The 144,179-nt window shown below is 40.3% G+C and overlaps 5 protein-coding genes across 9 annotated transcripts in view; 2 read left to right on the forward strand and 3 right to left on the reverse strand.

Moving 5' to 3' along the window:
• Positions 1–4,729: 4,729 nt before the first annotated feature.
• Positions 4,730–11,606, forward strand: LOC124868352 (zinc finger protein OZF-like). The gene is made up of 2 exons (XM_047365528.1): positions 4,730–5,022; positions 9,583–11,606. The coding sequence occupies exons 1-2, from the start codon at positions 4,977–4,979 to the stop codon at positions 11,061–11,063; spliced, it is 1,527 nt and encodes a 508-aa protein (XP_047221484.1). The 5' UTR covers positions 4,730–4,976; the 3' UTR covers positions 11,064–11,606.
• A 3,975-nt stretch (positions 11,607–15,581) lies between these two features.
• On the reverse strand, positions 15,582–32,182 carry LOC124867955 (Kv channel-interacting protein 2-like). Its single transcript, XM_047364672.1, has 9 exons — positions 31,672–32,182; positions 23,071–23,169; positions 22,821–22,945; positions 22,583–22,652; positions 18,769–18,839; positions 18,463–18,570; positions 18,272–18,376; positions 16,368–16,430; positions 15,582–16,271 (listed from the first exon to the last, which is right to left on the reverse strand). Exons 1-9 carry the CDS (start codon positions 31,742–31,744, stop codon positions 16,224–16,226), a joined length of 762 nt encoding a protein of 253 aa, XP_047220628.1. The 5' UTR covers positions 31,745–32,182; the 3' UTR covers positions 15,582–16,223.
• A 9,165-nt stretch (positions 32,183–41,347) lies between these two features.
• armh3 (armadillo like helical domain containing 3) lies at positions 41,348–71,186 on the reverse strand. 2 transcript variants are annotated; one of them, XM_047366513.1, is made up of 27 exons: positions 71,068–71,186; positions 69,120–69,229; positions 68,967–69,023; positions 68,376–68,522; positions 67,947–68,054; positions 67,735–67,827; positions 67,545–67,619; positions 67,359–67,445; positions 65,967–66,023; positions 65,787–65,830; positions 65,314–65,374; positions 65,189–65,235; positions 63,848–63,923; positions 63,488–63,581; positions 61,953–62,054; positions 59,235–59,293; positions 59,075–59,140; positions 58,672–58,741; positions 57,202–57,262; positions 57,027–57,115; positions 55,626–55,708; positions 55,268–55,394; positions 54,296–54,371; positions 51,267–51,345; positions 43,000–43,116; positions 42,380–42,484; positions 41,348–42,292 (listed from the first exon to the last, which is right to left on the reverse strand). In XM_047366513.1, exons 2-27 carry the CDS (start codon positions 69,219–69,221, stop codon positions 42,200–42,202), a joined length of 2,175 nt encoding a protein of 724 aa, XP_047222469.1. In that variant the 5' UTR covers positions 69,222–69,229; positions 71,068–71,186; the 3' UTR covers positions 41,348–42,199. The 2 variants fall into 2 exon arrangements, with proteins under 2 accessions (XP_047222469.1, XP_047222470.1); XM_047366514.1 differs by lacking the exon at positions 42,380–42,484.
• A 2,858-nt stretch (positions 71,187–74,044) lies between these two features.
• ldb1b (LIM-domain binding 1b) lies at positions 74,045–104,994 on the reverse strand. 2 transcript variants are annotated; one of them, XM_047365971.1, is made up of 11 exons: positions 104,880–104,994; positions 92,560–92,662; positions 91,561–91,605; positions 91,270–91,345; positions 91,069–91,171; positions 86,792–86,964; positions 86,574–86,696; positions 86,400–86,483; positions 83,001–83,124; positions 82,770–82,915; positions 74,045–76,133 (listed from the first exon to the last, which is right to left on the reverse strand). In XM_047365971.1, the coding sequence occupies exons 1-11, from the start codon at positions 104,911–104,913 to the stop codon at positions 75,903–75,905; spliced, it is 1,242 nt and encodes a 413-aa protein (XP_047221927.1). In that variant the 5' UTR covers positions 104,914–104,994; the 3' UTR covers positions 74,045–75,902. The 2 variants fall into 2 exon arrangements, with proteins under 2 accessions (XP_047221927.1, XP_047221928.1); XM_047365972.1 differs by lacking the exon at positions 104,880–104,994 and adding an exon at positions 95,494–95,875.
• A 37,791-nt stretch (positions 104,995–142,785) lies between these two features.
• Positions 142,786–144,179, forward strand: part of LOC124867951 (peroxisome proliferator-activated receptor gamma coactivator-related protein 1-like) — a 10,966-nt gene continuing 9,572 nt past the window's right edge. Inside the window, exons 1-2 of one of the 3 annotated variants that reach the window (XM_047364667.1) lie at positions 142,786–142,975; positions 144,167–144,179. The exon at positions 144,167–144,179 is cut by the window's right edge and continues 68 nt beyond it. In XM_047364667.1, the coding sequence (XP_047220623.1) occupies positions 142,880–142,975; positions 144,167–144,179 (109 nt within the window). In that variant the 5' untranslated portion in view covers positions 142,786–142,879. Of the gene's footprint in view, positions 142,976–143,014; positions 143,118–144,166 lie in introns of those variants that run through there. The other 2 variants (XM_047364666.1, XM_047364668.1) reach the window with 2 other exon arrangements.

Consider the following 144,179-nt stretch of genomic DNA (forward strand, 5'->3'; position numbering starts at 1 on the left):
CCACTTGAGGCAGAAACTCCCCTCCAACCTGAAGAGGACAAGCCACCCTTTTCCGGTCGAGTACCATGGCCTCGGACTTGGAGGAGCTGATCCTCATCCCAGCCGCTTCACACTCGGTTGCGAACCGCCACAGCACATGCTGTAGGTCTTGGCTAGAGGGGGCCAGTAGGACCACGTCATCCGCAAAAAGAAGAGACGAAATCCACTGCTCCCCAGACCAGACCCCCTCCGGCCCTTGGCTGCGTCTAGAAATCCTGTCCATAAAAGTTATGAACAGGACCGGTGACAAAGGGCAGCACTGCCGGAGTCCAACATGCACCGGGAACAGGTCCGACTTAGTACCGGCAATGCGGACCAAACTCCTGCTCCGCTCATACAGAGACCGGATGGCCCCTAATAAAGAGCCCCCGATTCCATACTCCTGGAGCACCCCCCACAGGACATCACGGGGGACACAGTCGAATGCCTTCTCCAGGTCCACAAAACACATGTGAACCGGTTGGGCAAACTCCCATGAACCCTCAAGCACCCTGTAGAGGGTATAGAGCTGGTCCAGTGTTCCGCGGCCGGGACGAAAACCACACTGCTCCTCCTGAAGCCGAGGTTCGACTATCGGTCGGACTCTCCTCTCCAATACCCTGGCATAGGGCTTACCAGGGAGGCTGAGGAGTATGATCCCCCTGTACTTGGAACACACCCTCCGGTCCCCCTTCTTATGCTTCTTATGAAGGGGGACCACCACCCCAGTCTGCCAGTCCAGAGGCACTGTCCCCGACCGCCACGCAATGTTGAAGAGGCGTGTCAACCATGACAGCCCTACAACATCCAGAGACTTGAGGAACTCAGGGCGGATCTCATCCACCGCCTTGCCACCGCGAAGCTTTTTAACCACCTCGGTGACTTCAGCCTGGGTGATGGAAGAGTCCAACCCCAAGTTCCCAGCCTCTGTTTCCACCACGGAATGCGTGATGGCAGGATTGAGGAGATCCTCGAAGTACTCCTTCCAGAATCGCTTCGAGGCCAACCGGTAGTCCTTCTCCATGGCCTCACCGAACTCCTCCCAGGTTGCCTCTGCCACAGCCCGGGCCGCAGTACGCTTGGCCTCACGGTGCCCGTCAGCCACCTCAGGAGTCCCACAAGCCAACCACAGCTGATAGGACTCCTTCTTCAGCTTGACAGCATCCCTTACTGCCGGTGTCCACCACCGGGTTCTGGGATTGCCGCCGTGACAGGCACCGGAGACCTTACGGCCGCAGCTACGGGCAGCAGCATCGACAATAGATGCGGAGAACATGGTCCACTCGGACTCTATGTCTCCAACATCCCCCGGGATCTGGTCGAAGCTCTCCCGGAGGTGGGAGTTGAATACATCCCTGGCCGAGGGCTCCGCCAGGCATTCCCAGCAGACCCTCACTATGCGCTTGGGCCTGCCAAGCCTGTCCGGCTTTCTCCTCCTCCAGCGGATCCAACTCACCACCAGGTGGTGATCAGTGGACAGCTCAGCCTCTCTCTTCACCCGAGTGTCCAAAACATGCGGCCGAAGGTCTGATGATACGACAACAAAGTCGATCATCGACCTCCTGCCTAGGGTGTCCTGGTGCCAAGTGCACTGATGGACACCCTTATGTTTGAACTTGGTGTTCGTTATGGACAATCCGTGACTAGCACAGAAGTCCAATAACAAAACACCACTCGGATTCAGATCGGGGAGGCCATTCCTCCCGATCACGCCTCTCCAGGTGTCACTGTCATTCCCCACGTGGGCGTTGAAGTCCCCCAGCAGAATAATGGAGTCCCCGGGAGGGACACTATCCAGCACCCCCGACAGGGACGCCAAGAAGGCCGGGTACTCTGCACTACCACTCGGCCCGTAGGCTGAAATGATAGTCAGAGACCTCTCCCCAACCCGAAGGCGCAGGGATACAACTCTCTCATCCACTGGGGTAAACCCCAACAGGAGACAGCTGAGCTCGGGGGGCAACAAGCAAACCCACACCAGCCCGCCGCCTCTCCCCGTGGGCCACTCCAGAGTAGAAGAGAGTCCAACCCCTCTCAAGGAGATGGGTTCCAGAGCCCACGCTGTGCTTGGAAGCGAGCCCGACTATTTCTAGTCGATATCTCTCGACCTCCCGCACAAGCTCAGGCTCCTTCCCCCCCAGCGAGGTGACATTCCATGTCCCTAGAGCCAGCCTAAGCATCCGGGGATCGGGCCGCTGAGGTCTCCACCTTCGTCCGCCACCCAATCCTCTTTGCACCGGTCCCTCACGGTTCCCCCTGCAGGTGGTGGGCCCACTGGGGGATGGCCTCGCGTCTCTCGTTCGGGCTTGGCCCGGCCGGGTCCCGCGAGGAGCAACCCGGCCACCAGGCGCTCTCCGACGAGTCCCGACCCCAGGCCTGGCTCCAGGGTGGGACCCCGGCTCCGCCGTACCGGGCGACGTCATGTGCCTCGATATTTTGGTCCTCATGAGGGATTCTTGAACCACTCTTTGTCTGACCCATCACCTAGAGCCCGTTTGCCATGGGAGACCCTACCAGGGGCATTTAGGCCCCAGACAACATAGCCTCTAGGATAATTTGAGCACTCAAACCCCTCCACCACGTTAAGGTGATGGTTCAAGGAGGGGAGAACAAAATTATTTAATAGAATTTGAGTATATAAGATATTAATCCATGTTGAACCACACTCCATGCCAGTGGTGGCGGTAATGCACACCTACAGATTCATGCCAACCGCCATTAAACACCAGAAGAAGAAGAAGAAGAAATGTAGAAACGGCGGCAGTAGAGCTGGTTGAGGAGGAAGAGGAGCAGCTCAAGAAAACAAAATGCATCTTCAATCGTTTGGCAACATTTTGGATTGGCAAGGATGATATTGAACAAAAAAAAAAAATGTCAAGTGTAAACTGTGCCAAGACTGTTGTGACAAGCTGTACCAATACATCCAACCTCTTTCACCACCTACAGTACAAAAAACCTGGGACAATGGGAAGAATATATTAGTCTTACTGTAGGTCACATCAGCGATGAATGGAACAGCAAACCAGCGTGCTGGAGACGGCATATTTTTCAGCCGATCATACCGGGGAGATGGGCGGACAAGCTTTAAGCGCAATTTTGTCTGCATGGAATATCAAGGAAGAGGATCTTGTCACCATTACTACCGACAATGGTGCAAACATAGTTGAAGCTGTGGAGCTATAAAAGTGGATGCCAGTGCAGTGTTTTGGGCACAGGCTGCACCTGGTAGTTAGTAAGTGTGCAAATCTTAATGGAATTATTTATTTAGCTGTGATTGTTACTTCATTTATTTGCAGGCACTGTAGTTTTACAGTCCATAAAAGTGCCAATAAAATAATTGTGAAGAGCCTGTCTAGGGGATGCATAACATCAATATAATTGGCTGTGAGTTATTTATGCTAGCCTATTACATTCTTTACTGGGAGGGGGTGTTTATCATCCATTTATTGTTATTGAGGTGAACTGCTAAATATATTGCGTTATTGATTTTATGCCATATCGCCCAGCCCTAATAGTCAGTGGTCTGCAATGTCAGGCCAGTCGAACTCAAATTCTCCTGTTTTTGAACAAGGTTTTTATGTTGCAGCTGTTAATTTTATTTTAACAGAACTTGCAAGTTTTAACAGCAAGCATACTTCAATAAATAGACACTGGGTGCTTTGTGAGTTATCTTTTTTAAGGTTTAATTTAAGCCAAATGTTTTAATTTCAGGGACATTTTTGAGAAAAACCTAGCATTAGACGCGTTGCTGCCACCTCCTCTACCACACTATTTGCGCAAGTTTTGGTGTAACATCAACAGGCCAAGGATCAGTATGAAACAACAACAGTGCTCTCTTGAGTCACAATTTACTGTGGTCACAGAAAGATATAATGTGTTGGGAGAATGTAGTTTTCTTAAACAGTCTTTAAGTACACAAAGTTCTCCCCATATCCCATACTGCTGATCTCCATCAATATTGTGACATTTTCTGACAATTATTTTCATTAGCCAGCGCAATTGAAGCCACCCAAAATTCCACAGGCAACTGTTTGGACTCAGTGACAACAGTAGGGGTACCTTACCCGCAATTTCTTTAATTTAGATATCTAAAAATATAATTTTGACTAGTCATAATTAAGTATGAGATATCTTGAATTGCAATTATGGATGTGTGACCCTTTAAATGACAAATCCAGTGACGTCATTTGAAATATCTTGAAAGCCATTTTTTAATTTGTCAAAATATGATTGAAGATATCTTGAATTGTTCTTCTTACCAGTCAGAATGTAAATGAAGATATCTTAAATTGCCATTCTGGATATTCAATATGTAGTTGCGACTAGTCAAAACAATTTTTAGATATCCAGAATGCAATTGCAGAAAGTCAGATGAAGCTGATTTTATGTTAAAACCACCTGCCCTACTATGTTTATATATGAAATTTACGTTTCAGATATTCAGTAATTTATTGCTGACGTCCTGAAGTAGAGCCTCCATGCAACTTAAAGGTAAATCTGAAATTATTTATACTAGTCAGAATGTAATTAGAGATATCTGAAATGGTATTTTGCTCACTCAAAATATAATTATAGATATTTCACTTAACAAATATGCCTAGTCATAAATCAACTTCAGATATCTGGGATGTAAGTGTGGTGAAGCCCATTTAATCTTAAAACGACCTGCCATAGCTAGGCCATTAAAAACCCTGAGTGGTGGGGGCTGAGAGCGACGCTTGTAGAGGGATCCTTCGTCTGAGGAAGAGCAAAGTCATGTAACGTTGCTTCGCTGAGTTTGGGTAAAAACTGATCTCTAACTGGTCAATAACTGTTAAAGGAACATTTGAAAGGAACATTTGAAGAGAAGATAACAACAGAGATGTGGAGATAGCAGCTCAAACGGTGGCAGAGTGCAGCAGTGGAAGATTTCTGAGACGGTTACAGAAGAGGACAAAGAATATGAGCTGCAGCACAACATGATGGAGGCTGATTTCAACCCCAGAGTTCTGCTGCACAGATTAGGTTTGTATGGTTTCATTTTAGCTATAGTTTTGACAAATGAATTAGCTTCTTAAGGCCCAAATGTACCACGTAGACGTAAAACAGTAAACGGTTCATTATTCGGAAGCAACGTCCCGCGTCCGCCATATTGTGAGTGGTAAATTGGGCTTGGAAAACGATCAAACATTGATAACAATGTTGATTTATATGCATTATTAGTTTTGGACCACCGTTGTTATAAAGGTTTACACTTTTAACGTTTAGGTCCCAAATTTTTAGGCTTTATGAAATTCTAATAAAAATAAATAGAAGATGCAAAAAATGTTTCCGGTTCACAGCGTAGAATCTTTTAAATACCTTTGGACTAAACCAAAGCTATTTTAAGTTTTTATTTTTCTTCGTATATTTTAGGATTTTTGCCATGTATTCACTTCAGATTATGTAAAGATGCGTTTTGCATACATGTGCTCCACATTTGGCACACTGGTTCCACACAAGACCTTTCACAAAGGAAGGTCCTTGCTGTGGTTCCTTCACAAGCCTACAGGTTTGTGAACTGCAGGCTGCAAGCTATTCTCACAGAGGGTGCACCTGCTTAAATGTACTTGCCACACATCCTGTAGGAGAGGGGGGACTCTCTCTTGATAAAGAAAACATAAACAAAGTCAAATTGGGTTTTGATTCTTCAAATTGCACACACATAAACAAGAAAAAATTGTTTATAAACCACTTTCATATCCTCTATCATTCCCAACACACCAAGACTATTTTTGTCATGTTAAATATTTTTTTGCCATGCATTTTGAAAAGGTAAAGAGAACCATGTCCCCCATTAAAACTATATGTGAAAAAGCTGTGATTCCTGTGGTAATTTTAACAGGGGGTCATCACACCTAAAACCAATTTTCCCTCCATTTTAAAGATAAAGGCTTAGAATATTTTGTTACTCATGTGAAAGGTATTATAAAATGCCAGGATTACAGTGCATCAAAATGTGTGGTTATAATGGGAGTCAATGGGACCAAATCGGTACCGAAGGTAAAAAGTGTACGCAAAATGCACAGCTCTTGTTCTACATACCTTACAACCAAAAGGATAAAGACATTTTAAAAATAAAAAGCAAATTCTGGTTAAGATTCAAGTTCTGAGATATTGAGAATCAAAAACCAAATAAGCAGAAAATACACGTTTGGTCCCCCGGGGTGCCTCAAGGGTTAAGGATGGTTGTCATACTTGTACTTTATTTCTAAAATATACCCAGTTGCGTGTTCTGCTCAGTTCTGTGTGCGCATTGTAAGGGATGGTGCCCCTCTTGATATTTTTTGTCAGGATTTGCTTTTTATTTTTTAAATGTCTTCATCCTTTTGATTGCAAGGTATGTAGAACAAGACCTATGCATTTTGCGTACACTACCTTCGGTACCGATTAGCTCCCATTGACCCCCATTATAACCACATATTTTGAGTTGTCGATTGTTTTACATAAAGTACAAATATCTATCCAAGAGTTTATATCTGTGACGTTGGATAAATCTGGTGCCATTTGGAGTTTAAATTCATTTCAGACAGACTCGTATACAGTACAGACCAAAAGTTTGGTCACACCTTCTCATTCAAAGAGTTTTCTTTATTTTCATGACTATGAATATTGTAGCTTCACACTGAAGGCATCAAAACTATAAATTAACACATGTGGAATTATATACTGAACAAAAAAGTGTGAAACAACAGAAAATATGTCTTATATTCTAGGTTCTTCAAAGTAGCCACCTTTTGCTTTGATTACTGCTCCACACACTCTTGGCATTCTGTTGATGAGCTTCAAGAGGTAGTCACCTGAAATGGTTTTCACTTCACAGGTGTGCCCTGTCAGGTTTAATAAGTGGGATTTCAAGCCTTATAAATGGGTTTGGGACCATCAGTTGTGTTGTGCAAGAGGTGGATACAGTACACAGCTGATAGTCCTACTGAATAGACTGTTAGAATTTGTATTATGGCAAGGAAAAAGCAGCTAAGTAAAGAAAAACGAGTGGCCATCATTACTTTAAGAAATGAAGGTCAGTCAGTCCGAACAATTGGGAAAACTTTGAAAGTGTCCCCAAGTGCAGTCGCAAAAACCATCAAGAGCTACAAAGAAACTGGCTCACATTGAGGACCGCCCCAGGAAAGGACGACCAAGAGTCACCTCTGCTGCGGACGATAAGTTCATCCGAGTCACCAGCCTCAGAAATCACAGGTTAACAGCAGCTCAGATTAGAGAACAGGTCAATGCCACACAGAGTTCTAGCAGCAGACACATCTCTAGAATAACTGTTAAGCGGAGACTGTGTGAATCAGGCCTTCATGGTAAAATAGCTGCTAGGAAACCACTGCTGAGGACAGGCAACAAGCAGAAGAGACTTGTTTGGGCTAAAGAACACAAGGAATGGACATTAGACCAGTGGAAATCTGTGCTTTGGTCTGATGAGTCCAAGTTTGAGATCTTTGGTTCCAACCACCGTGTCTTTGTGCGGCGCAGAAGAGGTGAACGGATGGACTCTACATGCCTGGTTCCCACCGTGAAGCATGGAGGAGGAGGTGTGATGGTGTGTGGGTGCTTTGCTGGTGACACTGTTGGGGATTTATTCAAAATTGAAGGCATACTGAACCAGCATGGCTACCACAGCATCTTGCAGCAGCATGCTATTCCATCCGGTTTGCGTTTAGTTGGACCATCATTTATTTTTCAACAGGACAATGACCCCAAACACACCTCCAGGCTGTGTAAGGACTATTTGACCAAGAAGGAGAGTGATGGGGTGCTGCACCAGATGACCTGGCCTCCACAGTCACCGGACCTGAACCCAATCGAGATGGTTTGGGGTGAGCTGGACCGCAGAGTGAAGGCAAAAGGGCCAACAAGTGCTAAGCATCTCTGGGAACTCCTTCAAGACTGTTGGAAAACCATTTCAGGTGACTACCTCTTGAAGCTCATCAACAGAATGCCAAGAGTGTGCGGAGCAGTAATCAAAGCAAAAGGTGGCTACTTTGAAGAACCTAGAATATAAGACATATTTTCAATATTGATATTGATGTTTTTAAGGAGCTATGGTGTTTAAATGTAGGACAGGTAAATGGAAGACCCTGGGTGTGGATTTCATTATAATGTGGCAATAAGACCTCCAAGCAAAAAATAATAATAATAATTACAATTACATGGTTTTGGAGTGTTGTAATACTAGCTACGGTTTTCCAGTAACCATGCTCATAGGTGGTAAGCAACATCCTTTTAATATAATGGTTTTGTTGAATTACCACTGCCAGTGATGCATTAACTATAGTAACCAGTTTTGACAGGTTCTGGGCATGCTATAAAAAAACACTAATGATATGAGATATTAAGAAATTAACTTTTTTTATTTGCAACCAGGGAGGCAATTATGGCGTCTTTCTTTTAAAGGTTTCTATAGTTTATTAAATCAATAGCCTTAATTGTAGCAAACTTGACTTCAGGGTGTTGTTTTTTGGCGTGATATGCATAAACATTTTTCCTCCAAACATGGTGGGTCCAACAACTTTAAGAGTTCACCCTTGACCTTATTTGACCAGACTGTATTCTCCCTGTACTTTAGACATGTCCAGATCTACTGCAGCAGACTGTAAACAAGCTGCAAAATGCTTTTTCTTCAGCAGTGGAGTCCTGCATAGTGATTGTGCACATAGGCCATTGCAGTTCAGTGCATTACAATTTTTGGGAAAACTAAACGTGCACAGACACATGACCCAGTATAGTGTAGGTTCTTTCTACTTCAGGAATATGGTTTTAGCAGTGCTCAGGAACATTCAGAAGTTTAGAATTGGAGGCGTAAGATTACCATTAGTATGTTTTGCAAAATTAAGATCTTTATGTAAAGGGCTCTTTGCTTTAACCAGTAACACCCATCCGTGCAATACTTTGGTTCACAAGAAACCTTTATATAGGCCATCAATGAATTTTAAACCAGCTGTTTTTGATTTGCACATAAATGGGATGCTTTCTAAATACTGACAGGTTTCATATGGTTGTTTGGCTTTCCAACCATTTTTAGCCACCCTTTTTGTAAATACTTATTCACTGTCTCATTCCAATATTTTTACCCGTGACTTTATTTGTGGACTAATTTGCATTGCTTTCTTTTTATTTGTGCATTATTTAATAGTTGATAACGTCTTTCGTGAATTTTGCTCCTCTAAAAAAATCTTTAAACTGAGGAGAAGTTGACATGTTCATCACTTATTTTGCCTGAATTAAAACCTGGTTATTCTACATAGTGACTAGTGAAAAATATTAATTTTGCAGCACTCTGGAAACAATCATATACAAGTGAGATGGAGCCTGAAATGGTTTCAACATATTATTGAGACTGACTGAATAGGAGCTGACATAAAGGAACAGACATTAGAAACAATAATGCTAAATAAAGGACAAGAAAATGAAGTCATTCATTTAAAGAATTAAACACAACTGTAGCATCTGATTATATCTTCATGAAAAACCAACACAGTCCAGGCTGTAATCAAAATACTTTCTAATGTGCATGATGTGTTGCAATGTTTCCTGCAGATGTTAAGCAGAAGCTGATTGTTAAAGAAGCTCCTGAGGACCACAGACCTTGTGCTGACCTGCATGACCAAAAGCCCCCGCACATTAAGGAGGAACAGGAGGAAGTCTGCACCAGTCTGGGGGGAGAGCAGGTCAATGAGAAGGAAGAGATTGATGCCTTCAGGTTTCCAGTCACTGCTACTACCATAAAGAATGAAGATGATAAGCAGTCCTGTCTTCTCTCACAACTTTATCTACACCAAGTTAAAGGTATAGAGCTTCCAGAAGAAAACAATGGAGAAGAATCCATCAGGATACAAGATCATGGAGGTTGTTGCATTTTCTCAGTGACTGAAGGCACACAGGAGGACAATTATGTAAAGCACCATGCGTCTGAGCCCAAAACATTTTCAGACTCTGGACTGAAAACTAAAGATATGGACAATGACTGGAAGGAGAGCAGAGCTCTTGAGTCAGATGAAAACATTAACAAGCCTTTTAGCTGCTCTGAGTTTGCTGAACAAATTGATCTCAGTTTTTCAATTGAAAAACACATGACCCATTCAGAAATGCCATCTTCAAGCTCTATGGATAATTTTGTTACAGAGGAGAAAAATGTGGGCCCACGAAAAAAAGTAAAGAAAGGAGTGAAGTTTAACTGTGAGGAATGTGGTAAAGCATTTACTCTGAAACAAACTTTAAAGAGACACCAGAGAATCCACACAGGAGAGAAACCTTTCTGCTGTGATATTTGTGGACAAAAATTTACCCAAAAAGTAAATTTAAACTTGCATATGAGAATCCACACAGGAGAGAAACCTTTCTGTTGTGACATTTGTGGACAAAGATCTACCCATAAAGCAAATTTGAACAGACACATGAGAATCCACTCTGAGGAGAAACCTTTCTGTTGTGATCTTTGTGGACAAAGATTTAGCGAGAAATGGTCTTTAAACACACACAAGAGGATCCACACAGGAGATAAACCTTTCTGTTGTGATCTTTGTGGACAAAGATTTCCCCAAAAAGCTAATTTAAACTCACACATGAGAATTCACACTGGACAGAAACCTTTCTGTTGTGATCTGTGTGGACATAGGTTTACTCAAAAAGTTCATTTAAATTCACACATGAGAAGCCACACAGGACAGAAACCTTTCTGTTGTGATGTTTGTGGACAAAGTTTTAGTGATAAAAGGTCTTTAAACAGACACAAGATAATCCACACAGGAGAGAAACCTTTTTGTTGTTACCTATGTGGGAAAAGATTTACCCAAAAAACTAGTTTAATCACACACAAGAGAATCCACACAGGACAGAAACCTTTCTGTTGTGATCTATGTGGTCAAAGATTTAGTGAAAAAGGAAATTTAAACAAACACATAAGAGTCCACACAGGACAGAAACCTTTCTGTTGTGAATTTTGTGGACAAAGATTTAGCCGAACTGATTCTTTAAACAGACATATGAAAATCCACATAGGAGCGATGCCATTGTTGTGATCTCTGTGGACAAAGATTTACCCAAAAAAACAAATTGAGAATCAATACTAGAGGGAGAATTGTTTAGCTAGAAATACTCACTCACCTGCACATTTGCAGTTTGCTGTGTAATAGTTGTACTTTGTCATTAAAGGCAACAGTCCTCCCTCGTGGGTTTCAGCATTTCTCTAGTGGTTAATTTTCTGTTTTTTGTTGCTTACATTACAGATTTGTTTATTTGTATACCTGGTATTTTCCTTGCTAGACATGTTTTATTCAAAATATTTAATCTCTCAACTCCCAGTCAGTTTCAGCAGATGTTCGCACAGACCTGGCTTTTGCTGGAAGGTTTCCTCATGTTTGAACAGATTATCTTGAATTTTGCTTAATCGTGTTTTAACTAGGTTTGAATTATTTTTCGTGTCATTGAATAAAGTCTGTGATCAGATGTATTGATTTTATTACATATTTCTGTGTATAAACTCGATCTGTTTGTCCTATAAATTGCATTCAGGTGACATTTGTTGCTAACTGGTGCAATATAAAAAAACAAGTAAACTTCAATTGATTGCCTTTGCCCTTCAATTCTCAATTGAGGACATTTTGTTATGCCCAGCCATTGGATATAACACGTACTGAACTATGCACAAGGAGATGCACAGCACTAACCCATTTTAAGGCCAGCCCCAGGAAGGAGGAGCCACAGCAGGAATCCCCATGATGTCATGGAGCCACTATCAAAACATCTCCCAGCCACACCTATTTCTCTTGTACCCAGGACAACTCAGCTGATTGGATTAAGGAGATGACGCACGCAAAACCTGCTGACAAGTAAGACTATGCTTCTTTGAAGCTTGGGTCCAAAGTTGACTACGGTCCGATGTCTTCGTATCTATCATTCATAAAAACCAGCCAAAGTTTAAGTCATGATCTGCTGTACGTCGTTCCAACATTTATATCACGGGGTAATTAAGACAAGGTGTCTTAAACCTTTTTTTCTAAGCTTCTGCAGAAAGGGAATTTAAGCCAGAGGTGCACCCAAAAGAGACGGTGTTTTTAATTGAAGCGGTTTTCCCCACTGCCTGAAGAAGTGGCCAGCAGGGAAAACGCTGCTATGCACATCTAAAGCATGCGGTCTGAGCAGAAGCTTTCCCTGCTCCAAACTGCTACTGAAAGCAGCCGCCGCTATTTCTTTGTTTGCCGTCTTTCACGCAGCTCATTGTCCCTAGACAAGTTTTTGATTAAACAACCTAAATATTGTTTATTTTATGGTGTTTTGCTTTGTTCCTGGTGCTAAAAAATTAATGGCAATTGAGCCTGAGTGCTAACAGGCCCTTTAAGCCATGAGGCTAGTTTATTTGTTCTGTGTTTTGTTTAAAGTTACCACAAATTGTATTTCAATGAGTGTTTTAAACGCAGATTGGCCATAGGATGTCAGTGGTGCTAATATACACTAATATTTGTATAAATGGTATTTAAAGTATATTTATATTCTAACTTTATTAGTAATTCTGTTAATTAGCTGTTAATTATAATGATTAATAGTTGCTAATAGTTAATCCAATCACAATTGTCTAGCAGTGGTGCTCTGATTTGTTAGTCAAACATTTTACAGCCTAACTTTAAAAATAAATGTATTAATTGTTGTTCATTCAAATTATTAATAGTTGCAAAAAGACAAAGAATCATAATTACATTGCACAACACTTGCATCTTGATATAGTATTTTTTAGATGCTTCTGTGTTTTATTTAACATTTCTTGTATTTTTTTTAAAGTGTGTCCATATTTATTGTTTGTATAGAGTGACCCATTAGTAAAGTCATAACAAAGCTCAGTTTAATAAAATACTCTAATAAAAGTAAAATAGCGTATGACAATTGAAATCTGCTTAAGGCAGCAGACAAGACAAAAATTGACAGAAAAGTCTGTGGTTGGAGCTCAGGGCCCGTGTTTATCAAACTTCTCAAAGTGGAATTTAGTAAGTGTTGAGAATTTCTGAGATGTACTCCTGCTTTTAGACTTAAGTGTGAATGCAAGTTATCAAAATCCTTAAAGCTGCATTAGGTAACTTTTGTAAAAATGTATTTTTTATGTATTTGTTAAAACTGTCACTATTTCCTGGATGATCTGTGAAAAAAATCAAGCTCCACTGGCTCCTCCCAGTGGTCCTACTGCCATCTGCAGAAATACACCACTCCTGGTCAGAAACAACCAATCAGAGCCAGGAGGATGTCTTAGCATTGTCAATCACTCTTGTGTATGCGCTGCTCACATCCCTCTCCAGCACGGCGCATACTGTTGTTCAAGCTAAAGATTGCCGGTGTGCTGCAGCTGTGCTAATGGCGGAGAAACAACCTAGCGTTACAGGAAAACTGAAAATTTCTTGAGTGGCATCTGCTCAGAAAACAAAGACGGATAAACAGAAGACCAATTATGAAAAGCAAGCAGGGCGATCACGGCAGGCCCTGCTGTGGAGGGAGGGCTGTAGCGTAGTAGAGAGCAAGGGGGGAGGGGCGTGTAAGGTGTGCTTGTTCAAATGTTCAGGCCACAGCTTTAAGGCTAAGAATCACTCTTATTCTCTCGGTTATTTAAGACAGCTCCAGAGGTTTCTCAACTTGTTAGGAGTTTCCACTAGGGGCAGGAAGGATAAAATTATTTGAAAATGTTAATTATTGTCATTGTTTACATGACAATAAACAGATGAAAAAAGAAAAACCTGCTTTCAAGATGCACTGCCGGTCAAAAGTGTTAGATACACTTTCTCACCAAATGGGTCTCTTTATGTTCATGACTATTTAAATTGTAGATTCTCACTGAAGGCATCAAAACTGAATGAACACACATGGAGTTATGTAGTAAACAAAAAGTGTAAAATAACTAAACATTTTTATATTTAAAGTTATTTTATAATTTTTCTTTGCTACATAATTCCATTTGTGTTCATTTAGTTTTGACGCCTTCAGTGAGAATCTGCATACAATGTAAATTGTCATTAACATAAAGAAAACCATTAAATGATTAAGTGGTTCTAAAACTTTTGAGTGGTAGTGTACATTTTCTAAATAGTATTGCCAAAAGTATTTGTCTGTCTACTTTTGCATGTACATTAACTTTGATGGCATCCTGTCTTTAATCTACAAGGGCCAATTTGTGAATGGATCCACCGTTGCCAGCAATAGCAATTGTTCCTAGCTATTTCTTTTTATTTTGACATTTTTCCTGTTCAGAGAAGCGCAGCGATACTACACCATCCAGCATTCATTGTAGCTCTGACATCAAGGCAGAGGTGATATTTACCTTATATAAGCTTCAATTTTTCCCACTTTTGTCCATAAATTGCTAGTTTGATCCCCATTTTGCATTATTTATTAACTGATGTTTATTCTTGATTATTATTTATCATTTCAGTAGATTAGTGAATGTCAAGTTAGGTGAAAGCTTGTTGAGCTGAAAAGTCTGATTGTAAGAGGGATTATTTTGTTCAATAAATTTACGCATAAAGAGCAGGTATTTGTGCCTATTTTGTGTAGAAGTGATTTTCTGTCGACTAAGGTTGGTGCTTGTTTTACCCCTTTTGGTAAAATGGTTGATAATACAGTTACATTTAGCACAGTCAGTCAGGCATTTTCTACCGCTTATTCCATAGCGGGTCGCAGGGGAGCTGGTGACTACCTCCAGCAGTCTATGGGCGAGAGGCGGGGTACACCCTGGACAGGTTGCCAGTCCATCGCAGGGCCATTTAGCATGGTTTTGGTTAATAATTATTAATGATAATTATTAATAACTGCCCCCTACTCACAGCGTATTAAATTCTTGATATGCTGTTTAATCGTTTTGAGTTGAAAAAGCCATCTCTAATGTAAAGCAGTCAACACCATGCAAGGATGGCATTTGCTACTCATTCCTGGGACACTGGAGTGACAAATCTCTTGAAGCTGTGCTCTTCGATTTGGTTTGAGTCATGAAGAATTCCTGCTGCAAGGACAGTCAGTTATAGTCCCATTGATGAAGCCTGGAAAAGTGCAACTGATCCTTCTAATTACAGGCTGATTGCACTTACCTCTCAGTTAGGAAAGACAATTGAGAGAACTGTAACAGACATATTTCTTAGAAAGCAAAAACATATTCTGCCATTTCAAGTGGTTCTCCAAGAGTGAGAAATACGATGGATGCTGTACTGTGTTTGGAGTAAGAAATAAGAAAAGCCCAAACAAACTAATTGTGGTGACTGTCTTTTTTGACATAAAGCATACGATATGTTATGGAAGGAGATAAATTAGCAAATCTTAATTTTGGAGGTAAGTTTTATAATTGGATTCTAGACTTTTTATGTGGGAGAAAAATGTAAAAAACCAAGACACAGAATGCAGATTTTGCATAAAAAAAACGATTAAAAAAAAAAGCAGCCATCAATCCCAAGGTAAATATGAACACTAAAAAGAATAATTGCTATTACATATTTTTAAAAATTGACAGCCCTAGTAGAGATAAAATAATCAATGCCAAGCACCTCAGAAATAAAATTCATGCTTTTGAATAGAATCTTTGTCATTTTATTAAACAATCTCACCATTTGTGTAACCAACTCCATTTATAGAACAAATGAACAGTTTCAGTGAACCTTACAGTGGCTGGTAAATAGACATCATGCAGACACAATCTACAGTTAATGATAGTGGTAATTTTTGTAAGCATACAAAGGTTATTCTAAGATTATTGCTTCATTTCATGCTTATAGGGATCTCCAATCAGACAGGAATGCAGAAAGTTTGCAAACATTTACATTTTGGGGAAATTGCACTGTATAAGGGTGTGTCTGTACATTCAGTGTTTTTTTCTAATGTAGAATATGTGCAAACAGAAATATGTTCTTATCTTTTCCATTAGTGAAGACGTAGATACTGCTGCATCTGGATTATATATTCTTTAAATTACTTTATTTGAGGTATTTACAGGTTACATGTTACAGTCATCCTCTTAATACACCAGAGCTAAACTTAGTAAAACTTGACTCATTCTGCTCAGTCTCTTTAGTGTAGTTTTTTAAAAGGTGTGTTTGGAGTGAATCCACTCTGGTCATTGTTGCAGGAACAGAAACGCCATCCCCACTCAGATGGAGAGCGGTTTACTGACAGCAGAGCTCGAAACAGAATATTTCTGATCTCTTGTCCGTCAGCATTCAGATCACATTATCAAACAAGTGCATGGAGTGCATGATGTTCTCATCCTGGATTGGGGGAGATAAGAGACCAGACTTAAATCATTGAATTAGCTGGAAGTGTGAATTTGCTGTGTAGAGTCAAAAAGGGGTGTAATTTGAAACCTTTTGGCATGTCTCCAAGAATTCCTCAATGGTGACCACTCCATCTTTATTCTTGTCCATTTTCTGGGAAAACATGAGCCACAGACAAAAAGTGGTTCAAATAGGACCTCTGAGGAGCTACGTAGTCTGATCATGTCAACATAAAAAAACATCTTTTTTTTTAACTCCTAAAATATGTATACTAGACATCTGTTGAGGTGCTGGTCTATTTTATTGCTACTTCTAAAACATGAAAAATCCCTTATCTTTAATATCTTTGTCTCTTTTTGTAATGACACATACTAATATTATAGTAAGTGTCCCTAAGTGCCTTGACCACACACTTTTGTAGCCATGAACTCTTAATGGCAAATGATGCCTTGGAGGCGTAAAAACAGATGTGTGGATTTTTACCAAATGCATTTATCCATTTATGCCAGCAGGTGGCGTAGCCTACCACAAGAAACATATAACGTCCTACACAAAAATTAATTTACTATACTTGAAGTAGGTAACCTCAAGAAAAATAGATCTTGTTATTTTTATCATATTGACCAGATTGTGGTTCATATACATATTTTTCAACCTCAAAAGCTAATTTTTCCTCCTCCATTCTGAATGATTTTCCCACCACAGAAGGCTAAAATATATCACAGAAGAAGAAATCCCAAAGAAAAGTAGAAGAGGAGCAGCTACAGGAGCTGGAATGTAGAGGCATTTGTGTTTTTTACTGATAAGTGTTGATGCTCCTAAATAGCTGAGGTTTGAATAGGATCGCTGCCTCGGACCGTCGGCTGTTGACCAGACGCCGGTGATCTGCGGTGCCCTCAAATGGCAGAATTGTTAGAGATAATTTATATTAGTTGATTTCCAACAGACCCAACATTTAAAAAATTCAACAGGATTGAGGTCTGGGTGCCATTCTAGAAGCTTAATGTTAACCTGCTCTCCTGTAGGAAGACTCTGTTGAGTCAACGTTTCAACCATCTAGCTGATGATTTGGGTGTGAAGTTGAGGAATTAGGAGATCTTTTTCATCTGGTTTATCTTTATCTCTGTCCATAATGATGTGAACTTGACTTCACTGTGGACAGTAACACTGGTGTTCCAGCCTTGAAGGATGGCAGTTTTGGTCTTCTTCTGCATTCTGGCAAAGTGGTGACACGTCTGAATAACTTGTACAGGGTACTCTTCTATAAAGTTTTGATCTACGAATCTGTAGTTGTTTAGAAATGCCTGCCAAGTTTTTTTCAACTAGAGTCAATCTACTTCTGCTTTCTGCGTTCTTCGGACTGGCCTATTCATTAAGTGCCTGTACACAATATTAGGTAAGATATTTTATTTGAGTTTTTAGACTATCCCACTCTGCATATTGCTAATATATTTCAGTCGGAGGGACTCTAACTGCCTTTATAACCCCCACCTGATGTATATCTTTAGCGGCTGTGATGGTAACACCCACAGAGAATGGTTGGGGTATTGTTAAATGCTAAAACAGGAAAACTGAAAGGAACACGTAGATTAATCATAAAGATATCAAACAATTTTCAGCAATGGTATCCAATATTTTCCTGGTATTATACAGTCCCTACTTATGACTGCAATAGTCTATACCTAAAACTGAATACAAAAAAATCTTCTAAAAATGTTAAAAGAATGAAGTAATTATAAGTACAGGAAAGAAAAATTAACCACTATCATATGCGGGTTGTCAGAGATATGGCAAGTTTACGGTTTGATCTCAAATTGGAAGTTTATATCAAACCTATAAGAACCGCATCACCTTTACAGTAAATCCAGATTAAAAAAGAAACTATATTCCAACAACCTTTTCGAATCACTTTCTGGATATACTGAAGCATGTACAGTTAAGCCCAGTTTCACTGCCAAGTTTTCACTGTTCACTAGGTTTGATAATTTCCTTACCTGGAAGAAGCAGTCGACGTGTTCCTTTGGAGCGCTGACTCTTATGCTGGGGTATGTATGCTTCCCCATCATGTTATAGATAGATTGCATTATATCTGTCATCTCCTGAACCAAAAGAAGAAATGAAACAATATTTAGAAATGCTGAAACAGTTTAGGACAGCTTTCACAAAGAGTGAGAAGTTCAAGTACCTCTTTGGTGATGCATCCGTCCTTGTTCAGATCATACAGATTGAAGGCCCAGTTGAGTTTGTCAGTGATGGAGCCCCTTAAAATGATGGAGAGACTTACAGCAAAATCCTAAAGGAGGGAGCAGATAAATTGGGCGCGAATTAGATCAGTTGAAAAAGTGAAGCTATCTTCAGTTTACTAGGCTATCGCACTAAAACAGTTTCAGGAGTGAGTTAAGACTTTATGCAAAACTGCCATTGAAAGCCTATTAAATGTTCAAGAGTCTGCAGACAGAGGGAAGAATGAGAGCGAAGAGAAATGCCTCACTTCAAAGCTAACCAGTCCGTTGTTGGTGGTGTCAAAGGCTTCAAACAGGAAATGTGCGTACATACTTGAATCTACAAAAAAAGATAAACCAACAATCAGAATATTGTTATTGTCACTACAACAACATGACTTTCCCAAGTTGTCTACAAAGGTACACATTTAAATTTAGTTCCTGGTCAAAGGGAAATAAAAATTTTGACAGAAAATGTAATTATTTTGTTTTACTATTATGAAATACTTAAATTCTCACTTTTAATGTGTTATTTACACACTCACCCCTTTGATGTAAACTTTAACCTAAAGAACAGTCTCTTGGATGTAGTTTAAAGCAAACTCTTATCCACTAGGGGAGGGTTATGAAATCATATAATATATATAGCATTTTGTGGTTTTAAACAACGCAGAACGTTTGTAACCGGTGTACCCTAAAATTGTGAAGTGACAGTGATGCACACGTCAGAGCTCAGCAACCAAACTAGAGGAATCAGATAAAAACGTGTTGTTAGGACTGATGAAAGGCAAATTTAATTAAAAAAAAACTACCTAAAAGAAGTCTTGATAGAGTTTGCATAACACTGAAGCACTTCAACACTACAGTAGCATCTAAATGCAAAGCATGTTGCAGTGAGCACAGTGCAACATGCAGTGACAACAACCAACAGCTAAAATACAGGTCCTTCTCAAAATATTAGCATATTGTGATAAAGTTCATTATTTTCCATAATGTCGTGATGAAAATTTAACATTCATATATTTTAGATTCATTGCACACTAACTGAAATATTTCAGGTCTTTTATTGTCTTAATACGGATGATTTTGGCATACAGCTCATGAAAACCCAAAATTCCTATCTCACAAAATTAGCATGTTTCATCCGACCAATAAAAGAAAAGTGTTTTTAATACAAAAAACGTCAACCTTCAAATAATCATGTACAGTTATGCACTCAATACTTGGTCGGGAATCCTTTGGCAGAAATGACTGCTTCAGTGCAGCGTGGCATGGAGGCAATCAGCCTGTGGCACTGCTGAGGTCTTATGGAGGCCCAGGATGCTTCGATAGTGGCCTTTAGCTCATCCAGAGTGTTGGGTCTTGAGTCTCTCAACGTTCTCTTCACAATATCCCACAGATTCTCTATGGGGTTCAGGTCAGGAGAGTTGGCAGGCCAATTGAGCACAGTGATACCATGGTCAGTAAACCATTTACCAGTGGTTTTGGCACTGTGAGCAGGTGCCAGGTCGTGCTGAAAAATGAAATCTTCATCTCCATAAAGCTTTTCAGCAGATGGAAGCATGAAGTGCTCCAAAATCTCCTGATAGCTATCTGCATTGACCCTGCCCTTGATAAAACACAGTGGACCAACACCAGCAGCTGACACGGCACCCCAGACCATCGCTGACTGTGGGTACTTGACACTGGACTTCTGGCATTTTGGCATTTCCTTCTCCCCAGTCTTCCTCCAGACTCTGGCACCTTGATCTTCGAATGACATGTAGAATTTGCTTTCATCCGAAAAAAGTACTTTGGACCACTGAGCAACAGTCCAGTGCTGCTTCTCTGTAGCCCAGGTCAGGCGCTTCTGTCGCTGTTTCTGGTTCAAAAGGGGCTTGACCTGGGGAATGCGGCACCTGTAGCCCATTTCCTGCACACGCCTGTGCCCGGTGGCTCTGGATGTTTCTACTCCAGACTCAGTCCACTGTTTCCGCAGGTCCCCCAAGGTCTGGAATCGGCCCTTCTCCACAATCTTCCTCAGGGTCCGGTCACCTCTTCTCGTTGTGCAGCGTTTTCTGCCACACTTTTTCCTTCCCACAGACTTCCCACCGAGGTGCCTTGATACAGCACTCTGGGAACAGCCTTTTCGTTCAGAAATTTCTTTCTGTGTCTTACCCTCTTGCTTGAGGGTGTCAATAGTGGCCTTCTGGACAGCAGTCAGGTCGACAGTCTTACCCATGATTGGGGTTTTGAGTGATAAACCAGGCTGGGAGTTTTAAAGGCATCAGGAATCTTTTGCAGGTGTTTAGAGTTAACTCGTTGATTCAGATGATTAGGTTCATAGCTCGTTTAGAGACCCTTTTAATGATATGCTAATTTTGTGAGATAGGAATTTTGGGTTTTCATGAGCTGTATGCCATAATCATCCATATTAAGACAATAAAAGACCTGAAATATTTCAGTTAGTGTGCAATGAATCTAAAATATATGAATGTTAAATTTTCATCATGACATTATGGAAAATAATGAACTTTATTACAATATGCTAATATTTTGAGAAGGACCTGTACAGACAAGCACCTTGCTGACACCGTCCCACACAGTGATGCAGCTGGACAGCATGCCAGACTGAGTGCAACTGAGCAGTAATCTTTGAAGCAAGATGGAGATGATTTCTTGGGACTGGAATGATAGTGGTGGTTTTGAGGCATGTGGGGACAACAGCTTAGCTCAGAGAGATTTTGAAGACGGCTGCGAAGACCTCTGTCAGTTTCACAACACGGTCTCTCAAAACTCAACCTGCAATGTGTCCGAACCTGAGGCTTTATGTATGTGGATCTTTCTGAGGGATCTTCTCACGCTGTCAGGGGTTAGCGTCCACACCTGTTTGCTGTGAGGGGAGGAGTTTTATGTGTTGGGGTACTGCTGTCCGCCTCGAAGAGGGCAAAAAAGTTGTCTAGCTCATTGGGCAGAGAACTGGAGTTATTGCAGGAATGCGGTGAGGGCTTGTAGTCTGTTATGGTCTGAATCCCTCACCACAGCCTAGATTAGGAAACACACTCTTAGAGTTTACATGGTTGAAGTTTCTGGCTAAGATGAAGAAAGCACCAGGGTGAACTGTCTGCTTCTCACTGATGAGTTACGTTTGTTCAGCGCCTCTCTTCTGTTGTCTTTGCTGGAATTAGGAGGGAAGTTTACAGCTACCAACAGAATGGCTGTAAATTCCCTCGGTAGGTGGAATGGCCGACACCTAATAATCATAAACTTCACCGCTGGTGAGCAGAGTTTGTAGATCATGAGGGCACCAGGCATTGCTCATGTAAACTGAGAGTCCCCCAGAGCAGGTCTTACCTCCTAAGAGACCGAATGGTGCAGTCTGAAACACTATTACTGGGCCACATTTCCACAAACACCAGGACACAGCCTTTTCTCACAGCATATGTTGGTTAGTATAATGGTGGGAATGGGCAGCTGGAGTGGATTAGTTGCGAGCCTAGCCCGGATAATTCCTCACTTCTCAGTCTTCTGCTTGCTCGTGCATCACTTGTGGCATCTCCGCAGTGTGCGGGAACAATGGATTGGCGATGTAGTAGGCCACTAGATCAGACTGCAGGTCTTAAGTCTATAGAAATGTATCTACTGATGTCGAGCATCGGCTCGCGGGTGTCTGTTTAATGAAGGATGAGTGCAACAAAGACGAACAAAAACAGACTCACAACACAAAAAACACGAAAATGCCATTCTATCGTTACACAGAGGAGACGCTGTAGCTATACGCTGCTAAGATGAATATTTGAAGTGATGGAGCTTGGACTTATTTACTCGTGAATAAGGTAAGCTGTTTGTTAGTTCAACTGGCAAGTATTTTCAGACCTGGTAGTACAGAAGGTTTTCTTATTTAGTTTCATTTGAGTTGTTTCATCTCTATTTTTGTTTAACTAAAAGTTTGTCTGCAGTTTTTTTTATTCTTGGGAAAGACGGTTGGGGGGTCAAATTACATCAGTAATCGATTTATAATTGTATTACACAACACAAACATGAAAATTTAGGGTAAAAAAAAAATCCTCCAAACATTATTGAAGTATAGTGACACTGCCTGACCTCCCTGTGGAAAGAACTTGGAGTAGATACTTTTAAACGCGTCCTCGTTCACAACACCACTGGGGCACTCCTGCAGATATCAGGAAAATATAAGTGAGCAAAACCTCACAACAGTCTGCTTATAGACATACAGCATATAACAGATCCACAGCTGTTTCTGTGCAGCATTAAAGGTAACACACTCTCACTGTAAATGAATGTAGGAAAATTCATAATTCCCTGCAATCTTCAAACTGACATTTTTGAATCCCCTGTAGAGAACTTGTAGCTCCTTTTTGCTGAATTTAGTTTGCTGAACAAGACTGTCAAGTCCCTCTGGTCTGTAGCACACAGTGGATAGCTCCCCTTCATCAGTTATACTTCCTGCTTTGAGAAACAGAAACACAGTAACATGTTATCTACAGAGAGCCACACTGGGGCACTTTTGAGATGGGTGGAAATTGGATAATTTCTTCATGATATATATGTGTGTGTGTAATGACACTTGCTTTGATTAACTGAAAGGCTGGAGCCGGAGTGGTAGCAGGGCAGCAGTTTCAGGAAGCGTTGCTTAATCGTCTTTTTGTTGGGTTTGGAAAGATGATTACCTGTAAACATCAAAGTAGAGCACACACAGGAAATATAAACCATGAGATATATATATTCAGATAAATCTAAATCAAATCAATATTTGGTGTGACCACTCTTTGCCTTCAAAACAGCATCAGTTCTTCTAGGTCCACTTGCACACAGTTTTTGGAGAATCTTGGCTGGTAGGTTGTTTCAAACATCTTGGAGAACTAACCACAGATCTTCTGTGGATGTAGACTTTCTCACATCTTTCTGTCTCTTCATGTAATCCCAGACACACTCATTGATGGTGAGATCAGTGCTCTGTGGGGGCCATACCATCACTTCCAGTAATTCTTGGTCTTCTTTATGTTGAGGATAGTTCTTAATGACTTTGGCTGTATGTCTGGGTTCGCTCACTTAGCATTTTGTAAATTGATAAAAATAAACAATCATTTATATTTCTGAAAGCATTCTTTGTTTACAACATTTTTTCACACCTGCCTAAAACTTTTCAAAGTACTGTGTGTAAACACGACTCATCTAGTTTTAGATACATTTTCTCACTTAATGTAGAAATTATTGCACTAAAACCAACATCTTCTTTTCTCTTCTAAAATTCAGAATTTTGTAAGTGGAGCGAGTCCTGAAAGAGACATATCACCACAGTCCACTGCCTTTTAAAGAAAAACCTAAACAGTATCTGACCTTTTAGAAAGAGCACTTAATTTTCCACAGACCACCTCAAGAAACACTACTTTAAATGTCTAAGAAACACCAATCAGATCAAATATTAAATCTGTATTATTATACCTCACTTAACAGCCATGTCTATAATTCAAAGTGATATTGTCTCTTTGCACTGCGAACTCTGAGGGTTGGTTCTGAAAGCAGGGCATGGCATGTGCTCCTGGACACAACCTACTTCATGTTGTCAGAGGTATTGTTTAAGGGATTTCCTGACTCTGTGGGCCAGGTGGACCAAATAATTTGATTAATTATAGTCAGTTCATGATTGAACAAGGGGGACAATTGTGCTGTATATCCCTGGTTGGTTTGGAAAGCTTTTTACCCATAATAAACTAATCCATCATTTTAAAACTCATTCTCAGACTATCTTTCTTTAATAATAAAATTATTTACTGATATGAAACAAGGGTGACAAAAAACAAATAAATAAAAACTCCAGAAACATATCTGAATGTTTCTGGTCACTAGAGGGCAGTGTTGAGCTAAACAAACTACCGGCTGTGAAAGGATTGCTGAGAGGTGTAATACCAACGCAGCAACAACCAGCCTCATTAGTGATCACATAGGTCGGTGTCTAATAAACTACTAATGACCAACTATTATAAGACTATTTAATTGGGTTCTCAAACAACTATCTTCAGTGAGATATCTGACAGTAGACTGAAATTCTGGACAAAATTATCCAACAAAGGGTTCTGATTCTCAGGTCTAGACAGGGGCAAGTCTCTTGTGTAGCAACAATGCATAAATTGAATGTTTCCAAGACAAATCTTTGTTAAAAATCTAAAATTATGTTTTAATTCATTACCTACCCCCGTTTCTGACATCCTTCTGATACTATTGCAATAAGCTGGTTTCTACAAACAAAGAGACAAAAATCTAGTTTTAGTCACTACTGTAGTTCCCAGGCTGGCAGAGACCTTTAAGTCTACTAATTATTGCTATCACTGACTGTGAATAGCAACAATATTTGTCTCATTTGGGTAACTATCTAATGTGGCAGCTGCACGACCATAGGGAGAACAAATAAGGGTCTGTACAGCCTTGCAAACTCACAAGCTTAAACTCATCTGACGTTATGATGTAGAGAAATTAAAATATCTGTTTTCGCAGTGTTGAAACTTGATGATAGTTGAAAACTACATGAAGGCAGAAAATGTAAGGCTAAGATAAAGAAGTTACTGACTGGATTTGTGACTGACTGAAACACTTCATATAAACCTTCATATTGTAGTTTAAAGGATCTTCTTGCAGTGCTGACCTCAACCCCACTGAAAACGTGAAGGATCTGCTTGGGAGTCCTGTTTGTGTCAGAGAAACCAGCACAATCACATCATCTGACCCCAACATAAAAACTGGTTGAGGAACGGGATGTGATCCCACAGCTGTGTGAGACCAAGCTGGTGACCAGCGTGAGGAGGAGGGTTGTTGTGGTTGTGCACAGTTATGACATGCACTGCTGAGTTCCCTGTTTGTTAAATTAATAAACTAGTTGCCAATATGTCTTTATACATATTCATTGTTTCTTCATACTTGAATAATCCAGTGCAATAAAAGACACCAAACAATAATTAACAGCAAAATTAGCTTTTTGGCGTTGGCAGAAGAGAGAGTATTTGGAAAGTTTTTATGTGTGCAAGCCACAACTCTGCTGCTGAGTCAATGTAAGCATTTTTCTTACAAATGCATCTTTATTTAGAGGGAATAAAAAAGACTTTCAAATGGTACAAGATCTATTGCCAGGAAGCATTTTTACAACAAAGAAAACATCAACCAATGTTTCAATTTTTCAACTAAATTGCTGAAATAAATGAACTTTTGAATGATATTGTTAATTACTGAGATGCATTGTTAACCAATTTTAAAAAGAGTTTAAGATTATTGAATTCTTTGTTATTTTTCCACCACATACTGTACATCATAGAGAGAAATAGGTAGTTGACACACTATGACTCCCACAGCCCACTCAGTTATAACATTTTAATGAATTAAATGTTTATTTTAAACATACCAATGTTCTAAAGCAAACAAAATAATAATCAAACATAAAACCATCATATTTGAAATGACAATGGAAGAAATTTACCTCATTAAATCCTTCCTTCATGTATATTCAGTCTAGAGTATCTAAATAATTTTTACATTATGATATATTTTTACCTATGGTTTGTTTTTCATGTCAAAATTAGTTTACACTATCTGTAATTGTACATATGTAGTTAATCCACTGATACAATCTACACCATCTATTGTTATATCTATATATAATCTCCAGTATGATATCCATTTTTTTATATTGATGTTTTAGAATAATAATTTAACAGTAAGCACATCTATTTAATCATGTTTAATGTACAGCACTGATATTATATCACCTTACAGTGTGGTACCCAGATCCCCACTTAGTACTTATAACTCCTGTTACAACCACATACTATTACAATATTATTTTTATACAATATTTTAAGTTGATTTATGTTCATTTTAGTGTTTCCCTGAACAGTAAACAATAAAATGACCTCTATAACCTCTGACCCCAGTGATGAATGAACTCTTAAACAAACAACAGATAAAAAGAAAATGTACAACTTTTCATTTCAGTTGTTTGAGATGATTCTGCTAGAATAGATTTGAATCTCATGTACCAACGGGAGGCTGACTCTTTTCTCCAGCGGTCATTGGGCGAGAGGCACACAGAACACAACACGCACTCACACTCATACCTTAAGAGGAATTTAGAGACAAATTAACCCAACACTCAAGTTTTTGGAGTCTGGGAGGAAGCTGGAGTACACAGAGAAAACCCACGCATGTATGGAGAGAACATCATACAGCCATATCTTATGATCAACACTTTAATTTTCAAAAAACAAAAAAGATGTTTTTGCTCCCAAAAAGTACATTTGTGGGGCTGTCTGGAGGTTTTGACTGGATTTGCTAATGTTTATGACATCTTTCTGAATAGTCTTTGTTTTAGGGTTTTGTTAACATTTAGAGCTTTTAGTATATTTTAACTTGACATTTAAAGCTGTTGCTGCTTTTCAGCTTTCAGTGTTTAAATTGCAATTTAAGCAGGAAGTTCATTTTTTTTGTTTTTAAAAGCAACTGCTTACCTGCTGTATAAGCACCAAACAGAGGAAAAAAATCTCTTCAGAGTGCTATCTGGGATGTTGATGAACAGAAGATGCTGTGCAGCAATATTCATCTGTACAGGAGGATCTGACAAAGGAACGACTGGACTGAGAGGCTTAAATGCTGGTGAGGTTGATTACTGGAATACAGTATGGACATGTCTACCTGTTGGATGTACAACAGCTGTGAGGAGCAGGGATCCACGGGCAACTAAGGAAAAATGGCTAATATACACAGAACCCATGAAACACAGGGGAAATAAACTGAGAAGATCACCAATAGAGAACACTAATAGTGGAAAAATTTAAATTGGCCATCCTGTTGTGTCTCTGACAGCCGAGTCAGCACTTCTGGATATCATTGGGATATCGTCTGTTTTCCTGTGTTTGTCCTAAATCAGCTTGATGTCCATGAAATGTCCAGTTTAGACCAGATCTACTCTTGCCAGGTCAGCATGCCACACTTGGAGATGCCTGAAATGCAAGGCCTTCCTCTGATATGGAGGTTTTGTTTACCCAAGAGAAGATCCATCTCTTCTCTGCAGGGTTAGACATCTGATGCTCAAGGACCGTTTTATCTCCTTGTCTCCTGTGTATTGTGAATTACATTTTCAGCCTGTGAAAGAGCTATAAAAGGCTGGTAAGTTCCTGTCTTGGGCAGAGCAAGCAGACTAAGACACTGATTTGATTGTATTCTCGAAACCGATCTCCTTTGTTAACTGAAATTATTGAGGTGCAGCACTAGGCCTTTATTTTTTATTTTTCCAACTGTGGGTAGACAGGAAAGAGGGCAAAAAGAGGGGGAGGAGACAATCGGCAAAGGTCACCAGGTCCAGGACTCGAATCCGAGACAGCCGAATTGAGGAGGACTATAGCCTCTGCACACGGTCGCACCCTTAACCCCTACACCACTAGCGCCGCGACCATAATTGTTGTTTGAGTGCCAAAAAAGAAGCCCAACAGATTTTACTTCACAAGTGGAGCATTACGGCTTTCGATATAATGCTCTGCTTGATATATAAAAAAACTTAGAACTTCAGGATTATTTCAAATGCAATGGGCACAGAGACGGAAACGAAAGGGAAACAATAACACAGAAATGGAGAGAGATAAGAATAGAGGAGAGGAAGAAGGATAACTAGAATCCAAGATAACACCCTAGAAGTCTATTTCTAAACCTGCAGGAATAGAGAGAAAAAAACCAACACAGCGACAAACAACAAACGCATATATTAAAACTACAATGTCACTGAAAAGTACACGGTACTATTTAATGTATGTAGTGACGACCACCACTCAGTATAGAGTATAACGGTATTGGAGGTTGCACTAAACGTTTTCCTTTTTGGTCATTTTGACAGACAGAGTAAAAAAAACTTCAGTCATAATCTATTTTTACCTGTCACTTTATGTTTTAAAATGATAAGTAAAAATTCTACTGCATTTATTTTCATTTATTTTTATTCATATTCAGTCCAAACAAGCTGAACAGAGAATCCGCATCAACCAGATGATTACATGTAACTTTTTCTCCACTGACTGTTGTCCCAGTAACTACATATAAACAATGAAATTAAACGATTGCACCTAAAATATGAACAGATCACAACTTCCTCCTGGTCCACATGGACCTGAATTGTGCACTTGTATGTGTGTAAATAAATGTCTGGAGCGGGATTGCTGCAGAGGCTATTGTCATGAAGGTCTGGACTTTTGCGTCGGACAGACAACTTTTGATGGCTGTTTTGATGTTGTTCTGGAGGCTGAATCCACGCTCTGCTGCCACACTAGAGGCTGGAATTACAATCGCCTCTTCAGTCAAAGTTTTTAACTCAGGCAACATTTGTCCAATTTAAATTATCAGAGGTTGGCAGGACTCGTCGGACGAGGGGTATCCTGATCCAGCAAGCAATGGCTTCAGCAGGAGGAAACAGCTCATTTATTTGCTAACTTGCCACCAAGTGGTCAGGTGGTGTGAATTACAACTTGTCAAAATGACGAATGGCCTTCAGATTTTTCCGTCACCGTTTAGAAAAAACGGTCAAAAATGGAAAATATTCAGTTAACGTGTCCCCTGCTCCAGGCTGTTCTAGGTTTCCTCGTCCAGTTTGTTTTATTGGGAAATGTGAGACAATGATTAGTATTTAAAATGTTTTCGTGTTTGGTTTGAATATATTGTCTTGTTTTATCTGAGTTGGTAGTATTTGTTTGTTTGGTTAACCTGCAGCTGGGTGGATGTAGCACCCTGCCTATGATTAGCACCATCTTCCATCACTAAAATAGTTTACAAAGATCCTGACATCATAATGGGAGCAGCACTAAGGCTGGCTTCTTGGTTATTTTTTATATGCTATTCCAGCTTGTTTCACAGATAAAAAAAAACTATTTCTGGGATCTGTCAGAGGAATGACAGAGTGGCCCTACAAAGCAGAAATCTCTGTGTGATCTCCGCAGAGGAGAAAATAACAGTAGGAAAAAGTGCACACAAAGAAGGGAAGCATACTGATCTTCTCAGGCTATAATGGCTCCTGCTGACAAGTATAACTTCAGCCGACAGATTAGTCTCTTTTTTTTATGTCTCTGATTTCTTCCCCAGGATACTCTACAGACACGTTAACTTTAAGTTATACATTTAAATACCACATTCCTCTGGCCTAATGTAGTTATTTTTTAACCTGGTTGCCTATTACACATGTTTGATTTAGGAAAGAAAATGCCCAAGATCAAAGCAGGGAAAACGATTATTTTTTTAAAAAGATTTTATTGGGACAGTAATCCAACAGGATAGAGGGTGAAGAGAGAATAGGTAGTCATGCAGCAAATAGCCCGAAACTGGGAATCAAACCCAGGACAACAACATCGAGGATTATAGCCTCTGCACACGGTGCTCTACCAACTGAGCCACATAGTGCCCAAGCAGGGCAAACTAACTTGAGTGGAAGTTTTGATCTGTCTTCTTAGAGGGATCAACGGATGGATTTTAGAAATGATAAAGTTTACAGATGCAATTAAGTGTTGGCCGTCATCAGTGTCAGCTGATAATTCTTTTACAATTTCATTTACTAGTTGTACAAGGGGAACCACACATTAACCACACAATGAAATATTAGCAAGTTTTTACACACCTTGAATGTTTTCACATTTTGTCACATTACAACTACAAACATCCATATATTTTATTGGGGTTTTATGTAATAGACCAACACAACATAGTTCATAATTGTAAAATGGAAGGAAATTTATACTTTTTTTACAAATACAAATTGCAGAGAAGAGGCCCATGGTAACTCTGGAGGAGCCGCAGAGATCCACAGCTCAGGTGGGAGATTTTTTTGACCGGATACCTATTAGACATTCACACCACAAATCTGGCCTTTATTAAGACCCAAAATGAAATACATTGCTCAATGAAAGCCACGAGAAAGCTGTTTTTTTGCCATTTATCACAAGCCATGCGGTGAACACAGTACACATGTGGAAATGTGCTCTGGACTGATGAGACCAGACAAGAACGTTTTAGCCTACATGCAAAATGTTATGTGTGGTGGAAAACTAGTCTCTGAACACCCCATCCTAAAATATAGAGGTGGCAGCATCATGCTGTGGGGATGGTTTTCCTCAGCAGCACGGGAGACCTGGTCAGAGACGATGTCATTGCAGGAAAAATAAGTAATTCTACAAACATTTTGACTCAGGGGGATTGAACCCAAACATATGCCACAAAATTCATATTTTATTTTCAAACCAGGTGTCATTTTTATTCATTGTGCTTTTATGCACTACGTTGTGTTGATCACATAAAACCCCAATAAAATGTGTCGACGTTTGTGGTTGTGATCTGACAGATGTGAAAAGCTCAAGGGGTGTAAATATTTTTGCAAGGGACTACACCGTTCACCTCATTGGTGTTAAAGATAAAACAGCTGCATTAAATAATAATTTCTTGAAGCATTCAGAGCAGCTTGAAGAAGGTCTTAACGCTCATATGTCCATAATACTGACATCCAGATAGACTGGACATTAACACAATGTAAATCCAAACTAATCATAGTGAACCAGCTCAACGATGGACACGTCTGTTTTTATTTGGGGTTTTGTCAAGTAGAACACATTTTATGATTTTCTAACTTATGATCTTTTGCCCTTATGTGAGGAGAAAATACAGATATACTTTACAGCAAATGAAAAAAAGTGATTTTATCTGGATCGATCGAAGTCAATATCTTTTTGAACGTTTTCTTCCAAAAAGGCAGAAGACAATTTAATGAGAAGAAAACACACTAACAGACGAATAAAAAATGAACTATTTTTTTTGCTTGATTGACCTTCAAATGTATCATTTCTTCTTAAGTAATTACAGGTAGCCTTTTACGACAAACCTTCCATCCTCTCTCCCCTAATAGTTGCATCTATCAACCATTGCTCTACTTTACTTATATGCTGTTTTACTCTTCAGGTTCCAGCTGAAAAAATAAAACAGCATCAAGATTAAATCCTTCCAGATGTTTTAGTTCATTTCTGAGCATGATGCAGCTCTTTGGACGCAGTGCTGATGTTTACTGTGTTATTAAATCAGGGTTGCTGAAGCAAGGCCAGCAAACAGCATTAACTCAAACAAAACTAATGATGATGATGGTGGTGATGATGGAGTAACCTCACCTGTGAGCGGATCGTAGGATCTGTCCAGCTCTCTGGAGTCAGACAGACTCTGATCCTGACTCCTGGATTTCATCCTTTTCTCTTATTTTACCACCGCGCAGGACCTGCAGGATCTGAGCCGCGCTTCATTTGCGTCTACATTTTCACTGACATGTCACTGATCGGTCTGTGCGTCGCTAAAAAAATGATAAACAAGGATAGAAAAAAAGTCCACGCAAAGCTCTCTTCGATCCCTTCTTTCCGCTTTCTAGACTGGAACCTCTTTTCTTCCTCCAAGCCTGCACTCTCATCCACGGTATGGATGGATTCTGTGGGGATTTTAAGTTCAAATGTCACTTTGCTGAAAGTCAAAGCATGAGAAATGAAACCGCGGAGAGTCTGTCCAGCTGGTGCGCTTACATTTGTCCAGAGAGATGGAGGGAGGGGGCGCAGAGCGCCACAGATTAGCGAGGAGACGATGCAGGAGAAGGAGGGGGGATCTGCTCTTCTCTGGGAAGCAGATTCTCTGCTTTGGATCAGGACCTGGGAGGCGGAAAAACTACTACAGAGCGCTGAAAAAAATATTAATTAAACTTGAACTTTCCTATTTTCTTCCACACATAGTGTTCTGCATGTTTGCCAAAATGTTCAATCCTAGTATCATCTGACCAGAGGCCTCTCTAGTGTCAAACTGGGGATTTTTTATGACTTTCTTCTTGTCATTTTTCTACAAAGTCTAGATTTGTGGAGTATGCAACTAAGTTGTCCTGTCAACAGATTCTTCCACCTGAGCTGGGGATTTCTGCAGCTCCTCCAAAATTAGCATGTGCCTCTTGGTTGCTTCTCTGAATAATGCTCACTAATTACCATGATCTGTGGGACTTTAGTTTTGTTTGTCACTTTTAGTTTTCTGTATTTAGTTTATTCTTAAATTTGACATTCCTGTTATTTACTTGTTTTATTATCCTCTTTTTTCTCTGATGATCCTGTTAATTTATCTTCCAGTGTTGCAATTTCTAGCCCCATCAGTTCTTCAGTTCCTGTCCTGACTTCACTGCAGTACATTCTGTTGATTAGACCTGATCCTGGTCCCAGTAGTCGTCTGCCCAGGATTCAAGCTTCTCTAAACTAATCACTCCTGCAATTTTTGATCTCTCCATTGTGCTTTTCTGTTCCTTTTGCATTCTTTCAGAACCATTGTATTTATACTTAAATGTAATTACACAGAGATGGACCCTGTAGATAACTACTGAACTGCATTGTATTTATCAGTATTACAGTAAGGGGCATTAAATACAAATGCAAGCCATACTTTTCAGATTTTCCTTTGTAAAAAATGTTAAAAACCATGTATAATTTTAATTACACTTCTCAATTATGCAAAATCCCCCCCCCCCCCCCCCCCCCCCCCCCCAAAAAAAAGTAGTTTGTGGCTTAAACATGATATAATATGAAAAACAAAAGTTTTTGCAGTGTAAATACTTTTGCAAAGCACTGAGTCTTTGAGATGGTTGAGCTGTGATAAGGAAAAACTCCGGTGGTGATAAGAGTAAAATAATTTAAAAATTCAAAAAATAATACCCTGAATCTATGAGACTTTCACACTGTGTTATATGATAAATAATAAACCGTTACCAGATTTATTTCATTATAATAATAAATCTTTGTTTATCCTCTTATGTGATTACTGTAAGCCTCTCAACAGTTCTAGCTTATTGCTTTACCTGATTATATATTTTGCAGTCACCAACCTTTTTTTTGCTTTTTTTAGATTAATATTATTGTTGCAGACAGAAATGTATTAGTCGGTAATAATTCACGAAAAACCTTGAAAAGGAAACCTGATGAAGTGGATTCATGTTTCTGGGAAAGCTCATCCACTGACTGCTTTCTTGTTCTCAGAACAACATTTTTCTCATAAAATATAAACCTAGGCATTGATCAGAGGAGCACCAGTAAAGAGTAATTCTGACTTGTAAAGTTGGAGGTCGTGAAGCAGTTCAGAGCTTAGTGTTCATAATGGCTGCCACACATAAAATGCAGTGAAAGGTTCAGGTATAAACTATTTATCTGTATTTCTGATGGTTTTATTTTACTAATGTGGTGGCAAACAGATAACTATACAACCTATATTTGAGAACATGTTCCTTTAGTGTTTGGATCAATACAATAGAGAGAACCCCATTATTGTCTTGTAATGGTAACAGCATTTTGGATTTTCTTTACCTGTGCACAGATCATCAAAATAACAAGAAACAGAGGATTGAAATATATCACTCTATGTGTAATGATTCTATATAATATATGAGTTTCACTTTCTGAAATGACTGCTGAAAAAATATTGAACTTTAATGCAAAATTCAAATTTTTTGGACATACCTGTACAGGTGTGGTGGCCATATTGGACACTAAACTCAGGGCAGCTCGGAAAAATTTTGATTTTCCCAGTTAGATCTCACTTCAGGAAGTTTCTCTTAGCATCTTTAACTGTGAATTCGGATAACCAAAGTTCGCAAAGTAAACAGTGCTAGAACATGCAGAAGGTCTATTGTAATTCCCAGTTCAGAGCTCTGGATTTTAAGGCAAATAACACAGCATGAGTAAGGGACAATAAAACACCATGAAACACATGCAAAAAAGGCACACATTCTCCAGTTCATTAGAACTGTGCTGGAGGCAGTGTGAGGACTTGGGTGCCAATCACTCCCATATTTTTTGGTCTTGTGATGAAATAAAACCACTTTGAGATAAAGGTTGCACAGCACTCTCCAAATTACTTAGAATGACATACCCACAAATGTAGAAATCTTGCTTTTTTCAACCTAACGAGACTGGAAAAGATTGGTATCTTTTAGAATAGATAAAAACCAGAAGATGGTATAAAGCTGATCACGTTTGGACCATTGGATGGAGACTGCAAACAGTATATGTATTATGGAAAAGATTACTTTTAATCTGAGATTAAGAGAAATTGTCTAACCTTACAAATGCAAGGGAATCCTTCTTTTCTGAGATCATCAGTAAAAACATTAACGATGCTCGTGCATTATTTGCCACGATCGACAGGTTAACAAACCCTCCTGTAACTGTAGCATCTGAACTCCACTCTACCAGGGCCTGCAATGAATTTGCTCAATTCTTTACTGAAAAAACCCAAAAGATCAGAGAGGTAGTCAGAACATCCACATCAACTCCAGTACCAATGTTGTCTCCAACTAGAACTGATTTTAACAAAATTTCCCAATTTCACCAAATAAACTGCAAAATCTTAGAAGAAATCGTACACCAACTAAGCTCTTCTTCCTGCTGTCTCGATCTTTTACCCACAGCTTTCCTTAAGAAAGCTTTGCCTGTAATAACATCTGATTTAACACAAATAATAAACACGTCCCTTTTGTCAGGTGTTTTCCCCCAGGCCCTGAAAACAGCAATTATCAAACCTCTTTTGAAAAAGAGCAACTTGGACAAGCTGCTACTACAGAACTACAGGCCTATATCAAACCTCCCCTTCATCAGTAAGATTATTGAAAAACCGTGTTTCAGCAGTTAAACAACTTCCTAACAATGACCAACCGCTTCGATGTCTTTCAGTCAGGCTTCCTGCTCACCACAGTACAGAGACTGCTCTTGTCAAGGTGTTCAATGACATCCGTATAAATGCAGACTGTGGAAGAACCACAGTGCTGGTATTATTGGATCTTGTCAGTGTATCAACCACCCAGACCTCTCAGGTCTTCTGGCTCAAATCTACTCTGCATACCCAGAACCAGAACCAAACATGGAGAAGCAGCTTTTAGTTCTTATGCTCCACTAATCTGGAATAAACTGCCAGAAAACTGTAAAAGCGCCAAAACCCTAAATTTCTTTAAATCAAGATTAAAAACTTATTTGTTTAGAGTGGCCTTTAACTGTGCCATTTAGGCACGATTAGTTGCGTTTTCAGTCCAGTTTTCCTTTCATTTTCTTGTCCATCATTCTATTCTCTTTATTTTATTTTATTTTATTTTTTTAAATTACCTCTGTTGTTTGATTTTATCATTTGATTTGTTTTTCTGTGTCTGTATCTGTGTTTATTTTCTTTGTGATTGTATTTTAATTGTATGTACAGCGCTTTGAGTGTCTCGTTGCTGAAAAGCACTATATAAATAAACTTACCTTACCTTAAAAAATGGGAGAAATAGATTTCCTACTCAAAGGACCCAGGACGCTACCAAGGAAGGACATCTGATGGACAAAAGTAATTTCTAATATATATTATTCAAATTTTATTTTACTGTTTTGGATTGTTTGTTGTTAAAAAAATGTAAATACAAATTATTTAAAAAGAAGCATGTGTAAAATATAATTTACTGCAAACAAAACCATAACAAAATCAAGAAATTTTATATTTTATAAAATACTGTTTCTGAGTATCCCAACCTCTACTCCTGGCAAAGTGAACTTCCCACACAATTTGGAGCTGGAAGTGTTTAAAAATATCCCTCAAATAAAATTATGAATCATCAAAAAAAGAAAAACCCCTTTTCCAGGAAAAGTATTAATGCTTGTTGGGGATGAAAAGAGAGCTTTTTTAAAGACTGGCAGGCAAGAGAGGGATTATTATGTCCTCTATCAGAAGACTGATGGAGGAGAGAGAAATAATCCATGAGGTGCAGGAGAAAGACCAAGACAAAAGGAGAAACGTTGAGAAAAGATGGACAGAAAAAATACCTCAGTGAGATATGAAGAATCAAAAAGAGGGGAGGCTGAAGGCAGTGGAACAGAAGGAGAAGTATGCAACAGAGCTTGGAACTGGTGAATCTAGCAGTACTGATGGTGTTTATCTCCTACGGAGAGGTTTAGCACCACTGAAAAGTGAAGCTGACAGATAACCAATAGCAAGCTCTGACTGATACACAAAGTTGCACACAGAGCGGAGGAAGGGTTGTAGGAAACATACAAACTGAAAAGTAATCTTCTGGCAGATGAACTGACTCACACTTCGCATCTGAACCAAACTAAATGTCATGAACCAGTGTCTGTAACAGGAGTTAAGTTTGTGTCTCCAGGCTGGAACCCACAAACAAACAATGTAAAATGTGACGACGGGACAGGGTTGTTCAAAAGAGACAAAGGAAGCAATCTCTTCTGAAATGCATATTTGATGAGTAGGCTGACATGGTCCAATGAAACATCATGAAACAGCAGCATTAATGTGGAGTCTCAGTAACACGCTCCGGCTCGGCTCTGTTTGCCATCATGAGCATAAACACGTGAACTTACAGCGCCCCACTCTTACATCAGAGAATGATTCGCTACTTTAATTTGTGATGCGATAATCTACAAAACAGCATAACTCATCAGTTAAATTTATTGAAAATTATTCCTGTCAAACAGTTCAGACTTAAGAAAGAAAATATCACAGAGAAATGTACAAACACAGTAAACAAGCAAGTTCACCAACTTCTCTGTCACAGAAATACAGATAAAACCAGATGTTTACATACACTGTAACATTATATCAGACTAAAACGGTCCCACCAGGAGGAGACCCAGGAAACGCTGGAGGGACTATGTCTCTCGACTGGCCTGGGAACACCTTGGGCTCCCTCCGGAGGAGCTGGAGGAGGTGTCTGGGGAGAGGGACGTCAGGGTGTCTCTGCTGATTTCGTCTCTCCACTGGTTGAGGATGGGTCAGGTCTGAAGAAGAAAGGGGGGGGTCATGGATCCGTGATCAACTCAAAAAAAAAAAAAAAAAGCAGTAAACTTCTTATCCGTCCAAAATGGGGAAAATATGAAGAAGCATGAGGTCAATTGATTCAACAAAGAGGAAACTCATCTCCTTGGAAATAAAACCTCTATGGGTTTCCACCTGCGCTGGGTGTCAGCGTGGTCTTCGATTGGTTGGGGTTTACCCCAGTGGATAAGAAGGTCGCATACCTGTCATTTCAGCCTACGGGCTGAGCGGTAGTGTGGAGTACCTGGCCTTCTTGGCGTCCCTGTCGGGGGTGCTGGATAGTGCCCCTCCTGGGGACTCCATTATTCTGCTGGGGGACTTCAACGCCCACGTGGGAAACGACATTGAAACCTGGAGAGGCGTGATCGGGAGGAATGGCCTCCCCGATCTGAATCCGAGTGGTGTTTCATTATTGAACTTCTTTGCTAGTCACGGATTGTCCATAATGAACACCATGTTCAAGCATAAGGGTGTTCATCAGTGCACTTGGCACCAGGACACCTTGGCAGGAAGTTGATGATTGACTATGTTGTAGTGTCTTCAGACCTTCGGCCGCATGTTTTGGACACTCGGGTGAAGAGAGGGGCTGAGCTGTCCACTCATGATGAGTCGGATCCGCTGGAAGAGGAGAAAGCCGGACAGACTTGACAGGCCCAAGCGCATAGTGAGCGTCATCTGGGAACGTCCTGCCCTCGGCCAGGGATGTATTCAATTCCCATCCCTGGGAGAGCTTTGATCAGATTCTGGGGGAGGTTGGAGACATAGAGACAGAGTGGACCATGTTCTCCACATCTATTGACGATGCTGCTGCCCGAAGCTGTGGCTGTAAGGTCTGCAGTGCCTGTCACGGCAGCAATCCCCGAACCCGGTGGTGGACACCAACAGTAAGGGATGGTGTCAACCTGAAGAAGAAGTCCTATCGGCTGTGGTTGGCTTGTGGGACTCCTGAGGCGGCCCACGGGTACCGTGAGGCCAAGCGTACCGCGGCCTCATGGCACGCTTGGCTCTGCTGTTGCAGAGGCAAAAATGGAGAAGGACTACCAGTTGGACTCGAAGCAATTCTGGCAAACCTTCCGGCGTCTCAGGAGGGGGAAGCAGTGCTTCGCCAACACTGTTTACACTGTGGGTGGGGAGCTGCTGACCTCAACTCGGGACATTATCAAGCGGTGGAAGGAGTACTTTGAGGAACATCTCAATACTGCTGTCACCCATTCCCTGGTGGAAGCAGAGGCTTGGAACTAGGGGTAGGACTCATTCATCACCCAGGCTGAAGTCACCGAGGTGATTAAAAAGCTTCACGGTGGCAGGGCTTCGGGGGTGGATGAGAGCCGCCCTGAGTACCTCAAGTCTCATGGTTGACACTCATCATCGACATTGCGTAGCGGTCGGGGACAGTGCCTCTGGACTGGCAGACTGGGGTGGTGGTCCCCCTTCATAAGAAGGGTGACTGAAAGGTGTGTTCCAACTATAGGTGGAACACACTCCTCAGCCTCCCTGGTAAGGCCTACACCAGGATATCGAGAGGAGAGTCCGGCTGGTAGTCGAACCTCAGCTTCAGGAGGAGCAGTGTGGTTTTCTTCCTGGCCGTGGAACACTGGACCAGCTCTATACCCTCTACAGGGTGCTCGAGGGTTCATGGAAGTTTGCCCAACCGGTCCACGTGTTTTGTGGACCTGGAGAAGGCATTCGACTGTGTCCTTCATGGTGCCCTGTGGGGGGTGCTCCAGGAGTACGGAGTTGGGGGCTGTTTATTAGGGGACATCCGGTCTCTGTACAAGCGGAGCAGGAATTTGGTCCGCATTGCTGGCACTAAGTCGGACCTGTTCCTGGTGCATGTTGGACTCCGGCATGGCTGCCCTTTTATGGACAGGGTTTCTAGGCGCAGCCAAGGGCCGGAGGGGGTCTGGTTTGGGGAGCAGTGGATTTCGTCTCTTCGTTTTGCAGATGACGGTCCTGCTGGAGGAGGTGTCTGCGGAGAGGGACGTCTGGGTGTCTCTTACTCAGTCTGTTGCCCCCACGACCCGGTCCTGGATGAAGCGGAAGACGAGGAGTGCTCAGGTGGAGGAATCTATTGATAGAAAAGCTGTTAGTCAAACACTCCAGAACCTTTCATCTTGTCCCAGTTAAAACATTATTATGTTGATATTCATGTTTTCTTGGAACCTCTGTGATAATGGAAATGAAAATCCCTTTTAATTATCAGCTTTCTAGCACACAATTTAAGGTTTTGGGTCAAAACCGACTGGTATTTGGAACCATTTATTATATTGTTCATTTTGATAAAATCCCCAATTCCATTTGAAAAAAAGTAATGTCAGAGCATGATGATGCTAGTGCCACGTTTCACCATGGATATGGTGTTTGTTTGTAATGTGCAGTACTGTTTTTGTTGATCAAACCTTTTTGAAACTCTGGCTAAAAGTTCAACTATAGGTTCATCAGACCATAACATGTTCTCCCACAGGGTTCTGGGAGATTTCAGCCAAACATTTTTTCTTTTTTGCAACCCTACTCCTTAATCCAGACATGTAGAAAATACAACAGATAGTTGTCCCATGTAGAACACAACCATTACCAACCAGCGGCGGTATTTCTTGCATGAAATGCACCCTGGGTGAGCCCCTCCTTCTGCAGCCCCCAACCAGTCAAAATCTAGAAAATCTTCCAGATTCTGAGGCAGGATAAAATGCATTGCATTCCCGCATATAAAATAAAATCTGTATTCTCAGCAGAAAGTCTTCACTGACTGCACAGCAAGCATTTTCACCATGGAACTAATAGAAAAGTTCTATCTTTTTCTTCTGATGCTTGTGCCCCCTGCTTTCTAACTAATACCACCCTGGACCAACACCCATATCAGAAACTGACTGTTAGTGCAACTGTGGTTCAGTGGGTAGAGTAATTGTCTTGCAGTCAGTAGGTTGTAGGTTTGATTCCAGCTGCCTCTTGTCACGTGTTGATGTGCTGCAGGGTAAAGCATGCAGGTTGCCTACTGAGCTCCATATCATTGTAGTGGGAATGGGTGAACGTGGCTCTAGTGTGAAGTGGTCAGTGTGACTATATAAATACAGTCCACTTAACAAAAATAAATATCTGCAGGTCTTTCAGTGTTGGCCTTTCTGGTTTTCTTTTTTTTTCTTTGGACACTTCCCTCACAACACTTTGTAAAATCTCTGCAAACAGCTTTATCTTAACGATGCAAACAACCCAATGCCAAGAAAATCTAACGAGGACAGCTGAACTTTATTTTATAGTTTGATGTTGGGCACAACCAGGTTATTTTTTCAGTTGAATTGTCCAGAATAAATGTCACATTTAAGGTAAAAAAACTTAAAAGGATTCATCATAATCTCACTATTTACGTCACAGACCCTGGCATTTTAATAGGCATGCATATATGTGAGATTTTCTGTATTTACCATGTTTGTTCATAGGTTTTAACAGAATCCCTTTAAATAAATAAAGCTTTTAACAAGCAGTTTTATACTGTGAGAAGATCAAATGACTATTAACTAAATAGGAAAAAGACCTATATGTTTTCTTCTGGGTTGAGTTTATGAACAGGTGTGATAAACAATCACTTTTCATCCTGCACCAAACACAAAAAACCCTTGAAATGTTCATAAAAATAACACTACATCTGAATAAATACATCACTTACAAGGTAGACAGGAACAGAACTCTGTATGAAAGCTTGGAGCAGACCGCAATCATCCCCAGACACATTCAGTTTACCCGAAGGCAAGCCTCACATTTCATATTTGCTCAACAGGAAACTCAAACGACCTCAGGCAAAAGCATTTATTTCCAGGCACCGTATTCATCAAGAGAAAACACATCTGTCACTCCTGCACTCTGCGGGGCTGATGAGTCTCAGCGATGAAACTGTGCCGGGTCAGCCTGATCGTGTGTAGGCTGAGATCCGCTGAAAGGCTGTGGAAGAAGCTTGATGGGGTGATATATCTATGAGATAATCAGAAATCAACTAGGAAAAGAATCTTTATTTAAAAAAACAAAACAAATACACCTACAGGAGTTAGAGATGACAGAGACCTCTCGCTGGATACAATTGCATAATTAATATCAACTTTAAAATAAAAACAATCACCTCAGCGAGTTTCATATCAGTTTTAAAGGTTGATTTCCACTATAAAACAGTCTAGTGCCAAACACACAGGAGTTTTGACAGAGTAGTCAACAGCTCATTTCAACACTTCCAGGTTAGTTTGTTAATATAAAGAAATATGTGTGTAACAGCACGGATTTCTCATTAGCTGTAGTCAGTTTTTAATCACTTCATGGCATCCTAAACTTAATCACCTAATTGTTCTACGTTTTTATTGGAAACAAAAATCAAAAAAACAGAACCAGAGGAGGATTTTTTTTCTTTTTACATTCATTCAACAAGGATTCAGATGTTAAAGAGCAAATCCTAAAATTCAAGATGAGTCATCAAAGTCAAAACAGCTCAGAATCACCACCGCCACCTCGACTTAGGAAACACATAAAGCCTAAAACTTTCTGCATTCAATCATGAACTGGGATTATTTGAACACCAGAAGAAATACTTTGTTCCACTGTCAGCTAACAGTCCAGCCAGCACTGCTGATTGCATTCAGACATGTCTAGGACCACGAAGGAAGAGGGTCTGGAGAGAGTTTGGATTGTTGCATCCGGATCAGTCAGCACGGCGTCTGTCTCTGCAGGACGAGTTTCCACCGCTCGGCTCATGGACAAAGGATGGATATGGAAAGGACCTACGAGGACTGGTCTGCTGTGTGTGGGATGAGTGTGTGTACGTGTCCACATGCACATGACCATGCATCTGAAGGCTCAGGAGATGGTGGAGAACTCTTTGAGCAGCACGTCCTGGCTCAGTGTGTTCAGAGAGACGTTCTTTCTCACGTTCAGACTGATGGAGCGCACCTGAGACAAACACATTCATTACCAGGCTGTATTTTCGCATAGAAGACACCCACCCACAGAGCTGAGAATCAATTCCACTCCACTCACGACACATCCACTGCTCCTCTGTGTGCTTACACTGAGGTGACACCACATTAAAAACACATGAATGTTTTTTACTTGGAATGAATCAGAGGATTTAAGAGGCTTCTCCTGCGAACACACACCATAAGATCACAGAAATCAAGACTTCCGATAGTTTCCATTCTTCATTTTAATTTTGACCATAAATATTTGTTCCTCAACTGTTTTGTGTTGTACTCAGGGTCCTCACACATTTAACATGTAAAAATAATTTTCCAGACTCAAAGTTTTAGAGCTCTTAATCTGTTTTGGACATTAGTTTGTATTGTTGTAAGAGTGCGCTCTGAACAGCAGCCGATACACGACTCAGTCTTTAATTATGGTCACTGCAAAAGTCATGAAACGATGGACAATGGACGAATTGATGGATGGATGGGATTACATTATAAAAATAAAAATACTTTCCCATCCTTTCAATTTATTTTTCCATATCTGGAGAATACTTAAATAAAATCCCCTCCTTTTCCAGAGCGAGTAGGAACCCTGCTTACATACAGTCTTTTATACTCAGGTTCCTGTCTGACTTTAGTTGGAGTAACACAGGATGAGAAGATACAAATCCATGAACTCATTCAGTCCCTTACCAGCTCCTTGAAGAAAGCAGCTTCTTTTGGCTGCTCTGAATATCTCTCAAACTGGTCCAGACCATCCTGCAGTTTCAGGGTCAGTGTGTCATAATTGGACCGAACCACCTCCAAAACCTAAACAAGTAAAAATAAAAAGAAATACCCTTCATGAACATAAACAGGTACAGAGTATGATTATAAGAAGTTACAGTGTCTTAGGGTGAACAGTTGAACAGAGAGGTAAATGTAAATTGTTGATGAGTTTTTAAATACTTTACTGCATTATTTTATTCATGAGGGATCATGTGAAGAGTAACAATGCTTTTGGCACAGCATCTGCCTCCACCCCGGGCCACTGACTGTCACTAAGAGACAGCATTACAGCCCAGATTAATCACCCATTCTCTGAACTTCATTTCCATTTCTTCTGTAATTCTTTAACAACATTTTAAACCTAGACTATTTTTAGCCAAAGACCAACATCACTGAGAGGATCAGGCTTATTTAGATTTTATTATAGGTTGGGCGGTTAGTTTAATAAATAAGTCTGTATTAACCACAAAGAGAAAGATCCAATTTAACAATTATTAACATGTTTAACACCATTTGTGTTGCTGCTGGCCCTGATGGATGGACGAAGGTGGTTGTGGTTAGATGTTGACCGACACCCTTACTCTGAGGTTTTATATTTTTGGAGCATCCAGTCCTCTCTACCTTTAGCTGATGAAGGCAGATGACGACTCATACTGAGCGGGTTCTCCAAGAGGTTTAATCCTGATAAGAGGTTGTTCCTCTCCACTGTCACCGCATGCTTACTCAGGATGAGGAGGCAACTGAAGTGAAGATTTAATGCAATCTGCTGGTATCCTTTGTGAGACGTCTTTTTACCAACTGGCATTTTAGGATCAGAACTTGCATATATTGGAGCTCGGTTAAATTTGACTGTTTGGACTGAACTGTCCTCAAATGAAATACATTTGAACTAAATTGTATTGCATGTGGCCGAGTATAAATTACACCTGTTGGGCTTGTAAAGTGCATTGAAATAACTTTGGCACTATATTAAAAACTGAAGTTAATGTGACTATAATCATCAAATAATTTCAGTGTCCTTAACTTGCAGCTTTTTAACGTTTGACTGCGTGGATTTGTCCCAGTCCTCTTCCCATATCGTCGTAGTCAATTAGTCTAAAAAGATGGTGTAAAAAAAAAAAAAAAGGGGGGGCCTATAATTTGCAGGATTTAAAGAAGCATTAAATTCACAAGAAACTTCTTCAAAACTACTATTGTTTTGTTGCTCTTGTTTTTTTAAGCTGGATGTAGTGATAAAGACAGGAAAACCCATAGTAGTGTTCCCTGTGCAGCACAGCTGTTAATGAGAGTGTGGATAGGAGGTAGAAAGAGCCGCTGACATGGCTCCAAAGACCAGCACCACCTGTGACCTGCTAATGCTGGAGATGATGATGATGATGATAAGAAAATGAGTCCTGGCTTGCTTATGTTAAGGTTTGCGAGATATAGGACCCCAGAATGCAGACGAGCATTCAGCGTGAAGGTAAGTGAAAATTTAATTAACAAAAATTCACTCCAAGAAGAGGCGGGAACAAAACAACGAACGGGCAGATAGAACAGGCAAAAAACAGACTTGGCCAGGCTGGCGAGACAGGCGTGGCGTGACTAAAGGACAAGAGCAATATCTGAGTAATGTTTCCGCAATGAACAACTGAACAGAAGTGAATATATGCAGAGTAAACCAGGTGGAGCTAGGAGACAGATTAGTTTGGAGCAGGTGAACCGGATAAAGATAATTAACAGACACAACGTGGCTGGAGCAAGAACAGAGACTCTTGAATACAAACAAAAACTAAAGCATGACCAGAACCAAACACCGAACTTGACAAAACATGAACAAGACTAAAACATGACCAGAAAAATAATAAACAGAAGCATGATTCAAAAACTGAGAGAAATATAAGAAAAACCCAGAAACCAAAAACCAAATAATCCCAAATCATAACAGCTTATGGTTTGCTGATAACCATCACTGTGAGTTACAGGTAATTAGGGGACATTCATATTATTTTTTCTTTTTAAATTGGCTAACTGAACCACAGGACAGATCGTTTAGTATCTGATAAAACAACTGCTCCTTCTTTTCTATCTGCAGTGGACTGTTGCTACTGTCTGGTTCAAATTATTCTAACTACTTTGATCCTTTGGTCCATACTTGTAACTCAAAGTTTATTCTGCACAGCAGTGGCCAGGTAAAAACAATCCATCAGCGCCACTGACAATGGCACCACAGCATGATGCGACCACTACCATGCATGACAGTCGGTACAGTTTTCCTAGGTTTGCCTGCTTAACTTTGACTCCTCCAAACACACTACATGCAAGTCTACTGCTTGAGCCTTGGATGTTCCTGGGGTCTTCTTCTAGACTTTAGCAAACTGGCCACCACCCACTAATAAGAACGTTCCTGCTGTAGTCAATCATCACCGCTAACAAGAACTGATTAGATCTTTATATGTATATTTTTTGAGCCTGTATGTATGACTTGGACCATTGAGGATTTCCACAATAAATTTAAATTTATGCACTAAATTCTTCTGCAATAATGTTCTGTAGACGATCATATTAAATACTTTTTGTACCATAGTTTAAATAAAATTGGCCTTTATAAAAAAAAGACTTGAACAAATTGGTGGGTTCAAACGTTACTAAAAACATCTTAATGACAAAGACAGATTATATAAAAAACATTTTGGATCCTCTGTAATCATTCATTTTACTCAAGAGGCCTTAGGAGGTAAATATTTAAGGAGAACAGGTTCCTCATCACTTAAAAAATGAATTTTGTTGGTTCATTTTGTGATGTGCTTCCATAATAAATTATCAGGCGCCAGAAAAGTACTTGATCTAACAAGTTGGATATTCAAACTCCCTTTTGTTCATTCCAATTTTCTGCCCCAGTGGGTTTAGAACTGGAGAGTCCAGGCTTTCTGATATATCATGCATGTTCTGACATACTTCTGCAAATCTGTGATTCGACACTAAACACCTCAGAAATTCACCGTTCAAGCAGAACAAGGATTGCAGCTGTCTGAGCTTTGCAAAATCAGTCCCCCCTTTCTCTTGTGAAAGAAACAGACCTCTTTCATAATTTTATTAAACACAGCAGAACATGGAAAATTCACAGCAGCAAACACGAGCTGCACGTTGTCACGCTACCCAGTGAAACCCTACAAACCAACGTTTGCATAAAAAAAAAACAAGTTATAACAGATGTAAACCCAACAATGTTAACAAACAAGTCTTTCTTTTGCCGTTTATTCAATTTAAAGATCAGTAACATTTTTAAATTTACTGCGAGTGTAAAAAAGTTCCTGTTTTATTTCTGTTTAATACTTCAGCAGCTCTGCTCGGGAAGGAAACGACTAGCGTTTTTACTTTCAGCCTTTAGAACTATACTGATAAAATATTCATGGCCACACATCTCCTTCCTTATTCTGCCTGCTCCTTCATCACGGCGCTCTACCTCATTTCTGCACGGGTGTAAAAAACACAAAGATTGACCTCTAACCTCAACTCATTGTAAAAACTGCAGGGAAGAAGGGAAAACGTGGCAAGCTGGTTTAGGTTTAGGAGTTTTACACGTTCTCAACCTCTAAGCAGATATTAACTAAAAACCACCAGGTGTTCAGTCTGTTTAGATTCAGGGACAAAAAACAATAACTGAAACAAAACATAGTCAAGTTGTATCTTGAGTCATGGGGATTCATTGTTGTCCTTTGTGTGTGTGTGAGAGCGTAGTCGTGTTTTAATGCGCTGCGTTTCCAGAGGCCATCCATCTTCCAACATCATGAAGAGATGAAGACGCTCCAGGCAGATGGAGGGCCAGCTGCTGGTTTATGTGCGCCAGTGTTTGTGTGACGATGTTATGTCAGAGGAGAACTGGAAATTGTTTCATTTTATTTAGAAAAAACAACAACAGCTGAGGGACAGAACATACCAGCAGAAAGACAGAAAGAGTACAGCCTGAAGAGACGTGTTATTGCTTTCATCTCCGTTCAGCCTGTCTGTACCACAGAAGCTGCATTAAGAGTCTCTGTAAAGGCTTTTTCGGGTTAACGCCACTGGGTGTCTGTTTAATAAAAAGTGCAGCTGTAACCTGGATCACTTCAGACTTCTTCTAGCAAAATGTTTGCTTTCATCCCATTATTAACAAACACCAACAGAAGGTCAGGATTTGTTTCATTCTGAGGAAAAATTAAATATCTGCGACAGCTCTCTAGAACAACAGTTAACAATTAAATTCTGTTGGCTCTTTTTTTTTTTTATTTCATGTTCTAGCCAGGTTTAATGAATGGGAGCAACAGGTTTGCTTATGAATAAGAAAAAAGAAAAAAACTGGATGTTTGTGGTCGCAAAAATTATGGACAAAGAATGACAAATACTTTGTGTTGTACCAATTTTAATCTTAAGATTTTAATTATCTCTGAAAATCCTGCCCTGACACATAAAAGTGTCCATCAGCATCAACCACCGGTGCTTGAATTGTGGTCTTGGGCAGCACTAAATCCCTCCAAGGATCTGATCTCTTCTTGTTATTAATTAATTATTATTTTTAACTGCCAATGTTTTGCATGTGCAGATAGGAACATCATGTAAAGTTTGGTTGGCTTAAAGAATAAAATAGATCATTTTTTCCTCCATGACCCTTTTTAAAATTATGCACCATTGTTCAGTAAAACGTTTGTGCTGACAAAGGGGTCGGCATAAAAAAAAGCTTAGTCAGAAGGTTTGGACAGGGTTTTAACCTCCTTGACCTCTGGTGGAATTTCTGAGTTCATCGTCAGTACAGCTTGCTCTAAGCAGCATAGATAGGATGTGCTGTGTTTGAGGTTTGAATCCATATTTCATTTGTTTTTCCCGGTTTCTAATGTTAATAATTCTAAAAGCCCCAAAAAAACGTATTATGTTCAATGCTACTGAATGTCTGCAGATAAAAGCTTGAGATCAAATAGTAAATATGTGTTCAATACATTCAGAGAAACGGTTCCACTTGATTAGGACACTGCAAGTGACCATGCAGAAATCCCTGGTATGGTGCAGGGCTGCATGATACCAGGAAAACAGGCTAAAAGCTGCCATGATGATACGACTGTGCTAAATAAACAAATACTGAGGTGTTCATGTGTTGGTTTGGTTTTTGTCTGGTTTGGATTCAATGCAGACATGCGGACCCCAGATAGTGAGGAGCGTATAAGTATTTACCCCCTCACAGGCTTCACTTAAATGTTTCAGATCAACAAACAAAATTTAATAGTAGGCAAAAAATAACTATCTTACATGCCAGACATGGAGCCACCAAGAAGTTTGGATAACTTCTAATTAGTGTTAAACATCGCTGCGGAGGAAATTTGGTCCACTCTTTGCACAATTAATTCAGCCACATTCAAGCGTTGTTGACCATGATGGCCTGTTTAAGGTCACTTCATTCATCTCAGAGCAGATTTAAGTCCAGACTTTAAATAGGCCAATCCAAAGGCTTAATTTATTTTTGCCATTTAAAGATGCCTGTGCTGGTGTGCTTCCGATCGTTGTCCTGCTGCCTTCCCTAGTTCTCGAGCTTAAGGCCACAAACTGAGGGTCAGACATTTTCCTTCAGGATGTTTTAGCTAAATAGCAGAAATTATGATTTCATTAGTTACTGCAACTCGTCCAGGTCCTGAAATGGGAAACAGCCCCAAACCATCACAGTACCACCACCATGTTTGACTGTCAGTATCATGTTCTTCTTCTGAAAGGCTGTTAGTTTTATGCCAGATATACCAGGACACACACCGTCCAAAAAATACACTTCTGTCTCGTCAGTCCACAGAATATTTTTCCAAAAATCTTGGGGATCATCACGAGTTTTTTTAGCAAACATGAGACGGGTCTTTGTGTTCTTTTTGATCAGAAGTGGTTCTGGAACCTATGAATGTCATTCTTGATCAGTCTCTTGGTTATTGCTGAATCATGAACTCTCCCCCTACCAGGTCCGTAAATTTCTGCACTGGTTATCTGAATGGGCCCGGTTGATGCTGTTGAAAAGATGGGAGTAAAACATAACTACTCCGGTTACTGGAAAAGGTTCCTATAGATGTTTTTCAAAAGCTTTTTCATGACTAATAAATGTGTTTCGTTAGAGTAAAAAAACAAATTCATGAATTATTTTTGCAAAGATTTAACTAATGTGAAAAATGTTACCTATATGTTATGTTTATTTATCTGATTAGAGGTGATGAATATATTGTGGAGAAACAAACTCCTTTATAAGCTCAAACCGAAAACAGCTTCTGCGGTTTCTCATTGTTGTAAATAAATCTAGCAGATAAAAGCACGGAGGTAATTAGAGCATATAATGACCAAATCCATTACTCTCCTATCAGCTGGTAATAAAAGCAGTCTCCAGGCTGCTTTTCCTTCCTCACAGATTTGGTGTGAATGATAAAAGTCTGAAATTGGCCCCCAATAAAGTGTGGCCTCTTCTTTCTCACAGTTTTCCAACAGTAATTAGGAAACACATTAGTGTTTAAAAGGTTGTCCAGCTGCATCTTTCTAATTACCTTTTCCTCACTTTTTGTGCGTTTAAAAACCAATGGGATTATGTGAAATGTAACTGTTTGTTAAAGGGGGGGTCGCATCAGACCTGCTTTTTATATTTGCCTTAAAAGCACTGTAAGAAATGACTACTGCAATGTGTGCACAAGTCTTAGGCAAGTGAGCATTTTGATCAGTTTTATGCATATTTTCCTTCTGCTGTATAAACTTGAATGCTTACTGGCACTAAGCATATTAGTTGATGTGTAATTTGTATAATGAGGGAGGGTTTGGTCTAAGGAGATCAACACCCAAACTGCCCAAAAAACAGACTCTGACATTTAACAAATGATAAAAGAACCCGTTCTCCTCCTGTACAGTCATGTTCCAGACCTGCAACCTGCCTGAAGGACCCGGGATCACTAAGTGTTCAATGTTGAGAGGTAAGGAAGGCTGAAACCAGACCACCACTGATGATGCAAAAGTTGATACATCAATAATGTCTCTCAAATGTTTTACTGGCGATGAGATGAGCGTAACTCTTAACGGACCAGACGAATGGACCCATGGCTGGATCAGTAACAAGCATAGAGCTCCACTATGACCCAGATGTCAGCAAGGTGGAGTAGGGGTGGGGGCTGGTATTATTAATGATAAGCCAGGAGGACATTTTCAGGTTGAAGATGGACTCAAAATTAACACCTAAACCTTCTTCCTGTTTTTAGAAGAGACTTTCAACAAGTGGTGCAAGAAAAAGTCTGCATCTTTCGAGAAGACCATGATGTTTATGCAGGACAGCGCTCTCTCTCATGCATTACAGTACTCTAAACAGCACAGCTTTCTGAGGGGTGTCTGGGAGGCTGTGGATGCTGCTACACAAAAAGCTCATCATTAATACATGACATCTCATAGACATAAACACACAAATAGTTGCCCAATAGTTGTGCACAGTGATACTATCCTAAAAAACCTAAAACTCACTTCTGCTTTGTTAACTATTCAGGTCTGAGTTTTATTTTTATCTTGGATCAACTGAGAGTGCCCTAGTTGCTCAACAATAACAATAATCCTACAAACCTACAGCTCACCTACTAGTAGTGCACACACAAAGTATTTAAGTCATTTCAGTTCCCCTGTGGTCCACGTCTCAGTGATGTGTGTGATAGCAGATGTCTCATCATCATAAGCAGGGTTTGAATCATTTATTTCTGCCACACAGCTGCACCGTATTCTCAATGCATTGCCTCCATTTCTCCATAAAAGTTGAGTATCTCTATTAAACACTGTCAACAATATTTCCTGTTTCATATCATCTCATAGTCGGCTATTAGTCGGCTTTCAGAAATGTCGAGACGCGGGGTACACCCTGAACAGATTGCCAGTCCATCACAGGGCAACACACAAACAACCACGCACACACTCATTCATACACCTAAGGGCAATTAAGAGTGACCAATTAACCTAACAGGCATGTCTTTCGACTGTGGGAGGAAGTCGGAGTACCCAGAGAGAATACACGCATGCACGGCGAGAACATGACTCCATGCAGAAAGACCCCAGGCCGGGAATCGAACCCAGGACCTTCTTGCTGCAAGGCAACAGTGCTACCAACTGCGCCACCGTGCAGCCCAAAACATTATATTCAAACAGAACATTTCAACCAAAGTGCCAGAAGAGTTGAAGCGTTTTTTGTTTACCTGTTCCTCTGACAGCTGTGAGATGTGGTTCACTGCGGCGTACGACTCAATCTTGGGATTAAAATGGTTGATGATGGCCCTGAAAGCAAAAACAGCCTCGCTGAAATGTTGTAGATAGAATATTTTGAATGTCCCTTATAGGAGTACTCACTGCTTTTATGTCTGTTTTCAGTAAATGTTTTGAGAAGTGGGGAGAAGGTGAGAAGATGTGGAACACAGATCGATTTACTGCAGTACAGAGATGATTAGAAAACAATAGTTTTCTTTGAGGTCTGACCTGCTGATCTTTTTTTCCAAAGACTACAATACTTGAACTTCAAGTGTGTGTTCACACCAGGAAAGTCCTTTGGTCTGGACCACAAGTGGACTTTTTTTGTTTTTGTTTTGTGTGGTTTGCTTTCACATTGTCCTTTTTGCAAGTGAACTATTACTTGTGAACAAAGCCACGCGTGTGACTATCAATGCTCCCATTGGACAGAAATGACAGGGGACGGGACAGAGCACAGACCCAGAAGTGGAGGAAAACTATCATAGAAGTAATGCTTGCTGCATTTCTGCTCTGCATATTTCCTAGTAATTGCAGCAGGTTTCATGACGTTCCATTTCTAATTTTGGGATGCTGTCGGACAATGCGTGCTGCAAGCCGAAGGAGACAACGTGCTCTGCGTGTCCTGTCCCACAACACGCCTGTAGCAGCGTTGCTAAGCAACATACAGCTGATCAGGTATGTTTTCAGTACAACGTACACCTTTACTACCGGCTACAGTGGCTTGTTAAGTCCGAAGATACTTATGTTTTCTGTTGTTGGGTCAGATTGGCATCGGTTCGTATTCAGACCATAAGTGAACCGCACCAGAGTATGCTTGGAAGCAGACCGAGACCACCTCAAAAAATGGGTCTCGGTCTGGTTGTTTGGTCCGGACCAGGGTTCGCTTGAGTGTATTCACACCTGCACAAAAGGTCCAGACCAAGGGGGAAACAAACTCTGGTCCATTTAAAGCAGACAAACGTGGCAGGTGTGTATACACTCTAAAATACTTGGAGTAAACAATGTAATAACTTAGCAATAGATTATAACATTGAGTATTAAAGATAAAATGTGATAATTACAAGATTATACTCATATATGCATTGAAGAATATTTGTTTAGAGACATAAAAAGTGGGAGTTTAAGTCTTGCACTGAATGTATAAACTTATCTGCAGTAGAGAAAGAGAAATCTGACTGGAATTTGTTATATCTGACTGCGACTTTATCGCTTCATCTGAGGAGGATTGCAGTAATCAGACTCCTAAAATGTTTACATAAGCGGATAAACTCGATTACTAAGAAGTCAATCCATCAGAGGCCCAAACTGCTCAACCTGTCTTTAGGAGAACTTGCTTAAAACAGCAAATGTGTCCATCAGCCTGCCTTTTCCATCCTGAAAAGTCCTCAAGGTGCTGTAAACATAAAGTCCAGGACTACAGTTTAAATCAACGACCATCGTATATTAACGTGGCTTGACTTTCTATCAATGACTGAATGCTGAAAATCCAAAATGACAACAGGTTTCAGACCTTATGTCAACCGAACACGGCCAATAACAACCTGAGAGATGGGATCAGCAGAGCGTTCAGATAACAGCTGACTAAGCCAAGCTCTCTCTGTACACCTTTTCTGCTTACAGGAGTTTTAGAAACATCTTTACCAGGGGTGCCAGTAATGGTGGAAGACGCCGTAATTATTCATACATTCCTATAGTCAAAGGCAGCCCGAGTCAACTTTTTCTTCTGTGATTTTTCTAAAATTAAAAGCTCACTAATTTAACCAGTTTAGATGCAAAACAAAACAGCCCCATGGAGAAAAGTACCATCTGCAGCCAGCCTGGTAAGTCCATCAGTCACTCCCACCATTCATTACCATCTCCGTGCCTCCTTCAGACCGAGCGAGCCTTCAGAGAATCTCAGATGTAAATTCAGAGACAATGCTCTCCAGCATCAGCATTCATCCTGAGGAATAAACTGCTCTATATCTTCAAATACAAGTTGATTCAATAAGCATAGCTGAGAGATTAAATGGCTTATCCTGTATTAGTTTGGAGTGCTTAATATATCAAATATATTAGTGTGACAAAACCGGAGAGATTTTTCAGACGGCCGACAGAGGAGAGAATTGATAGACGTAAATCTTAATCAGTTCCGTTATTTGGGTTCATTGCATCGTCTATCTGAGCTCTTTATTCCCTCCTCTGCTTTCAGTCATTACTTTTTCTCAAATATTCATTTTAGGTTCGGACTTCAAGCATTCAAATCAACTCCTACCACTGCCAGCCCAGGCAGGAGCCCTGCTCCATCAGCAGACAGTCTTTGTGGGTTGAATGTAAACAGACTTGGCCTCTTGAGGCCCCCAAAGCCGAGACAACTTCAGCAAGCCAAAGTATTCTTACCCCTTCAACTTCTTCCCATTTTGTCAAGTTACATGCTCAAACGTCAATGTATTTTATGGTGATTTAAAGTAATAGACCATCTCAAACTAGTGCTCAGTTTTAAGTGGAAGGAAACGGTAACGGATGCAGCTTTAGAGTCTTGCAAGCTATGACTCTACCACCTTTTCACATCTAGAGACTGAAGCTCTTGCTTTTTTTTCTTTGCAAAACAGCTCACGTTTAGTCAAACTGCATGGAAAGCATCAGTGAAAATGTATTTCCAGGTCCTGTCATAGACTGTACATTGGGCTTAGTTTTTGTTTTTTGTTTTTAAACCATGCGTCAATTTACTTACACTTCAATTTTGTGTTACTTTGTGTTGGAGCGATCACATAAAATACACAAAAGTTTGTGTTTGTAATGGGACAAAATGTGGAAAGGGTAAAGGGGTGTGAATACTTTTGCACTGAACGTTATGGTTGCAGCATGGAGGAGGACCTGAAAAGCCTAAATTTGCCTAGAGGTGTGAAACATTTTTCCAAAAGGTTCATTTAATTTTTACCATCCTCCCACCCACCCCTGCTTGAGATTTCACTGAATTCCAGTGAGTGAGTGTCCTCACCGAATGTTGACGAGGGCGTGCGTGACTTTGCTGGCTGCCTCCTTCCACTGGCCTGTGTTGGTGGAAACTCTCAAAACTGGAGGGAAGAGAGAGACAGAAAGAAACGTGATCTGGTAACTTTCTCTCCCTCTGATATTTTGTTATGTTTTCCTGTAAATCAACCTATAATTCACATCCCACATTTCTAAAACGAGACACTGAGAGTCCTTTTTCATGATCCTAGTTCCAGTGTTAAACTGGTGGTAGTGATTATGGTGGTCCTGAAACAGCTAAAACGTTGTGAGCGCCACACTAAAAAACCTAGAGGTTAGTGTAATTTTTTTTAACTGAACTCAAATTCAAAATAACAAAACTGCAGCTTAACAAAAATATTATATTAGCATCTGAATAAGACAAGCTGGCCCGTATCGAGCCACAGTTTTTTGTTATATCACCTTTTAGAGAGGTTAAGTAGGAAAATGCGCCTCTTAGAGCTTCGCTAAGACCCGATTGTTCTCCAATGAATCCATAAACTCCATTTCCAGCTCAGTTCTTTAACATCGTTAGGTGGTGTTAGGAAATGTTGCTCTAAAAGTTGTGTTTGACAAAAGTTTTCCAGCAGTGCAGATGAGAGATCGGCTAATTAGGATTGTGAAGCGTTCCTTAGCTCTTCATAAAAAATAAGGTTAGTGATATCAGGGCATCTGTTTGCAGGATACTGAGGTAAACAATATGACATGTAGTTGAACTGTCTTCATGGATTACAATCTTTTACAAAAACACAGAATATAGCAGGGGGAGAATCAACCATTAACTGGATGAGATGTTTATTAATGGTGTGGCTCTGATTTGGCTCACAGGTTGTGAAAAAGCAAACCAGTTCTTTTACAGAACCAGTTAAGAACTTGCTCCAGAACCAGCCCTGGTTAAGCACTTTAAAAACCCTATGATTCTGCTCCATTCCATGGTTACTGAAAAGGTTTTCAAACATACCCATACAGTAGAGGTTGTCAAAGACCTGGTGCATTCGGACAATTTCGTAATACAGCTCGTCGTAGCTGTTGGAGGTGGGCAGGAATGTGTCTCCATAGGTTATGAACATGTTGAACAAGTTCACCACCTGGAAATGGACACATGTCTCAGGATAACCAGACATGAAACATAAAGAGATGCTACATTAGGAGTTAAAAGAGAAACTAAACTCGGACTGAAACAGATTTAAGAAGAACCATCTTGTTCTTAAGATGACACCATAACAGGTCTCCAAACAGCAAACTTTGACATTAACACAGCAGCACTAACTGGTCCATTAAGCTCCCATCTAGACTTTGTGTGTGTCAGCATTTCTCACCAGTAAGGCCAGGTGAAAGATGTTGTGCTTGGCCAGTAGTGCGGTTTCATTTGACAGCAGGAACTTCAGCAGGTTGATGACAGCTGCACACAGAGAAACACACGCTGGTATTAAAGAAATAATGAGGATTAAGTCTCCCAGCAGAGGCAGATAGCAGCAGTCTGCGTTTCTCAGTGGGCATCACCATTAACGTGGATAATGAAACTAAGGAGAAGGGAGAGCCTTCCAACCCCAAATCACGGCAGTCTGCAAGCTTTTACTGAGGAAAACAAAACCCATCATGGAAACTAAAATGAGCACCCGGTCTGAACAAACAGCAACATAAGCCGACACAACACACCGAAGGAAGATAAAAGCATCCGGTGTTTTAATTCAGCTATTTTTCATCTCCAGGTTTATTTTCTGTTAAGCCATTATTGCCAGCAAGCGGGCCAAGTCTGTTATTCAGGGAATTAATGTGATTATTGGTCTGATTAGAGAAATCTGCATCCCAGTGAGACACAGTGTGATGAGGCCATTACAAGCTGAAATGTTACCCTGCTGTGTGTTGACCCAGCTAAAAGTAAGGCTTCCAGGATGGATGGATCTCTCTTTAGAGTCATTATCCAACCTCAATGATGCAATGCATTTTCAAAACATCAAGCTCATTCTCTGCGTATCGGTATATGAATGTGTGAGCGTTAGTGAGTGCGATTGGGTGAATGTGGCTTTAGTGTAAAGCGCTTTGAGTGGTCTGTATGACTGGAAAAGCGCTATATACGTTCAGTCCATTTACCATTGATTTAAGAAGAAAATGGGCTTAATCCACCAAAATTTAAGCAAATTACTTTAACTTCAGAGGAAGCATAATAAATATATCCATCACTAGTCTCAAAACCTCAATAATCAGACGCTACGGTGACACAAAACATAATGTCATTATTAATTTAATACTGTGGTCAACGACACCGTGAGTGTAATAATTAACTTGAATGAACAATGACAATAGTACTTCCTTCAGGTCATTTTAAACAAAAACTGTTTACAGTTGGCAAAATGTTGTAGATGTACAGTTTCAAGACTTGTTTGTAACGATTTATCCATTCAAAAATTCGGCGTTAAATACTCAAAGCAAACAGCTGGTGAATCAGGCAATTTACAGCTTAATTGGACTCACCGAATCTCAAAAATCCAATCTTTTCTTGATCAGTAAATGCACTGCACCAAAGTGCAAACAGATAACACTGACAACAACACTCTTCAGTGTGGAATCTGTTACTGAACGAAGAAGAATCATCACTGTATAGTGTCTATATGTTGGAGCTTATCAGCAACAAAGTACTGGTCCAAATTACTATTAAATGTGACTTTATTCTGACAAAACAGCAAACGCACAACTTAAAGTAACTGAGGTAACTTTACCTGACCAAAGCTCTCTCCAGGTGTAGTGTAGTCTGATTCTGCATTTCTTCTGGTAACAGAGCAGTTTGTGAATGATTTGCACACACCGCCTTCAAAAGGAAATAATCATTTAAAACTTGTGAAAACCAAATAACAAACAAATTGCAACGATGTCCTTGTTATTTAATGTATTTACAAGTATAGATCCATGGGAAACTCCTTCATCATATGAGTGACAATGAACTCCACCATAAGATCTACAAAGAGGGATAATGACAGCAGCAAAAATGAGCACCGTTAGACAGAAATAAGTTTAACCTTAATTCAAGCAAATATATATTATTTTTTAACTAATAAATCAATGTTTTCAAATTTACTCAATGAGTTTACACTACCGGCCAAAAGTTTTAGAACGCCATTCTCATTTAATGGTTTTCTTTATGTTTATGGCCATTTACATTGTATGTAGATTCTCACTGAAGGTATCAAAACTGTGAATGAACACATGGAATTATGTAGCGAAACAAAAAAACTGTAAAAGAACTTTAAATGTTATATTTAAATTTGTTTTATATTTTAGAGTCCTTAAAGTAGCCGCCCTCTGCTGTGATGACTGAAATATTAACCTTTGGCTGTCTTTCAATGAACCTCTAGGATGTTCTTTCAAGACTATTTGGTAAACCATTTAAGGCACATATGTCAAAGTCTATGGCCCCCTGGATGATATTTAATTACTATTAGAACCGGCCCGCAGGCCACAGCCGTCCGCTGGCGTTTTGCACGCACCAACACTACATTCCCCACAATGCAACGGTAGTCCGCGAAGTCACTGTAGCGCGTACATGCGGCTTCATTGTTCATCAGCAATCACAGCAGAGATCAACTTTCAGGTACCCCACTCCTCAAACATGGCTAAACGTGAGGTGGACGCTGAGAACAGGGGGTTTCAAGCCAGGTGGGAGGCAGAGTACATGTTCACGGAGGCAAAAGGCAAACCTGTGTGTCTTGGAGAAAGTTTGGCTGTAATGAAAGAATATAATGCAATATAAAGTTTATAATGCACGCACTTTTATTTATGTATTCATCTTGATATTAAGAAACATACTTTGTATTTCAAAACAATTAAATTTTTCGCTGTTTGCCTGTTGAAAATGTTTCCACTTGAGGTTACTGACAGAGCCATAACAAAATATTGCTTTATTCATTTAATTATTAAATAATGTACTCTGTGTTAAGTCTTGGTTCAATAGGCTATGTGCAATCATTTTAATATGTTTTAATAAACATTGAACCAGTCTGGCCCTTGGCTTGTAGAAAATTTAGTTTTTTGGGTGTATTTGACTTTGACATCCCTGATTTAAGGTGACCATCTCATGAAGCTGATGGAGAGAATACCAAGAGAGCAAAGCAGTGATCAAAGCAAAGGGGGGCTATTATGAAGACACTAAAGTATAAAAATGTTTAGAGGTATTTCACACTTTTTCTTTACTACATAGTTCCATATGTGTTCATTCAGTTTTGTTGCCTTTAGTGAGAATGTACAATGTAAATAGTCATTAAAATAAAGAGACCCATTAAGTGAGAAAGTGTATCTAAAATTTTTGACCAGTAGTGTAGATATAAAAGGTGACAGTTGAATAATGTTTAGAGTAAAAAGTTTGGATACCTAGAACAGCACAAACCAGCGGACGTGAAGGGATGTTTTTCCCTGGCGTTTTTTTCCGGTGTCTCATCGGCTGAAAAACATATAATCAAATAACTCAAAACACTGTTGATATATATATATTATATATATATATACACACATACACATGCAATATAAAAATACATCTAGCTTTTTTATTTTTATTTTTTTAAATCAGTGTTATTGTGTAGGCCCTTAAATATCACCCCCACCCTAAAAGCATTTGCATATATGTGTAATAAGAGTTAAAATATGTCAAAATAATGACTTCCAGAAATAGGGTGCAACTCCTCCATCTACCCCGGTCAAAAACTCAAACAATCCAGGAGCATCGTCATTAGTTGTACCTTCTGCTTAAAACCGTTCCTGACAGCCACAGACTTACCATTCTGTGGAGGCTGACTCTGAAGTTTATATTGTCATCATGAAGGAAGGCATCAGCATACTGGTCCTGTGACAGACAATCAAATACAAAAGTATTCAGGCTGTGGATGCTTATAGAATATGGACAGATGGAAATGTTAAAACAGAGGAGAAGCTCCCACCTCAGCGATGCACGTGAGGATGATCAGGCACAGTCTGGCACTGTTGAGGCGATGCTCATCTGTAAAAACACAAAAACCTCTTATCAAGCAAACAGAAAATAAAAACAACTGAACAAAACGTGACAAAATATATGTGTTCTGGCTCTTAGGCAACTTTGATTCCAACACACTAAAAATGTCCCCTCTGATAGATACTTTGAACACTCCTACACTTTTCCAAGAGCCTTTAAATAAAATCAGAGCAGGAATTTGAACAATCTGTGAAACAAAGTTGCAAATGCTGCTAATAAGCACCTCTGCAGACACTAATTGAAAATGCTGCTGTATACTGACAACTGGGTTGCATTCACAAATGTCCTCTGGCAACATTGAAAATGCAAGGAAAAATAACCTCATTTGGTTCAAACTAAAGATGAAACAGTTACTGGCAAATGGTAAAGGTCTTCATGCCAGAAGGGATATTTAGCACATAAGAGCACAGTAATAATGACCATCTTGTTTTTGTCTTTAGGACATTCAGAAGGAAAGTTGCCGTCTCCCCCCAGCTGCCCATTTATAGTAGGGAGAACAAGTATTTGATACACTGCCGATTTTGCAGGTTTTCCCACTTGCAAAGCATGTAGAAGTCTTTAATTCTTATCATAGGTAGTCTTCAACTGTGAGTGATGGAAAACAAAAATCCAGGAAATCACATCGTCTGATTTTTCAGTAATTAATTTGCATTTTATTGCATGACATAAGATCACCTAACAACCAGTAAGAATCCCGGCTCTCACTGGCCTGTTAGTTTTTCTTTAAGAAGCCCCCCTGTTCTCCACTCATTACCTGTATTAACTGCACCTGTTTGAACTCATTATCTGTATAAAAGACACCTGTCCACACACTCAATCAAACAAACTCCATCCTCTCCACAATGACCAAAACCAGCGATCTGTGTGAGGACAGAAGATATTCTGTGTTTAAAGACAGTCAATATGTGGCTGAGTGTGATGATGAAAAATAAAACTACTACTATTACTAATAACATTACCGCTACTACTAATTACAAGTACATCTCAAAAAATAGAATACCATGGAAAAGTTTAGTATTTTTGTCACATTTCAGAAAATGAAACTCAGTTTCATCCCATATAGAATGAAAAATTTTAAGCCTTTTGTTATTTTGCTGATTATTTCTTATTAATAATGAAAACAAAAAATTCAATGTCTCAGAAAATTATAATATTACATAACACCAATTTAAAAAAATGGATTTTTTAATGTAGAAATGCAGAGATTGATGGCAACATTATGGCCTACATCATCCTGGGGATGACTGCTGACTTGACAGATGTCCAGAAGACAGTCACTGAATCCCTCCACAAGGAGGGTAAGCCACAAAAGGTGGAAATGGGGGAAAGAGTGCTGTTACCAAGCATATTCACAGAAAGTTGGGTGGAAGGAAAAAGTGTACAAAGAGGAAGAGTTGAGAGGCACAGAATCCATATTGCTTGAAGTCCAGTGTAAATTTTTCCAGTCAGTGATGGGTTGGGGTGCCATGTCACCTGCTGGTGGTTGTCCACTGTGTTTTCTGAAGTCCACAGTCAATGCAACCATCTACCAGGAACCTTTAGAGCACTTTTTGCTTCCTTCTTCTAAGAAGTTTTATGCAGATGCTGATTTTATTTTCCAGCAGGACTTGGCACCTGCCCACACTGCCAAATGGTACCAAAAGCTGGTTTAATGACCACGGTGTTACTGTGTTTGACCGGCTAGAGAAACTAGGGAGTATTGTCAAGAGGAAGATGAGAGACACCAGACCCAACAATAAAGATGACCTGAAGGTCATCATCAAAACAACAAGGGATTCCATTACACCTCAGCAAAACCCCAGGCTGATCACCTCCAAGCCTGACATTTCTGTTTAAAATATCCTTTTTTTATTGATCTCATGTAATGTGCCAATTTTGGGTTTTATTATCTTTTAAGTCGTAATCATTAAAAGTACAAAAAATGAAGGATTGAAATTATTCACTCTGTGAATAATAAATATATATAAAGGTATAACTTTCACTTTTTGAAATGAGTGACAAAAAATATTGAACTTATTTAAGATATAAAATTTTTTAGCTGTGCCTGTGCTCATACTGCTACAACTACTACTATAACTAATATTATTTACATTTGCCCTAATATTAAACTAATACTATTATCACTACTACTGCTAACAATAACACTTACAGCAGGAAAACAGCACATGCAACATGCCTTCCATCTTGTGATAACAGTCACATATTTTTACCACTGTGTCAACAATTTGCACACAATAATGATTATGCTAATTTTTCATATCGTTAAATCTATGAAGCTCAGTTTTAATTTGTCCATTTCTCTCTTGCAGGTAAGACTCTACACAGGGCTCTCTCCATCTTAAACATGAGCATCACTGTTTGTTTATTTTAACTGACCTGTTCATCCTCAGTTAGGAGTTAATGCTTCTGTAGACCTGTTTTTTTTTTTTTTTTTAAACCTAAAGGACTACATCTAAGATGGGTTCTGGCTTTGAACCAGAGCAGGAAGTGCATCACTCTGAAAGGGTTATTATTTGCCTCTGCTGTCCAGAACAATTAAACACTGTGTGACTATTTAAAAGAAAGAGACAGTGAAGATAAACAGGCAGTAGAATGAAGAATGATTTGAGACAAAGGAAAAAAAGAGGACACCAGGCGTTCTGTTTACCTTTAGTATCCTGCATTACGATAGAGGCATACTTGAGGAAGGTAATGAGAAGGTTGCTGGTCTGCAGGTTGGGATCCAAGGGCAGTTCTGGATTGTTCATCACTGCACAATAAGCATATAAATTAAACCTCAAATTAACTTCTAGTAAATATGATAAAAAGGACTGCGCAGCCAATAGAAAGGAGGTTTATACTGAAAATAAGAACTAAACTCAGCATGCAGCTGAAAAGCAAACATAACAACGGCAGCTGGGTTATATCGCAGGGTCCAGACACTCATTCTTAGCCTACCAAAGGTCCAGAAGGAGAGACAGAAAGTACAGGCTATTTAGGACATGTGATTACAAACATCTGTGTGCATGACCGTGTCTGGTCTAAGTAAAAGCTCGCATGAAATGGCATAAAGGCAACCTGCATGTGGCACATACATCTGAGTCTGAAGCTAAATGTAAATATTTTATAAGAGAAAAGGTCTCTGGTAAGCAGTAATGGAGGAAGCGGACGGCAGAGAAAGGAACACCTTTTAACAGTAAGAGCACGTGTGCATTGGAAATGACCTTCTTTTAAACATGTTAGCTACAAGACCCCACTTCCACAAAACCTGTATTAACAGCCAAGCAATCCCATCCAAAGAAAGGAATCATTATGTAATAATCTGGTTTTTACCACGTCAGAAACCCACAGGAGCACTTTTTGTGTTACATAATTCACTTCTATGTGTATAATATTAAGGTGTATAAAAACTTTGCTTTTTCTTAGGTTTAAGTGTGACTGTGACAGGCCAAAGTCTAGTCAGCAACTCTTTAAAATGCAATAAAAAGATTCAATAGAAATGAAAAGACATGCACCTTTGCATGTTAAATATATCGGCTTTATTAGTCTGGCTTCAATTCTTAAAAAAAAAAAAAAAACAAGGTAGGGGTTATGTTGGGGAAAAAAATAAATGACATTTTATCCAGAAATGGATAAAACTGTCCTTTCTAAAAACCTGGGAGGACTTTCAAATGTCACATACTTTAGGGATGAAAGAACATGTAAAACAAACCAACATTGTTTACAAGCAGTTAAAAAGCATGTCTTTGTAAAACAAACAAATACGTTTAAATTGTTACTTTCTACCCCAGCTCATATGCGACAAATGCATTTTCAATTTTTAGCAAATCTAAATATGGAAATCAATGTTTAGTCAAAACTAAGCCTGAATAATTGGCAAGGAACATGATCCCTGCAAAAACAAAAAACAAGTATAATCAAACTCCTTAAGAAATGATTTAAACAGTTTTAAAGATGTTAGTCTATCCCAATCAGATAGAACAAGTAAAACCAGAAATGCTGATAAAAACACACATTTAATCTCTCTTTTAGAAGAACAAAAAAAAAAATAAAACAAGTGAGAAAAAACGATTTTTTTTTTATCAATTTAGGAAACTGTTCACTAATTTATGCAGGTAAAAAAATGTTTTAAATGCAATGTTTCAAGCTGTCCAAACATTGTCACAACTTCTGTCACTGTGTGCATGAAAGCGAGCAGCTTACCGTCTAGGGAGGGCGGCGTCGTGCCGAGGGGAGTTGTTGGTGTTGTTGGAGTGGGAGTGGTGGGCGTGACTGCGATGTCAATCTCAGGATGGCTCTGTTAACAGACCAGAATCACATCAAGGTTCTGTTATGTGAAAGGCAGGAATGACTGCATGGGCCCAATAATGTTAAAGCCTAAGTAAAGATTACAGACAAAGAAGACTGATACATTACTTTGAAGAATAGGGAGCTCAAAACATTTAAAAATGATTTATTACTTATTATTACTTCATCAGCTAAATTGTCATTTGAGATGCCCTTAATGGCTACCTTGCCCAAAGAAGCAAACATACATGTCACAAAAACGTCATGTTACCCCACCTGCGCCAACACTGTGATGAAGTTTCTGTTCAGGTGGACCGCCTCGTAAAGTGCCAGTAGAATTGCCTCATTTGTCCTTAAAGTTGAAAAAGGAAAATATTCCTGGTAAGCACATTTGATTATGAAATGAAAGAGAGTTTTTTTTTAGGTAATCTTGGTTAAAACAGTTAAACTCTGTGCAGATACAAAGAACTGGCCTCATCTTCAGTCAGGTCGCCACACTGATACAACCAAGGCAAAAGGCCAGATATCTACCAGCCACAGCAGTTTCATTATGGAAGATAACAGCTTCAGGAGTTCAAAATAGGGTGCATACTGTTTTTTTTGTAGACTAGAGAGCAGTATTTAACAGAAGAACAACCACCAGGGAGAACTAGGTGCTGTGATTTTGGGAGCAGATGGTGAGATGAGCATTTAAATCCAACTAAAAGTTTAGCAGTTTTACTTGATTTAAAGTGAATAGCAGATTCAGATGGTCAATACGTATCGAGTTTAGAGAAAGCCTGTCACTGAGAGGCTTGGAAGAAAGCCTGCTGCAGGCAGACCGTGACCTGACAGAGAGATCCAAGATCACAGTTCTGCATGAGAACAAAAACTTGTCTAAAGTTTTCTATAACATGCAACAAGTTAGAAAAACAGGTACTTTGAATGAAAATTACATAATAGATGCTATATATAGTATACAGTAGTTATACTATATATAGACAACTGAAAACAGCCTGAGCTGATGGAGGCTCTGGGTCATAAACAAACCAATTTGTGTCCATGTACTATTTCATATCACTTTATTTTTATTTGGAAAGCATTATAGAGATAAATATTCCTAAAAAGGTTCAAATTTCACAGAACTGAACAATTAATTACTTTCTAAAGACTTTATTTTGCACCCTATTCCCACTGGTTGTCTTTCTGATCCCTGCATGAAACAGTTGACCTTTATAAACATGACAGATTATGACACCCAACCAACAATAACTCTGTGCGAGTATTTATTTATTGCAGTCACATAACCACAATTCCTTACAGCAGACTATGAGATGATAAAGAATTACTTTAAATTAGTGGTCGAGACGTTTTACGAAAGCTTCAAAAGATAGATACAAGCTGACACATGTAAGAGCAAAATAGCTCATGAAAAATGTCTCTTACTTGTACCTAAAAACGTTTTACTTAATAATCTCTGATTTGTTTTCAGTTATATGAACAGAGAAATGTATTTAAATTGGAGTCATTAAATTCTTCACTAACAAAGTAGGTCAAAGGTCTAAAATACTGCGGCAGCAACAAGATCACAACAGGAGCACAAGAGACCATGTGGCCTAATTCAAATATTGAACTTACTGTACAGAGAGTTTCTCATCAACATCTGCTATAAACATGCTGCCCACCTGTGGATAAAAGGACCAAACAAGTCATGAAAAAAAAACATTTCTATTGTAAAACTATGAGATAAAAGTGGAACCTACCATACTAGTGAGGGTTGAGAAGAATCCACCCTGGTTCTCTTCCTCTTTATCTTTGTACTGCCTAAAATGTAAAAAAGAACCAACAGAAAATGGGGACGTTTCAGTAGTATAAACAAAAGGTGAGCCACACAGCAGAAGAAACAGAGATCAGTATTTACAATCAAACACATTCACAAGAATACTCTACAGCTCCCAGCATATTATCTATGGGCTGTTCAATTTAAACACAAAAACAACAGGCTGTTAAAAGCCATCATCCATCACCCTGATATTTCTGTCTTTGCATGCAGACAGACAGAACCTTCTTCACAAACAGAATTTTAATTTCCACACACCACCTCATCTGAAAGAAAAACTACAGACCACCAAAGCAAACTGCCAGATATAAATAACTTAAGAGGCCTTGTTTTGTTTTTGTCCTTTTTCAGAGCAGAAATAGAAACACTGATGACGCCAGCAGTCTCAGCACACACCTGTTATATTCTGTCAGAGCTTGGTGAAGGACCACACCCATTCCCTGGGAATAAAATAAAATGAGCCATCCAGTAATTATATATTTAACAATCTATTTGATGAAAATGTCACCCACTGCACCAGACCTGCTTCTCATCATTATGCTTTATTGAAGAAACATTGAGCAACAACATACTTACATCGAGTGTCGGCTCATCATCCACAATGGAGAGTTTCACAATGTATGGATTTACAGACTAAAACAAGAAAAAGAATCAGTGAAAAACCCAGATATTATACTTCAGCTTCTGTCACACAGTTTCTTATCTAAGCATGTATGTTGGTGCATCAAATAGGCCAGACCTTAAGAAATGAAGGGCATTTTGTGAAATAACAATCATTAACCAATCGTAGCTTGTATAAAAAGTATGTGCATTGTATTCTGCTATTTAAATTGCCCTTGTATTAAGATGGACAGATTCACAAAGTGTAAGGACAGGGTATATTGCATGTGGAGCCACTTGGATTCAACATGCAGATGTGACTGAATCTTCATCGCCACCGAATGAGCGTCTGCATAGTGTAGCACGAGATTAATAACAGTACTATTGGGTAAATGCTACAACATTTGTGCAGCCCTCAAGAAATTCAATGGCCTAGGCATGAGCTTTATAAACTTCTAACATTCTTAACCCAATGCTGATTTAAAAACCACGGATGAAAAGCTAAGCGCCTTACAGAGGACAGCTGTGTGTATAATTGTTTCTTTTCATTTTTAAATTAAAGCAATTATATCATTTATATCAAGCCAGCAAAACCTCCAACCACTCCTTTCTGTTTTAATTTAAAATGACTTTAAGCAATTATGTTTTTTATTTTATCAGTGTACCTCAAGGGGGATCTCAATACTTCCTGCTGAAATAAGAAACTTCATAGCGCACTTATAAAGCTGATGAACTTCTTATGGGATATTTCTTTCACGTGTTGTGGCCTGACACAACTCAGCTTGTGTCTGAAGGTAGCACCTGCTGCAGAAACATTGTACCTGCTACATCGTGCTTTTTTATTTTCTTTTAACACCACCTCAGTTCAGCTCAGGCGCTCAGTGTGCTGGAGTGATAATTTAAATACATCACAGGTCACTGTTTGGTCTTATATAACCAGAGTAGACAGGAGTTGAGTCAAACCATAGCATGTTATAAATAAGCATTTATATATTTAATCCCATACATTTAAATGACATAAAACATGATTTTCGGCAGGATAATGGCACTTTTGAAACCAAAAACTGCTAGCTCACATTTTTATGAATTCTAAAATAATATAGATCTGTTGCTCTTATTGTTTAGATCAATACATTTTCCATTAAACCTGCACCTATTCTAACTCTTTTTAGTCGGGCTGTTTTCAGCATTATGGATACCAGATATTGTTCTTGTTCTGTTTACTGAACATTAAACCAGCAAAACAAAAGTTAGATTTTAATCAAAATCTCACAATGTGTTTGGTTTTAGAACCGCCTACCTGCAGAAATAAAAGCATTAATGTATAAAAAAAAGACACTACAGCACACATATGAATATTATAATCACCTCATATTTTCTGTAGTTGACCAGGAGTGCCAGAAGAACCACAGCATCATAACCATGCTGCCCTCTACTGGATGGATCAGACAGAATCTGAGTAGTGGGAGAGAAGGTAAAGAACCGAAATACCAAACCAAGGGCATGGAGTGTATTAAAAATTATCCAAAATCACAGTTTAACCTAATTACTTACTTGTAGAATAGCTTCAAAAATGCTGTTGATCATCACATATTCCAGAATTGTGTTCTGGCTTATATTATCTGTTACCTGGAAATACAATTTTTGCACATTCAAGCGACATGTTGCAGCAGCACAAGAAACATGTAATTAAGCACGTTACCCTGGAATTTATGGCTTTCTAAACCCGACCCCTTTTTCTCACCGTCACTAAACACAGTAACAATTTTAGGCAAAGGCTCTTGAGGCTCTCTGAGCTGTCTCCACAAAGAAGGCTGTCCAATCTCTCCATCAGGTCCTGAAGGAGACACAAACTACCTGAATAAACTCAAACATAACAGCTTCAATCAGTCTTAGATTTTTATCCCAATTTCCTGCACAGATGGCTTCCGTTTTTAAAGGTGATTTATCACAGACCTTCATCCTCTGCTCAGCCTTGTCAAAGCCCATGAGCATATTAATAATGTCGAAGCCGGATGCAGACTTGTTCTTCTGATGAACCCCTCGGAAAAGTGCACAGAGTGTCTGGCAGAGAGATGAGACAAGGGTGAACAATCTAAAATCATTCCTGAATATACAAGTTTTTTCGTAACACTGAAATGTTAGTATAACAGAATTTTGTTAATTTCATATATTGCAGCTAAATTTTAAAACTGTTGGAAGTTCTAGAAACAAGTTTCTTTTTCTTTTCATTTTGAACAGAAAATTTCATGTCTTTTTCATGATGCAAGTGTTGTTATATTAAAAAAATCTAAATTAAGCAACTTAGAGCAAGTTCTCTAATGCCTAATCAACATTCAGATTTGATGATCACCTAATGGGAAGCCACCCCTAGGCACCTCTTACCTGTAGGGCGTTGACCACTTTGATCTGGTGCTCCTCTCCAAGAGCCTGGACACAGTGATGAAACAGAGAGTTGATGTTGTCTTGAATACGTTGGACTTCCTCCCCATTTACGCTCTCCAGTTTGGACTCTAGGTACTCCAAGTTTACCTGAAACAAGAGAGTGTAGAAAACTGGGGCAAAAAGAGTTTGAAAAAGAAGCAACCTGGTGACAATTTCACAAAACAGTCTTTAATAAACAACAAGCTGCCTAAATCTGTTATAAATACAGTAAACCGGAACAGCACAATCCATGCATACTATGCCACCTGGCAGATCGATACACTGTCAAACTGCAGCCCAATCTGTGCAGCGTTTGTTTGGACTGTGCCTGATTGGAGTGAAGTAGCATTTCCCCGTTTAGCTTGAACACATTAACAGGTATTGCAAACAATGTACTTTTCTGTGATTTATTACAACTGCTTTTGACACCATTCTTCTCTACAAACCACTATTTTCTATTAGTCTACACCAACCCTTTAGCTAATGCTCAAAATGCTAATGCTAGCTTAGTGCTTTCCAGACATGTCTGACACACATTTCCGCTTTCTGTACCTTCATGAGGAACAGCTCATCCCAGAAGCGAGGGTTATTTTTGGCTGGGTCTTCTTTCTAAATCAGCATAAAAAGGAGACTGTTGCCAACACTTGGACATTTATTCCTTTCTGAAAAAATTTACCAGTGCTGTTTGTCCACTGTTATACTCACAGCAAAGATCTCATCGTACATCAGAACCACCTTTTCTTTCAAAGGTTTTTTGGAAGATGATGTCCTCCTCAGCAGCCCTGCTTTCTTCTCAACTTGAGACATGACTAGGTCTGCAAAGAGAGAGGAAATTAAGTTAAACAATATGCAAACTCAGGGTGGTATCCACCAACCTTGTAACCAACATGGTTTATTATAAAAGAAATGCTGGAAAAATATTTGACCTACGTGTTATTAAAATGTGCTAGAATAATCTTTTTTTTAACAAACAAACGATTCTTTATGCAACAGGATAGAGGTGGTTAATTATTTTGGATCTATGGATCATATGAACCAAAATCTCAAGGAGCCTTGACGCCATTCAATATCTTGAGCTCTTTATCGGGTACTCAACCTGTTTCTAAACATTTTCTCAATGTGAAAAAATGACTGTGGGACAGGTTCAGCATGTGACTATACTGCCAATTCCAGCATATGAACAATCAGGTGATAAATATAGTGGGAAGAAACAATCTCAATTTAAATTCCACACCCCTTTTTATTCATTGTTTCACTGGCCTCGCCCACAGAATCTGGGACATGGATAACCAAAGGCATGAAAAAAGACATTTCTTTCATAATGTAAAGTTACAGCATCACAATAGAACATTACTGACACTTCAAAAGGCACAAAAAAACTGAAACTATTTTTTGTCCCACAAACAAAGCCTATGCAAACCTTGTGCAACACCTTGTTATTATTAATGGCTTACTAAAACAAAAGTAAGTATTTAACAATCGCATCTTATTAGGCCTGGATGGTGTCTTGAGACACCACAGTCCCATATCGAGTCATCGTGCTGCAAAGCACCAAATTATTCATATGTCAAAATATTTACATGGGTGGTATTGTTCAAAATATTATGTAGATCAGTGCAAATGCCATAATAAAATTACATTGTAACAATATTATTGTGTCCCGATTATCTAAATAATATTTCTAGAATATTCTGCATGTTTTAGGCTTCCAAAAAGGTAAAAGCTTTTACCTAAAATTATACAGACAGGTCATTAATATGTACGATTTTTAAGGAGCTGTATTGCTGTGTTGATTGCTAAATAAATTAAAAGTTTTAGGAGCCTATTTACCACAAGCGCTGTGCTCAGCGGACATGTTTTCAAGACCAAAATGTATTTGGGATATTAAACAAAGGACTGCTCAATATTAATGGGAATTAATGAAATATATTAACAACTGTAAGTTAATTAAAAGCAACAATTCAGCAACAGGTAAGACACGTTATCATTGGTTACATTACAAAAACTGATTCTCTGGTTGCCTCACGTAACCTATTAGGATCATTAAGCTACTAGTAGTGACGAATTATTTTTTTGTTTATTTATTTCACCCAGGGTTGTAGTAAAGCACAGCACCAACCTTCTCAGAGCTTCATTGCCAAACAAAGTTGATATTTTACAGACTTTTAATAATTTATAAACGCAAAGGCCCTTTCTCAATAGTTATATTATCTGAGTTATAATTACCAGAGAAGTTGGTGACTGCACACAGAGATATGTTGGTTATTTACCGGCTTGTGTTGATTAAATAAATACTGATCAGTCCTAGCTGGAATGAGCTGCTAGCTGCCTTAGATGCATTAGCTACATGAGCCACTGTTGCCGAACTGGTTAATCTTATTTTAATAGCAAAAAGCGAACGTATAACCACCAGACACTTTCAACCCACAGAACAACCATTTACAAGCGTGTTAAATCACAAACTGTAATCTTATTCAGGTCTTTAAAAATAGAGTTTTCGGGGCTTTAGCTAACGTTAGCTAGCTAATGCCGATCATTATTTATGTTAGCGCTAGCACTGATCTAATGGTTGCGAGCTGACAAACGAATTGCAAGATTAATGGTCGAATGCCACTGTTTTATTGTCTATATACGTGGATTTCTATAAACGTACCTCAGTCAAACTGTCCAAATGTTTGTTGTGATGTAGCTCATGAATTCCTTTGGCAGCAGTAGCCGTTAGCGCACTGTTAGCATCCTACTTGTCTCCGGGGTCTTAACGTCCGACAGGTTTATTAAAGTTTTGAATTTTAAATTCTCTGCAACATAAGGTTTTCTTTTCAATAAAACAAGCGTATCCCTTCTAGTTTTATTTATCATAAATAGAAGACGTTACACTTAAAACAAGTGAAAAAGTCAACAAAGCAATTAGACAAATTTAAGGAAAATACATACTGTACGCCTTACCTTGAAGTTGACACAGTTATGAAATTTAATGCCAGATTATCCTTGCTGGGATCAAACACATCATACATAACATTTCCACAAAATGCCTGGATGTCTAATTTTACGCTCAGACTAATGATATTCAGTCATATTCAATAAATTAGAATATGAGGCTTGTTTTAAGCACGTTTTAAAAATAACTTGCAGGCCGGTATTAAACATACCACTCATTAAGCCAACATTTCTGTAATAAAAATGTTTTATTGGTCAGATTGATTGTTCCAAACTTAAATGTCATGTATTCATTAGCTGTACGCAGAAACTTATAATAGAGATAAATGGATGGAAACATCAGCCTGTGTGTAATTAATCTATATAACGTGTTTTACTTAGTGAACTGAGTTAGTGAAATAAATTAAACTTTCAAAAATATTCAAATTTATTGCGTATGACTGTACTATACCGCCCATAAATATGTGTCCATCCCAGTGTCCATACCTAAATCCCAGAGAGCATAAGAGAGGAAACCAGGACTCTAGATGATGTGGAGAGAGTGGTAAATCAGAGTAAAAAAATCTATGTAATGTTGTGGTAGCAGTGGTAAAACTCCAATTACTTGCAGAATATCGGTAGTAAATACAGGGCTTAATTTGCTGCAACGCTAAATAACCTACTCACTAATATTACCATCAGTTAGTTATTTTATGTCCTCTAAGCCATCTTGAAAAATACATTTTGATTTTATTTTATTTTTGCACTAACTGGTGCTTTAATGTCATGTGCACACACAGAAGTAATTAAATGCTGATTTTGGCACCACCTCAAATGTACAGCTGATGTGTCTATGTTGTGGTGCAGGTTTCCTCCGTCACAGTGTGAAGATGTAATCACCATGACAAACTCCTTGCAATAATGATTCCCAGAACCTAAACGTGTTCACTTTACTCTTCATCAGCTCAATTAGAGGTGTTTGTCACTCTGTCGCTCTTTGTTCTAAAATCAATGATTGCCTCCTTGGTTTTATTGATGCTGACCAGCAGTTTATTCTCTGTGCACCACTCTGTAAGATTGTTGACTTCTTCTTCATGTGAAACCCTATCGTTGTTTGCAGGGCAATCAATAACTGTGATTTCATCTTCATACTTCACTTGTGTCCCCTCAGTGTCTGGCTATGCAGTTTTTATGTGAGGAAGGTCCTGAACATTAAAGTAAAACGATAAAGATAATTTCTGATATAGGAGGTGTGTTCAGGTTCTTTAGAGAACAAAGCAGCAAAAGCTGCTGCCCCTAACACATAACCTAGTCTCCCTATTCTCTTTACCCTGAGCTCCAGGGATGACAGTTCCTCACTCCATCTGTAAGGCTGAGTTCGGCCTCCTTACAAAGGAACTTTAAGTCAGGTCTCCTGTTTTTTCTGTAATGATCCATCTATTGTGACAAATGATAAGCTTCAAAACATAGGCAGTCTAGTTAATCCAGAGCTTCCCTTTTGTGCTCCGCTTTAAACACAGACATAGTCTAAAAAAGAGGAAGAAACTATTAACCATTTTCCAGGTATTTCCAGAATTTTCTCTATCCATTTTTTCTTGCTATTTTTAAAGTACAATGCTGTGAAAAACTATTTGCTTTTTTTGTTGTATTTCAATGTTTCAGAGCATCAAACTAATTTTAATATCAAACATAACCTTAGTAAACACAAAACTGTTCTAAAATTATGATTTTATTTATTAAATGAGAAAAACTAAACCAACCTGGCCTGATGTTAATAATGTGATTGGACCCTAAAGCTAGTAACTGATTGTGCCCCCCTTAATCAGTGGGTGGCAAAATCTTATTTAAGGTGTTCACTGAAATGAAAGATCCACAGAGCTCTACAGCACCTTCCAATTTTAATTTTTCCCTTGCTAAGGAAATATACAAAAGCCTTAAAATAAATTGCTACAAAATCTGGGTGACCCTGAGATGCCACTCTTTGCTGCAGTTTTCTAACAGTACTTTTTTCACCTCTTTGACCATCCATCTCACTTTGATGGATGCTAAAGATAAACCTGGCTCCTGATACAGCCTTGTTTGTCACAGTTCAGTTGTTTTAAATGTATTGCTTCTCATACTGCTGATTTAGGCAAGTTAGGTGAGGAAGTTTTATTTTAGCTATTTCCTGACCTATAAAAAACCAACATATACCTGCCTGACCTAAATCTCATGTTCTCTTCCACTTCCCATTTTGAAGAGTAACAAAGAGAAACGGGGTCCTCCGCTACATCATATACAGGAAGGAAACGGGGAGTCATAGATTACTAAATAAAAGATGACCAATAAACTAAAAAAAAAAAGCGTAAAAGCTTCAGGTAATTTTAATTTACGGGAATCAGAAAGTGTGGCACTGAAAACTGCAGCTGCTTAATGGTTGCATTTATTGTAAAACTTTGTGTAATAATTTGCTTTTGCCATTTTTATTTTTAAAATCCTTAATAGTTCTAATTTTATTTTAAGGTAAAATATCTTTCTAGAATATTTTAGAAATTGTATTATACATTTAAGGAAATATTTTTAAAGATTTTTAAATTATTTTAAGTTTTGTTTCGCTTTACACTACAAAATATCTTTATAATTTCAGTTCCAATATGTGTGATTTATTATCCTACTATGGGCCAGTATCCGCCAGCCAAACAGTATTATTACAAAATCCCCCATCCACACCCATCTTAAAGTGAAAATGTATCTTTTTATTGGTACCATACATTAAGGGCAGAAACTAAACCAAATCAAAAAATATATATGAAACAAAGATTTCCCTACAAGGTTTGGAGAAGGTACAAGTCACCATTCAAACTCAATCATAAATGTAGCTGGAATCAACTCCAACCAAAACAAATGTACAAACCAATAACAGAGCTGTTCCTTATTCGACTTTACAGACTCAGCACTGCTACTAAAATACGCAGACTGTACTTAATGTTAAGATGGTGAACGACACTGATGGTTATAAACAAGACTGTACAAATCAAGAGAATTTTAACATAAAACTCATTTAAAAAAACAAAAGATTGTTTCTTAGCCAGTGATGAAACAAGACGGTTACAAGAAAACTAAAAGCCATTGAGCACATTCACTTCGACATCAAGACGAAATACAGAAAATTGTCATGGATGCTGTGATTAATCAAAAGCGTGAATCTTAAAAATAAATAGAAAAAACTAAGTAAAATCATCTTTCCATGGTGCCATTGTACCCCAGGGGTTTTGTAATTTAATTTACACAAGTTTTATAAAAAAAAAAAAAAAAAAGAGGAAGGAGGAAAGACGGCAGAGGGGGAGAAAGGCGACGAGGGAACAGGGTCATGAGTGTTTTTTCTCCTTTTTCCTATTTTTGTTTCTTTACATTAGATCGGGATGGCTTTAGGTAAATCTAAGTAAGAATACATTTTATTACAGTCAGACAGAACTTTGCTACTACCTTAAATATACAAGCACAAATACACAAAAAATCCCCAAAAAACAACCAAAAACAATAAAATAAAATAAAAACATCCACACTAAATTATTTCTCTTTTATAAACATAAAAGATACAAATCAATATACTTTTGAGGGGGAAGGAGGATAAAAGTCCTGCGTTGCTCCTTGGTCTGTAGCTTTTCAGTATTGGTAGAAAATAAAAAAAGTAATTGAAATGAAGGCGTTTAATACAAATAAAAAAAACATTCTAGGGAAATATATATACTGTATAAAAACTCTTAAAATGTGTAGCTGTGTGTGTGTGTGTGTGTGTTGTAAATGCTTTCCATTTGAAAGACTGCAATCACTGTAGTCTAATCAGAGATGGCTGGGGCACTGAAAATCCTTCAATCATGATCTGGATCATGTGTGTATGCATGGGTGTGAATATACATGTGTGTGTTATTGCCCTAGTGCCTCAAAATAGCCTTCAAACTAGTTTGTTAGTTTTAAAAACGGACGCTCAGTTCTGACCCGTCTGCTTCAGCAAAGCCACAGATAAACATCACGCATCGGGTTTTCTCTTCACACAAATTACACACACACTTTCGGTCACACATATAGTCTTAACAAACATTAGTGGCTTGTGCGTCAGCAGAGCAGACCACAATCGAGAGCTGTGTTTAGATGACGGGTGGACAAGTAGTCCCTAAGCGACTCGACACCGCAGTGAAGCCCCACTGTCATCGGCCCGTCCACCCCACCGTGTGAGAGTTCGGTTCCAATAGGTTAGTGTACTTGGTTCTTGTGTGGAATAAATTCCTGCTACTTCTCAGTCATGTCAACCCAACCTCCATCCAAAAATGAAAATGAGCAACAGCAGATGGGACATTTTGTGTAAAAGTTGAGGAGGGGAGGAACAGTGCTGGGACAGGGTGCCTAAACATTTCTGCGGCTCAGTGAGAGGACAGACTGAGCTCCTTTAGGCTACCTGCGGGTGAATCTGAGCGCTACAGCTCTGTTTGGTTTGCAAATCAGACTATGGACCAATTTGGCTGCAGTCATGGCTATAGAGGTAGGGTGGGGGCTGACAGAGGGGTCTGTATAGAGGTTATGGGGCCCTGGGCTCTACTGGGATGCCTGCGAGGTGGGGTTGTCGCTCTTGCTCTCTTGGCTGGAAGGGGCCTTGTTGTTCCAGGGCGAGTTGGACCCCAGCGCCGGAGAGTTGTTGAAGCTGTCCTCGTCGTCGATGCCGTTGGCCGCGTCAAACTGCGTGTTCTCCAGCCTCGTGATCAGACGCTCGTCCTCGTCGCCGAACTCCCCGCCCATCAGGGTAGGCTCTCCTACCACCATCACGTCCTACACAACATCACAATACAAGACTCTGTTAGCAGAAAGATTTATTTAATATCTCTTGAGTTTTTCCCTCAAATTACTTGAGTCACAACTGTTTGATTATGCATCTCTGCAACACAGCATCAGATTAATAGTTTTTGAAAACTACACAAACACAGTTGCATTTTACCAAACCGCAAATTAGGTTCATTAGCTAAATTCAAAATAGTTTAAAGAAATTACACAAGACTAGTTTGAATAGTTAAACTACTATTATAAGATTTTCATCCAAATTCAGCTTGAATTCATACTTTCATTGACCACTGCAGCCTCTAAACTACTCAACCCTCTGAACAAAATTCATCATAAGAGCAGAAACATGCAAACCAGGTGTGACCTCATGCACACCCAATGACACCAATCCAGGGCTTCATTAGGTGAGCTTCAGATAGAAACCTCCAATACCTGGACTGTTAGTCTTATTTCTAACAGGCTAACATTAAGTTAAGATAATTGACCAGAAAGTTCAGAGATGATTGCCGTGCAAAAACAAGGAAAATGATACAAAGAAATAGCAGAAGGCACTGAATGTTTCCAGAGATACAGTTGAAATAGGTAATAAGTTTAGTTACAGGAACAATGAGGACGCCTAGTGGGAAAAAGAGGGAACTATAAACAGCTGCCACCAGATTCCTTAGGAGGCAGTTGGTCAAAAACTATGGGAAGAAACTTGTGCCATCAGAAACTGAATTTGTATTTGTGTAATTTGAAATTGAATGCATTGGTTTGAAAATGAATTTCACTAAACTGAAACTAAATGTAATGGTTTGAAACTGAATTCATTTGCTTTTAAAATGTATTTTTTTGTATTAAAAATTCAGTTTGACTACTTTTACTTTCAGGTCCGTAATTCAATTTCAGTTCCAAAATTCTGTTTTTTGTGTCACACATCCGGGTCCTTGAGGACAGCCACAGATTCATCGATTTACGTTTCACATCAGGTTAAACCTCCTTTACGGCATGTTGAGCTGGAGCAGTGCAGCTCACATGAGTTTGGCGGATGTCAATCACCAAGTCAAATGAGCATCTATAGGAAGCGTCATGTAAACAAATGATGGTCAAACAGTAACACTTATGCTACCTGTAGCTATTAGCTAAACATGCCAGATTAGCATAGTGTGCCGCCGGTGTTACATCGGTCTGCGTTTCTCTTGCCCTTACCTCAGCGTAACTTCTGTTGCCTAGCAACCTTGTTAGCGTGAATCGCAGAGCTGTGAAGCCGAACAAATTGAGCCTGAAGGTTAATAACGCTGTCTCTACTGTAAATGACTGCACAGTTTTTATTTAACCTTTTACAAATTGCTGATGGCTTATAATGCTGTTTTGTTTTTAAAAGTTATTGTTTTATGATCTTGTTCATTATTCAGCCATTAAAAATGTTAAAAATACTTTTTGTGTTCACAGATATAAAAATCTAACACTAGATAAAATACATTGATGACAAATACCATTTGTTTAATTTATCTGTAAAGCTTTCAACAACTTAAACACTGGCATATTAACTTTAGGAACAAAGTTTAAATCAGTTTATTTGCAGAGCATAATAATTATTATTATTATTATAATAATAAATAAACCAACATTAATATTAGATTTCATCTGACTGAATTATATCTGTTTAACTTCCACCCATTGGGAAAACCCAGCAGGATTTTGAAAACAATGTGCCGGCAGTCAGCTGTTCTCTCGGGGTTTAGCGCACCTCTACCACCCGGTCAGCTGACAGCTGGCGAGGCGAGCAGCTGCTGGGGCAGCGGACAAACACATCGGTGCATTAGTGCAATTAAGCGATATCTTAATAAACTGATCAGATATTTTAGGTTTACACAACTACCTTCTCGTCTAAAAACATTGTAAAAGTTCAGTTGTTTCACAGAATGCGCAATATATCCAATTTTATTCACAACTTTTCTCTGTCCTCCGGCCTTTGCTACTTCCGTTTGAACAATTTACTTCAACCCGCAATGAATCATGGGATAGGGTGGAACACGGAGGACACAACAGATCCATCTTTCAAATCTGGGGATAAGAAGGACGCATTTGTTGGAACCTTGGAGATTGGACAACATTCGTCGCCTCATCCAGGACGTTATCGGCCTACAAATGCGTCCTTCAACAGAATGCAGTCCTAAATTTGGACACAGCAACAGTGAATGACATCCATGAATCAGTGAATCTGTGTTTGATTAATCTGTGGCTTAAAGGACCCGGATGTGTGACACAAAAAACTGAATTTTGGAACTGAAATTGAATTTCAGACCTGAAAGTAAAAGTAGTCAAACTGAATTTTTAATACAACAAAATACATTTTAAAAGCAAATGAATTCAGTTTCAAACCATTAAATTGAGTTCCAGTTTAGTGAAATTCATTTTCAAACCAATGCATTTAATTTCAAATTACACAAATACAGATTCAATCTGAGCAATTCAAATTCAGTTTCTGATGGCACAAGTTTCTTCCCATAAAAAACCCACAAAAGACCTGAAACAAGACACAGCAACAGCAGCCACTGAAGTTTCAGTTTCCACAGTAAGGCTCAAACTAAACGCTGAAAAGCTCCAAGATACACACCACTGCTGACCCACAAGCACAAAGAATATCAGCTCCGATTTGCTCACAACTACACAAACACTCCAAGGAGGGTTTACGTTATCAGGCTCCTCTCCTGTGGAACCAGCTCCCAGTTTTAGTCCGTGAGGCAGACACCCTGTCTACTTTTAAGTCTAGGCTTAAAACTTTCCTTTTTAATAAAGCTTATAGTTAGAGTGGCTTAGGTTATCCTGAGCTATCTCTGTAGTTATGCTGCTATAGACTTGGGCTGCTGGAGGACATAACGACCACTTTCAACCTCTTCGCTACATTCTCATACTACTCTCCAATTTTGCATTATTTGCTGTTATTTCAGCTTCTAACTTTATGTTCTCTCTTTTTTCTCTTCCTAGAAGCTACACCTGGCCTGACTCTGTGTCTACCTGTGACACCTTTCTGGAGAGGGGAATTGTCCGAGCTTCTGCTGGCAACAACTTAATGCTCACCCTCTACCAATGATCCACATGGCCCTGTCTTTCAGTGTTTAACCCTTTCTCTCTCCTAGACATAGCTACTGACTGAGCTTTTACTGTGACTAACTATGTGCTCTTTTTCAGACTCCAACCTTGAAAACTGGCTCAGAGTTTATCTGTTCTTTCTTTCTAGGTGAAATGACTAAAGGAGCTACATCCATTAACATTTACTTTTCCTTCCCATAGAAAGTACTCCTGGATCAGTGCTTCTTTGTTCTCTTTGTGTGTCTGCTCTGTTCTCTCAAACCCCCAGTCAGTCGTGGCAGATGGCCGCTCACACTGAACCTGGTTCTGCTGGAGGTTTCTTCCTGTTAAAAGAGAGTTTTTCCTCTCCACTGTCGCTACATGCATGCTCAGTATGAGGGATTGCTGCAAAGTCAACACCAGTGACTGTCCACTGTCTCTACATGCTCATCCAGGAGGAGTGAATGCTGCAAGTCACTGACTGGATGAAATCTGCTGGGTTTCCATAGACAGAAAAACTTTTTATCCAATTTGAATAAATAACTAACCCTGACTGCACTGTTCAATTGTTAGTATTAATTGGAATGTATGTACCTGACTGTTGTGAAGTGCTTTGAGACGACATGTGTTGTGAATTGGCGCTATATAAATAAAACTGAATTGAATTAGGTTATCTGTAGTGATGAATCCAAACAGTGAAGCATGGCAGTGGCTCAGTGGTGCTCTCCGTGACTTGAACTTTGTTGAAAAAAAAACAACAAGAATATTAATAAATTGGAGGCTTTTGCCCATGAACAGTGGGCTAAGATTCCTCAGGAATGCTATGAGAAGCTGCGCCTGGGTACAGAAAAAGGTCCTCCATTAACACTTGTCAAGAAAATGTTGAATAAATGAGACTGCAGTAGACATCAATGTGTTTTGTGGATTTAATTTGGGGGAAACCATTTAAAATATTAGGTTCTGCTGTTTGAATTGTTCTAGCTTGATTTGCCTATTTCAACAGCCACTACTTTTATTTTTTTAACCAATAAACATAATTTGCAGCAGGGGTTGTATATATTTAGGTACAACTATATGAAAATAAAATAAAATGTTCAAACACTGCCAGTGTTTGAACTCTTATGAAGTTATTCAAGTTGAGAGTAAAAACTATTTTTTAAAGCTGCACAAATGATCAAACTGTGATCGCCATTACGGTATCAATATGTGGAATGCTGGTCGACTGACTGAATAAATTGCTGCTGGGAAATAATATATGTTTCGAGTGCCATGCTCTTCCACTCTGCATCCCCATTATGTAGTTTAATTGGCTTTCCTGGCTCTTGATACCTGCACATAGATTTAACTATCTGAGATGTCAGACCTCAGAGAGTAGGATGACAACATTGTGATGACGGGGCAAAGAAGGAAAAGAGTGAGGAAATGTGGCTTAAGTGCAAATCGATATCACCATTGCAGTTTTCCCACAATGATATTGTGCATGTTCTCCTAATACTGTGCAGACCTAGACATTTTTTAACTAACTCCTCTCCAAATGCATTCAATAGGAGATTCTGACTACTTAGAAACTATCCATGCTTTGCTGCCCTCCAAATACATCTGCAAGGATCCAGGGTTAGATAGATGGTCTAAAAAACACTTGGAACACACCAGTCACAGCAGCTGGCCATGAACAGTTTATACAGCTGTACAGTTAAGCCCAAACTTATTCATACCCCGGCAGGTATATGTTTAAAGAAATCTTTTAATTTAACCAACAAGTTACTTCAGACTAGATATAATATTAATGTTCTGGAGTAGCCCAGCCAGAGTACAGACTTGAATCTGACGGAGGGAGCTAAAGATTAGGGTGATGGCAAGAAGACTTTTCAACCTCAGAGGCTTGGAGCTCGTCACCAAAGATAAATCTTAAAAAAAAAAAAAAACAAGAAATGAAACATGAAAAAAAAGCTACTCAGCAATTATAAGACAGGTTTGATTGCTATAATGCCATTAAAGATCTTTCCAGATTTTTAAGAAGGGTATACTTTTTTTACTTGCATTTTTATAAATTAAATTTAAATGAAAACAGATTTTATTTCTGAAACCAATATTCTTTACATTGTTTTATTATCTTTTGAGAAATGTCCGTCTCATTTCGCATCAGTAAAATGTCTTGGTTGAAAAAAAATTGAAAATCTAAATCCGCCAGGGGTATGAATAATTGTGAGCTTACCGGTAGGTCATTACCTATTTTCTTCACTGCCAATTAAATTCTTGTTATGCAAGGTACAACGTTTGGATTGCTATTGCAAGTAACATGTAGTATAATGGGTTTCAAAGTATACACACCCCTTTTAAAATCCTGGGTTTTAAGACAATGATAACTAATTTCCAAACCTCACTCAACTATGAAGTGATATTTATCAGAAAAACAATCATCTGTTTGAAGAAACTTAAAAAGGTACAATATTCTGGCTCAATGAACAAAAATTTGTTGAACAACATTTTAATTTAATTTTGGCCACCGGTCTTTTTCAGGTCACACCTGCAGTCAAATATATTAAATCCTTTTAACCTAAAACAATGTTCAGTTTCACTAGTAGTATTTTCTTGACCTTTGTGGATTTGCATCCTTTAGCTGAAGCTATAGTTTGAAGAGAGGTCACAGAGGGTCAACATTATATCATTGCACAAACATATTAGTCTGGGGGAAAAAAATCCACAGCATTATAAATAAATATATGTTACAGTGAATGGAGTCTTCATTAATTGGAGAAGATCTGGAACCAGAGTCAGAAAATGTTTTTCTTCCAAAACTGATAAAAACGCAAGATGGAAATTGGTCTGGGAGGCGGCCACAAGGCCATCAGGAACACTGCAGGAGCATGTGAGAACAATCTGCTGTATGATCCATTTATCTGAACCTAGAAGTAGTGTTGAAGACAGAAGCCTTTTCTTCCCAGGAAATCACCTCGTGGTAAAATGCCATATGGTCTGATGAATCCAAACTGGAAACTTTGGGTAAAAACTCAAAAGTGATGTCGAGCACAAAAAAAAACAAATCTATTGTAAAACATGGTGGTGGCAACATCATGCTCAGGTGGATGAAATTATTAACAGTTCCAAATGCCAGTGAGTTCTGACCCAAAACCTTGAGGCATTTGTGAGATGAAAAGGAATTAGATTCAATGGCTGAAGAAAAGAGTGGACCAATATTTCCAAGGTAAGGTATGGCATCATGATAGACTCTTACCGAAGAAAACTGAATGCTGAAAGCATAAGATAATTCAACAAAGTATTGGTTTAAAAGGTGTGCACACTTACTGACCAGATTATTGTACCTTTTTTATGTTTTTACATTTCTCCTCCTAACAGATGTTTGTTTTTCAGTTATATTGTACAGGGTAAATGTCACAATTAAGGTGAAAAACATTTGGAAATGTTTCATCATAACATATTTTTATTTTTGTCTCCAAAACATGTAATTTTAACAGTGTTGTGTACACTTTAAACCAAGTGTGCATGTATTGTTTTTTTTTGTTTTATCTGTAGTACCCAAGCACTGACACTAGGTGGCAACGATGCACTCACCGGAACTTGGCTGGACAGAGGGAAGCCACTACCGGGGCTCTTCTTTTTGTTGTTGTTATTATTGGCACCTCCTCCTCCACTGATGGTGCTGCTGCCTGACATCTTACGCTTCCGCCGCTTGTTAGGGGCCTGTCTTGATGGCTCAGCTGCCGAGTCAAGAAACAGAGCGTCTATTACACAAATGTCCGGTGATCACGCGTCCCGGAATCTAGAACAGTCCATCCAACTTACCAGGTGGTGCCACCATCCTCTGCCATTTCTGGAAGAGGCAGGTCTTCAGGCAGTCTCTGGGGCTGAGGCTGTATGTCTTGTGTCTGGACATCAGCTCCTGCATGGGCTCCAGAATAACACACAGCTGCAGGAGGAAACAGAAAGTAAATCAACAGGGTAACTGGGGGTGATGTAAAGCATCTAAGCAGACAAGTTCCTAATAAAACATGGAGTTTAAACTTTTCTAATTGAGCTGTAATGTTTTAGTGAAGACATCTTCAGAGCATGAACTGAAGATGGGCCTCAGATTAGTAAGACTTCATAGAATCAACTGAACTTCATTTTTACAACATAATGGTTGTCAGAAGAAAAAACGTGATATGTCCATTTGCAATATGATCTCTCATTAAAGACTGGCTTATAAAAAACAAAACCATGTTTAAACCTGCGAAACCTCATCAGCTACCAACTGGTCTGCAAACCTAAATTTTCTGTAAAATCCTAGGTTTCCACACCCATCTCCATGACAATAGGTCCAAGTATGACCTCTCTGAACATTATGGACACAGGTCGGGTCATGATTCAGACAACTCACCACAGTATAGAGACTTCCTCTTAACATTGACACTGATCGTCACAGCACTGCAATTTTCGTTTTCTTACTTGACATAATATTCAATCTTTTAATGCCATCTCTCCCTGGTTTCACTCTTCTAAACCCATCTGTACCCATCGTTATTCTTGGTTTGACCCGGTCAATGACAGCTCTGTTCTTGGATCAACCATCTTTCATTTTTTATTCCACTACTTCACACAAGTCGACCATATTTGCGACACCAAAGCCTTAATGTTTGCAGATCAATTAAACAACCATTTTCAAAATCATTCATTTAAATAAATAATTCACATACAAAACAATATATTTTAGCTTGCTTTTTACCAGCTAAATTAGGTATTTCCTATATATTACATATACACATACCAAATTGCTTATAAAGTGCCAACTCCAGAGTGACCAAATCATTAAATACAATTAAGCCCTCATTATATATACAAAAATCCAAACTTTATCTTCAGAAAGTCATAAAGGTGAAATATTATAAGACTGAACCAGGTAATGAAACAACAGGGATCATTTTTATTCAGAATGAATTTCTATTAAACCCTTTAAAACCATATGTGTGTCTGACTTTTCCATGTAACAAAAATATTATTAACCGTTTGTATTTTTTAAGATTTCGTCTGATTTAAATGCTATTCTATACATTTTAATGTGCCTGAAATGCATAGAAGCAAAACTGAGTCAGAAAGCTGCTTGAAGTCAGGCAGGAACAGGGACCAGAATCTAGTCTAAACGTTTCCTCAAACATTTATCCAGGGGAAATTCAGCTGACAGACGACATGTCAATTAGGCTCTTCATTAGCGTCTGACACTCATGCATCACATTGCGCTTCTGTATTGAACCGTTAAACCTTACTGTGCATCTATGCCCCTGGATAATTATAGCCCAACTTGAGGCTCTGCCTACCTTCAGATCCACTGTGTCTTTAAACAAAACAACAAGAAAAAAACATTCATAACCCGGCTAATACGCAGCTGATGTAAAGCCATACGCAGGTGCAGCACACCCACACCCGGGGTCAACATTGGACAAATCGCTGTTTTATTAAAAAGTTCTGAAAAAAAAAAAGATTAAATTATAAAATCTATGCATAGTCTAAAAATACTGGATTATTATAGTCAAGTCCTTGAAACTGTAGCCTGGTCACAGCAGCTTTTGGCTCGATTTGTCCAATAGTCCCTTCCAGGGTTCTTACCTACACCAGTTTCAAGCAGCACCGATCTGATTCAACTTTACATGCATTAAATTACAAAATAATTTTCCTCATCAACAAATCCCTTAATTTTCTTGCTCTTGTGTGTCCTTCCAATCTTCTTCACCCCTACATACATTTTATTAAAAACAACACTTTTTTATGTATGTTTTATAGATTTTTTTGATGATCCACAGTTTTATTTAATACTAGGGGTTGCAAAGTAAAATGAATAAAAAACCAAACACAGACCAGCTGAATAGCTGTCTATTAGTTAGAACTGCTGCTGCCTTAACTCACTGACAGATTGATCAGGACCCAAACACAGATGCAATGACCCAAGTTCAGACACAAACAGAACTTTCCCAGTTCTCACCAAACAGAAAGCTGCAAGGTAATCAAGATGGCCTCAAAAAGAAGAATCCAGCCAGAGATCATCAGGATAGGGATGGAGATGTGGAATTTTATCAAGATATTTTGAGGTACTTTTGTGATTTTGATGAAAGGTATGATTAAATAATATTTATAACTCTTTTCAGTCTTTTTTAGGTAACTGTGTGGTTGTGACTGCATATTAGACCAATCAAAGTGCCACAAACAAAAACAATTCTGTTAAAAGAAAAAAAAAAACTTCTTTTCTCATCACTAAGCTGCACACAGTAACTGCTTTTATTTATATTTCTGAATTCATTGATATTTATTGATGCTCTTAAGGAACAAACAGTGGAGAAAGTAGCAAAAAAAAAAAACAAACAATCCCAACAATACAGTTTTTAAACGTTATTAATTGGAATTTATCATTGTCAGGATGAATTCAAATTTTAATGATAAGAAATCTTCTGTGTTAAAGGATACGATAAATGCCCGCCCCAGCATCATAACATATAAAACCTTAAGAAACCTATCTCAATAAAAGACTTTATACCTCACTCTGTGTGCTGTGCAAATAACGATAAAGCATGTGTGCCTCTCTGCGTCTGCTGAAACTTGTAAACTCAGAACAGCCTGATGAAAATGATTACTCGTAAATCTAAAACAAAAACTGTAAACCGAGCTCTGGATCATCAAACCGGTACATTTCAACAGAAACAAGATGGTTTTGTAAATCTTCCTCCATATCAAATTAAGAAAATAAGAACGAAGCTCACCCTGAAACAAACTGTCAAGCTGCAAAAGCAACACTGAACACCAAGAAAGCAGACAGCCTGTCACTATCTGGTGAAACATTATAGTCTCTAGGAGCTGTATGACATCCTAAAGAGATGGCACAACAAAACAAATACAGATATCCTGATGTGTTCTAACTTTGTGATATGAGGCACAAAGTTGAAATTCTTCCTTCTTCTACAGTGCAGAAAGCAGACTTTTCATTTATATCAGCAATGTAATGCGTGCCTCCATCACACTGATAGTAATGATGCTCTGAAATTCTGCAGCTTCTTAATTTTTATTTAACAGCTCACCATTAAATGTTAGTACATTTTTTCAAGGGAGTTATTTTATCAACAGCAGACATTTCTAGCACAGTTAAAGTATGGGTAATGTCAACAATCATGGATAAACCCAGATGTGATGAAAAAGAAGGTGCATACTGGCTCCCCTTACCCGGAGGTAGTTGAGGGTGGAGTTTGACAAGCCACATCTTGTTATGTTTTTGGACAGCTGGTCAAGCATCTGTGGGTCTTGGGCCTGGAAAGTGAATAAAAAAACAAGATGGCTTTACACAATGACCTCAACGTGTATTATCCGTGTACCTGTGTAGCCCAGGTCCTCACTTACATGCATGGCCAGTATACTGCGGGGGATGAGTTCACGGTGCTGTCTGATGCTGAAGTGCCACGTCTTTATCCGCATCATGTCGTCAAACATGAACTCCAGGTACAGACGGCCCTCTACGCACACCTACAGAGGTTCAGGGGACTAATTTAGCCTGCAGACCACGGAGGAAGAAATCTCTTCAAAGACCGATACAGGCCTGACAGAAGGTACCAACGTACCTGTGTGAACATGGGCTTTCCGTTTTGAGTAACCATAGTGCACTGATCACAGTCAAGGGAAACAAAGTTATTGTGAAAAGATTCCTTGGGATGTTTCAGCACATAGTACAGCTCCGTGGCCCCGCCCTCAAATATGCTCCGGAAGTACCTTGGAATTAACGTCCGACCAATCGCTGGAGGGAAGGAGAAAAACAGAGATGTAAATTACATTCTTACCTTATCTGCTGACTGTAAGACAAACAAATAAAAACCAAATATTTGTAGATCTAAAATGAGGTACTCATATATTAATGATGCTGTTATGCAACTGTTTGTTTAATACTCTAATACGAATAACTGGCAAAGAGCCAGTAGAACAGAAAAGGCTCCTATGGTGTCTCGTCGTATAGGCTGCGATAATTAAAGACAGTTTTAACAAGCTGCAAGGCCCACATCCGAATGTGGATCTATGATCTCTCTCCAGCAAGGGTGTCCAAAGTTTGACTAAGAGGCCATGTTTACACAGCTCGAAGAACAAGTGACCCACCGTGAGAATAAAATGTCTGGACTAATAGAAAAATAACCAAACAAATTAGGACATTGTGTGACACAGTATCTCATTTTGTTTTTTCCTTACAAAAATGTCACTACTTTTGATTGTTTGTGCAATTAGTGTATTGTTAAGCGGGTGGAGATTCAGTTTCCTGGACAAAAGTTTAGTGGCGTTTCTACTGTGCGTTTACATGACAACAGCGCACAGTTTCTCTGAAAATGGCACAAAACGACCTCAAGCCTGTATTGGTTTGAAAATGTCTTGGTCTCCGTTGTCGCGTAGACGGGAAACACTGAATTGGGAAACACTGAAGCTCTGGCTCATGCGCAGTATGACTGAAATCAGTAGAAATTGATGTGCATGTGTACAACTTAACGGCTGCCGACCAGTTTAAAACCCACAGATGGCAAAGATGTCAACAATAACAACGGTAGATTGCAGAGAACCGTTTATGCTGCCAACTATTTTGAATCTAGCGACAGTTCTCCAACAAAGAGCTAATTTCTTCCCCATTTTTGTAAGCTGAAGGTGTTTACACATGTTGGAGCTTCAAAAGAATATACCGCCAACTAGTGGCATGGCGGGGAAATTACAATTTTCACATCTACTGTTGCCATGTGGACGGAGACTGTGGCCCTGTCCCAATACCCACACTTCACCCTAGGCCCCTCTATGAAGTGTTTACTTTGTACAAGTGCATGTAGGGGTTGAAGTGCGCAGCTTACAAGCGTGCAAAATTGGACAATTGGAACAGTAGGGATTACGTCATCGACTTGCACCTCTGCACTGTAACTGCAACATCAAAAAGGGCGGGAACCAGCGCTGTTTTCACAGTCTTGCTGCTAAAAAAACTATTTAAAACTGCAACAAGCAATTGTTTAGAGAAGAAGAAAGTGCAGGAAGCGACGGAGGCTTATACACCAGACTCTCGCCGTGCCAGCGTTTGTTTGAAAGGTAACTTCAGTGTTATGACCTACTGACTGCCCAGACTCACTCTGAACCCAGTGGTTTCTTACAATGTTGAGCCTGGAAAACCAGTAAAAAAATAATATTTGTCGGCTTGCTGTCTAAAGTTTACGGAGTTCTTATTATTCTGATTTGATGGCTGGTTACGTTGACGGTTGTGATTGTTTTTTGCTCAGAACGTCATCTGCAGCAGTGAATTGTGGGTAATATACTTCGGCGAAGTCCACTTAGATGCGAGCTTCGCCGAAGGGCGGATGTGGGACACAAAGGGGGCGGAGCTAAGGACAACTCTGGAGAATTGGGACACACTACGCACTCGAACCCATCAAAGGGAACGTGCAATTCAGGGACACAAGGGTGGAAGTGCGAGTATTGGGACAGGGCCTGTAATTAACCGTGTCACGTTGACATGTTAACAGAAACCGAAAGAAAATCCTGTTTTCAATGGATCGTCGTGTAAACAGGGCCTTAGACAGCATAGAAAGCAAAAATCTATCAAAAAGCAGTGAGTTGTGTTTTCATAATATGCAGATCTGGGTGATCCTGAATCGTGGTTATAGGTTTGTCTTTGCCTCAGTTTTTGTAAAATGTTTATTTACTTAGAAGAAATTAAGTTGAAAGGGAGAAAATCTGGGTTTAATATAAGGATTTAGGAAGAAATGTATTTACGCAACCACTACTCATGTTTGTTTAAAAAAAAAAAAAAGACCCAACAACAACTGATAAAAGGCTTTTAAAAGGGGCAACCCATTTCTCATTGGAGGATTATAATCACTACTGCCCACTGAGCCTTTGAAGAAAGGGGGGCACTCAAATCTAGGGTTATGTGAAACTATAGAAAATGGATATCACCCACAGTGTTTGCTTTCTTCTGTTAATGGAAGTCTTTTATCGTGGACTCATTTCTAACCCAACACAAACAGATAAATGGAGTAAGAAAATATTGTCTATCTAAAGGCGGTGCATTATATGCCAAGGTAACAAAAACAGACGACGCTCATAGACCCACTGGTCTGGGACATGTTATAGATAAATCTCTGTTCCAACACAACAGTTTGAAATGCCTGCATTACCTCCTCAGCATGCCATGACGTTTTGCAGAGTCCCGCCAAGTACCCATTCATTTCAGTCTGGTGTGTTAAGCCGGGAAAGCATCTAAAACATGCAGGAGACCGACCTACAAGGACAGAATTTGGCGCCTCTATGAAAGAACCAGTGGCTGGTTTGGTGTGTTTGGCCTCTAAAGATGTGCTCACGCTGTGGTATTTATGGCCTTTACCCATAAAAATCTCTCATCAGGAAAGAATTACAAAAGAATCTTTGAATTTGGTAATTGGTGACCTCTAAGTTAGTCGGCAACAGCTGATTCAGCATTGTCCAGACTAGGCCTAAGCCAGACAGCCAAGTCTATGAAGGTTTTAAAAGTTTTTAAACCGCAGTGTTTCCATCATATTGTTCCAACAGCTTAAAGTTTTCAAACGATGTGCTACAGGATGTCCAGGTGTGACTGGACTAGCTTTACAGAGCAAAATGACAGTGCCCCTGACTCACATGTTTGTGCACACAGCTGGCTCAGCTGGCAGAAAGAAGGCCACTGACCTTTTCCCTCGCAAGAAGGACTAATTTGGATGTTTGGAAATATTTGCCAACTCTTATTAGAGTATTTACTTTACCAGAAGACAGCAAAAATCTAACAAAAAGTAGTGAGTCGTGTGTCTTAATAATTTCATGCACAGGTGGTTGGTCCTGAACCGCGGTTATAGGTTTGTTCCAAGTTGCTAGATTTTATTCAAGAATTTTTTTAGAGCTGAAACAATTAATGCTGATTAATCCATTTTTTAAATAATCGTCAGCTAATTTAGTAATTGAATAATCGTTAACTGGAGTATACAGACTCTGAAACATGCCAGTTGCTGAAACAACAACCCAGTGAGAGCAGCAATTAGGCCAACATTGTACCGACAATCTATACATTTTGCATTTAAGATGAAAAACCTTCTTTGTAAATATGCTCTATTCAGAACTCCTCTAGTGGTATAGTATAGCTTAAGCCTCACCTGCTTCAAATTCTGTAAAAAATCTCCTATTAAGCACCCTTTGCTATCAGATTATTAATTGATTAATCAAAAACATGGTCAACATATTAATTGATTAACAAAATAATCATTAGTTGCAGCCCTAGACATTCTGTGTAGATAGTGATAGTACCAGTATTTTTATCTAAATTGTCATATTGTGAGAACCTCATACTGGCCCATACGTAGTACTGGATAAAAGCTCAAATATTAAGGAAACAAATCCAAGAACTGTCAGCACAGATGTTTTTCACAATGAACTGTATAGTGTTATTGCTACTGTGATGAGAACATTGTTATCGTCTTCATATCACCCAGCTATGAACATTTCCAAAGCTGTTTGCAGGCCTCCTCCTTTAATAACAAGTGTGTCAACACCAGCAGTAGCGTTCACTGTAGAGCCTATGTCTCTGTCGGATGTTTGTGACGCGATTCTGCAGCACTGATTAGCAGTCACACAATCCGGCATTTTACATTCCACATTGTGGTGGGACAGAGGTTAGAGTAAACATTTTATAATACTGCACTCGCACAGGGTGGCATGTACGAGTTCTTTATCACTTTTCTAACTGCATAAACCATCATGACTATATGACAGGACCTGTAGTGTTGGTGGATAACTAAAGGTTGTAGCTGAATAATTTTAAGGGTTGACTCTAGGGGATCATTGGCAGACTTTAACTTAAGTAATATTTGGTTCTTACTGTAACGTTTGGGTCCATCTTCCAGACAGAAAGTAATGGTCAACATGGCATCATCTTCAAAGAATTCTGTAGTAAAAGCATCCCACCACAGGTTGTCGCACTCCTTAGAGATAATGAGAAGACAACCAACAACACATAATCACTGGTTTGTTTTTGTGACTCTTTTCAGGTCTGTGTTTGTGCATCCATGTGGATACAAACCTCTGTCCAGTTCTGTAGCCGCTTGTTGAGCTCAAATATTCTGTAGTCTGTTTGGTTACCATATGGTGTGTGCCTCCTGAGTTACAGAAGAACAAGAAAGAAGTGATACAATTTTAGTATTTCTATATCTTAAAGAAAAAAGGTATTCTGAGCATTAAGGTTAAATACAAAAACATCCCAACTGTTTCACTGACTCAGTCTTTATTTAAAGGAAAAAAGAAAAAAGGTGACAGCTGCTGTAAACACATTACATTCACACTAGCCAAAGGAAGCAGGAAAGTGCTGCTTTACCCTATTCCTGGCTCCATGTATGAGGGCGGGTACATTGGAGTAGGACTGGAACACATATGAGACAAGAAGATTATTACATTGCACCTAAACGCTAATCAGCCTTCTTCTAAAGGCTGGTTCGTCTTTACAACAAAGGGCATGGGCCAAACATGGCACACATGATACAATGACGGTGTAAATGACAACACTTCTCAAACACCTTCGACCTGTGTTTAATTCACGAAATACAGAAAGACAATTTAGTCTATTTTCAAAGAGTTTTATAGCATCTAAAATAACATAAGTTACCAGGGTCCAAAATAATTAAAGTTTAGAAGTTTCTCTGTCAAATGGCACAGTTACAATGCTGTAGATTATTAGGGAAATTTGACCATAAACAACAAATGGATCAAATACTTTTAAAGCTGCATCTGGACGTTCAAGAATCCAACCCGAAATTATTTTACTTTTTCTTTTTTTTTTTTAAACAGCATACTGTATGTTATAACTATCTTATCTAATCACTTGTTTCTTTGAATCACCATCAACAAAATTATATTCCACAGTCCAATAAAATCAGACTACTTAACCAATTCGCTTCTGTCTGACGTAAAGTGCTCCAGGCTGAAGGTGTTGACTAATCAGCACCATAGCTAAATGACTAAAGGCGCACAAAAACATCAGATACCTCTGTACTAAAACCTGAAGCATTTTGTAGATTATGTAGAATTTTAGTAATGCAGAGTGGCAGGTCCTAACTTTGGTCTGTATTACAGAAAATCATTTTTCTTTAATATACAATAAAAACACAAGCCAGAGCTTTATTAAAACGGTTGTTTAAAAAGGCAACAAGATCTCTAATCAGTGCATCTCTAGAAATTACCGTTTTAAATAGACAAACGGTGTTTTAGAGGTAAATCCCTGTTGTAGTCTGTTTGTAAATGCTTCACAAAGCTCCAAACACCAGCATGAGATGTTTAAAACGTATGACTGGAAGACATAAAAAGGCATGAAACTCACCCCACGTCTCTGTCCAGCATGGTGCCGGGGTGGAAAGGGGGAAAAGTGCTACCGTTGGGGGGCTCCTTGGGGGAGTACAGCTTGAATGACTTGGAGGAACAGCCTGGATGGTAATAAAACACACAAAAGAAAAATATTAATGTATGCAACTGCTATGTTTACAGTATATTAAGGTCATTGGATACACAATGGCACAAAATACAATAAGTATAACAGACACAAGCAATGTTCTATGCTCAGAAACAAAGACTAAATGATTCCAAAGAGTCTTTGGTGCAACAATCTCTTCAGTACATGTTGATTAATGGGCTCATCTGGTGTAGTAACAGACATGTGGACGTTAAAAAAGGAGAATTTATTTAAGCAGCTCGACAGAGCAGCTATACGTCGGTTTTTGTGACACAAAGATGTGACAATGAAGAAGCATGGTCCTTCTTGTACATGAGCCTCACCACCACACATCCAATCTCCATAAAATAACCACTAAGTATAAAAATACCAGCAGACCATATGTCCTTAACAAGCACACTCATAAAACAGACGGATGTCTCTCCCCGACACAAACAGGTCCCATCCCTATTTTACAATAACTACCCAGCTCTGCCAAAAAGACCATCTAGGCATGGCGGCGTACGGGTCACGACCCCACCGTCACCATGGTGAGGACCCTCCTCCTTAATGTCCCCCTGTCTTGTTGCTACATATTGAACAAAGATACCAATCAATTTGCCAGAAATCAGAATCGGACAACTTTCCCCTCGATTAGTTCCGGACGTTTTTTTATTGGTATTCATCAAAAACAATAAAACTAAGAACTGCCACCATCTACAATGAAAATGCATCAACCAACAGGTGATGCACTGTTCAATCTACCTCCAATCAAACAGTCCAGAACATGTTTTCCTTTTTTATTGTTACAGTAGCTGGGAAAAGAATGAAAACAGCTTAAAAAAAAAGATTTTTATATCACTGTACACTGTTACATGTCATTTAGAAATACAGTAAAGCTACTGATTACTATGACAATACTTACTTATAATCCAGATAATAATTATGTTGCTGTAGTCAGTCAATTTAAATGCACATATAAAATGTAAAGACAATAAAATAGAAAACAAACAACCTGTAAACAATGAGCATAAACTAGAGATGATTTCCATGCTAGTACAATTTTCAGGTTTTATCTGCTATTAGAATTTTAACCAAACGTTTTTTTGATGAAGGTAGAAGTTATGATTCCTGTAGAAAATATAGGATTATCTTTATCAATGTCTCAAAGCAAATCTCCCTAACCTTCATATGTTTTCTTTTTAATTAAACTAAAAAAGGTGCATGAATGTACATGCTGCTAGTTGATGTGTTTGTAGACCTAAAAGGGTGGATTCCTGAGATCGAAACATGTGATTAAAAGGGAATAAACAGATGATTTCTCTATATCTGATCTGTCAAGAATTGATCAGAGCTTACTGTGGGAAAACCACCCCTCTCTGGGTGATTCAGTGGTGCATCTGTAGTACAAATAAGTGTATAAAAAAGGTGATCCTGTCAAATAAAAGTAGATCAAACAAAATTTAAAATAGATAAAACAATCTTTCCTATTTTAAGTTGGAAACAAAACTCAAGAGTTACCAAGATGTGCACTGTTGGTGAGAAGGACATACATTGGTTTTCCCCACACTATTCATTCAGGTTTATGTCAATTAAAGATAAAACACAAACTGATCGGAAACAGAAGGAATGACATGCAAGTATGCACATTAGGTTTATTGTAGACACCAGAGAGCCAATGGGAAACGTTAGAGACCAAAGTGTAAACAAATATGACCTTTTAAACAGGTTTCCCCATCTTCCCCTAGGAAGAAAAGCTATAAAACACCCATTCATTTGAATCTCTGTCTGCTCTTTAAGGAAGAACAAGCTGTTTGGAATGTAACACTATGCTATAAGCTGGATGCACCACCAGATAAATAAATAAATAATCAATGGTTATGTGTCCATTAGTTGTTGAAAGCACCATTAGCTCCTCTCCTCTCCTGTTAGTGGTTAATGACAGTCAGTCACAATCGCATCAGCTGGAGTCCACTTCCTCCATTGGGAATCGTGCTCCTCTTTCTTTTACAAGCAAACAACACATTACATACAGTGTGTATATATATTATACATGCTCATGTGCTTTATATGGACTATGGTGTCAAACTTCAACCTAAATCCTATCCCAAAGAGGTGTGAAAGCATAAAGCAATTCAGATTTCATTTCATTGATCTCTTGAGATCTGAGTACTACTGAAAATGTAAATGTGAATGATAATAGTCCTTACTTTTTTTATTTTACCTAGATTGATGTCGTCCCAGGCGGCCACTATGATATTCACAAGCATTATTTGGGATAAACCACGCCAACAACCCAGGTTAAATTCACTTAAAATCGTCCAGATCAGTTTAGTTTACATTTTATACATCTGCAGTGCTTTCTTTAACTTTACGCAGCTGGAGCATTTTACAATAAAGTACCAAGGATTTGCTACAAAGGCAATTAGAAAGGCAGCCATCCCATAATGTTAGCACTTAGCCACCAGCTAAGCTATAACTTCTATATACTGGAAAACGGGTAAGATCTGCATCAAAACATCACACCTATATTGTTTTCTAGCCAACGATATGCTGGTTTAAACACCGAGTTACATGAGAGAAATAACCCTGACACCATCATCAACTAAAACACTGCCTCGCAGGCCTTCGACGGACAGGCTAGTTTTAGCTACTAGCAGATAGCCTTTTGGCTAACGCCTTGACGTTACGTCCCTTCTCAACGACAAATCTCAGATTAAATGACGATAAATTACCACCCTGAGTGCTCATAAACCACATTCAGTTGCTCAGGAGCTGCGTTTTGCAGTAGAAAAACTGTGTTTAAGTGGAAAAGCGACTTTTTACCTGCAAAGAAGTCCAATCAAAAAATTGATGTTTACAGATCCGTGATGATAGACCGTGTGTACGCTCCGTGCGTAAAAACGGATAGGCCCCCAGGACGCAACGTACCCACACAACAATACGTCCTTTCCCAACAGGATCACTAAAAATCTCCTCAAACCAAGAGACTACGGCGGAATAAGGCCGAAATTGCGGGAGTCGGTAGTTTTATGTTTTGTCCCGCATGAGGCCTTGTCAGTGGACTGGAGCCTGCTGTGGGTTTACATACGGACCCCGATGAGCCCTTTGTTCACGGGAGGACATGAACAATAGCTGTAGGCCCTCCTCCTCCTCCTTTCCGTCTGCAATGCATTTGCTCCTCTCTTCTCTGCCCAGCACAGCCAGCCGCCCTCTCCCCCTTCTTCTTCTCCTCCTCCACCTCCCCCTCTAATGCACAACTGCATATAAAGGTTGTCTGGTAAGCATTTTTCCCCTTCCTCCTCCCTGCATCCCATCTCTTCCTCCTAACTGACACAGATGAGAATTGGCCTAATGCAGCTGACTGGAAATTTGCGTAGAAACAAATATCATGTTGACTGCAAAGTGGTTTTCATGTTTGCCTAATTAGTGCACATAGGCTTGCTCATAACAGCCGAACTGGGACAGCCAGAAAGCCCTGGTCATACACAGTGGGCTCATTCAGCATGATGCAAACACCGCTGATGCAGCAACATGATCAGTCTGAAGAAGATTAAGATCTTATGAACTTTCACAGAAGGTATGAGACCGGAGTGGTTTGAATTAATTGTGCTGTAAAGTTTGTACACTGAACTCTCTCCAAGGTGGACAAGCCAGATCCATTAACACTGGAAGTTTCTCTCTTCCAGTTTCCCCTCAGAGTCCACAGACACACATTAATGAGCACACCTACTAAGATGCTAAGCCAAAAGGAGAATCCCGCAGGCTTCTAAATCGGCTTAAATCGCCTCAAATTATAATCAGATATTCAGATCACAACCGGAGAGATCCCATCCATATGGCCAAAGTTGAGATATAAAAAAGAACAAGCAGAGTTAAAGCCAGGAATGTTCTACATTTTAATGCATCTTAATTTTTACAGATGCAATACTGCACAAATGTCTTGGCCCACGTTTAATTAATGTATCTATTGACAGAAAAGTGGGAATCAGGCTCAAAGATAAATGGAATAAAATACATATGGAAGAAAATACACAGCATATTGAAAGAGCTTTCATTTGTTCATCCATTGTCTTCTGCTCCACCAAGATCCGGTCACAAGGGTGAGGATCCAGGAAGGAAAGCCAGACATCCCTCTCCTCAGCTCCTCAGCGACACTCTCCAGCTCATTCTGGGGAATCCTAAGGCTTTCCCTGGTCTGAAGGGATATACGGGTCCTTCTCAAAATATTAGCATATTGTGATAAAGTTCATTATTTTCCATAATGTCATGATGAAAATTTAACATTCATATATTTTAGATTCATTGCACACTAACTGAAATATTTCAGGTCTTTTATTGTCTTAATACGGATGATTTTGGCATACAGCTCATGAAAACCCAAAATTCCTATCTCACAAAATTAGCATATCATTAAAAGGGTCTCTAAACGAGCTATGAACCTAATCATCTGAATCAACGAGTTAACTCTAAACACCTGCAAAAGATTCCTGAGGCCTTTAAAACTCCCAGCCTGGTTCATCACTCAAAACCCCAATCATGGGTAAGACTGCCGACCTGACTGCTGTCCAGAAGGCCACTATTGACACCCTCAAGCAAGAGGGTAAACACAGAAAGAAATTTCTGAACGAATAGGCTGTTCCCAGAGTGCTTGTATCAAGGCACCTCAGTGGGAAGTCTGTGGGAAGGAAAAAGTGTGGCAGAAAACAGCTGCACAACGAGAAGAGGTGACCGGACCCTGAGGAAGATTGTGGAGAAGGGCCGATTCCAGACCTTGGGGGACCTGCGGAAGCAGTGGACTGAGTCTGGAGTAGAAACATCCAGAGCCACCGTGCACAGGCGTGTGCAGGAAATGGGCTACAGGTGCCGCATTCCCCAGGTCAAGCCACTTTTGAACCAGAAACAGCGGCAGAAGCGCCTGACCTGGACTACAGAGAAGCAGCACTGGACTGTTGCTCAGTGGTCCAAAGTACTTTTTTCGGATGAAAGCAAATTCTGCATGTCATTCGGAAATCAAGGTGCCAGAGTCTGGAGAAAGACTGGGGAGAAGGAAATGCCAAAATGCCAGAAGTCCAGTGTCAAGTACCCACAGTCAGTGATGGTCTGGGGTGCCGTGTCAGCTGCTGGTGTTGGTCCACTGTGTTTTATCAAGGGCAGGGTCAATGCAGCTAGCTATCAGGAGATTTTGGAGCACTTCATGCTTCCATCTGCTGAAAAGCTTTATGGAGATGAAGATTTCATTTTTCATCACGACCTGGCACCTGCTCACAGTGCCAAAACCACTGGTAAATGGTTTACTGACCATGGTATCACTGTGCTCAATTGGCCTGCCAACTCTCCTGACCTGAACCCCATAGAGAATCTGTGGGATATTGTGAAGAGAACGTTGAGAGACTCAAGACCCAACACTCTGGATGAGCTAAAGGCCGCTATCGAAGCATCCTGGGCCTCCATAAGACCTCAGCAGTGCCACAGGCTGATTGCCTCCATGCCACGCCGCATTGAAGCAGTCATTTCTGCAAAAGGATTCCCGACCAAGTATTGAGTGCATAACTGTACATGATTATTTGAAGGTTGACGTTTTTTGTATTAAAAACACTTTTCTTTTATTGGTCGGATGAAATATGCTAATTTTGTGAGATAGGAATTTTGGGTTTTCATGAGCTGTATGCCAAAATCATCCGTATTAAGACAATAAAAGACCTGAAATATTTCAGTTAGTGTGCAATGAATCTAAAATATATGAATGTTAAATTTTCATCATGACATTATGGAAAATAATGAACTTTATCACAATATGCTAATATTTTGAGAAGGACCTGTATAGTCCCTACAGTGAGTTCTGGGTCTTCCCTGGGGTCTCCACCAAGTGGGACGGGCCCAGAAAACTACCAAAGATAGACACCCAGATGGCATCCTGATGAGATGCCTGGACCACCTCAACTGATTTATTTTGTTGCACAGGAGCAGTGGCTCTTCTCTGAGCTTGCCCGTGGATGGCAGAGCCCACTAACCTGATCCCTGGTTTATATACACTGTTTCTGCCCTCCTAGACGCAGAAAGGTGCACACAGGAAGGAGAGTGTTTTCTCATTTCAGCCAGTTGTGCAAGCTATATTTTGAAACCATCCTCATTTTTACAAGCATATGCATGTTTAAGTATAAAGACAGGGGGAATAATTATTTCAAAATGTTTCATACACTTAAAAAACAGCTACAAGTAACACTTATATGGCCAAACTTTTATTTAGCATTAATGCACTTCTGTAATCTGCAGGAACAGCTGCCGTTTAAAATAAAAACTGCAGTGAATAGTATAAAAATGAAAGGGACACTCTCGTACTTGTACTCGTCATCTTCCGCTTATCCGGGACCGGTTCGCGGGGGCAGCAGACTCAGTAGAGACACCCTGACGTCCCTCTCCCCAGACACCTCCTCCAGCTCCTCCGGGGGGAGCCCAAGGCGTTCCCAGGCTAGCTGAGAGACATAGTCCCTCCAGCGTGTCCTGGGCCGTCCCCTGGGCCTCCTCCCGGTGGGATGTGCCTGGAACACCTCCCGAGGAAGGCGTCCAGGAGGCATCCGGTATAGATGCCAGAGCCACCTCAACTGGCTCCTCTCGATGTGGAGGAGCAGCGGCTCTACTCCGAGCCCCTCCAGGATGGCCGAGCTCCTCACCCTATCTCTAAGGGAATGCCCTTACTCTTCATATCACAATTCTCTTGAGGCATCTGTCACGCAAACATACAACGCTAAGGCTGACCCTGGCCCCAATACATAGTAAGCTCATCCCTGTTGCTTGTTCATGGGATTCTGATTCTTTTGGTCAGGATCTATATTTCATGGCCATAGATGAGATTTGAAATGTGAATAGACTGGTAACTCAACAGCTTTGGCTTTTGGTTTAGCTCTTTCTTCACCTCTACAGAACAGAGCAGTTCTTGTGTTACTACAGATGAGGTTCCAGTCCATCTATCCATGTCCTGCTCCATTTTATGTCACTGTTAAACAACGAACTTTAACACCTTCTCTTGAGGCAAGAGGTAGGAACCCACCTTTTCCAGTTAAGAACCATGGCCTCCGACTTAGAGGAACTGACTCTCATTCCAGCCACTTTCCATTAGTTGAAATCCACTCTTGTTCAAACTGAAGGTCATAGCCTGAAGAAGCCAACAGAACCATGTCATCTACAAAAAGCAAAGATTAGACACTAAAGTTTTGCAACCCATACGGCCTCCTTTCCATGACTACAACTTAAGATTCTGAACATCCCAATCAGGAGCAGTGACAAGGGGCAGCAGCCCTTACACAGAAAACAAGCTCGACTTTGTGCAGACACAGCTCCTGCTGTGGTTACACAAGAACCAGATAGCCTTTTACCAGTATTTTTTTAAAATCTTGAAGGTCATTAAGCCATTATATCGTGTGAGCACATTCCTTTTACACAGCTAGATGCTCCTGTACCAAGCTTTGATTTTTTCCTAAAGGAAACCCTGTATAATTCCTTGTGTCTTGACTGACTTTTGCTATTTTTCCTGTCAATGTGATGTTACACTACTTCAGAAATGTTCACTTCTATCTTCTATGAAGCCATATGCTTAGCTCAATTCACCTTGGAAGTTGGGAGTCAGATCTAGGAACAACACCAACTATGTTCCTGTTGCAAGTCAGAAAACTAGTGGGAGTTCGCTTATTGTATTGCTTATTGCCTTTGACCCGGTCAGATAGTTGTTAACTGAAAAAAGTTGTGTAGCGGCATGACTGGCAAATGATTTAATGAGATGCAAACTTTCGCTGATGCAAATAAACCACTTATTACTGCTGCTCTTGCTGTGTTGTGTGTCTGCGCCATCTGTATAGGAGTTGGAGGTTGGAGTTGCTGAGAGCTTTCTGACTTAAGGGAGCTTTCCACTTAATTTATCGAACTTGAAAATCGTTTTCCGTGATTAACTGTTTTCCTGTTTTTATCTGTCAGTGTATTCTTTAAAAACATTAAAAATGTGTTTTGGACCACTGTCATCAAACACTTTAAAATAATATGCAGGATAAATAATCAAACATGCAGTTCTCTCTGTATTTATGATTCTTAGAAAACAAACAATTCATGACACAGCCTCCACCTTGGTTTACAGACTGCTCACTATTGTTCTGTACATACTAACAATAATTTGAATCAAGCATGGATTTTTCAGCCCATGTGACACAATTGCTTACATCTAGTTCAGGGGTTCCCAAAGTAGTGGTCAGGACCTCCCAATGGGGGTCACGGGACCCCAGGTGGAGGGTCGTGAGATGATTTTCAAAATCATTGTGATGTGACCCCGGAGGCTTATGGAGGGCCTACAGGGACAAAATTAAATAAATAAATATATCATGAAATAAATAAATGTAATATTAGATGTCCCATTAAATAATTAAATGTGCCAATTATTTATTTGATATATTAAATAATAAAATAAATGATTAAATTAAATAATAAAATGTCATTTAAAAATAACTTCATTTAAAAAATACATAGAATTATTTTTTGCTCTCCATTTATTTATCAAATAAATAATTATAGAGTGAAATACTTTTTTTGTTTTTAGGGGGGTCACCAATCTCTGTCACCAATCTCTGTTTTTGGGGGTCAAAGGCTGAAATGTTTGGGAACCCCTGATCTTGTTGTTGTGAGGCTCCAGAAATTCTTTCTGATGAAGCTATGACAAACATTGATGCATCCGTTTCCAGTTTACGTGTCACGTTTTTGCTGGTGCTTTTTCCTTTTTTTTTTATCAATATAACTATTAGATGCAGGTGTAGGGAGCTCTGATTGGGTTTTCAGTCTTGCCACTTGGCATTTTGTCTTGACTAAGTTACTTTTGTAAAGTTTCGTAACAGCATAATACAGACATGAGCAGGGCTTTTGGACAACAGCTGTTTGAGAATCATTGTGCCAGTGTAAAACTACAATTAATGTTTATTTACAGTTTTATGTTTGAAATTCTTTGTAAATGCAAACCATAAATAAGGAACTGGATATTGATTTTGTAACACCAAGTGACTAACAGTTATAAAACTGACTCATGAGTTACGTTTTGGTGACTTTCTTATAGATATGAAGGTGAGTGCTGGGTGGCTTATTAAATAAATGCTCAGGTGGCAAAAAATCTAACTGAATCAAACTCATTGAGAACCAGAGTTTAAACGTATTTTGAAAGAATGATTTATTATATACAACTTTAAAATGATGAACTCATTTCATGTTGGAAAACATCATGTCAGTGAACCCTCTGAAGGGCTTTCCTCTTCAACTGAACACTGAAAGAAACTGCTGCAGCCTGAATGTGTTCTGATTTAAATTCACAAGTACGCTGTGAAGGAAAACAATCCTGAATGTTTTAATCATTATTTAAGGCTGTTAGAGAGCAGCTCTGTGGTCTGGCTTTTACCACTTGTGTTGTTCAACTAAATAAGCATGGTTATAAATAACGCTGAATAATCACTTTTAGAAGCTGACACACTTGCAAAAACCACGGGTTTAATTTACTAATGCAGAAATGGGTTATAGTTGCTTAAGTCTTTTTATGATAAAAAAACAAGAAAAAACTAAATGTTTATTATTATTATGTTATTGTTTTAGAATTTTTTTAAATCAATTTTTACGCCTTAATGTCATCAATATGCATTTTTATAAATATTTTATTTACGTGGTCTGCAATAGCTAGTCATAATTGTATCATCCAGCTGTGACAGAAATGATTTCTGAACGTGGCTTCTATGTTCACTGCAATGCACAATTCCTTAAAATAAGTCAACTAAGTGTTTACTAGTTTAATGGTTTCCAAATGAATATTGAATGATATTTCTGTAGTTGACTGTGATTATATCAGCACATAAACGTATATGGGGCCACCCCACAACATCTCTTGCCATTCTCTAAATTGTTTTTTAGATCTGCTCTGTATCTAAATCTGCAGCGTTAGCATACACTCTCTGAACTTTTGCTGAATAAAGACAGCAACTTAACCCTTGTAATGTGTTACAAAGCTGTCCACATCTTCATGTTAGTAGGTCAGATCTGACCTGTGATTTAATTAGGCCCAGAACACAAAAAAAAGGAGAGTCTGTCATCCAAATTTGTTTTCCCCTCATAACTAACTCTGAATGCATTTGCAACATGGGTGTCCAAAGTGTGGCTCAGCAGCCGTTTGGGGCCTGTGGAATGATTTGATGTGGCTTGAACTTGCAATTCAAAAATCATACAATATTTAAAAACATTTAAGGCAAGATTTTCATCGGTAAACTAAAATCTAGTTGAAATGGGAAATCATAGGCACAACACAACATATATTTATTTTATTAACCATGCTTTTTGTTTTTATAGTAATAGAATGAGTAAATAGGATCACAAATATTCACAGATTTCTACTCAAAAAGCAGAGTTGGGCACACCCCTTCATTACATTTGGATACAAACATCAAGCACTTTCAGAGCTGTTTCTGACCATTAACTACATTTCTTTCTAATCCAAGAAACAGAAAACAATTAACCCCCAAAATCTATGAAACTGTATGCCTTTCTTTTAATAAGGCAAAAGTGCAAGACTCTTTTTATGTTTTGGATCAGTTATTTATCGGATCTACTATGAGATCTGTTTAAAAGAAACTAGACTACTAAATATGTTTCAATGAAATATTGCAACTTTATTGATGCTAGCAAAACGTTTGGACACCAGTGATCCAAACACTTATAATATACCACTTATTTTCAATCATTATATTTTATGTGTTGAGGACAACTGATGTGTATATTCTTTGAGTTTTTAACAGTACTAAATATAGGGACATTTGTAAACTAATGGGTCACAACTGACCCCTACACATTTACATTAGGAAAAGGTAAATAGTCCTAAACTCCTTTGTTTTTTTATAACTTCAAATTTTTTTCCTTAGAAATAGCAAGTGCAAATGGAAAATCAAACCATGAATTAAACATTTAACAACAATTTGATGTTGGTGTGTTTGTGTAAGAATGTGTATGGTGGGGTAAATTAAGCCATATTTGACAACATCTATTTGTCAGTGATACATGCAACAGCCAGTTTTCTCTGCCGGTTCATATTTGACCCAGACCACCACATATGTCATGCCTTTTACACACCTTTAAAAAAAATATTGTACATTTAATGTTGTTGTGTTAAAATAGTTGTTTCCGGGGACACCATGAAGTCCAATACAAAACAGCAAATGGTAGTTTTTATATTCCTGAACAGATCAAGCTTGACCTGAATACGGTATAAAAGTTTAATGTAGATACCTTTGCAGGCTCTTGTGCATGAAAACTATTGTTTAACAAATTGCAATGTCTCTCATTTAGAGAGGATAATCTGCGTGAAGGTCCGTCTCTCACCCGACCAGCAGAGGAAGATGCTCAAACCGACTTTATGTGTGTTACTCTGACCACAGTAAGCCTGTTTCATGAGCACTTCACAGCTCACAAGCCTCCTGTCAGTCCTTTGGCAGCATCTTTGTGTGTCTAGCACCAGGGGAGCTGTAGTCAATAGTAGCTCAGTGTCTGTTGCGGGTGACTTATGTGGATTTGCCTATCTTACATTCACTGGCCCCTGTCACCATGGAAACCCGAGCAGTCTACGCCGACACAACCAGAGAGCGGTTAAGAAACACCCATGGAAATGGACACACAAGAGTTAATCCTGTGTGTGTCTGTGTGTGTGTGTCTCCAAAGCTCTCCCATTGAAATGGTACATGACGGGGTTAATCCCCACTGTGTGTGGACGTGTGTGCAGTGGAGTGATGGAGAGGAGGTGGGGCTGGGAGGTGTGTTGGGATAAGGCTTGAAGGGCTTACACACACCGTCTCTTTCGCTCTCAGGCATAGGGTTGGCCTTATCTTCAGCCAGCACCCCAAGCAGCGAGGCACGCACACAGACGCTGATGCCTAACCTTCATTTCACCAGCTATGCTTCCAGCTGCACACACCTAAAGCCATAAATCCATGTCTGTGAAGTGATTAAAGCTGGCACAAGTTGGTGCTGAATAACCAGGAATAATCAAATAACCCTGCTGGAAGGGGCTAAAGTTTTTTTCTCTGCTACTTTGGGTAATAAGACAAAGTAAAGTTAGATAAAGCTGATGTTCAGCTGTTTTGTTCACACACCAGGAACAAGAAAGACCAAGAAAGTAAAAGTCAGTTAAAAAGAAAAAGAACCCTTACCTCCTTCGAACTCAAGCTGCTCTGACATCGCCATTTTGTCACCTACAAATGTACTTTCACAGCTATACCCAGATCTGACTCAGACACTGTGTTTTCATGCTTCTCTCGCTCTCTGATATCTCCCATGTCCAGACTGTCAGGCTCAGGGGCACGACGATGGGGGGGTGGGTTTCAGTGCTTGTGTGCATGTGTCACTGGGTGTTAATGTGTGTGTCTGTGCACGTAGCCTTGTGCACATGTGCAAATGTGTGCAGCATGCCACTTCCACTTACTCATCAACAGGAAACTGAGCCCACATGCATCTGTCCAAGTTGTGATAACAACCGTCCTCGTCACCCTCCCCTCAGCTGTGATACGAGGACAATCTAATGTTGGTTTGACTGCAGGAAAAGTCCTGCTTAATCTGATCCAAGCTGGCTTCTGTTAATTGCTGTTTTTTCACAGAAATGGAAACAGAGAAGCTCCTGCTCAAACAGGACATTTCTTTCCTCAAGTGTAACAACCCCTTTAAACACGTCCCTGGCATAGATTATCCCACTTATCCACATGAGAGATATCTTCTCTGGTAATCTTCTTTTACTGGTGGGTGTGTGCCAGAATTTAAACCTTTGGCAGCTTAAGTTCTTCACTTTTACTGAATACGTTAAACAACAGAGACTCATGTAGAATTCATCCCTGATTAATCAGGTGAACACTTTTAGGGTGACAGCACTAAGAATAAAGGAATTCATATCAGCAATCAAACTGTGAAATAAAATACTGATCTTTTTTTTATCACACATTTAAAGAAGCAATGATATTTTGAACCAGATTAACATCTTTTCACCATCAGTCAAATTATTTACACACAATAAAGGATTATTTTTATTATTAATCACACTAAGTTATACCTTAGATCTATCTTAAACAATATGAATTTTTTATTTAATGAAATACCCTGAAATAAAGAGACTTGGTTAAATTAAAAATTCTATTAGCAAAGTTTAAAGCTAGAAAGAGATTATTGCCAATTAATTTCAACTAATTTGTTGAGTATGGAGTAAAATTGGTTGATTGATTGATTGATTGATTGATTGATTGATTGATTGATCTCTTAATAGTGTGATCAAGTAAATAAACAAAACAAAAAAGATACAAAGATACTAACACTAATTTCTGATAGAGCTAAGATGGGGAATTTTATGATTAAGAACTTCAATGTCCAAAATATTATCTAAGAGGATTAAATACTTAACTTTTATTTTATGGTTACTGCTCTTTTAGGAGTTTAAAGAAGGGGTTTAATTGCCTATATCTCTGAGCTCAAAAACGTTATTTGAAATTAAGCATTTGGAAGAGGGAACAAAAAAGGAGTAATTTAAACCACCGTTAGCTTCCAGTTCTAGAACACCAGGGATAGACCAGGAAACAGAGATTGAACTTTGTTGTCCAGAATCAGGCTATTGGTTCATTCCATGAACCAACCTGGACTTCAGGTTCATATGGCTCCCTGTCGATCAGCTCAGCTGATGGGGAAATACCTTAATAAAAGCTGATGTTCCAGCTGAAAAGATCTCTTAAACCGAAAGGCTCTTGGCTCTGGTTTAGTTTGTTGTAAGGCTTTCTCACTTTGAATTTGGAACACAGTTAAACATAAAGAAAAACTAGATGAAAGTAACAATGGAGAGGCTGGAGAAGGAGTTGTCAAGAGAACCTGATCAACCAATCAGATAGAAGCTACAATGTGCTTGGTAGACAATAACAAAAATTAAATGTATTAATATATCAATCACATCCTTTAAGCTCAAAAGTGATTCCCTGTAATAATAAAAAAAAAACTATCCTCTTTGATAAAACACTACTGTATTTCCAGCCTGAATCTGTTTCGCATTCAAGATTTTTAACATGTAATAAGTTTGAAGAATTAATTGGAAAGTTCAGTTTAACTTATTAATAACTTTTTACTATTAAAAGTCATCACATATTTTTAAAAGCTTTTGTAAAGCAGCAAAATCAGATCGTTTATATAGGAAATACTTTTGAGACATTTCCACAGGCTTTCAGACAAACACTTTAACACTCATTGAGCAACACTTGAGGATCATAAAAACACTGATATTTCCAAGGTTTAGAATGTCGTCGCTGTGGGTTAAGAGGTATCCACAAAATATCCAGGTCTGATCTGGTGAGATTGTTTTCCCCATATTATTCTGAGCCAATGTATAAGCCTGCTACTAACTAGGAATAAATGGCTGATGTACAGATATATTTGCTGTGCTGTGGTATTGCTCCTGTTAATGTCTTTGGCTGCTCTTTTCCATTAACGTAATGCATTGAACCAATAAGTTGACTCTCTTTACTCCATAATGACCTTAAGTGAATTGTGTAAATTTATTTATGCAGAAAAACCAAAGAAAATAAGAGGAAAACTCTTTTGAAAAATGGGTCAATCGCATCATAATGAAAGAAAAAATGGTAATAAGTTCTATTAAATAATGATGTTAAATTTCAGCAACTTCAAAATCCTGATAGGTCAGCACTAAGACTTTCGAAACTCTTTAAATTCAAATATAATTTTTACAATCAAACATTTTTTTAGGTCTCAGGTTCAGAGTTAATCTGCAGACACCGTATTGCATTCATGCAGTATTTGTTATGTTAGCCTTTTATATTAACAAGGTTTCTACAATGTTTTTCTTTTAAAACCTTTCCAAATCTACATTTCTTGATTTCGTCAGCATTTTCTTAACATTTTGAATATTTGAGAAGAAAACCTTTTTTCCCTGTTTTGGATGGATGAAAAAAGGAAAGAGGATCAGTTCCTCCAAGTCCGAGGCCATGGTACTCGACCGGTAAAGGGTGGCTTGTCCTCTTCAGGTTGGAGGGGAGTTCCTGCCTCAAGTGGAGGAGTTTAAGTATCTCGGGGTCTTGTTCACGAGTGAGGGAAGAATGGAGCGGGAGATCGACAGACGGATCGGTGCGGCTGCCACAGTAATGGGGGCGCTGTGCCGGTCCATTGTGGTGAAGAGAGAGCTGAGCCGAAAAGCAAAGCTCTCAATTTACTGGTCGGTCTACGTTCCTACCCTCACCTATGGCCATGAACTTTGGGTCATGACCGAAAGAACGAGATCACGGATACAAGCGGCTGAAATGAGCTTCCTCCGTAGGGTGGCCGGGCACTCCCTTAGAGATAGGGTGAGGAGCTCGGCCATCCGGGAGGGGCTCGGAGTAGAGCCGCTGCTCCTCCACATCGAGAGGAGCCAGTTGAGGTGGCTCGGGCATCTATACCGGATGCCTCCTGGACGCCTTCCTCGGGAGGTGTTCCAGGCACGTCCCACCGGGAGGAAGCCCAGGGGACGGCCCAGGACACGCTGGAGGGACTATGTCTCTCGGCTGGCCTGGGAACACCTTGGGCTCCCCCCGGAGGAGCTGGAGCAGGTGTCTGGGGAGAGGGACGTCTGGGCGTCTCTGCTGAGTCTGCTGCCCCCGCAACCCGGTCCTGGATAAGCGGAAGAGGACGAGTACGAGTACGAGAAAATAGGAAAGTCAAATTAATTAAAAATCCTTTTAATCCTTTAATTCCTTTAATTAAAAATCACTTTTATTTTTAAAAATAAAATAAGCAAATAAAAAAATTTATACTTAATTTAGTGTTTATCCAGACGTTTATGCAGACTTTGAAAAAGATAAAAGCAAAACAAATTCCAAACTTTTCAAGACACTGAGGAACCCTGTGTTGTTATCCAAGTTAATAAATGAGTTTACAGTTCAATTGAATTTTTTTTTACATCTGCTGTAAACTCTGTTTGAGTCTGATGCACTGAAGATACATATATTGGCATGGGCCGGTTAATGAAATCAATGTATGCTAAAGCTTTAAAGATTAAGTTAAAGTTTAAAAACTGCTTCAGTGGCATTAATGGTGAAACGGTTTAGATTAGATAAAAGTGCCACAAGGAGCTGTTTAAAGAAACCAATTAACCTTACATGCACATTTTTGCACTGTGGGACAAAGCTGGAGAACCCAGAGAGAACCAATGCATGCATGACGAGGAGAACATGCAAACTCCATGCAGAAAGAGGTTGGCATTCAAAGCCAGGACTATGCAAGTCTGCAAGGCGTGCTGAACATTGCACCAATGAGCAGCCTGCTGCTAATCTCATCAATGCAATATTTCACAATAATTTTTTTATTTTTTGTTCAACCAGTCCCACTGAGAGGTTAATGGTGCCTTTTTAGAAGACCTCTTCTAGCTATCAAGAAGCTACCAAGAAGCTATCAAATGCTATCAAACACTTCTTACAAAGGCTGAAAATCTTTTAGCACGTTTCTGATGACATTTTCCATCATTCCCTTATGCCTGTAATCCTAGTAAAGGCCTTTTCATGGGTTATTGAGAGGGGTAAAAAAAAATTTCAACCTGGCCTTTTTTGTGACAATGTAAATAAAAAAAGAAAAAGATGTCTGTATCACTTCCTCTCAAAAACAAACCTCTTAGATGAATAAAAATAACTTTAAATATAAGGAGATGTGAATCACTTGAGGCTTAACCGTATTATTGATCTTGCTGAAAAATTGTCATCATAGGCTTCATCAAGAAGCCTATGATGACATTGAGACAGAAAAGAAATAAAAAAAGTAATTCTGAATGACAAACATTATTCATATTTTTGTCAACAGATAAAAATGTGTGGAAAAGGGGTGAGTTTAAAAAATAGCATATATATATATATATATATATATATATACATATATATATAGGTTTTGTTTTTTTTAACAGGAAAATGCTACCTGCTGTAAAAGTGTTTATATTTCATTTATTGTTCAGGTCAAACAAACCTAATGGCAATGTTGCATATGCTGCATATACAGGTCCTTCTCAAAATATTAGCATATTGTGATAAAGTTCATTATTTTCCATAATGTTATGATGAAAATTTAACATTCATATATTTTAAATTCATTGCACACTAACTGAAATATTTCAGGTCTTTTATTGTCTTAATACGGATGATTTTGGCATACAGCTCATGAAAACCCAAAATTCCTATCTCACAATATTAGCATATCATTAAAAGGGTCTCTAAACGAGCTATGAACCTAATCATCTGAATCAACGAGTTAACTCTAAACACCTGCAAAAGATTCCTGAGGCCTTTAAAACTCCCAGCCTGGTTCATCACTCAAAACCCCAATCATGGGTAAGACTGCCGACCTGACTGCTGTCCAGAAGGCCACTATTGACACCCTCAAGCAAGAGGGTAAGACACAGAAAGAAATTTCTGAACGAATAGGCTGTTCCCAGAATGCTGTATCAAGGCACCTCAGTGGGAAGTCTGTGGGAAGGAAAAAGTGTGGCAGAAAACGCTGCACAACGAGAAGAGGTGACCGGACCCTGAGGAAGATTGTGGAGAAGGGCCGATTCCAGACCTTGGGGGACCTGCGGAAGCAGTGGACTGAGTCTGGAGTAGAAACATGCAGAGCCACCGTGCACAGGCGTGTGCAGGAAATGGGCTACAGGTGCCGCATTCCCCAGGTCAAGCCACTTTTGAACCAGAAACAGCGGCAGAAGCGCCTGACCTGGGCTACAGAGAAGCAGCACTGGACTGTTGCTCAGTGGTCCAAAGTACTTTTTTCGGATGAAAGCAAATTCTGCATGTCATTTGGAAATCAAGGTGCCAGAGTCTGGAGGAAGACTGGGGAGAAGGAAATGCCAAAATGCCAGAAGTCCAGTGTCAAGTACCCACAGTCAGTGATGGTCTGGGGTGCCGTGTCAGCTGCTGGTGTTGGTCCATTGTGTTTTATCAAGGGCAGCGTCAATGCAGCTAGCTATCAGGAGATTTTGGAGCACTTCATGCTTCCATCTGCTGAAAAGCTTTATGGAGATGAAGATTTCATTTTTCAGCACAACCTGGCACCTGCTCACAGTGCCAAAACCACTGGTAAATGGTTTACTGACCATGGTATCACTGTGCTCAATTGGCCTGCCAACTCTCCTGACCTGAACCTCATAGAGAATCTGTGGGATATTGTGAAGAGAACGTTGAGAGACTCAAGACCCAACACTCTGGATGAGCTAAAGGCCGCTATCGAAGCATCCTGGGCCTCCATAAGACCTCAGCAGTGCCACAGGCTGATTGCCTCTATGCCACACCGCATTGAAGCAGTCATTTCTGCAAAAGGATTCCCGACCAAGTATTGAGTGCATAACTGTACATGATTATTTGAAGGTTGACATTTTTTGTATTAAAAACACTTTTCTTTTATTGGTCGGATGAAATATGCTAATTTTGTGAGATAGGAATTTTGGGTTTTCATGAGCTGTATGCCAAAATCATCCGTATTAAGACAATAAAGGACCTGAAATATTTCAGTTAGTGTGCAATGAATCTAAAATATATGAATGTTAAATTTTCATCATGACATTATGGAAAATAATGAACTTTATCACAATATGCTAATATTTTGAGAAGGACCTGTATATATTTTTGACATTGATAGCTTTAGTTTTAAAAATGACAAATGCTAACCTCAGGTTGTAGATTGTTGCACTACTTGCACTCCTTTGACAATTTGTATTTTAATGAAGAATGAATGTGTATTGAATAGTGTAAATTCAATTGAGGATTTTTGTTTTTAAATTCAAAAAACAAAATTAAACTAAAACTGTTTCAGACAACAAAAGTAAATCTATGTCTCAATGTTTTGCTAAATATACCTTTAATTCCCCTCTATGCTGGAATAAATATTTAATCTAGGTGTAAATAAAAAGCTTTCTTATCGTACAGACTTTAAAAATGTAGTTTATATTTTAGTCGGTTAAATTTACAGTACATTTATTCAACTACAACTAAAATAATTACTAAATTGTCACAAAATTAAAGCTTGCTGTCAAGGTGAACACTGCTTTATAGGTGATATATTGACTCTAGGGATGTGGATTTGTGCACAGTTTAGGCTTAATGAAGCTTATTTGTTTAACTACAACTAATAAAGCTGAAAGAAAACTGGATCCTCTTCGCTGGCTCCCAGTGTGGCACTCGGGTCCTTGACAACACATCCTCAGAAGTAGGAGAAACTGCAACTGACCTCCAACCTCATGTTGTCACTTGACAGCAGCGCCCTCTTGTGGCCGCAGTGAGTCGACGTGTTTTGTTTTCATCCTGTCCCACATTATATTACTTTCCCACTCACTGGGTGATTTCCCTGTCCAGGGTTTTCTTTGGCAGGGGAACACAGATGCTCTGCAGCGGGGAAGTTCAACATAAAGTGCGTCACATGTTATAACAGGCTCCACCGCCAAGGAGAGGGGGGTCAAATTAGAACAAGGGTCAGCAATGAGGCAGGCTGGCAATAAAGTGTTTTATATGTGTTCAATAATAATCATAAAATACAAAAAGTACATGGATGAGCTGCAGGAAGTTGGTGATCAGGATTACTTCCCATCATCTCAGCCTCTCTCCACGCAGCCTGTGACAGATGTGTGTGGCGTCAGCTGACAGCTGTGTGAGTGGAGATGACAGGGCCCTGATGCAGCCTTCTCTGTTCTCTGGGAGCCATTTTGTCTGTCTCTGATCTCAGAGTCAGGTCTGCTCTCTCTCCTGGCCCCCCTCCCCCCCACCCATTCAGCCAATCACGTCAGCGCTCAGCCTTGCAGAAAACATTGAAACACAGTCTGATCTCTTCCTCACTCCCCGTCTCACCCACTCCTCCCGCGCTCCTACGGTGCTCATCTCCCACTTGTCTCTTCCGCTTGCTGCCTTTCTCTCCCTCCCCGTCACCTTTCCTCCCACCCCCCTTCCTCTTAATCCACATCTTTTCCTCAGTGTCTGCTCCCTCCCGCTCTCCTCCCCTCTGTCACACCCTCCTCCTCCTCCTCTTCAGGCTCTCTTGTTGTGCAACCCGTTTTTAAACAGCTCAGCCTTTGTGCGTTTTTGTCTGTTGCCATTTCAGCCAGAGCTGCAGTCTTTACTCATTTTCCTCCAATCAGGGACACCATGTGACTCTCTGCATGAGAGGGCAGAGTCTCTTCCCTCCTCCCTTCATTCCCCCCCCCCCCATCCTCTCTCCTCCCCTCATCCAGCCAGTCAGCCATCCAGCCAACATACGCTAGCAATCAGGGAAGTCAAAGGAGAAAGAAAGAGGGAGCGACAGAAAGGGAAGATGGAGGTTAATGCACCCAGTAGAGGAAGAGGTGGGCTGTCCTGTAAAGGTCCGGGGGTTCCTAGAAGGTCAACGAAGACTCGGGTTGACCTCCGACTACAAAACATCTGCAGCAACATGGAGTTGACTGTACAATAACATCATTCAGTGGAGTTATTCCCACACACTGTCTTCTCTGTTTATGTCACCCACATGTCGGGGCGCAAGCTGTGTGTGTACAAACACACACACACACACACACACTAACACAAACACATGCAGTGTATTTCTATCCTTACAGGGACTTTGACTTCCTTTCATTTTCCCTTCATTTCTATGGCCTAACTTTGACTCTAACTCTGAACCTAACCATTACCAGTACATATCTAACCCTAAACCTAACCTAAACTCAATTCACACCTTAGTCAGAAACCTAACCCCTTACCCAAGAAATGCATTTTCCTTGTGTGGACCAGGCCTCCACAAAGCAGTGGGTCCTCACAATGTAGCATTGGGAAAATGGTCCTCACCATGTCACAAATATTAGAACACACGCACACACACACAAACCCCTCTGAGCCTACACAAGAAGGGGGGAGGATCCTTGTGTGTCGAACACCGCTCAGGAATGTAAACAAGAGAGGGAACAAGAGTGCCTGAAGATGGGTTTTATCATTTTGTATGCAGTGTTCCTTGTCATATTCTTCCAGAACAGCCTCTCTGCTTCAGACCCTTGTAAAAGTGTTCATACCTTAAATTCTTTCACATTTTGTCACGTTAAAACCACAGATTTCAATGGATATCACTGGGAGTTTATGGGGTAAACCAAGATAAGGTTGAGTATTATTGTCAAATATCAGAAAAGGGATACAAACCTTTGCATTTTATTTACCAAAACAAATTTGAAAAGTGGGGTGTGCATTTGTAATCAGTCCACTTTACCCTGAAACCCCTATATAAAATCCAGTCAAACCAATGGCCTTCAGAAACCGACTTATTAGTGAACAGAGTCTACCTGTGTGTATTTTAATTTCAGTTTAAATCCACTTCTTGCATAGTGGGTTGCGGGGAAGCTGGTGCCTATCTCCAGCAGTCTATGGGTGAGAGGCAGGTCACCAATCCATCGCAGGGCTGCAAGAAGGGTATCATTGCTTTTTTTTACGGCACTAGTGGCTTTTATTTTTCTGTTTTTTTCAACAGTAAGCTGACATGAAAGAGGTGGAAAGAGGAGTAAGACAGCAAAGCTGGACCAGGACTCGAACCTGCGACAGGTTGTGTTGAGGACTGAAATCCATGAATAGGGGTTACACGTTTTACCTCTTTACCACCGCCACGCCCAAGCAAGTAGTTGTTAAAAGAAGTTCTGTTTGTAGTTTGTCACAATATAGGTCTCACACTGAACATATGGAAGAAGCTTTTCTCGTCATATAGGACCACAACTAAAATCTTTGGCCTTCATAAAAGATGAGCTCCGTGTAGCGGAAAAGTAACACTGCACACATGAAAATGGTGATGGCAGCATTATGCTTTGGGGAATGCTTTCTGTCAGCAGGGATAGGGAAGCTGGTCAGCTGATTACAGGGCAATTCTAGAAGAAAACCTGCTAGATGCTGCAAAAGACTTGAGACTGAGGTGGAGGTTCACCTTCCAGCAGGACAACCCTAAACATACAGCCAAAGCTACAATGGAGTCATTTGCATCAAAGCATATTCAGGTGTTAGAATGGCAAAGTCAAAGTCCAGATATAAATCTAACTAAGAGTCTGTGCCACTTGAAACATGTTCACAGATGCTCTCCAAGTTTAAGCTTGAGCTATTTTGTAAAGAAAAATGGGCAAAAACTTCAGTCACTAGCCATGCAAACCAAAATGGCTTGCTCTGAAAATGCAGCAAAAGGTCACTCTGTAAAAGTGTTTAATCAAATGCAAAAATTAAAAATAGAAAACCATGTGCAATTTTCTTTCCACTCCAATACTATGCACCACTTTGTGTTGTTTCTTCACACAAATCCCAATAAAATACTTTGAAGTTTGTAGTTGTAGAGTGACTAAATGTTGAAAAGCTTCTATGAGGGATTTTGAAAGGCACTGTACCAATGTGATTTGTTTTTAATGTTATAAAAGCAGAGAGGGAGCACTGACGTGGCTGTAAATGTGCAAATTAAACCACCTCCTCCGTTGGGTCAAGCCTGGGGTTCATCTGGAGTTGACATGAATGAATGGAGATGATTGTTCCGTATTTTTGGAGGCTGTGTTTACATTGGTTTTCAGTTACCTCAGTGTGTGTGTGTGTGTATGTGAGTGCAGGTGAGGTTTTATAAATCCAAACACCTTGTTTCCCTTCATGACCTTCCCGGATAAAAACCCTACTTTTGTTTTCCAAATTCATTTGTTTGCAAGTGTCTGAAAGCGAGTCATTTCTGAGAAAAAGCAAAAGGAAAGAAGCAGGGCAACAAAAGAAAGGGGAACACCAGAGCGAACAATCTGAGAGCAAGAGTGAGTGCAGTCATATGTCTTTTTTGGAAATTTCCATGACCACGTTGATTAAGTATGCAATCCGACCACAAGATAGCTGAGAAGGCTCGGTTCTAAACAAACGCTCCTGCCTCTGCTGCACAGGCTCGTTTAACGGCTGAGGTGGCAGCGTTTGCCTTCGTATCACGGGGCGCTGCACACAGATTGAAAACACACGTCTGTAAGAAGGCTGGTGTGTGCATGCAGCTACCCTGATGCAAGATACGGTTCCTCATGTGTATGTGTGTGTGTCTGTGTTTGTGTTTCAGGAGAAAACATCCTTGTCTGTTTTGATCGCAGTCTCAACACTTTCCTGCAACAACCAGCTTCAACATCAGTCTATACCAGTTTGCTCTCTCTTAACTTTCCATTTTTAAATAATTTGCAGGCTAAAGAGTTTCCAGAACCTCAAGAACATGGAACTGGTTAGAGTTACGTCTTTCTAAAGTCGAGAAACGTGATCCCAGATAAGCGGTTGGATAAATTCCCTCATCCACAGGGCTGGCTGTTTGAGGTTTGACCGCTGCGGCTGCTGTGGGCCTCCATAGGGAGGAGAAGAGAGGAGGCCACCTCCACACAACTTCTATGACTTTAGCTTCACTTTCTCCTCTCCTGCTGCTAAATATTACACTATACTGCAGACATGAAGGCACATCTGTCATGATTATGAATAGATTTTCAGCATCAGGATTATATTTCAACATCCTGCACCTCCTATCGGGTGCTACATAAATCGCTGTAACACTTAATAATAGACTGCCTCCGGCCCAGCAGCGCTGGGGTTTATTTCTAGACCTCAATTCTTCTTGTTCAGTTCTCCTCAGACCGATTGAAGTTAATACAATGAGAGTCATCATCTGTTTTCTGTCACCCAAACAAAACCTTTGCCCTTCCAAAGTCATACTCCAATCAGTATGGTGGGATATGATGGATAATGGTTCCTCTCAGCTCGCTGTGGCAGCATTGTTCGCACTACAGGTGTGTCATCTGAAAAATTGGGAATATTGAACCAACTAATGGTTCTCATGAAGTCAAGGACAAGAGCAATGTGGATGCCAAGCAGCAAATACTGATATGAATAATGGTAATGTGTTATGCTTTATGAAATTTAAAGTGGAGGGAGACTACCTATTTAACAATTGCTTTCATACCAACCTAACTTTAACCGTCATATTACAAACACAAACTGACTTTCATTGGGAGTTTCAGTGATAAACTAACACAATTATGTGCATAATTGTGAGTTTACTTTGGGACCCCTAAATAAATTCCAGACTAAAACTAAACATTCTGATCCAAATGAAAAACATTATGAGGGAGCGAAAAGGTATAGTTGAAACATAAAGCATCATCATGTTGTGGGAAGTGGTCTAATTGGATGGGAAGATGGGTGGAGCTGAGAATAGTGGAGAATAGTGGAAGAAAACCTGTTAGAAACTACAAATGTCTTGAGACTGGGCCAGAGGTTCACCTTCCAGCAGGACAATGGCCTAAAACATTCAGCCAGAGCTAATTGGGATGATTTGGATCAAAGCATGTTCATATGTTAGAATGGCCTATTCAAAGTCCAGACCCAAATCCAATTGAGAATCTGTTGAAGGATTTCAAAAGTGATGTTCACACATGCACTATACCCAATTTTACAGAGATTGAGCAAGTTTGCAAAGAAAAATGAGCAACAATCTCCATCTCCAGATGTGCAACGCTGGTAGAGACAATTCATTTAAAATCTAGCATCTTTACAGATGGTAAAGCCAATTAGATACAAACACATGTAGCAGAGCTTCATGTGTTTGACACTTTCTCTAATTTAATCTGCTTTTTCGACCGCTTTCTGCTCATCAGCCTCTTCATGGATCCTAAATGACAAACACCCGTGTGAGCTGAGAGACATTAAACATTCATCAATAGCTTCTCGGTGGGGGGAAAAGGTGCAACAATCAATCATGCACGCCTCTGATCCGTGCCACTGAGCTTTGCCCTGCAAATGTCACACTTTGATCTTTCTCTTCTTCCACAAATTGAAGGAGGAGTGCCAACTCTATCTGCACAAGCAACAGGAACCAAAAAGAGGAGAAGTTACATTTGTAGTTCCATAGCAACAGCAACTTCATGGTCAGATGTGGGCAGTACCAACAAAGATCTCCATCTCGTTTCATTTTCACGCACTGAAACCAGACAACATGTTGCTCCCTCTATTTTAGGTTTTGCCTTTGCTCTTCATCCTATTAGCCATCCCAGAGGTCAGCCTCCCAAGAGTCCCTGCAAACAGGACCCCAAAGCCCCCGGGGGGCACCTTTTCTCTTATTTTTCATTTTACCCCAGCACCAGCTGCACTCGCCAACCAAAACACACAACAACAAGCAGAGAAAGTCAGCGACAGGCAGCAGCAGCAGCAGTGTACTCACCGGGACACGCGCAGCCGCCCACGGACATCTTCTCACATGTCTGGTGTGAATCCGATCAGAATGATGGTGTTGGCTTCTGTTATCCCTGTCCTACCCTGTCCTCTTTTTCGCAGGCCAGCCACTGAAGCTGCTCACATGAGCGTCTGTTATCCCCACGTTTCACACACACACTGATACACCAACGGGGAGCAGAGAGAGAGGAGGTGGGGAGGGAAGGAGAGAGAGAGAGAGAGAGAGCAAAAAGAGGGAAAAAGCTGAGGTTAGGAAAGAGCAAACAGACTCACACAAAAGGATCAGATTCTCCCACAGTTGTAGCTGTAAACGGCGCAGCTGCACAGCCGCTTGTCTGTGAGAGTGTGAGAGAGAGTGTTAGTGTGTCTGGGAGTGAGGCGAATTCTGCTCCTGCCTCTGCTCTGCCCTCACCCTCATCAGCCCTGCAAATTACAGCTCAGGTGGGAGGAGAGGGAAAGAGAGAGAGAGTGAACCAGAGGCTGAGAGAGTGGAAGAGGGTAGAAGAAAGAGAGTGGACTGTCAAAGTGACCCGAAGGCAGATTTCAGAGAACAACAACCTTTTTTTTTACCTTGAAAATATGCAGAGAATGCTTTTCAGCACACACACATTTATAGAGGTGCATGCATGACATAATCCTCAGGAAATGTGGCTTTATGTGTGTGCGAAAGAGTGTTTGTGCTGCAGCTGTCTGAGTGGCTTGTTACCATCCAGCAAAGGTCTGCTACACAGTGGGGGAGGTAGGGGGAGGAAATAGAGAGAGGGAAGGAGGGAGGGTGGCATCTGACGTGCCTCCTCTCCCCTCCTCTCTCCTCACCCCTCCGCAGCTCTCGCTCCGTTAGTCTTCCCGTCTGCAGTGTGTCACAGAGTGTTGCGCTCTGACTTCACTCATCTCGCCGTCTCCTCAGCCATTTATCTCTCCTGCCCTCCCATCTCCTCCTCTCTCACTCCCTCCCCCTCCTTTATTACTCTTTCTTCCGCTCCACCTTTCCCTCCTACTGTCTCAATCTCCTGTCTAATCGTGCCTCTATCACCATCTCAGTTGTCCCTCCCTGTATAAATGCTTGAGTTTGTGCATGTGAGAGAACTGTTGAGATTTAAGGATGCATCTGGTGTAACACTGAGGCCATTTTATTGTTTCTTAAAAATGATTCAACTGTTATATCTCGGCCCACTTTCAGAAAAAGTTAACAGAGTACAGACTTTAAAACCTTTCCTTGTATGCTTGATATCCTTTTTCTGTAAAATTCCAACAGAACCTGGAAAAGGTATTCATACCCTTAAACTTTTCACATTCTGTCACCTGACAAACTTCAGGTGCATTATTGGGATATTATATGACAGACCAGTACAAATTAGTGCATGATTGTGGTAGGAAAAAAAAAACTGACCAACTATGACCAGTTTCCCTGTCCCTTCCAAAGAAAAGCATCCCCACAACATAATGCTGCCACTACCATGTTTCATGGTGGGGATAGTGTGTTCAGGGTGTTTTCTGCCACAGATAATTTTTTTATATGAAAAAGTTAAATTTTGGTCTAATTTGACCAGATTCTCACTTCGATTCAACTCTAGGCCCTTCAAACAGATGAAAATGCTTTGATCCAAACCTTTACATTGTATCTCTGGTTGTATGTTTCTATGGTCCTGCTGGAAGGTGAACCTCCACCCCATTCTTGGGTTTTTTACAGCCTCCAACAGTTCTTTCTTCCAGGACTGTCATGTACTTAGCTTTATCCATCTTTCTATCAACTCTGATAATTTTCCCTGTCCCTGCTGAAGCAAAGGATTCCCACAGCATAATGTTGCCACCACCATGTGTCACCATGGGGGTGGTGTGTTCGGGGTGACTTGTAGTATGAGTTTTCAGCCATTCATAAAGTTTTGCATGTAGGCCAGAAGGTTTTATTTTAATGTCATCCTACCACACACCTTCTTCAACACATTTGCCGCATCTCCTTTATGACTTCAGACAAACTGTTAACAGGACTTCTTATGGCTTACTTCCTGCCACTCTTCTATGAACATCAGATTTGTAGGGTGCACAACTAACATTTGTAATGTCGTCAGATTATTGTACCTGAGCTGTGGAGCACTGCAGCTCCTCCAGCTTTACCATAGACCTCTTGGCTGCTTCTGGGATTAATGCTCTCATTGCCCAGCCTATGGGTTTCGGAGGGCCATGTCCTGGTAGGTTTCCAGCAGGGGTGCACTCTTTCTGTTTTTGGATAATGTATTGAAGCAAGCTCTGTGTGATGTTCCAAACTTGAGATGTTGTTTTTATACGCTAAGCCTACTTTAAGCTTCATTCCTGACCTGTCTGAGGTGTTCCTTGGTCTGCCTGATGCTGTTTGTTCACTAATGTTCTCTAACAAACCTCTGAGACCTTCATATATAGGTGGTCTCTGTTTAGTAATTAGGTGACTTATGAAATCTGTATTTAGGGGTTCCGGAGTACAGGGGGTTGAATACAAATGCACACCACTTTTAGGTTTTTATTTACAAAAAAAATAAAGTATTTTCATTTAACTTCCCAGTTATTCACTATGTTCTGTTTGACTATCACATAAACTCGCCCACAGACACCAACTTTAATACATTAACAGACAGAGACCAACTTTAGTACATTAAAGTTGGTGTCTGTTAACATAATAAAACAGGAAAACATCAGTGTGCCACCATATATGGCTGATTCAGGACCTTTGAATGGTCTGACCAAAAACCGTGAGAGTGTTGATGTTGAGTTGAGTGTTGATGAGTGTTGACCTTATATTCTGAAAGGCTTTAAGATGCATGCAAGTAAAGAAAAAGTTACTTTGCATTCAGGTATTCAGATTAAAACATCCCACAAAATATCTTTCTAACATAAAAATACCCAAGAACGGGCCGTGGATCATGTTTTCTTTTTACATGAAAAAAGAAACAAATCTGCATGAATCTCCTCCTCCACAAATTTCTCCTTTCCCCCTCTTTTTATAAAAAAAAGAAAAATACTTGCTCTTTGTCACCCCCTCCTTCTCTCCTCGCCCTCTGTCTCATTAAGCACTATCTCATTTTGAGGAAGAGACCGTTAAGCCAATCAGAGAGGGGAAGAAAGAGCAGAGGAAGGAAGGAGGGAGATGGAAAGACGATGAGGCTGCAGGAGGAAGAGGGCAAAGGAAGATGGAGAGAGGTGGAAGAAAATGAAGAGAGAGAGGGCCACGGGTGCATGGAAAAAACGATGGAAGGAGAGAGGGAGAAAGAGAGAATAAATAGCTCTGGCGCACTCGTCCCCATTACCCCGGGAGGGCACTGTCACCATGGCAATGTGGCAGAAAAAGGATAGCACAAGCATGATGAGCTTCAACTCACACTCCCATTTTTTCATAAATGAAAACTGTGGTTCACACATACATGTACCCACATTAGCAGTTTCATGGAAACAACTTCAGAATTTCAGATTAATGTGTTTACACACTGCAAGCTGTCTAACACCTTACCATAATTATTGATTTACAAGCACACACACACACACACACACACACACACACACATCTTAATAGTCAGTTAGCAGAAATTCAAAGCCTGTAAACACAGGCAAAATGATTGAATCAACAAAACTGCAGGCAGAAATCACTGCATAGAGGGCACGGGGTAAACACAGAACCGGGACAAGTATCACAACAGCCTCAGTTGGACTTTTTAAATATTTCTTTCTACTGTACTTGATTAAAAAGCTGTAAATGTGTAGATAAACCTATGCCAGTTTTCTTCCACCAACAGGCACAGATCAGTAATGGCCCACCACTGCTGGCTGGAGGTTTTAGCAACTTTGTAGAGATTTCATAAAAGCAAAGAATATTATTTTTTCAGAAGCAGGGATGTAAACAAATAAGTTATTAGATGCACTTCTGTTAATGAGGAGGGCAAAAAAAAAAATAAATACAGCTCCCTGATTTTGTTTCTGTTTAGAAGCCAGCACTGGCTCTGTAGCACAGCTAGCTGTTACAGGAAGTTAGAGAACACTTTTAAACTCACATTAATGATTATTTCTGAAGTCATTGGAATGTTTATGATCTATTTACTGATTCTTGGCATGTGTTGACCATTAAAGCAAATAATGTGTGTGTGTATTCAGCAATTCTTTGTATTAGAGCTGCTATGGATGTTGCCTGAGCATTGGCCAGTAATTGCCAACATGATAAAATATCTTCTGGCCCTGAAATATATGCTCCCAGTGCTGATAGGTAGTAAAAACCTGAGAGAGCTTAGGGTAGTTTCATGTTTTAATTGCTTTCCACTTGTCACATGTTTGCTCAGGAGGAGGGATTGCTGCAAAGTCAATCGCTCATTGCAATCAACTTAGACAGCTTTTTACCCATTTGTATTATAAGATGATATTGACAGCATTGTATTTACACTGCTCAAAAAAATAAAGGGAACACTCAAATAACACATCCTAGATCTGAATGAATGAAATATTCTCATTGAATACTTTGTTCTGTACAAAGTTGAATGTGCTGACAACAAAATCACACAAAAATCATCAATGGAAATCAAACTTATTAACCAATAGAGGCCTGGATTTGGAGTCACACACAAAATTAAAGTGGAAAAACACACTACAGGCTGATCCACCTTTGATGTAATGTCCTTAAAACAAGTCAAAATGAGGCTCAGTAATGTGTGTGGCCTCCATGTGTCTGTATGACCTCCCTACAACGCCTGGGCATGCTCCTGATGAGACGGCAGATGGTCTCCTGAGGGATCTCCTCCCAGACCTGGACTAAAGCATCCACCAACTCCTGGACAGTCTGTGGTGCAACATGACGTTGGTGGATGGAGTGAGACATGATATCCCAGATGTGCTCAATCAGATTCAGGTCTGGGGAACAGGCGGGCCAGTCCATAGCTTCAATGTCTTCATCTTGCAGGAACTGCTGACACACTCCAGCCACATGAGGTGTAGCATTGTCCTGCATTAGGAGGAACCCAGGGCCAACCTCACCAGCATATGGTCTCACAAGAGGTCTGAGGATCTCATCTCGGTACCTAATGGCAGTCAGGCTACCTCTGGCGAGCACATGGAGGGCTGTGCGGCCCTCCAAAGAAATGCCACCCCACACCATTACTGACCCACTGCCAAACCGGTCATGCTGAAGGATGTTGCAGGCAGCAGATCGCTCTCCACGGTGTCTCCAGACTCTGTCACGTCTGTCACATGTGCTCAGTGTGAACCTGCTTTCATCTGTGAAGAGCACAGGGTGCCAGTGGCGAATTTGCCAATCCTGGTGTTCTCTGGCAAATGCCAAGCATCCTGCACGGTGTTGGGCTGTGAGCACAACCCCCATTTGTGGACGTTGGGCCCTCATACCATCCTCATGGAGTCGGTTTCGAACCGTTTGTGCAGACACATGCACATTTGTGGCCTAGGCCTGCTGGAGGTCCTTTTGCAGGGCTCTGGCAGTGCTCCTCCTGTTCCTCCTTGCACAAAGGCAGAGGTAGCAGTCCTGCTGCTAGGTTGTTGCCCTCCAATGGCCTCCTCCTCAAGATTTAGGAAAAGTGGAACATCCCCTTTTCTTAACACATAAAATACTGAATATAATGTGATTAAACTGACTTGACATCTACATAAAAGGCTTGGTCACAATTCAGTTCACAACATCCAACAGCAGTTGTTAGATTTCAGGGCTGTTTGTCTTAGTTTTAGCCTGTTAATGGCACTAATTGATTCAGATCCCTGGGTTGTTGGCCTCCTCCACGTCTCCTGGTGTACTGGCCTGTCTCCTGGTAGCGCCTCCAGGCTCTGGACACTACGCTGACAGACACAGCAAACCTTCTTGCCACAGCTCACATTGATGTGCCATCCTGGATGAGCTGCACTACCTGAGCCACTTGTGTGGGTTGTAGAGTACGTCTCATGCTAAAACGAGTGTGAAAGCACCACCAACATTCAAAAGTGATCAAAACATCAGCCAGAAAGCATAGGTACTGAGAAGTGGTCTGTGGTCTCCACCTGCAGAACCACTCCTTTATTGAGTGTGTCTTGCTAATCGCCAAAGATTTCCCCCTGTTGTCTTTTCCATTTGTACAACAGCTGTGAAACTGATTGTCAATCAGTGTTGCTTCCTAAGTGGACAGTTTGATTTCACAGAAGTTTGATTTACTTGGAGTTATATTGTGTTGTTTAAGTGTTCCCTTTATTTTTTGAGCAGTGTATATGTAGGAAGGAACTGGGCTGTATGTGCTTGAATTTGTCTTTATGATTTTATTTGATTGGACTGAGTTGATTATATACAGTGGCCCTTCCAGAGTTAACAAATGACTTCGATAGAGCCTCTCTGATAACATGAGGTAGGCTAAAACATCTCAAAAAGTCATGATTAAAATAAATGTACAAACAGATTAACATCTATCGGTCTGGAAAGGATAACAAAAGCAATTTCTAAGACTTTGGGACCGCAGTGAAATCTATTATCCACGAATGAAGAAAACATGAAACAGTGGTGAACCTTTGCAGGAGTGGCAAGTCTACCAAACTTATTCCAAGGGCACAGGAACAACTCATCCAGACGGTCACTAAAAATACATATTGATAATACATATTGATCTCCAAAACTCTATTTAAAGTATATTGTGGACTGATGAGACCAAAGTGAAATGTTGATAAACTCTCTGTTAGGTGTAAAACTAATACAAGATTGCATAAATAGAAAGTCACAGTAAAAAATCGTGGTGGTAACGTGATGGTTTGGGGCTGGTTTGGTACCAGACAACTTGTTGTAATCAGTAGAACCAAGGATTCCATGAAAATTTTAAATAAGAACTTCCAGCCTTCAGTTCATGACCTTAAGCTCAATTGCCCTTGGTTTATGCAGCGGGAAAATAGTTCAAAACACACCAGCAAGTCTACCTCTGAATGGCTCAAAAACAACAAGTACAAAAATACCAAAAGACATATGTAGTTTTTTAAGTGGCCTAGTCAAAGTCTGATCCTGAATCTGATTGAGAGGCTATGGCATGATCTTACATAGCCCATTCATGTTGTTGCTGCCAAGAGTGAAACAACCACTTATAAAGATTATGGGGCAATTACTGTTCACATAGAGTCAGGTGGGTTTGGATAGTTGGATTTAACTAAAATGTCATTTTCCAATAAAAAAAATTTCCAACCTCAAACATTATATTTTTCCCGTTAATTCAAATTAATGTTTTAAATAATCCAACTAAACCAGTCCATTAGAAGTTTTTCCAAGAAACTGATAAGGTGACAACAAAACTGCCTAAAGAGATACTTCTCCTCAAGTAGTGAATACATTGTAATGTATTTTTTTTGTTCTCCCATTTATCCTTTAATGCATTTTTTATATGAGAAAATAGAAGTTAAATATTTACCTTTTCAGCTGTCCGGAACACCAGGATATTGATGAATAAAACAATAAACTTATGACTTAAAAATGTAGCAAAACTAAAAGATAGTCATTGGAACTATAGCCAACTTTTATAAATAATCAGTGTGAGAAACACCCCACTTATGCTAGAGTATATCTATTTAGAAATTCATATCTTTTTCTTTTAGACGTATTGCTGGTAGGACTGCAAAGAAACCCTGGATTTGACCATAGCTCCACCTGGATCAACTTTCTTCCCACACACTTGTCAGCCACTTAAACTGCTTTCTGATTCCACTCAGGAGTGCTTTTTACCAACTGCTGAGGAGAACATCTTGCTCTGCGGCACTCAGCTGCTATCAGTTGTTTGGTGAGCAGCAGGTGTCTTAGAACAGATGCATCAAAGATCAACCATGTAAAAACCGTAGGTCACAGACTGAAAGACTTCAAAGAAGCGAAGTATAGTGACTTTAAACACTTGTTCACATGCTGTTTGGAAAACTATTTAATTGTTATAATTCATTTAAATTATCAAGATTTAGGAAAAGTGGAACATCCCCTTTTCCTAACACATAAAATATTGAATATAACGTGATTAAACTGACTTGACATCTACATAAAAGGCTTGGTCACAATTCAGTTCACAACATCCAACAGCAGTTGTTAGATTTCAGGGCTGTTTGTCTTAGTTTTAGCCTGTTAATGGCACTATTTGATTCAGATCCCTGGGTTGTTGCCCTCCAATGGCCTCCTCCACGTCTCCTGGTGTACTGGTCTGTCTCCTGGTAGCGCCTCCAGGCTCTGGACACTACGCTGACAGACACAGCAAACCTTCTTGCCCCAGCTCGCATTGATGTGCCATCCTGGATGAGCTGCCTTACCTGAGCCACTTGTGTGGGTTGTAGAGTCCGTCTCATGCTACCACGAGTGTGAAAGCACCACCAACATTCAAAAGTGATCAAAACATCAGCCAGAAAGCATAGGTACTGAGAAGTGGTCTGTGGTCCCCACCTGCAGAACCACTCCTTTATTGAGTGTCTTGCTAATCGCCAAAGATTTGCCCCTGTTGTCTATATCCATTTGCACAACATCATGTGAAATTGATTGTCAATCAATCAAGTGTTGCTTCCTAAGTGAACAATTTGATCTCACAGAAGTCTGATTTACTGGGAGTTATATTGTGTTGTTTAAGTGTTCCCTTTATTTGTTTTGAGCGGTGTACATATGTATATATATATATATATATATATATATATATATATATATATATATATATATATATATATATATATATATATATATATATATATATATATATATATATATATATATATAGAGTACAGACCAAAAGTTTGGACACCCCTTCTCATTCAAAGAGTTTTCTTTATTTTCATGACTATGAATATTGTAGCTTCACACTGAAGGCATCAAAACTATGAATTAACACATGTGGAATTATATACTGAACAAAAAAGTTTGAAACAACTGAAAATATGACTTATATTCTAGGTTCTTCAAAGTAGCCACCTTGTGCTTTGATTACTGCTACGCACACTCTTGATATTCTGTTGATGAGCTTCAAGAGGTAGTCACCTGAAATGGTTTTCACTTCACAGGTGTGCCCTGTCAGGTTTAATAAGTGGGATTTCAAGCCTTATAAATGGGGTTGGGACCATCAGTTGTGTTGTGAAGGAGGTGGATACAGTACACAGCTGATAGTCCTACTGAATAGACTGTTAGAATTTGTATTATGGCAAGAAAAAAGCAGCTAAGTAAAGAAAAACGAGTGGCCATCATTACTTTAAGAAATGAAGGTCAGTCAGTCCGAACAATTGGGAAAACTTTGAAAGTGTCCCCAAGTGCAGTCACAAAAACTATCAAGCGCTACAAAGAAACTGGCTCACATGAGGACCGCCCCAGGAAAGGAAGACCAAGAGTCACCTCTGCTGCGGACGATAAGTTCATCCGAGTGACCAGCCTCAGAAATCGCAGGTTAACAGCAGCTCAGATTAGAGAACAGGTCAATGCCACACAGAGTTCTAGCAGCAGACACATCTCTAGAACAACTGTTAAGAGGAGACTGTGTGAATCAGGCCTTCATGGTAAAATAGCTGCTAGGAAACCACTGCTGAGGACAGGCAACAAGCAGAAGAGACTTGTTTGGGCTAAAGAACACAAGGAATGGACATTAGACCAGTGGAAATCTGTGCTTTGGTCTGATGAGTCCAAGTTTGAGATCTTTGGTTCCAACCACCGTGTCTTTGTGCGGCGCAGAAGAGTTGAACGGATGGACTCTACATGCCTGGTTCCCACCGTGAAGCATGGAGGAGGAGGTGTGATGGTGTGGGGGTGCTTTGATGGTGACACTGTTGGGGATTTATTCAAAATTGAAGGCATACTGAACCAGCATGGCTACCAAAGCATCTTGCAGCGGCATGCTATTCCATCCGGTTTGCGTTTAGTTGGACCATCATTTATTTTTCAACAGGACAATTCAGTTTCAATTCAATTCAGTTAATTTATATAGCGCCAATTCACAACACACGTCGTCTCAAGACACTTCACAAAAGTCAGGTACATACATTCCAATTAATCCTAATCATTGAACAGTGCAGTTAGATTCAGTTATTTATTCAAATTGGATAAAAAGTTTTTCTGTCTAAGGAAACCCAGCAGATTGCATCGAGTCAGACTTGTAGCATTCACTCCTCTGGATGAGCATGTAGCGACAGTGGACAGTCCCTGGTGTTGACTTTGCAGCAATCCCTCATACTGAGCATACATGTAGCGACAGTGGAGAGGAAAAACTCCCATTTAACAGGAAAAAACCTCCAGCAGAATCAGGCTCAGTGTGAGCAGCCATCTGCCACAACCGACTGGGGGTTTGAGAGAACAGAACAGAGACACAAAGAGAACAAAGAAGCACTGATCCAGGAGTCCTTTCTATGGGAAGGAAAAGTTAATGTTAATGGATGTAGCTCCTTTAGTCGTTTCATCTAGAAAGAAAGAACAGATAAACTCTGAGCCAGTTTTCCAGGTTAGAGTCTGAAAGAGAGCACATATAATTAGTTACAGTAAAGCTCAGTCAATCGCCATGTCTAGGAGACAGGGTTAAACACTGAAAGACAGGGCCATGTGGATCATCGGTAGAGTGTGAGCATTAAGTTGTTGCCAGCAGAAGCTTGGACGATGCCCCTCTCCAGAAAGGTGTCACAGGTAGACACAGAGCCAGACCAGGTGTAGCTTCTAGGATGAGAAAAGAGGGAGAACATAAAGTTAAAAACTGAAATAACAGCAAATAATGCAAAATTGGAGAGTAGTGTGAGAATGTAGCGAAGAGTGGGAAAGTGGTCATTATGTCCTCCAGCAGCCTAAGCCTAAAGCAGCATAACTACAGAGATAGCTCAAGATAACCTAAGCCACTCTAACTATACAGGTCCTTCTCAAAAAATTAGCATATTGTGATAAAGTTCATTATTTTCCATAATGTCATGATGAAAATGTAACCATCATATATTTTAGATTCATTGCACACTAACTGAAATATTTCAGGTCTTTTATTGTCTTAATACGGATGATTTTGGCATACATCTCATGAAAACCCAAAATTCCTATCTCACAAAATTAGCATATCATTAAAAGGGTCTCTAAACGAGCTATGAACCTAATCATCTGAATCAACGAGTTAACTCTAAACACCTGCAAAAGATTCCTGAGGCCTTTAAAACTCCCAGCCTGGTTCATCACTCAAAACCCCAATCATGGGTAAGACTGCCGACCTGACTGCTGTCCAGAAGGCCACTATTGACACCCTCAAGCAAGAGGGTAAGACACAGAAAGAAATTTCTGAACAAATAGGCTGTTCCCAGAGTGCTGTATCAAGGCACCTCAGTGGGAAGTCTGTGGGAGGGAAAAAGTGTGGCAGAAAACGCTGCACAACGAGAAGAGGTGACCGGACCCTGAGGAAGATTGTGGAGAAGGGCCGATTCCAGACCTTGGGGGACCTGCGGAAGCAGTGGACTGAGTCTGGAGTAGAAACATCCAGAGCCACCGTGCACAGGCGTGTGCAGGAAATGGGCTACAGGTGCCGCATTCCCCAGTCCTGGGCTACAGAGAAGCAGCACTGGACTGTTGCTCAGTGGTCCAAAGTACTTTTCTCGGATGAAAGCAAATTCTGCATGTCATTCGGAAATCAAGGTGCCAGAGTCTGGAGGAAGACTGGGGAGAAGGAAATGCCAAAATGCCAGAAGTCCAGTGTCAAGTACCCACAGTCAGTGATGGTCTGGGGTGCCGTGTCAGCTGCTGGTGTTGGTCCACTGTGTTTTATCAAGGGCAGGGTCAATGCAGCTAGCTATCAGGAGATTTTGGAGCACTTCATGCTTCCATCTGCTGAAAAGCTTTATGGAGATGAAGATTTCATTTTTCAGCACGACCTGGCACCTGCTCACAGTGCCCAAACCACTGGTAAATGGTTTACTGACCATGGTATCACTGTGCTCAATTGGCCTGCCAACTCTCCTGACCTGAACCCCATAGAGAATCTGTGGGATATTGTGAAGAGAACGTTGAGACTCAAGACCCAACACTCTGGATGAGCTAAAGGCCGCTATCGAAGCATCCTGGGCCTCCATAAGACCTCAGCAGTGCCACAGGCTGATTGCCTCCATGCCACGCCGCATTGAAGCAGTCATTTCTGCAAAAGGATTCCCGACCAAGTATTGAGTGCATAACTGTACATGATTATTTGAAGGTTGACGTTTTTTGTATTAAAAACACTTTTCTTTTATTGATCGGATGAAATATGCTAATTTTGTGAGATAGGAATTTTGGGTTTTCATGAGCTGTATGCCAAAATCATCCATATTAAGACAATAAAAGACCTGAAATATTTCAGTTAGTGTGCAATGAATCTAAAATATATGAATGTTAAATTTTCATCATTACATTATAGAAAATAATGAACTTTATCACAATATGCTAATTTTTTGAGAAGGACCTGTAAGCTTTATCAAAAAGGAAAGTTTTAAGCCTAGCCTTCAAAGTAGACAGTTTGTCCATCTAGAGCCCACTGATGGCCATTGTTATACTAAAAACCACAACGATTGGGATACCTCTCTCTGTCAGATTGACCATAACCATTGGAAAAGAGAGGGGGTCATACAGGTAGTAGAAATGGAGGATGTGTTTGAACCTCAACCATAACTGAGCCGGTTTAAACCTGACTCCCCCTTACTCCATCCAACAGGGAGGGAAGTTGTCGTCTTTTTTAAAGACGACAACTTCTGTCTTGTCTGAATTTAGAAGCAGAAAATTTAAAGTCATCCAAGTTTTTATGTCTTCAACACATGCTTGTAGTCTATCTAACTGGTTGGGCTCATCAGGATTCATGGATAAGTAAAGCTGAGTGTCATCAGCGTAACAGTGAAAATTTATTCTATGCTGCCTGATAATTTTACCTTAGCACTTGTTGGCCCTTTTGCCTTCACTCTGCGGTCCAGCTCACCCCATACCATCTCGATTGGGTTCAGGTCCGGTGACTGTAGAGGCCAGGTCATCTGGCGCAGCACCCCATCACTCTCCTTCTTGGTCAAATAGCCCTTACACAGCCTGGAGGTGTGTTTGGGGTCATTGTCACTAATAATATTCTTATGGCCTCAGGTAATAGACTTGTGTCTGTACTTGTCCTGTCAGATCTCAGTGCTGCATTTGATACAGTCGACCATAATATTCTCTTAAAAAGGCTGGAATATGCTGTAGGGATCAGGGGAACAGCGCCAGGCTGGTTTAAATCTTATTTGTCTGACAGATTCCAGTTTGTTCATGTAAATGATAAATCATCTTTAAACTCCAGGGTTAATTGTGGAGTACAACAGGGTTCAGTACTTGGACCAATTGTCTTTACTATATATATGCTTCCAAATAGCATCTCTGGGAACTCCTTCAAGACTGTTGGAAAACCATTTCAGGTGACTACCTCTTGAAGCTCATCAACAGAATGCCAAGAGTGTGCGGAGCAGTAATCAATATTACTCGCACTCGTCATCTTCCGCTTATCCGGGACCGGGTCGCGGGGGCAGCAAACTCAGCAGAGACGCCCAGACGTCCCTCTCTCCAGACACCTCCTCCAGTTCCTCCAGGGGGAGCCCAAGGCGTTCCCAGGCCAGCCAAGAGACATAGTCCCTCCAGCGTGTCCTGTGCCGTCCCCTGGGCCTCCTCCTGGTGGGACGTGCCTGGAACACCTCCCAAGGAAGGCGTCCAGGAGGCATCCGGTATAGATGCCCGAGCCACCTCTGGCTCCTCTCGATGTGGAGGAGCAGCGGCTCTACTCCGAGCCCCTCCTGGATGGCCGAGCTCCTCCCCCTATCTCTAAGGGAGTGCCCGGCCACCCTACGGAGGAAGCTCATTTCAGCCGCTTGTATCCGGGATCTCGTTCTTTTGGTCATGACCCAAAGTTCATGGCCATAGGTGAGGGTAGGACCAGCACAGCGCCCCCATTACCGCGGCAGCCGCACCGATCCGTCTGTCGATCTCCCGCTCCATTCTTCCCTCACTCGTGAACAAGACCCCGAGATACTTAAACTCCTCCACTTGAGGCAGGAACTCCCCTCCAACCTGAAGAGAACAAGCCACCCTTTTCCGGTCGAGTACCATGGCCTCGGACTTGGAGGAGCTGATCGTCATCCCAGCCGCTTCACACTCGGCTGCGAACCGCCACAGCGCATGCTGTAGGTCTTGGCTAGAGGGGGCCAGCAGGACCACGTCATCCGCAAAAAGAAGAGACGAAATCCACTGGTCCCCAAACCAGACCCCCTCCGGCCCTTGGCTGCGTCTAGAAAGTTATGAACAGGATCGGTGACAAAGGGCAGCCCTGCCGGAGTCCAACATGCACCGGGAACAGGTCCGACTTATTGCCAGCAATGCGGACCAAACTCCTGCTCCGCTCGTACAGGGACCAGATGGCCCCTAATAAAGGGCCCCCTATTCCATACTCCTGGAGCACCCCCCACAGGGCATCACGAGGGACACAATCGTATGCCTTCTCCAGGTCCACAAAACACATGTGAACCGGTTGGGCAAACACCCATGAACCCTCGAGCACCCTGTAGAGGGTATAGAGCTGGTCCAGTGTTCCACTGCCGGGACAAAAACCACACTGCTCCTCCTGAAGCCGAGGTTCGACTCGGTCGGACTCTCCTCTCCAATACCCTGGCGTAGGCCTTACCAGGGAGGCTGAGGAGTGTGATCCCCCTGTAGTTGGAACATACCCTCCGGTCCCCCTTCTTATGAAGGGGGACCACCACCCCAGTCTGCCAGTCCAGAGGCACCGTCCCCGACCGCCATGCAATGTTGAAGAGGCGTGTCAACCATGACAGCCCTACAACATCCAAAGACTTGAGGAACTCAGGGCGGATCTCATCCACCGCCTTGCCACCGCAGAGCTTTTTAACCACCTCGGTGACTTCAGCCTGGATGATGAAAGAGTCCAACCCCGAGTCCCCAGCCTCTGTTTCCACCACGGAATGCGTGATGGCAGGATTGAGGAGATCCTCGAAGTACTCCTTCCACTGCCCGATAATGTCCTCAGTCAAGGTCAGCAGTCTCCCGCCCCCAGTATAAACAGTGTTGGCGAAGCACTGCTTCCCCCTCCTGAGGTGCCGGATGGTTTGCCAGAATCGCTTCGAGGCCAACCGGTAGTCTCTCCAGTTGTCACTGTCGTTCCCCACGTGGGCATTGAAGTCCCCAGCAGAATAATGGAGTCCCCGGGAGGGGCACTATCCAGCACCCCTGACAGGGACGCCAAGAAGGCCGGGTACTCTGCACTACCACTCGGCCCGTAGGCTGAAATGATAGTCAGAGACCTCTCCCCAACCCGAAGGCACAGGGATACGACCCTCTCATCCACTGGGGTAAACCCCAACATGAGACGGCTGAGCTGGGGGGCAACAAGCAAACCCACACCAGCCCGCCGCCTCTCCTCGTGGGCCACTCCAGAGTAGAAGAGAGTCCAACCCCTCTCAAGGAGATGGGTTCCAGAGCCCACGCTGTGCGTGGAGGCGAGCCCGACTATTTCTAGTCGATATCTCTCGACCTCCCGCACAAGCTCAGGCTCCTTCCCCCCCATCGAGATAACATTCCACGTCCCTAGAGCCAGCCTAAGCATCCGGGGATCGGGCCGCTGAGGTCTCCACCGTCGTCCGCCACCCAATCCTCTTTGCACCGGTCCCTCACGGTTCCCCCTGCAGGTGGTGGGCCCACTGGGGGATGGCCTCGCGTCTCTCGTTCGGGCTTGGCCCAGCCGGGTCCCGCGAGGAGCAACCCGGCCACCAGGCGCTCTCCGACGAGTCCCACCCCGGGCCTGGCTCCAGGGTGGGACCCTGGCTCCGCCGTACCGGGCGACGTCACGTGCCTCGATATTTTGTTCTTCATGAGGAATTCTTGAACCACTCTTTGTCTGACCCATCACCTAGAGCCTGTTTGCCATGGGAGACCCTACCAGGGGCATTTAGGCCCCAGACAACATAGCCTCTAGGATTATTTGAGCCCTCAAACCCCTCCACCACGTTAAGGTGGCGGTTATATTATTTTACAACAAATAATGACATGGTTGTGTTGTGCAAATATGCATGGATCAATCTGGGAGAGCGAAGTACTGAGACTATGGTAGCACCATCTTGGATGTAAAACAATCATGTATCATGACAGTACCAGTAGAAACATGCATAAAGCTGGTCAACAATTATGGTAAAGGTTTGTCTGCTGTAATCTAAATAAAGGTTTTTATTTCATTGTTGAGAGGAACAAATGCATTTTCCACATGCCATTTTTTTATAAAATTAAAGGAAAAAAAATACAAGAAATGTACCCATTGTCTGTACCCATTTATCCTTACAGGGTGCAGGTGCCATTTGTTCAGCGATCATTGGGTGAGAGGCGGACAACACAGACACCCACAGGACAAGCAACCATGCACAAACACAGTCATACCTAAGAGCAATTTAGAAAGAGCAGTAAACCTAACAGTCAAGCTTCTAGACTATGGAAGGAAGCCGGAGTACCCAGAGAGATTCCACACATGCACATGGAAAACATGCAAACTCCATGCAGAAAGACCCCTAGCTGGGATTTGGACCCAGGACCTTCATGCTGCAAGGCAACAGAAAAATACAAAGCAGATAAAAAAAATGTTTAAGGTACTTCTTAGGCCAATCACAAATTATTTTAAATATAAATCTTCCAGGGGAATGAATGATTTTGGGGATAAATTTGGGTAAAATGTTTCTACACAGACTAAAATCAGCTTCCTGATGTTAAACAGTACCCGCCTCACGTTTTGTTTTCGCAGCAAAGTTATCTGGAAAAGGTGTTTGGAAGGCAAATGTGGTGGTCAATTAGCAAAAAGAAATGCTCTGTGCATTTGGCCTGGGGGCAGATCAGAGACTGACAGAGTCTGTTAACTCCTGTGTTGAGGCTGAATCTGCATCCTGTTTCCCTCAGCTACATTATTGATGTTGGTTTCTGTTACCACGCTGAGTGGCTGAATGTACGTGTGCAGGAGCGTACACACCTGTAAGTCACTGCCTCCTACCGGTTCGTCTCTTAACCCTGGTGTCTCATAACTCTCTCCCCCCTCAATTTCTTTCACTCTGCATGCTTTCATGCCCCCTCCCCCTTTTATTTTCTGTAAACTGGGGAGGAGATTCACCTTTGAGCAAGACAAAGACTCTAAACATACAGCCTGAGGGTGATGCGAACACTGCATTAAAGTTGGTAACCCTCATAAAGTTCATTATTTTCCATAATGTCATGATGAAAATTTAACATTCATATATTTTAGATTCATTGCACACTAACTGAATATTTCAGGTCTTTTATTGCCTTAATACGGATGATTTTGGCATACAGCTCATGAAAACCTTAATACGGATGATTTGGCATACAGTCTTTTATTGTCCTTAATACGGATGATTTTGGCATACAGCTCATGAAAACCCAAAATTCCTATCTCACAAAATTAGCATATCATTAAAAGGGTCTCTAAACGAGCTATGGACCTAATCATCTGAATCAATGAGTTAACTCTAAACACCTGCAAAAGATTCCTGAGGCCTTTAAAATTCCCAGCCTGGTTCATCACTCAAAACCCCAATCATGGGTAAGACTGCCGACCTGACTGCTGTCCAGAAGGCCACTATTGACACCTTCAAATAATCATGTGCAGTTATGCACTCAATACTTGGTCGGGAATCCTTTGGCAGAAATGACTGCTTCAATGCGGCGTGGCATGGAGGCAATCAGCCTGTGGCACTGCTGAGGTCTTATGGAGGCCCAGGATGCTTCGATAGCGGCCTTTAGCTCATCCAGAGTGTTGGGTCTTGAGTCTCTCAACGTTCTCTTCACAATATCCCACAGATTCTCTATGGGGTTCAGGTCAGGAGAGTTGGCAGGCCAATTGAGCACAGTGATACCATGGTCAGTAAACCATTTACCAGTGGTTTTGGCACTGTGAGCAGGTGCCAGGTCGTGCTGAAAAATGAAATCTTCATCTCCATAAAGCTTTTCAACAGATGGAAGCATGAAGTGCTCCAAAATCTCCTGATAGCTAGCTGCATTGACCCTGCCCTTGATAAAACACAGTGGACCAACACCAGCAGCTGACACGGCACCCCAGACCATCACTGACTGTGGGTACTTGACACTGGACTTCTGGCCTTTTGGCATTTCCTTCTCCCCAGTCTTCCTCCAGACTCTGGCACCTTGATTTCCGAATGACATGCAGAATTTGCTTTCATCCGAAAAAAAGTACTTTGACCACTGAGCAACAGTCCAGTGCTGCTTCTCTGTAGCCCAGGTCAGGCGCTTCTGCCGCTGTTTCTGGTTCAAAAGTGGCTTGACCTGGGGAATGCGGCACCTGTAGCCCATTTCCTGCACACGCCTGTGCACGGTGGCTCTGGATGTTTCTACTCCAGGCTCAGTCCCCTGCTTCCGCAGGTCCCCCAAGGTCTGGAATCGGCCCTTCTCCACAATAAATCTTCATTGCAAGTTTAATATTAGTGTGTTTGGATAGATAAAAATGGGCTTAAATGTACAAGCTATAATACAGGTCCTTCTCAAAATATTAGCATATTGTGATAAAGTTCATTATTTTCCATAATGTAATGATGAAAATTTAACATTCATATATTTTAGATTCATTGCACACTAACTGAAATATTTCAGGTCTTTTATTGTCTTAATACGGATGATTTTGGCATACAGCTCATGAAAACCCAAAATTCCTATCTCACAAAATTAGCATATCATTAAAAGGGTCTCTAAACGAGCTATGAACCTAATCATCTGAATCAACGAGTTAACTCTAAACACCTGCAAAAGATTCCTGAGGCCTTTAAAACTCCCAGCCTGGTTCATCACTCAAAACCCCAATCATGGGTAAGACTGCCGACCTGACTGCTGTCCTGAAGGCCACTATTGACACCCTCAAGCAAGAGGGTAAGACACAGAAAGAAATTTCTGAACGAATAGGCTGTTCCCAGAGTGCTGTATCAAGGCACCTCAGTGGGAAGTCTGTGGGAAGGAAAAAGTGTGGCAGAAAACGCTGCACAACGAGAAGAGGTGACCGGACCCTGAGGAAGATTGTGGAGAAGGGCCGATTCCAGACCTTGGGGGACCTGCGGAAGCAGTGGACTGAGTCTGGAGTAGAAACATCCAGAGCCACCGTGCACAGGCGTGTGCAGGAAATGGGCTACAGGTGCCGCATTCCCCAGACCTGGGCTACAGAGAAGCAGCACTGGACTGTTGCTCAGTGGTCCAAAGTACTTTTTGTCGGATGAAAGCAAATTCTGCATGTCATTCGGAAATCAAGGTGGCAGAGTCTGGAGGAAGACTGGGGAGAAGGAAATGCCAAAATGCTAGAAGTCCAGTGTCAAGTACCCACAGTCAGTGATGGTCTGGGGTGCCGTGTCAGCTGCTGGTGTTGGTCCACTGTGTTTTATCAAGGGCAGGGTCAATGCAGCTAGCTATCAGGAGATTTTGGAGCACTTCATGCTTCCATCTGCTGAAAAGCTTTATGGAGATGAAGATTTCATTTTTCAGCACTGACCTGGCACCTGCTCACAGTGCCAAAACCACTGGTAAATGGTTTACTGACCATGGTATCACTGTGCTCAATTGGCCTGCCAACTCTCCTGACCTGAACCCCATAGAGAATCTGTGGGATATTGTGAAGAGAACGTTGAGAGACTCAAGACCCAACACTCTGGATGAGCTAAAGGCCGCTATCGAAGCATCCTGGGCCTCCATAAGACCTCAGCAGTGCCACAGGCTGATTGCCTCCATGCCACGCCGCATTGAAGCAGTCATTTCTGCAAAAGGATTCCCGACCAAGTATTGAGTGCATAACTGTACATGATTATTTGAAGGTTGACGTTTTTTGTATTAAAAACACTTTTCTTTTATTGGTCGGAGGAAATATGCTAATTTTGTGAGATAGGAATTTTGGGTTTTCATGAGGTGTATGCCAAAATCATCCGTATTAAGACAATAAAAGACCTGAAATATTTCAGTTAGTGTGCAATGAATCTAAAATATATGAATGTTAAATTTTCATCATAACATTATAGAAAATAATGAACTTTATCACAATATGCTAATATTTTGAGAAGGACCTGTACAGGTAAACAAGGTGCAGCTGTGAGGGAAGGTAAGTAACTGAAGTAGAACTGAGGAAATGGGACAAATGGCTGATAGAACACACATGGAACCATGGAGCAAAATATAAATACATATGAAATGCAAAAAAAAGGCTGAACACAAAACCAAAATGACATTATTGTTTTCCTCCTGCTTCCCAGTTGTGTGCCATTTTGTTTTGGTCTATTTGACAAATATGAAAAGGTTTTTGTTTCTTTTTCTAATTTTCAGATTTTTATTTGTAATTTTTTTAAATCCATGCATTATTCTATGCATCCCTTTGCAGCTGGACTGAATTTACTAATTAGGTGACTTCTAAAGGCTGCTTGTTACATTGGATTTTATTTAGGTGTATCAGATTAAAGAAGGTTGAATAAATGATTTTTGTGTACAAAAATGCTTCAAAACCATGTATCATTTCCTTCAAATTCACTATTACACATTACACCATTACACGTCCTCCTCTTTTCACTCAGGCTGTCATTTCTCACTAACAGATGTCCTCTGAGCCTTCTGGGAGGGTATTCCTCCTCTTAGCCCCCAAAAGACAACAACTCACTTGAAGGAAAGGAAAATCAAACATCGGTGAAGGCAACACAATCAGCAAATCTGAAGTAAGCCCTGCGAGATGTGAGTTTATTTCCCCTGGTGTTGAGTTAAACATCAGAGTGCTTTTGCCTTTTTTTAAAACACACTGTTCCCAAAATATTATAAAGGTCACATAAGTGCACACAAAACATTGCATGACTGAGCAGCCAAGATGACTAGAAGGCATGTTGGAAAAAAAACATCACAAATGCAGCCAAGTGTGAGTGAGACTGAGAGGAAAACATAAACCTCACTCCTCGGAGCCCAAGGGTTCTTAAAAAATTCAGACGTGCCAAAAGAGCGCCGTAGAAGTCCGTCTGTGGGTCAAGAGTGAAAAAAGGGATGAGCCGCACAGGAGAGAGGAGAGGAATGGTTTCGTTTTGTTTTAAGCTTCTTCCTCCCCCACAATAGATCAAGATGGCTCTGCCTCCTGGAGCTTAATGGCACTGAGTGGGTGAATTTGTACATTTCCTGTGGAAAAACGGTGGAAAATGGGACAGTGGTTGCAGAGTCAGTTAAATGTATTTCTGCTTGTGGGGGGCCATATACTGACATGATGGCTGAGTGCTGGATGCTGCAGAAAGGTAACCTACTTACACTGACCCCCTGTGCGGAGATTGGAAGATGTGTTGGCCCCGTTTCAGACAGTATTGTGCTGCAAGAGGCAGGACGTTGTTTGTGTGTGGCTGAAGGGAGATGTGAGAACTGAACAAAAGAAATCTCACACGGACCAACATATTACTGGCTGGGAAAGTTAGAAACACCTGGACTCCATCCATTTTCTATACCTGCTTCTTCCGTACAGGGTCCTGGGGAAGCTGGTGCCTATCTCCCGTGGTCTACGGGCGAGAGGCAGGGTACACCCTGGACAAGTTGCCAATACATCGCATGGCAACACAGAGACACACAGGACATACATCCATGCACACCCATTCACACCAAGGCGCAATTAAAAGAGACCAATTAACCAAACAGTCGTGTTTTCAGACTGTTGGAGGAAGCCGGAGTACCCGGAGAGAACCCACGCATGGACAGGGAGAACATGCAAACTCCATGTAGAAAGACCCGCGGCCATGAGTCGAACCCAGGACCTTCTTGCTGCGAGGCAACAGTGCTACCAAATGCGCCTTGACACGTTTTAACCTTTTAAAATAGGAGTCTGTGCGCATTTTTCCTTGTCTGCAAGTCTAATGCAGCCATTGACTCCACCATGACTTTTAGCAAGAAAGCCAACCCCTCAGAGGGTGCAGAAGACAACAGGTTGGACAGAGTCATAGTTCTCAGAAGGAGCAGGAAAAAAAATCCCAAGTTGGCACAAACCGTGTGGGCATGTATTCAAAGTGAAAACTGAACTTTATTAGCTAGAGCAGTGTTATGTCAGGAGGGACGTAAAATCATGGTTTCACAAAATTAACTCACAAGTTAGTGTGGTCAACGGATAACATGTGACAACCCCATCAAGATTGTACATTGCCACCATCTAGTGGTCAAAGCCAGCAAATGAAGATTTCACTGGTACGATTGAATTTCTATAAATAACACCTATCTATTGACAACAAATAGCCTACCGCGTCCAAAGGTACTTTAAACATCGAATTTATACAGAAAGTATACAGTCAACTGAATCCAAACACATAGATTCATAGTTGATCACGTACATTCCCGTTTAAATAATGCAACCAAGTTCAGTTTATAATGCCAAGTTGTTAGACATTTTCTCTGTATGGAAACCCAGCTAAATTTATTGATTCACTGACTGCAACAATCCCTCCTCCTTAACGAGCAGCTCGCGACGGTAACAGTTGATTTACCGTCGCAGTCGTCAACATTGCAGCAGTTCATACTGAGCAGGCTTTTGGTGACAGTGGGAAGGAAAATTCTCTTTCAAAAGGGAGAAACTTCCAGCAGAACCTGGCTCGATGTGAGCATCTGCTCAGACCAATTTATTAGAATGAGAGTCAACTTTATTGGCCACACAAACAAGGAATTTGACGTCAGTTCCACTTTGCTCTCAATGTATAAACACTTTAAACATAAATATTTAACATTTGGTGCAAAACAAAAAAGTTTTTTTTATGTAAATATGTATCTCTACATTGTACAAAAGAAAGAGACAATGTTGAATTAGTGGAAATATGCATGGTATCAATTTGGGCAAGTGTTCATCAGAGAGACAGCCCGGGGAAAGAAAGTGTACTATACTCTACATATATAACCATTATATTATATACATATAACATAATTTGACATTTGTGGGGTCAGTATTTAAGCTTTCCCCCAGAGACGCTTTGCAACTAAATCCTCCACGTTTTCCTATTTACATTTTTCTTGCAAAATTTCTAAGGGGTGACTTATAGTGATAAATAGTTTTTTTTTTTATTTATGCAATGTGACAGGTAACATACTTTATCCATTTTAATTTGTGAGACATGGACACGGGCTGGTTTAATTGTTCTATTCTTTTGATTTGTCTATACATTAATTGTCTTCTGTTTGTCTTTGATGGGGCTATAGAGGTAACAGATCCAGGGTGACACACCAGATATGCCTTTATACAGTCTCCAGATGATTCTAGGTGATCCCAATGAGATCCCAAGCCAGAAGGGATTTACAGTCCCAGAAATCATACGAAGGCTGATAAGATGCTCAAATCACTTCAGCTTTCTCCTCTGTGTGGCTCTACTCCGAGCACAGGATGATGGATCTCCTTGCTCTTTCTCTAAGGCCGAACCCAGTCTCCATTCTGAAGAAGCTCATTTTAGCTACTTGCATCCAGGGTCAATTATTCCATTCAGAATCAGTGGTAAGCCTTTAGACTGCACATTAAATCTCCAGTGATCCCGTAAGCAATTCTGCAAGGCAAATCCGATACTTCCTGGCGTACTAATCCTCCTGAATCCAAAGTTCAGCAATTGGTCAGAGCCTCCTTGCCAGCTCCTGGGACTACATTTTTCCATAGAGGCTGAGAGGTCTCATCCATCATTAGCAGGAACACCATCCTCCAGTCACTTTTGTTGAAAATTTAGACCACCCCCTTAGTTCAAAACTCCATGCGATTGTTTACGGTATACTGTATGTAAGTCTGTCACTGTACAAGTTTGGCTGTATAAGCCATATGTTTAAAGAGAGAGAAAAGAGAGACACTCAAGCATCTAATGTCCATGATCTAACAGTTTTTGGTTTCTTATTTCTTGTCTCAGAACAAGGTAAACAGTTGGCAGACCATCACCAAAGAACTGCAGTCCTTGACTATATGCTTGCCATCTGTTCCTGTTCTGCTTCACACTGAGGGTTGACCATGTAACAGATCAGTAGACTTGGATCAGTCTTGGAACTCCCTTAGCTATTACAAGGAATGTAATTTTACTGTGTGAATGTGCTTGTAATGAATCTGCTGTCACATCCAAACAGTCTGTTCAGCTCTGGTTTTCTGCCAGCTGTTTAGCATAATCAGTGTATGCAGACTTGTTGCCATCCTGCTTTACTATTATGTGATCATTCTTTCAATTGCACTCTTCTCTTGGTTTAAATTAGCAAGCATTCTAAATTACGGTCATTTATTAAGAGGTAGAACAAAAATGCTGGTTTTCTGCTTATGCTTACTATCTTCTATCTGTGCAGAGACCACACAGTGCATATATTCCAGTGAATCTGAGATGTTCTTGCATGAAGTAATGTCCTGTGCCAAATGCATCATCCCCAGCAATAAGAGTGAGTTTATTTTGATAAAAAAATAAAACATTACAGTGACTAACTTGGTCATTATTGCGTGTCTCATTGTGCTTACACTGTTTAGACGATAACTAATGAACATCTGAATAAGGTACCAATTACACAAAAAAGCTAAAACAGGACAAAATATGAATAATAATAATATGCACTGTAGTAAAGGAAATGTGTCATGACACACTTTTGACACTAGAGGTCGCGTTAGATCTAGAAATTAAGCGAGAAAAGGTAAAACGATAAACAGAATTTAAAACATAATTTCACAGTAACATCTTCATAATTTATTCTTGACTGAAATGTGTGTTTTTTTTTTAACGATTTAATGATCAGACGTAAGCTCCAAAAAGTATTTTGTCTGTTGACTGACAAGTGAGAAAAAGTGTTTCTACTTAGGCAGATCCGACTCCGTAGAAGTGCGGAAGAAGACCGATAGCTGATCCAGAGTCAGATTCCGTCCTGCCACCTCGCTCTTCACAATCAACGCGGTGATGAAGATCTGATCTGAGATCCGCTTTGGCTGTTCCCTTCCCGCTAGTTGACCACGTGTCTCCGTCCGGCCTGCCAGCGGACCATGTGGCGGAGCAACATGGCGGCGCGGAAGAGGGGGGAAGAGAGCGATTTTACTACCGGCAACAGCGAATTGCCGCCCCGCGACCCCCTCAATGAGGTACCGGTTCCCTCACCTAAGCTAACCTGACATCAAATGAAGCGAGCAGGCGCGTTTTTCGTGGCTGTCGTTAGGCGTGTTGTCCCGCCGGTCTGCGAGGCCACATGCGCGCATGGCGACACGTGGCTGTAGTACTACTGAGGTAGAGATCAGGAAGATTAACTTGACATTGTAGGCAAACCGACACCTTACTAGCAGGTTTATGAACTGTACCAACATTTGTTTTGACATCCTTATAGTTGTGATTAAGTGTCTACATTCATATATGGACATTGTACCGGCAGACGGGGTTGTACACCCGGAGGACAGAATGTTCTGATAAGGCTGTTCACGCCCATCTATATTGTACCTAAGTGTACCATTTAAAGCTAAACTGTATCCTAAAGCATTCAGCACCAAGCTTTATAAATGTGTTTTCGGTAAGCTCCACAGAGGGAATGTGCTGGTTTTTCAACTAAAATAAATCCCAAATAGAATTACAATTTTTTTATTTTTTTAAACAATTTTCTAAGATCAGGATGAAACGCCCACTATCTAGATTAGGTTTGTAAATACAGTACCACTGCGCTATTGACAGCCCTGCCATTGAGCTCCTTCCTTTGCAGCCGATTTTGAAATGAGAGTTAACTCCTCCCCTTTCTCCTTCCTCAGTGGGACCTCTTGGTCACCATGAATGTATGGGTTAAACTATATTGCAACACAAGTTTTGGTTTAACAAAACTGTTCGATTTACCTGAAGATAAGTAGCATTTAAAAAAAAAAAAAAAAGTAAAATAAAATAAGCTAAATAGTTTTTAATTATTGTTTGAATGTTTTCCAAAAAGTGTGTGTGCGGTTGTTTGCTGGACTGCTGGAGATAGGCACCAGCTTCCCCACGACCCACTATGGAAAAAGCGGTCGAAAATGACTGATGACTGGTTATATTATCTTATTTTTGTCATTTCACTGCATCCCTAGTTGCTGCTAAAACTTTACTCATAAACTTGTTTTTTACTAATCAAACATAAATACATGTTAGCTCATAACTGCAAAGGAAGCCAGGGCTTCGCTGTTTGTCTGCCTCATATTAAAACTTCCTGTGGAGAGTCAGGTTTAAGGATTAATGTTGATTTTAGGCCCATTGTGCTTCAAACTGTGGTTACACCCTAGTGAGATGAGTGTCTATCTGTTTTTTTCTTTGTGTGCCTACAGTTGGTCCTGAGCA

This window comes from Girardinichthys multiradiatus, chromosome 5 (genome assembly GCF_021462225.1).
Source record: "Girardinichthys multiradiatus isolate DD_20200921_A chromosome 5, DD_fGirMul_XY1, whole genome shotgun sequence".
In the NCBI taxonomy this organism is placed as follows: Eukaryota; Metazoa; Chordata; class Actinopteri; order Cyprinodontiformes; family Goodeidae; genus Girardinichthys; species Girardinichthys multiradiatus.

Bases quoted from the DNA above. Each gene is read 5' to 3' on its own strand.
- LOC124867955 (XM_047364672.1), bottom strand. From the start codon at position 31,744: ATGAAATCCAGGAGTCAGGATCAGAGTCTGTCTGACTCCAGAGAGCTG. The intron at 18,840-22,582 runs GTCAGGCAGTGT...CTTTTTTTGTAG, and splicing joins CAAGTTCTTTCCACAGGGAG to ATTCAAGTATGTACGCACAT. The intron at 16,431-18,271 runs GTAAGGAAATTA...ATGTTTTCCCAG, and splicing joins ACGTCGACTGCTTCTTCCAG to AAAATGGACAAGAATAAAGA.
- armh3 (XM_047366513.1), bottom strand. From the start codon at position 69,221: ATGTCTCAAGTTGAGAAGAAAGCAGGGCTGCTGAGGAGGACATCATCT. The intron at 57,263-58,671 runs GTATCCAAACTT...CCCTCTTTGTAG, and splicing joins GCTGGTTTGTGCTGTTCTAG to ATCTTATGGTGGAGTTCATT. The intron at 54,372-55,267 runs GTATGTTTGAAA...TCTTCCCTCCAG, and splicing joins TGACAACCTCTACTGTATGG to TTTTGAGAGTTTCCACCAAC.
- ldb1b (XM_047365971.1), bottom strand. From the start codon at position 104,913: ATGGCGATGTCAGAGCAGCTTGAGTTCGAAGGAG. The intron at 91,346-91,560 runs GTAAAGCAGCAC...TCTGTAACTCAG, and splicing joins TACATGGAGCCAGGAATAGG to GAGGCACACACCATATGGTA. The intron at 82,916-83,000 runs GTAAGTTGGATG...TTGACTCGGCAG, and splicing joins GAGGATGGTGGCACCACCTG to CTGAGCCATCAAGACAGGCC.
- LOC124868352 (XM_047365528.1), top strand. From the start codon at position 4,977: ATGATGGAGGCTGATTTCAACCCCAGAGTTCTGCTGCACAGATTAG. The intron at 5,023-9,582 runs GTTTGTATGGTT...TGTTTCCTGCAG, and splicing joins AGTTCTGCTGCACAGATTAG to ATGTTAAGCAGAAGCTGATT.